Source organism: Saccopteryx leptura, chromosome 6 (genome assembly GCF_036850995.1).
Source record: "Saccopteryx leptura isolate mSacLep1 chromosome 6, mSacLep1_pri_phased_curated, whole genome shotgun sequence".
In the NCBI taxonomy this organism is placed as follows: Eukaryota; Metazoa; Chordata; class Mammalia; order Chiroptera; family Emballonuridae; genus Saccopteryx; species Saccopteryx leptura.
In genome coordinates, this window is record NC_089508.1 from 66,648,605 (window position 1) to 66,792,783 (window position 144,179).

Genomic DNA, 144,179 nt, shown 5'->3' on the forward strand with positions numbered 1-144,179 from the left:
GCGCCCAGCAGGACAGAGATACATGTATACATGTAATATGGATATATATTGAGCCCGTCTGGGCCCAGGTCAGTCCAGCTTAGTGAGTCCCCGAAAGACACCTGAAACATTTGTGGAATTCAATAGTTCCCAGGCTTTACAAATTTCTAAAAAGAGAACATTGAAACATTTTATTTGGCACAAGTGTGTTGACAAAGAATAAAATAAGAGAGTCAAAGGAAGTTTCCAATATGGGTCCTTGGGCAGGTCTGCCCACTCCATCGTTGTCACACACTTCAAGTAATTATTACTTACTGCAGGAAAGGAAAATGGTTTTCTCAAACCATTTTTCCCCCACCCATCTGTTGTCAGAAAGGTCATTATGATGGAAGACGTGTCTACAGAATTGCACAGGACAAAAGAAAAAAAAAAAAAAAATTGGCACTACTACCAAAAGGCAATCATGCATCCACACAACAGAATATGAAGTTCCCGTCGACCATCCCAGTAGTGTACCTTAGGGTATTAGTATACACACGATCATGAGAAGGAATGAGAGAAAAGCTGCAGACATGTGCTGTGTTCTTCACAGGCATCCACACAGTTGATTTTAAATGAAAAAATCTTAGTTATGTTTTTGCCCGTATTTCCCTATGCCCTTCCTAGTCCTAGTTTTGACCTTTACCTTCAGCATGCTATATTTATTATTCTTAAAAGGTGGGGGATAAGGAGCTAGCAATAACATTAAGTCATTTGGAGCATGCATTATAAGTTATAGATAAAATAGAGGCTCTGGTTTATTATGTTGAAGCTGTAAAGCTACAAATACAAAATATGGCTAGCAGTCACCTTGTTTTATTCTTCTTATAACAACTTACTAACTGTGTGTAAATAAAACAGCAAACTTTGATTTTTCCATCAGCGCTCTCTGAAATGGATACTAGAGTGCATTTAACATTGTGACCAGAAATATTGAAATTTGACAGCTGAGAGGTTAAAGGTCTCAAATTTATACATCAAGGTGTTTGTTCCTGTCATCGTCTCAACAGCTTGCTCCAAATAACCCTTTTTGCTTACTGAACCTTTGAGAAACAGAGAACATTAAGTAATACATCTTGGCAGACGTCCTGAGATCCCATCCCCTCCAGGAAGCAAGCCATCCTAAGCTCGCTAGAGAATTCTGGGCAAATAAAAGACATTTATGCCACCTTAGTATTTAACTATTTGGGGCAGAAACAAATCTATTGTTTTGGCTCCCACTTTAAATACATTAGCCTAAAATCCTAGACTTTGTACTTTGTTTTCTACATACGTTTCATCTGACAATTCCTTTTGCTGAAACTATATTTGCTGATAACATAGAAAATGAACACTTAAACTCTTTCTGGAAAAGCGGGAATACTCTCACTGAGGCAAAATTTACCTTCAGCACAGTCATTTCCACTTCACTGCTCATTTCAGTGCCTATCTCCCATTTCAAGTAACATCCTGTCCTCCATCCTCACCCCATGTACCCAGACTGCCCTGTCCTCCCCCTTGTCCATTTAAGCTAGCCAGCTGATCAGAATCCACACTGTTGATATTGAAAAGGCCTTGGTCTGCCTCAAAATCTGTACTCTTTAAATGTATAAATCCTGTCCTGGCTGGTTGGCTCAGCAGTAGAGCATTGGCCCAGCATGTGGAAGTCCCAGGTTCAATTGCCGGTCAGGGCACACAGGAGAAGCAACCATCTGCTTCTCCACCCCTCCTTCTTCTCTCTCTCTCTCTCTCTCTCTCTCTTCTCTCTTCCTTTCCCACAGGCATGACTCAATTGACCTGAGTGAGTTGGTCTGGGCTCTGAGGATGGCTCCATTGCCTTGCCTCAGGTGCTGAAATAGCTCGTTGCCGAGCAATGGAGCAGCAGCCTCAGATGAGCAGAGCACCGCCCTGTGGAGGGCTTGCCAGGTGGATCCCAGTTGGGACACATGTGAGAATCTGTCTCTCTGCCTCCCTGACTCTCACTTAATTTTTTTAAAAATGTATAAATTCTATAGCCAATGTGCAAAATTTATAGCAGTAATTTCTTCAAATAGAACAGTAATAAACTCTAATAAGAGTTAATACTAAAAGAACAGGAGATAATCTACATATCTCACATGTGTTAAATATTTATCTGTCCTTATTCTAAATGAATCACATATATGTATTAACTCATTTAATCTTCATTAGACTTATGCCATCTTATTCTCTCTCCCTTTTTTCATAGAAAAACAACAAAATGGCAAAGGCTTTTTTAAGCTGCTTTAAGATAAAGATTCTGGCCTGACCTGTGGTGGCACAGTGGATAAAGCATTGACCTGGAATGCTGAGGCTGCTGGTTTGAAACCCTGGGCTCACCTGGTCAAAGCACATATGGGAGTTGATGCTTCCTGTTCCTCTCCTCCACCTCTCTCCCTCTCTCTCTCTCTCTCTCTCTCTCTCTCTCTCTCCCTTCTTTAAAATGAATAAATAAAATATTTTTTAAAATAAATAAAGATTCTGGATACTCTGCTATGCTCACCCACCAGAGAGAGATGTAACTGGCTCCTATTGCAAAATGTACAGTTAGTCAGTGTCTTAAATTATCAAGATCATTCACAAATCATTGAAGCTTAAAATGGTAAATCCTAGAACACCAGGTTCTGTCACCAGCCCATATTTAATCGAATATGCTTTATTAACAAGTTAATGTATAAAACATCCCAGGGATATCAGTCATCTAATTATATCTTAAACCAGAGGAATTAATACCAAAAGATGAAACATTAGGCATCATCTTTCTGCAAAAGAGAGAGAGACTTTTGTATCCTTTCAAATTATGCTACTAGACCAAATAACCATTTCTCTATCTATGTACAAGGCCTCACCTGGCTAAAGTAACCCAAAACAGGCAGGCCACTCAACGCTGCTAAACCTCTGCATCCAGGTTTTTCAGAAATAAAAAAAAAAAAACATAAAAATCAAAATTGAACCATTAGAAAATGAAACAATGATCTTACATGCCTAGATAATACTTGGGAATTGCCTTAGTAATGCTGTGCTGACAAGAAAAAAACTTGAAATATTTCTTTCAAACCTGAGCCTGCCTCAGAATGATCTAGAGGGATTGTTAATACCCAGATTTCTGGGCCCAAAAAATCATAGTTTCTGATTCTGCATGTCTACAAGTTCCCAAGTAACGCTGGTGCTGCTGGTCCAGAGACTGCACTTTGAGAACCAGTGCTTCTTGCCAGGGCAGAGAAAGAGTGTGCTGGGTTTCCCTAGGTGTTTGGAGATGAATAAGGGAGCTAATAAGGATTTATTACTAACAGTGACTCCCAGGGTAGCTCTCGGCTTCAAATATGTACTGCGCTCTTATAAAGTGCCAAACACCATGCCAGGCATCAAGGGAAACCTAATGAAGGAGACAGACACCGGTGCATCATGCTCAGAGAGGTGAGATAGGGAGACTGGAGCTGAGAGCAACAGGATGAATAGGAGTCAGTCAGCCAGGTGGCCTCGGGAAGAGCTTTCCATCAGGAAAGGGTGACTGACTGACACGGCAAAGTCAGAGTGGGCAAGCCTCACCAGGGATGCTGAGCTAAAGGCCCCCAGGGATGTGGATAGTCAGATCGGCATTGACAAGGGAAGAACTCCTGCTCGGAAACATGGCCTCTGTTGGCATACTCAAGGCTGGGTGGAGAAAGCAGTGCACACAGTCATGTGCGCGTGCGCGTGCGCACACACACACACACACACACACACATCCTTCAGAATCTGCACAAAACAAAGGAGGTAGATGGGAATGATCCCTTTGGGTAAAGACAGACCAAAGGTGGTCAGTTTATTCCCTTCAAAGAAATTGATATTGATATGATCTTCCCCAAACCTAAGCAGAAGCATAGAGTGAAAGGGAAAAAAAAACCGCTACAAATAAGTATTTTATGTGTCTGCCATGAAACACCTGCATAAAAGAGAGAAGAGAGGAAAATCTATTTTATGCCTCAAATCTAAAGAGTTTACATTCCCTTCAAGTTTTCATATCAGGGCCTCACTTTGGTATTTTATACGTGTGGTTCACTCTTTATAGCTCTCTAATAGAATAAATGCGAGGGGGGAAACAGGCCAGATGAGTTACCACATTGCCCCTTCCTCATATTTTGTGAAAATTATCCTTTCTAAGACTCATGAAAGCCTCAAACTCCGCATGATTCACTAGGGAGGCTTTAGCAGCCAAAGCCCTTGTAGAACATTCAGCCATGGCAATATGAGCTCAACGTTTTCTCAGCTCGCCTACAGGTACCAGATTTATCACCTCTCATGGCCAGAAAAACAAGCTATGCTATGCGAAGTTTTGAATGATCTGAAACCACTCTTTTGCCCCCATTATGTCCTCTAAAGGTTGAATAAATTAGTATAAGCTACTTTAGCAGCTGTAAAACCTATTTCTAGTTCTCATCTAAGAACAAGATAATAAGCTAATTGATACCTTAATATTAGTTGTTCCCAGTTCCTGGAATGGAAGCTCATCTTCTAGGTCCCTTTCCAAAAAGGCACATTCTCTGTTGATGCCCACACATCACAGCTTCTTTGAATAATACTGTACATGTCCCCTCAAGCCTTAAAATTTGTTATTAAGGCACCTACAGTATCATTTAAGCAGCTTGGAAGCAAACTTCCCACTAATGAATATTAAATCTTTGGGGTCAATGAGGTCCGCCTGCTTCCCTGGCAGAGAGAGTAAGGAAAGATGCCATTGCCTCCCCCAACCCCAGCTACATAATGAATCTCTAACTGCTGATTTGTTTCTATTTTCAGTCTGGTGTAAACAAAGAGGCCCTCATCCCCCTTCCAGTGTCGCCTGAGCTCACCAACCATCATGCAAAGGCAGCAATTTTTCATTATTGATAAAATGTAATGTCATAATGTCATGGCCTTTCAGGTCATCATCTTGGTAAGTCAGCAATGACATTATCATGTTTTATAATGATAACAAATGGCTATAATGTTTGCATGTAATTTTCATTGGCTCCCTCAGAATTCTAATTCGACCCCATCAACAGATGAAACTCAATAGCAACTTTTGATGTCTCCTTCCTTAGATCTGCTCAAGGGTAATTGTAAAAACCTGCAAGAATCAAAGCTCATTAAATGTACAAGGGCCATTTCCCCCATTTTAACTAAATGCCTTACTTTTAGAAAGAAGAATTTTTGCAGCCTGTATTTGTACTGTTGAATTTGGGCATGTAAATGCATTAAATACATCTACTTACTATTCATTCATGAACTCTCACTAACCCCTTTCTGTCCTGTTCATGCCTGTGCTTCTCTAATCTGTCTAGTGATTTTTGAGTGCTGTGTTCTGCCTGTTTCACAGTAATCATAGAACACTAATTGGTCTAAATGATAAGAATTATTCATGGGGCACTTATTTCCATATATTAGCCTTCTGACCTCCTTCTTCCTTGAGAAAGTGGAAATATTTCATTGTCTAAGCCCAGAACTAAAACTAGCATTCTTTAGAAAGCCTTTTTGTTATTATTCATTGACAACAGAGAGTAACTAAGTAGAGATAGAACAGATTCACACTTCCATCCTAAATACACTAAATCTAAAATATACTTCGGGAGATCTCAAGAAATAGTTTACAACTCACTGAACATTTCACGGAGGAGGAAGAAAAAAAGGAGAGGAAGAAAATTCTCATTCACTGAGCTCTGTGCTAGGATATGCTTACCTGTGTCATCTCCTCTTACCTTCACACAACCCCCAAACAATAAGAATCATTCTCTGCTTGAGCAGAAGAAACTGAGGCTCAGGGAGATCACACAGCTAATGAGTTCTTCAGACTTAGCAATTCTTACTCCAAACCTCACTCAGGTTGAGCACGAAGACTTAGCAGTTCTAACTCCCAAACTGACAAATGTTCCATTATACAGAACTCCCAAAGCAACTATCCCACTACAGAAGGAAGAATCAAATATTCTAGCCAGCACCAAATAAGATCATTATATATTCAGAGAACCAAAAGATATGAGTAGATGTCTGATGCAGAAGCTCTTTATCTTGCCATTAATACAACTATTTAGACTGTTATTGGTACCACATTCTCAGAGCAGGCACATCTTAATTGCGTTAATAGCTTCAGTGCATCTGTGTGATTCCTCATTGATGTCCTTTCCACATTATTCAGTAGAACTCAGTATTGTCATTGAAAATGGGGCCAAATTAGGTAGTTTCATCAGATTTGTAGATCAGCAGCCCTTTAGCTGACACAATAAAACCATGTAAAAGAGCATATAATGGTGTTGCTATGAGAGCTTCCCCAGCCTGCTCTAGTCGATCAGAGGAGGCACTCATTACCTCTTTCACTTAAAATAATGAACATTTCTAAAGACTTTACAATTCACAAAGCACTATCCATTATACCTTGTATTTATCCTCTCAGCAATCCCATGTGCCGGTGAGAAAACAGATTACTTGACTTGTCCAAGCTTATAAAAACACCAAGTGGGCCCTGGCCGGTTGGCTCAGTGGTAGAGCGTCGGCCTGGCATGTAGAAGTCCCGGGTTCGATTCCCGGCCAGGGCATACAGGAGAAGCGCCCATTTGCTTCTCCACACCCCCCCCCCTCCTTCCTCTCTGTCTCTCTCTTCCGATCCCGCAGCCAAGGCTCCATTGAAGCAAAGATGGCCCGGGCACTGGGGATGGCTCCTTGGCCTCTGCCCCAGGCGCTAGAGTGGCTCTGGTCACGGCAGAGCGACGCCCCGGAGGGGCAGAGCATCGCCCCCTGGTGGGCTGAGCGTCGCCCCCTGGTGGGCGTGCCAGGTGGATCCTGGTCTGGCGCATGTGGGAGTCTGTCTGACTGTCTCTCCCGGTTTCTAGCTTCAGAAAAATACAAAAAAAGAAAAAAAAAACACTAAGTGGCAATTATAAGAGCCAAACAAAGGTCTTCTGGCTCAACTGTTTATGCTCGTTCCACTCAACCAAGGCCTTTAGAGTATTTAGGGCAAGTGATCTCTAAGAACAATGCACTACGATTCAGGGAAACATCAGCCTTTCCACTGACAGGAAGACCAAGCAAACATGAGGACCTCATAACAATTGAAGACTTTGGGGAATGGAACACTGCTATGGAAGAGTGTAGATAAAGGACTTCCAGAGAGGTTTAACCAGCTACTCTGTCCAATAATTATAAGTACATGTTGGATAAGAGGAAAGTCTCCTTTCATTCCTCTTCATTCATTCAGAAGACCCCAGGGACTTTTTCTTTACTAATTCACTTGTTCATTCATTCAAAGTAAGTTACTGAGCATCTCCTCTAGACCAGCATTATGTCAAACACTGAGAATACAATGGTGAATGATGAGATACACATGGATCTCCTCTCATAGAGCTCATATTTGTGAAGATGAGATAGTTGTTAAACAACTAATGTCACAACTGTTGATATAAGTAAAAACCAGATGTGAGGATGGAGTGTTTCAGGAGGATTTGACCAATCTCAAGGAGTTAAGGAAGTCCTCTTAAAGATGAGACATTTAAACAGAGACTTTGAAACATGAGCTGGTAGGAATCACAAGACAAAACATGAGGGAACCAAGGGAATTTTCTATTCTTCCTTCTATTCGTTAGGCTTCTTCTGGTTTAGTTCCCCTTGCTTTATTAGCCAAATACCATGGCTACCATAACAGTTACTTGCTAAACTTTAATTTATCCCTTATCTGATCTAACTCATTGACAATTTGGAGACTTGTATGTGTGTAACCTTGACAGGACAGAGAGCCTGACTGACATGCTTGATGATCAAGCATATTTTATTAATAGCTAGTCTGGCAGTTGTTCCCCTGACCCTCCCTCTTTCTCTTTCCTATCTCTTTGTACATCTCTTCACACTGAGCTAGATGCCCCTCTGCACAATAAGCCATACAAACTCCACATTCTCTTATCCAGGTCCTCTCTTTTATTTTTTTTTATTATTTTTCTGTACTTGGATATAGACTGAATTGTGTCCCTCCAAAATTCATATGGTAATACTCTAACCCACAGTGTGACCATCTTTGGAGATAGAGACTTAAGGAATTTAACTAAGATTAAATGACATCATAAGGGTGGGGTTTTAATCCAATAGGACAGGCATCCTTATAAGAAGAGGGACAGCAAAAAGCTCTCTTTCTCTCTCTCTCTCTCTCTCTCTCTCTCTCTCTCTCTATCTCTTTCTTTTTCTCTTTCTCTCCTCTCTCTATTCATCTCTCTCTTCTTCTCTCCCTCTCTCCCCTTCTGAGCACCCACAAAGGAAAGGACATGTAAAGAAACTGAGAAGGCAGCCATTTGCAAGCCATGAAGAGGGGCCTCTTGATCTTGAACTTCAAGCCTCCAGAACTGTGAGAAAATAAATTTGTTGATTAAGCCACCTAATGTGTGCTATTGTGTTAGGGCAGCCTGAGCTGACTAACACAAATGTGGAAACACACTGAAGAAATCTTATGTACATGTGCACAAGAGTGTTGCAGAGGCAATAACTACACAACTGTTACTTCTAGCTCTGGTACCTAGAAAAAAGAAAGGACAATGACTTTGGGAGAAAAAACTCACTGTGGGGATTATCCATACAGGAAGGCTAACTTGCAAAGGCAGCACTGTATCACTGCAGGTAAATGACAAAAATTTTAGATGTCTGTTCTAAAATCTTATTTTTAATTTCTCTTCTCTGGGATATGGGCCTTTCCTGAAAGAATTGTTAAATGGCTGATATGTCAGAAAGAGCTGACAACCATCGTTAGTAGGAGCAACCAACCTCCTTGCCTAAAGACAAAGATGGAAAGTCACTGTTTTCCAAATTAGGGGTGATATGGAGACGAGGGAAGCTTTAAAGCAAAGTCAAAAATCTAATAAAGCTTTTTGGATTTGGAAACCAAATCTCATGGAAGTATTCTTGGTGTCCATTACAGGCACCAAATGTAACTATTTTCCCATATTCAGCTGTAAGTATATTAGAAGAAAAAGATTCAACCTTCGAAGTTAATCTTTAGTTCTGGAAAATAAATTGGAACGCTTCCTTAGGTTAACTTGGAAGCAGACAGAATACTTTACTTAGGCTTAAGTAGCCATCGTATGGGATTTCTGACACTTTGTAACCTGAACGAAAAAGGCACTGTATCAGTCAGTAATATCCAATAATGCTGTGTGACAGACCACTCTAAAACTTAGTGACAGTCAATAGTAAATGTTTATTTCTCACTCATAAATCAGTGGGTCAGCTGCAGTTTGGCTAATCTAGAGGAGACTCTGCTGCAGGTTGAGTTCACAAACCCTCCCGGACATACACGCTCATAGCGAAAGTCAGAGAGCAAGAGGACAAGCACAACTCCAAAAGGACATCTTAAGCCTTTTCTTTAAGCCTTGGTCAAAGCAAATTATATAACCAGGCCCAAAATCAAAGTGCAGAAAATTACACAACACCCATCATGAGGCCAAAACAAATTATATGGCCAAGCCTAGCATCAGTGGGGTTAGAAAGTAAACACCTGGTGGGGAGGAAAGTGAATATTTGCTTAACTATAATCTAATTAACCGCAGAAATATTATTCGTATTTTACAGACAAGAAAACTGAGGTCACTTGTAAAGTACAAAGCTAAAATTTAAATCCAAACCTGTTTTTCCAATGTTCATACTCTTTTCACTGACCTGCTACCCTCCAAGTAATAGAAGGAAACACTGTCATACATAGTAGACCTTCAAAAATATGTATTCACCCATTGTTCGTACTTTACATAATAAAGAAACAAAATGAAAGTGGCAAAATGAGGGTAGTGAGATAGAAAAGGGAGAGGGAAGCTGTGAATACCCATCATGTAATTTCTTTTTCATTCTGTCACATTGTCCTTGGTCTGGCTCAACTTCCAAGATCCTGTCACTTGTGCAGGCATCTGCTGCACCCCCTCCTCTGGGTCACCCTAAAAATAATCTGAATTCCTTCATTGCTCCACATTTCCCTCAGTTCTCTGAATATGTTCTGCCTCACCCTCTCAGGAAAGGTAAGTCTTTTGTTAATTTTTGATACACTACATCTACTCTTGCAAGGATTCCTCCTAATGCAGTGCATTATTGTCTGGAGTTAATCTTAAAAGGTTTCCCCTGGAAACAAATATATATCCCATAGGAATAAATCTCTAATAGTTAGAGATTAGGGCCTCTAAGCCAAGATATATAACTGAGACACCATTAGTCATAGTTCCTCCAGTGCAAAACATCTCATTTGCATGCCATAGGAAAGGATTTTTTTTCTGTCATGGACACAAGGTCACCCAAATAAACAGTAGGATCACTGATCTCTGTGATGTGACCATGGAGAGACACCTAAAGTGTTCTGCCCTCAAAATTTAATGCCATTAGAATGTTTCTGAGCATAGACATGTCCTGAAATGTGGTTGAAGGATTATCAATGGATGTATATTCCATCTTTGTTCTTCCTAGCTCCCCTTTACCATAGATAATTGGGAATTGACTAATCAGATGGATGGTAAATAGGCCAGCAATTTATTTTTAATAAAATCAAATCAACCACTTATACTCCTCCCTTTCCCCATGCATTCCTTTACACTGTTAAGATAAAATACCACTTAAACAGCCAGAAGTATAAAATTAATAATAAAGCAACAAAAAGAAAATATAGGTGAATATGGATACTTATCTAATCTATATAAGGGAAAAAATTAACCAGAAAAAAAAAGGAAGGAATGAAGGTGGAATAGAGGGAAGAAAGGAAGGACAAAAGAAAAAATTTTATTTTATAAGATATAAAACTATAACTATTATTTGTATCAATGATGAAAAAGGTTTAACACTTATTATATATAAAGAGTTATTACAAATCAATAACAAAATATGAGTACCCTGTAGGAAAAAATTATGTGAAATTATGAACAGACAATAACCAAAAAAGAAAATAAAAGATCATGAATCAACATATGAAGAACACCTTTAACCTCACCAATAATCATGAAAGTATATATAAAGAAAGATGCTTCTTTCCACTTATTAAATTTTTGAAGTTTTTTTTAATTATTATACTCAATGTTTATGAAGATACAAAAAATAATCATGTGTATATAATGCTGCTAGGAAACTGGTGTCACTTCTCTGGGGAACAATTTGGCAATTTATACACATTCTTATTTTTTATATAATAATTTTATCCTTGGTAATTTACCCTAAGAAAATAATCAGAAATTTATACAAATATTTATTTATAGGGATGTTCATTCTTTATAGGGCTTTTTATATTGAAAACACCCCATATACTTAATAATTTTAAAAAACTAAGCAAATAGTGACAGGCATACAGAAAACACTATACAACCACTGAAGTTATTTAATTTTGGCAGACTGTACTTCAACAATATTTGTACTGCAACAATATTTCTGGTCACGTGTGCTCTTTCAGAGCCTTGTCATGGTAGGCTAAATAATGCCCCCCCCAAGATGTCCACATTCTAATTCCTGGTACTTATGAACATGTTACCTTCCATGGTTAAAGAAACTCTGAAGATGTTATTAAGCTTAGAATCTTGTGATGGGAAGATTATTCTGGATTATACAGGTGAGCCCAATATAATCACAAAGATCCTTCCTTATAAGAGGGAGGCAGAAGGATCAGCGATGGAAGTAGACAATGTAATATTGAGAGCAAAGGGTCACAGTCAGAGAGAGAGTTAAAGACGCTAGGCTGCTGTCCTTAAAGATGAAAGGAAGGGCCATAAGCCAAGGAATTGAAGGCAGCCTCTTGGAGCTAGAAAAGGCATGGGAATGGATTCTCCCCTACAGCCTTCTTAAGAGAGCAGCCCTGCTGACACCTTGATTTTGACCCAGTTAAACCCATTTCAGACTTCTGACCTCCAAAACTGTAAGAAAAGAAATCTGTGTTGTTTTGAATTTATGACATAAGTGAGAGGAAACACAAACCAATCAATAGATCTGTGTGTCAACAGTAGATTTTGTTGTGGACTTTGTGTGACTGCCTTGGTGAATAGCATGCGGCAGAAGAAAGGCTCTGTGACTTCCCAAACTAGGTCATAAGGTGAGCTGCCTCCAGCCTGGCCCTTCTCCACAGGCATGCACTTGTGGAGCCCTGAGCTGACATGGAAGGAGGGTGGCTACCCTAAAGCTACCATGCCAGAGAGAATACACTATAGACTAAAATAATGTCCAAGAAACCCAGATGTTTGAGTCTTTTCAGCCCATGCACCCTACATGTGAGTAAGCAAAGCTCAGATAAATAATTAGCCCAACCCACCACCAAAGGACAACTGCATAAAAGATCTTGTGCAAGAACAGCTTAGCCTGGCCTAGCCAACTCCCAGACCATGAAGAAAAGAATAAAAGTATTCTGGCATTTTATGCCATTAGGTTTTGAGGTACCATATTTCCCCATGTATAAGATGCACTTATTTTTGAAAAAATTTGTGGTTTAAACATTGAGTGTGTCTTTTACAATAATTGTAGATTTTTTAACTTGCATTTCCCGTTTTGCATTTGTTTTTATGCTCATTGTTGGAAACAGTGATTTATCATCAGACACAGATGAGGACAAGCTAATAGATGGGTGTTTGACAGTGATGAGGAGTTGTATGAGTTTTATGATGAATAAAACTTGAGTTCAATAACTTATGTAATACATTTTTTTTTAAATTTTGGGCCCCAGAATTAAGGTGCTTCTTATACATGGGAACGTCTTTACATGAGGTAATACGGTAGTTTATTATGCATCAATAAGTAACTAATACATTAATGATAAACAGAAGTACTCATATATAATATTAAGTGACAAAAGTCTATAGGCTAAATGTGTGTGCGTGTATACATAGAAAAAACTTTGAGTCACCAAAATAAGCTGTATAATGGTATCTCTGTGTGCTAGGTAAAGAAATTAATATCTTCTTTATATTCTTCTACATTTTTAGTCTATGCAATAAACATACATTACTTTTTATGACCAGGAAGAAATATTTTTAAGCTCTTTAGATGCTATTATTTCTAAATATAGTATGATTGCAGAAAACATATGAGTGTATCCTGTGTGGGAATACATGCACACAGGCATGTATGTACATACTGAAAATAAAATAAAGAGAACAGGAGAAGGGGTCATTTGGATAATCAAAGTAAGAACATGAGCCTTTAAGTTCTACTTTTATTTCTCCTTTTTTTACTATAGAGATCGCAGCAAGTACCTTATTCTATGGGGTCAAATACCTAATCCTTTTAGCCATTCCCAATTCATCTGTAATTGACTGATGAAACTGGGTTTGGATTCATTTCTCTGACACAGATAAAAGATTATCTATGGCTTCTTCCAAAAAGAGAAAAGTAAGCCATCCCTTTGAAAATCGCCCCCTGTTTTGGCTATAATGCCTAAAAATCACCTTGTTTTTGCTGTCCATCAGTACTTTTGAAAGATGGGCACCTGGAGAAGAGTCAGGGGTAAGATGAAAAAGTGGAAAGGAGGTGGAGAACCTTAGTCCCATGCTCTATTGCATCCTTTTAATTCTCACGATAACTCTGGGGGTGGAATTAACAGTCCCCTTTTTTCAGATGAGGCTATTTAAACTCAGGAAGATTAAGTGACTTACTCAAGTCAAAGAGCTAATAAGTGGCAGAGGTAAATTCTGATATTAAGTTTCTTATCAAGGTAACACTGTACTTATCTTCCTTTGCCTCAGTTTTCTAGTTCCTAACTTCAGAGTTGTAGCATGAATTAAATTTTTGAATATTCATATCATATCATATCGTATCATACCATATCCTATCATATGGAACAATGCCTACCTCAAGAACACCCTATTACCAGTGTTAGCTTCCATTTTAATTGCATGAATCAAAGTCAAATCAGAAAGTACAAACAAGCCTGGAGATTCACAGCTGTCAAATATCCTCATTTCAGAAATCACTATATCTCACCTTTTTGGATGGGGCAGTAACCTACAGAGCAGTGGTTGTTTTCCTGTGAAAATTAAAGCCCTATCTGGAGCCTACGAAGTAGCAACCTAGAGAACCAGCTCAGACACACATCTTCCCTGCTCTTTTCAAATTGCACAATAGCCCTCACACAGTCCAAGGGCTACCATTAAAAGTCAGCAGCTCCCTGAATGTGTTGATCCTGATGACACTGACAAGTGAGGATGGGAGGCAGGGGCCTCCTCCCACACAAACAGGTTACTGCTATCAAATGGATGAGGATGGAAATAGTGCTGGGGTGCAATCTGCCTGCTAAATGCACTGAAAACTGAGGTCCCTGTCTTTTGGTATTTTCTAAAAGGCCTCTTGAGCTTTCTTTGGCAAGCTTAGAGATTGAGGGTACCTTTAACTGTTTAAGCCTTCTTCTTCTAACAGGGGTCAAAGGGCTGGAAAGATCTTCTCAAAAGGATAGAGAACGAATCATTAAAAGGGAGGAGAAGGAAAGTGACAGAAGGTCAGCTTTTTTTCCTAATGGGTGCATCCCCGAAGGTCGGGCTCAGTGGCTGGGTTCTACACACAGGCACCTAGCTTCTAGAAACCGGCGGCATTTCTATTCACAATTCCCCGAACAGGAGACTCAGGGGAAGCTCAAAGAACAGCCTGTGGAGGGTGTGAAGATGAAAACAGACACAATAGAAATCTGATTGTGATGAGTACGTTTTCTTGACTGCATTCACTTAAAACAATAATAGTGTTGCAATAAGCCAGGGAAAACAAATGCTTGAAATCTTTATGTATCTTGAGTCTGCCATAAAGCCTATTTCCTTCAACTATAAATTTACCCTAAAAATACCGCTTATGGCATCACATAGAGCTTTCTCTAAGGACTGGCAGAGGATTAGCATTCACCTTTACATGCAACCCAAGCACACAAATGGTGAAGGTTTTCACTGATTTTTAGTCAACAAGCAGTAAACTGCATTTGCACCCACACACCTATTCCTAACACCGCATCTGGCAACATTTCCACGTTTCAGGGAAAGAAATCAATAGCAATAATCCATGAGGGACCCATCGGGTGTATATTTCTTTATCACACTGCAATTTAAAGAAAAACATTTTTTTCCTGTTCGCTTAGAACAAAGGAATCTTCTTTTTGTGTGTTCATATGGAAATCTTGACATTATTTTTAAGGATAGAGGGGTCAGAAGGAAAAAGGGAGCTGTGGTGATTAAAACAAATGTGAGAAAATCTAAATTTAAAAAAAAAAAAAAACAAAAAAAAAAACAATACCAGATCTATTTGAACAACCCAAACGATAACCCGTGTACAAGTTGAAAAAGACTCAATCTACCTGTGACATTGAAAATTCCATGAAGGAAAGGAAGGCTTAAATGCATGCTGATCCAGCTTCTCAGAGGGAAAAGCCAGCCAGCTTCCCCCTTGCGGTGCAGGGAGAAGACACCATGCCTGAACCCTGAAACGTGCAACTATGTCATTGCTGGTGTTCTGTGTGAGAAGGAAATATGCTTCTTCGTTACTGCTCTTATTTATTGCAGACCTTGTCTGGAATCTGGTATTGAAGCCCGGCTTGATGAGTTGCCGCCTTGAACTTTCCCACTGATCAATGCCGGTGCGGCTGCCGCATGAAAGAACAGCTTTTCCGAGGAGCCGCTGTCACACGGGAAACCGAGCAAGCTTTTCAAAATATGGGCCAGTCTTGTACGCTTAAGCTTAGGAACACGCTCCCCCCTCCAGCCCCCAAAAAACAGCAAATGGTGACTGACCATTTGAAAATTGGAATGTTACAGCAGCAAGAGGTAAGGTCAAAAGTAGAAATCCTCCTTTTTGTAAAATGATCAGACACCACGGGATAAAAACGTGCAGGGGGGACAAAAGGAAGGCTAATAGGAAGCAAGGGAACAGGAATCTATATTTCTTCCCAGCGGGGTGACAAATAAAAAGTTGCCTTTATTTTTCTGTGCAAATAACTTTACTTTAGGAATTGTGGTAGCAGGTTGGTCTCCCATAAAATAGGTTTTATCTGCTGTGGGGACAGCCTAAGGTGAAGAGGTGTTAGGGGCAGGATAATTGCCATTTTTTCCGTCAATATTTTTGTTATTTTGTGGCAAGCTTGCAGGAGTCTAGACAAGTGCTCTTAAGAATGAGGGCCAACAAAACATGGAAACAACCAAAAAGCCCATCAATAGATGACTGGATAAAGAAGATGTGGCACATATACACTATGGAATACTACTCAGCCATAAGAAATGATGACATCGGATCATTTACAGCAAAATGGTGGGATCTTGATAACATGATACTAAGTGAAATAAGTAAATCAGAAAAAAACAGGAACTGCATTATTCCATACATAAGTGGGACATAAAAGTGAGACTAAGAGTGTGGTGGTTACGGGGGGAGGGGGGAGAAGGAAAGGGAAAGGGGGAGGGGGAGGGGCACAAAGAAAACTAGATAGAAGGTGACAGAGGACAATCTAACTTTGGGTGATGGGGATGCAACGTAATTGAACGACAAGATAACCTGGACATGTTATCTTTGAATATATGTATCCTGATTTATTAATGTCACCCCATTAAAAAAATAAAATTATAAAAAAAAAAAGAATGAGGGCCAAGAAAAAGGGTTTAATCCGGTTCTTCGGCAGTTCATGGAGAAAGCATGTGTCACTGGGGGGGGGGGGGCACGACAGAATCTTCAAACACATTCAAGTTGGTCTCTGTGTCAAACCCCAGCCTGTCCATAAGTTTTACATTTTAGGCGCTTCTCTGAATGGGACACCCATGGTAAAAAGCATCCATTGAGGAGACAGTAACCTTTGAGAGGGAAGCACAAGCATCAGTAACTGTTGAAAGCCAATACCTTCTAGAGAGTCCCCACCAACAACCAAACCCACGAGACTCATGAACCTCCCATCCAGTTTCGGAAATGAAATAAGAATGAGAGCTGAGCTTCAGTAAGGTTAACCAAGCTACCTCACCCACTGTCCATCTGCCTGGGCTTTCCATGGGAGATAACGTTTCTGTTCTTTTAGAAAATTAAATTTAATGAGGTGACATTGATCAATAAGAGTACATAGGTTTCAGGTAAACATCTCTATAACATCTGAACTGCTGATTATGTTGTGTGCCCATCACTAACCCTCTTGTGAGCCACTTACATGCTTCTTTTCACCTTTTCCCTTCTAACACTTTCCATTTCCTATGGTCATGATTTATGTGCATGCCACGCCTTCCACTCCAGAATTACAGCTGCAAAGACTAGGTCTTCACTTCCTTGTAGGTTCCTGGTTCTGTGCTTCACTTATAGTAGACAGCTAATGTTTGTTGTATGAATTGATAGAGTGAATATTTGAGGATCTCATTCCTAATTATTGACATCAAAAAGTCATAGAAAAAAACCTTTTCTACCTTCTGTTTCTATTTCGAACTCCCTGTCCCATTACTGGGCCTCTAGACCAACCATCACACCCACACTCAGGCTCCTAGCACCCAGAAGAAGGTGTTTTGTTTGGGCTTCTGTCCCAATTAACTACGCCCATCCAGTAGTTTCTTGCTCCTCAACATTTCCTGGCTCTTTTTCAAGCCCAATTTTCCTGGCTCTGACATTGAAATAACATTGCCAGAGCTGTCCCAGCTTCCAGCCCCCAGGCAGCCCACACTGTTTGATTTTGCTCCTGGCTTATACTAAGCAGTTTTGTTCTTATCTTCCAACTCCCTCTACATCTTGGTGCCACCCTTCTCCCTGGAATTATATTCCCCCAAGATCCAATTCAGACAGCAGCCTCTTTGACTGACGCTTCTCAGGTCATGTCTGGTCTTCCACAATAGAGAGTACCTGCCACGAGCAAACCTTCAGCTTATATCAATAGACTCAATCCTAATTGGCAACCCTGTTCCCTGGCCATGCCACCCAACCTGGACCACTGTGAGTGTCAGCGAGTCAGAGAGAACCACTACCACCCAGTTTTTATTCCAAGAATGAGAAGCCAGGTTTTCTGGCTCTTTGAAGACCAGCTGCTCCTGGATGCTTTAGGAGCAGAGGTAGGGAACCTTGTGACTTACAGGAAGACCATGATCCTGTTTTCCTTGCAAAGACACCATCATCAGCACTCAGTGGAAGTGGTCAGACTTCGCATCCCTGCCCACATGGTACCCAGCACTGAAAAGAATGCATTTCTGATACATTCCCTGATTTGAATGGGTAACACTTATGTGTAGGTTGTTCTTTTGTTCATACATTTCCATCAGGAATATTTCCACATTTCATCCGAAGCCCTAGCAGGTAGGTAGGGCAGCTCTAGTTGTGCTCTCCTGTTACTCTTTAGAATGTGAGATACTTCCCAGAAAGTGCCATGCATTTTACATACACACACACACACACACACACACACACACACACACACACACATGCTAGCATATACAAATGCTTAGACTGAAACCAATTTCAATGTGCAGAAAACAGAATATATGGATAAATACTATTGAATGAATGAAACTGTTGAGTGAGATTCAGATGGAAGCAGTCAGCGGCCTATTTCATGCTAAGTCATTGGAACCTCAGAGAAAGTAATCAAGGACTACAGCTCCCTCTATGTCATTTGGTAATGCCTGAAGACATTTTGGGTAGTCACAACCATTGGAGGTACTCCTGGCATCTAGTGGACAAAGGCCAGAGATGCTGCTACATCTCCCACATGCACAAGACAGCCCCTCTCCCCAACAACAAAGAATCATCCTGCCCAAAATGACAATAGTGCTGCACCCTACACCTAAGGGGCCATCTCTAATGGACCTTAGGATTTGCCAACAAAGCACAATAAGAATGTTCTAGACCTTCATTAAGAAATATCCTGAATTCTGTGAATAGTGTCTTTTTACCTTCAGATTCTGTTCTCCTTGTCCTCTGCCCAAAGAGATATGAAAGGTGGTACACATCAGTCCCTTTCATTTCCAAGAAGGTAGCCAGAGGACTAAGCAGAGAGTCTTCTGTGCCTGGTGAGAGGAAGAAAAAGTCTCAGAAAAATATGCTGAGAATAAGAAGTGGCAGTCCAGAGTCTCTCTAGAAAGAGAACTGTGTTCCATCACACTCACTGACCTTGCCTGGCTCTCAACACCATGCTTTCTGGTCTCCTTCTAAACTTTGGCAAAATGCAGTCAAGCCATAAACAGTAGGAGACACTGTCATTTAGGCCCTGCCTTTATCAACCCAGAGATGTGGACCAATTAGAGAAGACACAGAAAGTAACTCTCACTTTATGCCTCTACCCTCACGACCCTAGCACACTGTTCTGGAAAGCAATTGTTCAGGCTTGGTTATGCCTATGCCCTCACACCTTCCACTGGTCAGTGTCTATAAGCCTCAGTTTCTAGAAGCAAAAGAATCTGTGGAACCAGCCCTAGGGAGATCATTATTGGCAAATGGTGTCCTTGACAGGAGGGACAACATAAAAAAGCAGGCAAGATATTTGGCCACTCTTACATTCCCCACTTCAGGTGTACAGTACACTGTCACTAAGTCCCCATCAACTCAAAAACTGATTCACTATCAATTATCCACAGTTTAGTATAAATAAATGTCCATGTTCAACTGGACCTTCTAGAAGCCATTCCCAGAACCTGTCTTCTTCAGCCTTATGGTGTGTGACTTTAACAGTAGATAACATTTATTGGATATGCCCCATATACTAGGTTCTTGGCATTTCACAACTATTCTCTTAGTCAAATCTTTATTACCTTAAGAGGTAAAATTGCTATCCTTACTATCCCCATTTTACAGATAAGGAAGCACAATGAATTGCAGTAACTTTCCCAGCTAGTAAGTGACTAAGACTAGATTTTATTCCAGGTAATGTGTCTCCAAATTCCAAGTTTTTAATCCAGTTCTGCTATTTGGCTTTAAGCTGTTCCTTACTCAGGAGTCCTGAGGCAATGGTATTCTAACCAGAGGTGAGTGCAGCATAGGGAGTATTGTAGGCTCTCAGACTTCTTTTTCTTACCTATAAAATGCAAATAATAGAAGCACCCACCTCATAAAACTGTTGTGAGAAATAAATTAAATAATATGTGAAACAATTATTTAGTGCTTGGCACATAGTAAACTCTCTAAAAACTTTAGCTATTATTATAATAATTATTATCAATTATCACATAGGTAGTGAGTGGTGGAGTCAAGAAGAAAACTCAGTTTTGTTCAGCTTCCAAGTTTAGACTGAAGAACTATCAAAAAGACAGAAAGAAATATTTCAAAAATTAAACTGTTTAGAAGTAAGCTTCTGACCCTGGCCAGTTGGCTCAATGGTAAAGCATCAGCCTGGTGTGTAGAAGTCCTGGGTTCAATTTCCGGTCAGGGCACACAGGAGAAGCACCCATCTGCTTCTCCACCCTTCCCCCTCTCCTTTCTTTCTCTCTCTTCCCCTCCCACAGCCAAGGCTCCATTGGAGCAAAGTTGGCCCAGGTGCTGAGAATGGCTCCATGACCTCCATCTCAGGCACTAGAATGGCTCTGGTTGCAATGGAGAAACACCCCAGATGGGCAGAGCATCACCCCGTAGTGGGCTTTCCAGGTGGATCCTGGTCGGGTGCATGCGGGAGTCTGTCTCTCTGCCTCCCCACTTCTCACTTCAGAAAAATACCAAAAAAAAAAAAAAAAAAAAAAAGAAGTGAGTTTTCTCTCAACTGAAGATAACTTCCCAATGCACAAATCATTCAGCATATAACAATAATTTGATGGTCTTCATTTTTTAATACTAAATTGTGTCCCTGTTGGCTTCATGGACTTAGAGCTTGCAGTAGGTAGAAACATGGTCCTCATTTTAAGGATTCGAGGAAGGGATGATAATGACTCCATAAGTCTGGGCTAAATTTAAAACTAATGCTGGAGGTTTATGGTCTGAACATTATGTGACTTTGGTTTTGAGCCAAAGAATCATTAAACCATAGAGCTTAACCAAAGTGACTTCCAGAGGTCACACAGCCATCCTTCTGTATCCAGAGGGACAGAAACCCACTTTACTTCACTTAGCAACTTGGCATCTTCTGAAAACAGAAAGCATTACACTGCAATTAAATATCTTCCTTAGCAGATGTTGAAAAAATAAATAGAAACTATGCTCCTTAAGAAACCCAATTATTTAAGTGTTTTCACATTCAATTCTTATATTTCAATGTAATTATTATAATTTTCTGGTCATTCTTGTTACAGTTTTATCATAGTAGCACCTCAGTGAGAAAATTGAGTGCCTAACACAGTATTTGGCACATAGCACATGATCACTAGATAAATGATAAAGACCATGACACCTGGCAGCCCATTTAAGGTCAACCTTTGAGGCGAATTTCCTGTTCTCCTTATTTGAGCTAATAAGGAACCCCCACACCAAGTTGATTATGAGTCCTTGAAATCTCTCTACAGGTAAGTTAAAACCTTCCAAGCAGTTATCATGATCCAACTTTTGTTTTGCAGTTACATTCAGCAGCCTGTCCCTACGAAGCTTATTCCCCACTTGACATTTCAGTTCGTACCTTTTGCAAAGCCACCATGTTGTGTAATTCCAGGGTACAATAATTGTTATGGTCTATGTAGTTAGACCATGAAGTTACTCAACTCTCTTGCAGATGTTTAATATGCAACTGGCAGAGCTATACACAATAGCTTCTTACAGGTCAGAAACCATTTTAGCGAAACAAGTTAACCTTCTTGTGAGAAGGGCCTGGTTTCATTTTTCTTAACCACTTGGGCTGGAAAAAGAAAAGTTATTGTGGGTAAAATTCCTAATAGACATGGAAAAGTAAAAGGTAACCCTTGTTCCCTGCAAAATATTGCAGTAAATTTCAATAAAATAATGCAACAAAAAAACAAAAATTTGGATCCCTACTAGTTTGAGCTCCAAGGTGTACTCATCTTTCTAATATTCTGGCTGAGGAGCCCCCTTCTGAGACCCTAGTCCTGGCAGCAGCAATTATGAGCCTGAAAAATACAAAATGATACTTCAAAGCCATAAGAGCATACCCTGCTGTTGGAAAACACTCCAAGCAGCTTTCACTTTTTAGTTTCACTCAGTCACTTAGCCAAACACAAATTCCATTTATTTCCTTATATGCTTCTACCATCAACACTAGTTAACTTAAAAGAGTTTTTGTTTTTCAAGTTGTTTAATGAAATTTATAATTGCAGTTGCCTTAAACCAGCAACACTTTTGTTAAACCACATTATGTCTAAAGCATAATGATTTCCAGTTGCAGTAGGTGTCAGTCTCTTCTGAATATCTAATTCAGGCACAATGTTCTAAATATAAAATTAGACCAACAGGAAAGTTTCGATTTGCTAGAAATCCCGTGTTTTAGAGATGATGACCATTTGTTGCTACCTACTAAGTTGGGGTCTGTTCTTAAAGGTCATTTTTTATATCCAAATGTCTCTCTGAACTTCTTAAACATTTTAACATTACTTATGAGTGACGTTTGAATATCCCTGAGAGGTTATTTAATCCAATAACTTGACTTCACTCAAGTAAACATCCTAAATACATGAGATCCAACCACCTCTCAGTGGGGAGCGATTTTCTAGAAGCAAAGACATTGAGTGTTCGGTACTGCTTCCACTGACTGAAAAGAGTTGAGGAGAGACAGGACATAGAAGAGAACAAAAGATCCAACATGATAGGCTTTCGTTTTGTAGAGGTGGGAGAAATTTAAACATGCCTGAATTTGCGAGAAAAGAGCCAACAGAGATGGAGAGATTGGAGGCACAGGAAAGAGAAGATAATTACTACAGTGCATCCTTGAGTAGGTGGCAGGAGATAACGCCCAGGAAACTCTGGAGGTATTAGCATCCACAGGAGAAATACCTTCTCTAGTGTGCATGAAGAAACTGTAAGAGTTCTAAAAAGTTGGTCTCTGTTTCCTCTGAGTACAGTAATTATCTCAGGTCAAACTGCTATAAAGTGGAGAAAATTCCTGGGTTTAATTTATCTCTAGATAATGTTTAGATCTTTGTATCATGTCTCCTTTTACTCTAACCAGCATGTTCCCTGCTTCCACAATTATGCATTAGTATTTACTTGCAAATATTTTTTACTTAATTACTCATAACATATCAAAAAATTTATGTTCTCTATTTATAAGGTTTTATTAAAAGAAATTTAAAATCCATTAGTATTTATTTTTTACAGTGACAGAGAGAGTCAGAGAGAGGAACAGATAGGGACAGACAGACTAGAAGGGAGAGAGATTAGAAGCATAAATTCTTCATTGAGGCTCTTTAGTTGTTCATCGATTACTTTCTTATATGTACCTTGACCCAGGGGCTACAGCAGAGTGACTGACCTCTTGTTCAAGCCAGCGACCTTGGGCCCAAGCGAGAGACCATGGAGTCATGTCTATGATTCCAAACTCAAGCCAACGACCCTGTGCTCAAGCTGGGGAGCCCATATGCAAGCTGGAAGAGCCTGCACTCAAGCCGGTGACCTTAGGGCTTTGAACCTGGGTCCTCCATGTCCTAGTCCAATGCTCTATCCACTGTGCCACCACCTCATCAGGCTATTAGTATTTTTTTTATTTTAATTTATTGTGTTTACATAGATTCTAGTGTTGTCCTGAATGTATCCCCCCCCTGTATTCCCCTCTACATCTTTTTTGCCCCCCTCCTCATAGCGCCCTCCCCCCTTCCCTTCAGGTTTATCCTATCCTATCATCCCCTTTCCCTCTGTCCTCTTTCCTCTGGTCCCTTTTATCCCTCCTCTGTCTCAATTCTGGCCATTGGTATTTTTAATCACTGCTCTTTCCAGATAGATGTGAATATTTTGGGCATAAGTAGAAAGATTGCAGTGAGATGATTTAAAGCAGTAACCACATCTCTGTGATTTCTAATACCCTTAAACCAGAACAACACCAAAACTTCAGAATAATCTCTTGTCACTGTCTTAAAATTACTCCCTTGAAAGTCACTATTCACTTATTTCTTGTCAAACCCAAGTCTTTTTCTCTTGATCCCTTGCCAGAGATGTCACTTTTAAATTCTACTCTACACGCATTATTTAAGCATAGTTTGCAAATGTCTATGTGCATCAATGGTGAAAGGCAATGAATAAAACACACTCCAAGGCTTCAAGTCATTTATAGAATAAAAGGACACCAAACACACATACATACACATGTGTGCATACACACCACAAACTCTAATGTAATGTAATAAGTGCTACACAAAGAGTATGAACCAAGGGTTTAGAGAAACACGGGCAGAACAAAGAAGTCTACCCAAAGAAGATGAGGGATTCTCCTGAACCTTGACGTATGAATTGGAACCTGAAATATCAGCTGTTGTGCAACCATCACAGCATTGCCTCCTTTACCAGCAACTCCTCTTCCTCTGCCCCAACCCCAAGTCTGTTCTCAGTTCCTCATTCTTCTCTATATATACTTGCTCCATCTGTCAGCTCATCTCTTCTCTTTGCTTTTAATTATTAATTTTCTGATGATGGTGATGATGATGATGATGATAATGATAATGTCATCTCAACCTCTCTCCCATGGTCTTTCCTTCTGCACAGGATATTTCTATCTATAAGGCACTACATCTCCCAGGACTGAACAGTCCTCAGAACTGACCTTACTCTCTTGGCCATGGTCCTGTTTCTGCATGTATATGCCTTCCAAGATCAGTGAAGCCCGCAAGAGACCATTCCTTTTCTAAAATCTGCCATCTTCATATACCTGCACATTCTAAATGTATACTGTACTATCTACAACTGTTTTACCAGTTCACATTTCTCTCTAACTAAATTGGAATTTCCTTTAACTAAGAACTATACCTACTGTTTCTCTAGAGAAACTTCTCTTTCCTTCATCCCTACTTTTCCCACTTCCTCAGGGCCTAATCAAGGAAAACAAATATATATAATACTATCAGAGCTCCCTGTTGGCCATCCTGTGCTTATAGGAGACATCCCCAATTAGATACAAAATTAAAATTTATCTCACGATCCTTTCAACATGACGTTTTAGGCAACTACTACCAGTCTAATGGAAATAGCTCTTGGGTTAAAATCTATTAGCTAATACCATAATATACACAGACTTGCTCTTAATCCATATTAGTTGATTGGTTAAATTTGGTCTTCTTAACAAGGTGGCCAAAAATTTCTTTAAAACAATTCTATAATAAGTGTAAGTAACCAGAACTATGTGGGCATTATATAGAAAAGGGTTTGAACTTTCATGGATAATACATGTTAAATTTCAGCTTCAACTTAAAATGTAGAAAACTGGAAAGACTACTGTCCTCACTCTTACAATGAGGAGATATCAGATATCATTCAAAATCATAAATTTTTTGAACCCACACAAGACCTGAAGTTGCAGAAATAATAAGTAACCTAAAATCTAAGGAAAGACAAATATCTCCCAAAAGAACAGGACACAAACACTGATTTACCTGGGAAAAACAATGGCCACCATACAAGCAGATAAAAAAACGTTCAGCTAAAATTTTTAATCAGTTGCTAAAGGCTGATAGTGGGCCAGCATGAGATCATAGAACCTCTGGAGGCTACCAACACAGAGAAATCCACAGCCATCCACAGACCTCAACGAGGGCTTATAAGAAAGACTGGGGAAGAGCAAGAAACCAAAAAAAAAACCCTCAATGGTACAGGTCTGAAAAAGGGAACCAGTAGACATCACAGTTAAAACACAAAGTACTGTCCACAGTCTTTTACAAAGAAATAAAAACGTTAAGATGTTGGGGAAAGGCAACAAGCCAGTCACTCTCAGAGCACATGTGAAGATCCATGGCATCTGGGAGAAAGAATAGGGGGGACCCTCTATCTCTGAGCAAGAGAGACAAAAAACATGACAGGCTCAAATCATTAGAGATCCGTGACATTGGGAAGGGACAAGATTTCTGAGAAATCCCCATCATCAAGACCCAGGAGCACAAAGCCTGCCAAAGAATGAAGCCAAATCATGAAAATAGAAGATTTTTCAACCCACCTCCCCTACACCAGGCTAGCAAGAGTCAAGTAGCAAGTAATACCAGGGAAACAAGAGCTTGAGCATGAAAAGGAAACTCTCCGAAGTTCAGGTTCACTGGATGACCCACCGCTGATGATGGAACAAAAACACTGGGGTGGAAACCCTCGAGAAGCCTAACCCCAATCTAAACACAAATTTGTATTAGAGGAATTTGAAGCCTATGATTAACTAAAAGTAAACAAAGCAACAACAAAACACTGATCAACTCCTGACTAGATTCACACACACACACACACACACACACACACACACACACACACACACAAAACACATGTCTAGGAAAAAAGAGGTATGCCCATTTTGGTCATACATATATTTACTTCAGCTTCTAATGTCCTACACAAGATGTCCATATTTCAATCAAAAATTATGAGACCAATAAAGAAGCAAGAAAAAAAAAAAAACCAACAGAACTAGATTCAAATACGACCCAGATGTTGGGACTATCAGCTGTGAAGTTTAAAATAATTCTGATTAATGTTAAAGTTTTAACTGTAAGTGGTAGAAAGAATGCATAAACAGATGGGGAATTCAGCAAAAAGAGAACTATTAACCAATATTCCTCATTAAACACAGATACAGAAGTTTTCAACAACTTTCTATAAAATTGAATCCTGCAAAGTATAAAAAGAGGAATACACCATGACCAAGTGGGACTTATCTCCAGAAATGCAAGGCTAATTCAACATTTAAAAATCAGTTGATAGTGTTTATTATGTCAACAGATTAAAGAAGAAAACTATTTGACCATCTTAAAAGTTGCAAAAAAAAACCTTCTACAAAACACAACATTTATTGCTGATTTAAAAAACACACATAAAAAATGAAGAATGTGAGAGAATATCCACAATCTGACAATAAGCACAAAAACCTATAGCTAACTTAAAGATGAGTGACTAAATGTTTTATCCTTAAGATTGAGAATAAAGCAAGGTTGGCAATTGTCTCCACTCATATTCATCATCATACTGAAGATTCAAAACACTGCAATGAAATTGTAAAAAGAGATAAAAATATATGTATTATAAAAAGAAAAACTCTCTCTTCATAAGTTGCATGATTGTCATAAGTGACAGGATTGTCTATATAGAAAAATCTCAAAGATTCTGCTGGAAAAGCTAGTACAACTTCACTACACATCCATTAGAATGGCCAAATCTGGAAGGCTGACAACACCAAATGCTCATGAACATGTGGAGCAACAGCAACTTTCATTCATTTCTTGTGGAGATGCAAAATGGTACACCCACTTTGGAAGACAATTTGGAAGTTTCTTAGAAAATTAAACATATACTTATTATAAATTCCAGCAATTATGCTCCTTGACTTTTACTCAAAAGAATTAAAAAACGTATCTCTACACAAAATGGCACATGAATGTTTTTATCAGCTCTATTCTTAATGACCAAAACTTGGAAGCAACCAAGATGTCCTTCAGTAGGTGAATGGAAAAATAAAATGTGGTATGTCTAGACAATCGAATATTATTCAACACTAAAAAGAAATGAGCTATCACATTATGAAAATACAGGAAAGAAACCTAAATGCATATTAACAAGTAAAAGACACTAACCTGAAAAGCCTCCATACTATGTGATTCCGAAGGTGACATAACATTCTGGAAAAGGAAAACTATGGAGACAGTAAAAAGGATTTGTGGTTTTCAGGGGTGGGGGAAAGAAAGGGCTGAATAGTCAGAGTACAGAGGATTTTTTAGACAGAGAAACTACTATAAATAATACTATAATGGTGGATATATTTGTTAAAACCCATAGAATGCACACCACCAAAAATAAACCCTATTGTAAACTATGGGCTTTGGTGATAGTAATGTGTCAAAGTAGGTCCTTCAATTTCAAGGAATGCTCCTCTCTGATGGGGGATGTTGATAATGAAGGAGGCCATGCATGTGTGGGGGCAGGGGTTATATGAGAAATCTCTGTATCTATCTCTTAATTTTGTTGTGAACTGAAAACTCGTCTAAAAAATAAAGTCTGTTTTCCATTAAAAAAAAAGGCAACTAGAACTCATAAGTGAATTGGGCAAGATCAAGATACAAAAAAATCAATTATATTTCTATAAAACAGTAATGATCTACTGGAAATTAAAATTTAAAACATATTTAAAATGGCACACAAAACATGAAATACTCTATAACACATTTGTGCAATATCTATGCATTAAGAACAAACAAATAAGAATATATACTGTGTGGACTGAAATCTCAATATTGTTAAGATGCTAATTCTCCTTAAACAGACCTGAAGATCTAACACAAGTCCAGTAAAAACTCTAGCAAGGTGTTTTGCAAAAAAATGACAAGCTGATTCTGAAATTTAAATAGAAACTCAAAGGAACTAAAATGCAGTAAATTTGGGGAAAAAAATCATATTAGAAGAGGCTCCCACTACCTGATATAGTATCAAACTATAGTAACCAAGAAAGTGCAGCAGAAGTTCCCCAAACTATGGCCCGCGGGGACACATGAGGCCCCCTGAGGCCATTTATCCGGCCCAGCAGCACTTCCGGAAGGGGCACCTCTTTCATTGGTGGTCAGTGAGAGAAGCATAGTTCCCATTGAAATACTGGTCAGTTTGTTGATTTAAATTTACTTGTTCTTCAAACAATCCAATAAAAAAATGGGAAGAGGATATGAACAGACACTTCTCCCAGGAAGAAATACAAATGGCCAACAGATATATGAAAAGATGCTCATCTTCTTTAGCTATTAGAGAAATGCAAATCAAAACGGCAATGAGATACCACCTCACACCTGTTCGATTAGCTATTATTAACAAGACAGGTAATAGCAAATGTTGGAAAGGCTGTGGAGAAAAAGGAACCCTCATACACTGTTGGTGGGAATGTAAAGTAGTACAACCATTATGGAAGAAAGTATGGTGGTTCCTCAAAAAACTGAAAATAGAACTACCTTATGACCCAGCAATCCCTCTACTGGGTATATACCCCAAAAACTCAGAAACATTGATACGTAAAGACACATGCAGCCCCATGTTCATTGCAGCATTGTTCACAGTGGCCAGGACATGGAAACAACCAAAAATCCCGTCAATAGATGACTGGATAAAGAAGATGTGGCACATATACACTATGGAATACTACTCAGCCATAAGAAATGATGACATCGGAACATTTACAGCAAAATGGTGGGATCTTGATAACATGATACGAAGCGAAATAAGTAAATCAGAAAAAACCAGGAACTGCATTATTCCATACGTAGGTGGGACATAAAAGTGAAACTAAGAGACATTGATAAGAGTGTGGTGGTTACAGGGGGGAGGGGGGAATGGGAGAGGGAAAGGGGGAGGGGGAGGGGCACAAAGAAAACTAGATAGAAGGTGACAGAGGACAATCTGACTTTGGGTGATGGGTATGCAACATATTTGAATGACAAGATAACCTGGACTTGTTATCTTTGAATATATGTATCCTGATTTATTGATGTCACCCCATTAAAAAAATAAAATTATTAAAAATAATAATAATAAATAAATAAATAAATAAATTTACTTGTTCTTTATTTTAAATATTGTATTTGTTCCTGTTTTGTTTTTTTACTTTAAAATAAGATATGTGCAGTATGCATAGGGATTTGTTCATAGTTTTTTTTATAGTCCAGCCCTCCAACAGTTTGAGGGACAGTGAACTGGCCCGCTGTGTAAAAAGTTTGGGGACCCCTGATATAGATCAATGGGACAGAATAGAGAAACTACATACAGGGTATGGCAAGACATTTACAGTTGTTTGTATGGAAAGTAATACAATAATTAATAATACTACAAGAATAAACTCTGTTTCATGTACTTACAACTGAAAACCTACTTTTGCCTCATACTGTATATATGATCAATTGATTATGAAGAAAGTTGCAAAGATAATTCAATAAAGAAAATATAGGCTTTTTTTCTTTTTAATTTTATTTAGAAAATTAACTGTTAAATGTGACATTGATCAATAACAGTACATAGGTTTCAGATGAACATTTCTACAGCATTTGAACTGTTGATTATGTTGTATACCCATTACTGAAGGTCAAATCATTTCCGTCACCGTATATTTGCCTCTCTTTACACCCTTCTCCCTATCCCCTCCCTCCCCATTCACATAAGTACCCTTCCCCCTCACTCATGTTTTCTTCCCCCTCACTCATGTTCCCTTCTCCCTGGTAATCACTTCACTTTTATTTATGTCCTTAGGTATCAGTTTTATATCCTATCTATGTGTGAAATCATACAGTTCTTAGCTTTTCCTGATTTACTTGTTTCACTCAGTATAATGTTTACAAGGTCCATCCATGTTGTTGTAATGTCACTATGTCATTATTTTCTTATGGCTGAGTAGCATTTCATTGCTTATATGTACCAAATCTTTTTTTTTTTTTTTTTTTTTTTGTATTTTTCTGAAGCTGGAAACGGGGAGAGACAGTCAGACAGACTCCTGCATGCGCCCGACCGGGATCCACCCGGCATGCCCACCAGGGGCAACACTCTGCCCACCAGAGGGCGATGCTCTGCCCCTCCGGGCATTGCTCTGCCTCGACCAGAGCCACTCTAGTGCCTGGGGCAGAGGCCAAGGAGCCATCCCCAGTGCCTGGGCCATCTTTGCTCCAATGGAGCCTTGGCTGCGGGAGGAGAAGAGAGAGACAGAGGAAGGAGGGGGGGTGGAGAAGCAAATGGGCGCTTCTCCTATGTGCCCTGGCCGGGAATCGAACCCGGGTCCCTCGCACGCCAGGCCGACGCTCTACCGCTGAGCCAACCGGCCAGGGCCTGTACCAAATCTTTTTTATCCAATCCTCTACTGAGGGACACTCTTTGGTTGTTTCCATGTCTTGGCCACTGTGAATAATGCTGTGATAAACATGGGGCTGCATGTGTCTTTACATACTGATGTTTTCAAGTTTAGGAGGTAGGCACCCAGTGGAGGGATTGCTGGGTCATATGGTAATTTTAGTCTTAATTTTTTAAGGAATCGCCAAAATGGTTGCACTAATGTAACATTCCCACCAGCAGTGAATGAGGGTTCCTTTTTCTCTACAGCCTCTCCAACACTTATTACCTGTCTTGTTGATAACAGCCAACCTAACAGGTGTGAGGTGGTATCTCATTGTAGTTTTGATTTGCATTTCTCAAATAGCTAGTGAAGATGAGCGATTTTTCATATATCTGTTGGCCACTTGTTTGTCCTCTTGGGAGAAGTGTCTGTTCAGGTCCTCTTCTCATTTTTAATTGGGTTGTTTGTTTGTTGCTGCACTCTGTGCGTTCTTTATATATTTTTTATATTAACCCCTTATCAGAGTTGTTGTTTGCAAATATCAACTCCCATTCAGTTGACTGCTTATATGTTTGGTTGTCAGTTTCTTTTGCTGTGCAGAAGGTTTTTAGTTTGATATAGTCCCATTCATTTACTTTTACCTTTACTTCCCTTGCCTTGGGGTCAAATTCATAAATTGTTCTTTATGGCCAAGGTCCATGAGCTTAGTACCTATGTTTGCTTCTATGTAATTTATTGTTTTCAGCTCTTATATTTAGGTCTTTGATACATTTTGAATTAATTTTTGTGCAGGGGGACAAACTGTAGTCAAGTTTTATTCTATTGCATGTGGTTTCCCTGTTTTCCCTGCACTGCTTATTGAAGAGGTATTCTTTTCCCCATTGTATGGTTTTGGCTCCTTTGTCAAAGATGATTTATCCATATATATATATGGTTTTATTTCTGGGCTGTCGATTATGTTCCATTGGTCTGTATGTCTGTTTTTCTGCCAATACTATGCTGTTTTTATTATTGTGGATCTATAATATAATTTGAAGTCAGGTCGTGTGATACCTCCAGCCTCATTCTTTTTCCTCAGGATTGCTTTGGCTATTTGGGTTTTTTTATGGTTTCATACAAACCTGGTAATTTTTAGTTCTATTTTTTTTTTAAATGCCATTAGTATTTCAATGGGGATGGCATTAAATTTGTATATTGCTTTGCAAAAAAATAGCCATTTTAACTATATTGATTCTTTCAATCCATGAACATAGAATAATTTTCCATTTCATTGTCTTTTTCAAGTTCTGTCAGTAATATTTTGTAGTTTTCAGTATATAGGTCCTACACATCCTTTGTTAAGTTTATTCCTAGGTACTTTATTTTTTGTTGTTGTTGTTGTAATTATAAAAGAAATTGGGGTTTTTTAGTTTATTTTCCAAAGTTTCATTGTTAGCATATAGAAAATCAGTAGAATATTGTATATTGACTTTGTATCCTGTGACATTACCATATTGGTTTATTGTTTCTAATAGTTTTTTGGTGGAGCCTTTGGGGTTCTCTATATACAGAATCATATCATCTGCAAAAAGTGATACCTTTAATTCTTCTTTCCAATATGAATGCCTTTTCTTTCCTTCTCTTGCCTTATTGCTCTGCCTCAAACTTCCAGAACTATGTTGAATAAGAGTGGAGAAATGAGCAGCAGCCTTGTCTCAGTTCTCATTTTAGAATAAAAGCCTTCATTTTTTTCACCATTTAGTATGATATTAGCTTATGGTTTCTCATATATGGCCTTTATTATGTTGAGGTACTTTTCTTCTATTCTGATTTTATGGAGTGTTTTACACATAAAGGGATGTTTTATCTTATCGAGTGCCTTTTCTGCATCTATTGATAGGATCATATGATTTTTGTTCCTTGTTTTGTTGATATGATGTATTATACTGATCAATTTCTTTATGTTGAATGATCCTTGTGCTTCTAGAATGAATCCCACTTGATCATGATGTATTATTATTTTAATGTGTTGTTGTATTTGAATTGTTAGCATTTTGTTTAGGATTTTTGCAACTGTATTCATTAGAGATATTGGTTTTCTCTTTTTGTGTTGTCCATACCAGGTGTTAGTATGAGGGTTATGTTGGAGGCTGTTGCTCTTTCTTCTATTTTTTGGAAAACTTTGCAAAGAATAGGTACCAAATCTTATTTGAATGTTTGGTAAAATTTACTAGTGTAACCACCTGGTCCAGGACTCCTGTTTTTGAGGCAGTTTTTGATAGTTGTTTCTATTTCCTTCCTGCTTATAGGTCTACTTAGGTTGTCCACTGCTTCATGGCTCAGCCTAGGAAGATTGTACAGTTCTAGGACTTTATCCATTTCCTCTAGGTCAGGGGTCAGGAACCTATGGCTTATGAGCCAGATATGGCTCTTTTGATGGCTGCATCTGGCTCGCAGACAAATCTTTAATAAAAAAAATGTTAAAAATATAAAACATTCTCATGTATTACAATCCATTCATTTCCTACTGCTCATGTTCATGGTTGCAGGTGGCTGGAGCCAATCACAGCTGTTCTCTGGGACAACACCAAATTTTTATTGAATAATGCATAATGTACACAGTCGTTGTATGGCTCTCACAAAATTACATTTTAAAATATGTGGCATTCATGGCTCTCTCAGCCAAAAAGGTTCCCAACCCTGCTCCAGGTTGTTGAATTTGGTGACATATAATCTTTCATAGTATTTTACTATGATCTTTTGTACATCTATGATGTCTGTGGTAATGTCCTTCTTTCATTTTGAATTTTGTTTATATGAGTCCTTCCTCTTTTTTTCCTTAGTGAGAATAGACAGTGGTTCATTGATTTAACTGATCTTTTCAAAGAAATAACTCTTCATTATATTAATTTTTCCAATCGTTCTTTTGTTCTCTATTTCATTTAGTTCAGCTCTAATTTCTCTATTTCTTTTCTACTGCTGACTTTTGGTTGCCTTTATTCTTCTTTTTCTAGTTTTTTAAGATGTGATGTTAGGTTTATTACTTGAGATCTATCTTATGTCCTGATATAAGCCTCTAATGACATAACCTTCCCTCTTATTACTGCTTTTGCTGCATCACAATAATTTTGATATGCCGTTTTGTCATTTTCATTTGTCCATATATATCTTTTCTGCTCTGCTTTTATTTCTTCTTTGACCCAGTCATTTTTTAGAAGTATGTTGTTTAATTTCCACATTTTGGTAGGTTTCTTTACTTCCTTTTTAGAGTTAAATTCTAATTTCAAAGACTTGTGACGAGAAAATATGCTTGGTATAATTTCAATCTTCCTGTGTTGATGTTAGTTTTATGGCCCAACATATGGTCTATCCTTGAGAATGTTCCATGCACACTGAAGAAGAATGTATATATAATCTGATATTCTGGGATAAAATGTTCTATAAATGTCTATTGTGTCCATTTGGTCCAGAGTGTCATTTAGACTGATATTTCTTTATTGATTTTCTGTTTGGATGATCTATTTAAAGCTATCAGTGGTGTGTTAAAATCTACAAGTATGATTCTCTTTGTCTGCTTCTATTTTTAGGTCACTTAGTAGATATCGTATATATTTGGGTGCTCCCTGGTTTGGTACATAGGTATTAAGAAGTGTTGTGTCTTCATGCAAAAGAATGAAACTGGACTACAGTTTGTCCCCCTGTACTAAAATTAACTCAAAATGGATCAAAGACCTAAATATAAGACCTGAAACAATAAAGTACATAGAAGAAGACATAGGTACTAAACTCATGGACCTGGGTTGTAAAGAGCATTTTATGAATTTGACTCCAAAGGCAAGAGAAGTGAAGGCAAAAAATGATGAATGGGACTACATCAGACTAAGAAGTTTTTGCTCAGCAAGAGAAACTGATAACAAAATAAACAGATAGCCAACTAAATGGGAAATGATATTTTCAAACAACTGCTCAGATAAAGGCCTAATATCCAAAATTTACAAAGAACTCATAAAACTCAACAACAAACAAACAAACAAACAATTCAATTAAAAAATGGGAAGAGGACATGAACAGACACTTCTCCCAGGAAGAAATACAAATGGCCAACAGATATATGAAAAGATGCTCATCTTCTTTAGCTATTAGAGAAATGCAAATCAAAACTGCAATGAGATACCACCTCACACCTGTTAGATTAGCTATTATTAACAAGACAGGTAATAGCAAATGTTGGAGAGGCTGTGGAGAAAAAGGAACCCTCATTCACTGTTGGTGGGAATGTAAAGTAGTACAACCATTATGGAAGAAAGTATAGTGGTTCCTCAAAAAACTGAAAATAGAACTACCTTATGACCCAACAATCCCTCTACTGGGTATATACCCCCAAAACTCAGAAACATTGATATGTAAAGACACATGCAGCCCCATGTTCATTGCAGCATTGTTCACAGTGGCCAGGACATGGAAACAGCCAAAAAGCCCATCAATAGATGACTGGATAAAGAAGATGTGGCACATATACACTATGGAATACTACTCAGCCATAAGAAATGATGACATCGGATCATTTACAGCAAAATGGTGGAATCTTGATAACATTATATGAAGTCAAATAAGTAAATCAGAAAAAAACAGGAACTGCATTATTCCATACATAGGTGGGACATAAAAGTGAGACTAAGAGACATTGATAAGAGTGTGGTGGTTATGGGGGGAGGCAAGAGAGGGAAAGGGAAAGGGGAGGGGGAGGGGCACAAAGAAAACTAGATAGAAGGTGACAGAGGACAATCTGACTTTGGATGATGGGTATGCAACATAATTGAACAACAAGATAACCTGGACATGTTTTCTTTGAATATATGTATCCTGATTTATTGATGTCACCCCATTAAAAAATAAAATTATAAAAAATAATAATAATTAAAAAAAAGAAATGTTGTGTCTTATTGATACAATGTCCCATTTAAAATTATGAAACATCCATCTTTGTCTCTGGTTACCTTTGTTGTCTTGAAGGCAACATTGTCAGATAAAAGAATGGCTACACTTGATTTTCTCTGGATATTATTTTCTTGGAGAATCATTTTCCAACCTTTCACTTTAAATCTACTTTTGTCCTTGCAGCTTAGTTATGTCTCTTGAAGGCAGCATATGGTTGGGTTTTGCTTTTTGATCCAGTCAGCTATTCTGTGGCTTTTTATTGGTGATTTCAGTCCATTTACATTTAGTATCAGTATTGACACCTGAGGATTTCCTATGGCCATTTTATGTTCTGTTTTCTGGTAGCTCTGTGTCTTATTTGGTTCTTCTCTTTTTTGTTTCTGTCAGTTGTTTTAGTTCAGTAGTATTTCATACTTCTTTCTCCTGTTTCTTCTTTTTTAAGCTATGTATTTTAATGGTGGCTTTTTCGTGGGTCATTACCTTTAAGTTAAGAAAAAAATGTTCATATGTACAAGAGTCCTTTGTCTTATGAGCAGTACTTCTGCACTCCATCCTCCTTTGCTGCTGCAGATCTTTATCCTCTCCCCTTTTATGTTATTGTTGTCATAGATTACCCTTGTCTTTATTGTGACCTTGTTGGAGCTTTTACTTGTAATTTTTATTTGTTTTGTTCTTTGTGTCTGGTTGAATAACCCCCTTGAGTATTTTCTGCAGTGGGAGTTTTTTGGTGATAAATTCTCTCAGTTTCTGTATGTCTGGAAAATTATTTATTTATCCTTCATATTTGAAGATAACTTTGATAGATATAGTATTCTTGGCTGGTAATTCCTTTTTTTCAGTACTTCAAATATTTAGTTCCACTCTCTTCTGGCTTGTAGAGTTTCTGCTGAGAAGTCTGATGATAACATCATGGGCTTTCCTTTATATATTATGGTCTTCTTTTCCCTAGTTGCCTTAAGGAAGATTATTTCTTTGTCATTGATTTTTGACAATTTTATTATTATATGCTTTAAGGTAGGTCTGTTTGGATTGCAGTAACTCAATGTTCTGTTTGCTTCTTGGATTCGATGCTCTAACTCTTTCCATAGGTTTGGAAAATTCTTATCAATTATTTGTTTTAGTAGGCTCTTCATTCCCTTCTCCCTCTCTTCTTTTTCTGATGTACCCATTATTCTTATATTGCTTTTTCTAATGAAGTCAGACAATTCTTCTTGCTTATTTTAATTTGTGAATCTCTCTCCTCTTATCTCTGAAGCACCTCTAGTTGTCAGTCTTCAATGTCACTGATTCTTTCCTCTAACTGGCTTGTTCTATTAGCTAAACTTGCTACTTCTGTCTTCAAATCACATATTGAGTTCTTCATCTATTTTTAGTTTTAATCTCCTTTATGAGGTATTCTTTTTGTCACTAATTTGTTTTCTGAGCTCATTAAGTTGCCTATCAGTGTCTCCTCTTATCTCATTGAGTATTTTAAAAACTTCAATTTTGAATTCTCTATTATTTAACTACATGTGATTGAGATTTTTTTCTGTAGATTTTTCATTTTCTTTCTAAAATATATCTTAGTCATGTGTAGACATGGTATTCAATTTCTTCTTCCTTGATGGCATTTGAGAGTGGTATTGTTAATAACCCTAACATAAAAACTAACTAAAAAATGCAAAACAAAAATACAATAAAAAATATAAGACTTTAAAGAATTATGACAAGTAAAGAAGAAAAACCACAGGAAGAAGAATGAAAGCAAAAAAATCAAAAAACAGAACACCCACAAAAAATAAGAATAAAAAATAAAAATTCAAAAAATGAAATTGAAAAAGAAAAAAGAATAAAATACAAAGAAAAAATGAGGAAGAAAAGGAAAAATAAATTTCAGGTTTGAGATGTTTCTTCCAATAGGTGTTGTTATGTTACAACTTTTAGCTCTGTAAAGTTCCTGGGCTGTCTATTAAGATGTTGCTGTCACAGTGATGTGCATGGGGCATATTGTGAGGGCTTTATAACTCTAACAATGGTAATATTAGGCTTCCAGCACTCCTTCCCATATTTCAACAGACCTGAGTACCAGATGTTCTTCAGGGAGAGAGCAACTCTGGAGAGTTAGTTGTGGGGTTTGTCTCTGCCACTCTCAGTACCATGAAGTGAGGGAGGATTGATCTGGGAGGCTGGGACTACACTTTAGCTTTCTCTGTTGCTGCTGAGTGCAAGCTGCAGGCAGACCACAGGAACCCTGGTTGTGACCTTGCACTCTGGCTGCTTTGGTTTATCTCCTCCTCTGCCCCTCTGTCTCACTGCTCCTTCTGGCAGAAGGAGATCCAGTCACTCTGAGTTTCCCTCTCCATACCCCTCAGACAAAATCCAAAGAGCCCAAGTTTTTCTCCTCCTTGTAGTCCAGCAGGAAAAGAAAAAAAATTCACTCCAAGTTTGTCTCCTCTCCTCTCCAAAGCCCACCATGATTCCATTTTATCTTCCACCCTATTTTTACCCCATCCCACCTTTAGTCCATTTGGTGCATGGATCTTTCAGGCATGCCTATGAGCCCAGCTAGGGTTCCTTCACTATGTTACAGTGGTTCAATTTGTTGAAATGTCAAGGGGAGAGATCGGGGTATCTCTCATGCTGCCATTACTCTGACATCCAAATATAGGCTCTTGATAAATGATGCTGAGCCATCTGGATACCCATAAGCAAAAATATAAATTTTAATTCCTACTTATACCACAAATAAAAATCAACTCAAAAGAAATAAAACATAAATGAAAAACCTAAAACTATAAAACTTTCAGAAGAAAACAAAGGAGAAAATCTTTGTAACATTGTGTTAGGCAAAGATTTCTTAGATACAACACCAAAAGGATGATCTATAAGAGAAAAATATTGATAAAATGAACATCTTAAAAATCAGTAATTTTGGTTCTTCAAAAGACACTGTGACAACACTAGAATCTATGTAAACATAAATTAAAATCAATTTAAAAAAGAAAAGAAAAAAAGACACTATGACAAAAAATGAAAGATAAGCCACAGACTGGGAAAAGGTACTTGCAAATCCCCTAACATTTTACTTGTATACAGAAAATATTAAAAGGTCTCAAAACTTAATGATAAGAATAAGACAACAAACAATCTAATTTAAAAATGACTAAAAGCATTTACCAAAGATGATATATAGATGGCAAATAAGCACAGCAAAAGATGGTCAACATCATTAGTCATTAGCAAATTAAAATCACAATGAAATATCATTACATGCCTATTAGAATAGCTTTAACTTTTTTTAATTGATAATGCCAAATGATGGTAAGGAGTTAGAATAATTACAACCCTTATATATTGCTTTTGCATCAGCAAAAGCAAAATTGTGCAACCATTCTGAAAAACAGTTTTTAGTACAGCACAGCATTCCCAATGCATTTCATTTACCCATATTAAAGGAAAATATATGTTCATAAAAAAAACCTGTATTTGAATGGTTATAACATTTTTTTTCATAATCTCCAAAAACTGGAAATACAACTTTTGAATGAATAGACAGACTAGCATATCATATACTAGAATACTACACAGCAACACAAAAGGAAAGGGCTACTGATACACTCAGCAATGAGTGAATCTCAAATGCAATATTCTAAATGAAAGAAGTCAACATATGTTATGATTGCATTTATATGAAAGTCTCAAAAAGGCAAAACCATAGGGTCACAAAAAAAGATCAATGATTACAAGGCACTGGGAGTGGGAAGAGGATTTGACTATAAAGAGGCATAAGAAAAATTTTTGGAATGTCAAGACTATTTTATATCTTAATTGTAGTAATAGTAACATGATTTACACATTAGTCAAAACCTGTAGAACTATACACTTAAAAAGGGTAAGTTATTGTTTGTAAACTATAACAACAAAAATAAATAAGCTGAGGAGAATGTATGCTTGTGATCAGAAATATGAAAGTCTTGCAGCATTCTCTGTTGCCACATATTAGGTTGACTAGAACTGCATGTATAGAAAGTTCCCAAATCCATCTACAATGAATTTATAATCAAGGCCTTTATACCCATATCATGCTTTTTCTGAGAACACACAAGGCCAGGCAGACCCTTACAACTAATATGAAAAAAAGGAGGGATAGAGGTACACAACTCTGACTCTTTTTCAAATAGAAATAGAAAGAGGAAGGGAGGGAGAGACAGAGGAAGTGTGAAAGGGAGGGATTTATATCATATATGCATAAGTGACATATCTATAGACAAACTTTTTGGCCATTAGGCATCTAAGAAATTTATACTAGTCTTAAAGTTTACTCAACATCATACCTGGTAAAGTCTATGTTGGTTTTGGTAATCATTAAATTTACTAATCCAAACAGTCATATGAATGAGGAATTTGTTCTAGGCAGGCAAGGTACCACATTAGGGTCAATAAACATGAAAACAGACATAATGCATTCTTTGTAACCTAATTGATTCTAAATGGGGAATCCTGAAAGCTTAGCAGATTTCAAAAGTAGCCCCAGTCACATTTACTTGCTTCATCAATTGGAGATGAGGACAAATAGTTCTTATGCCAAGAAGACTTTATATTTATAATTTCTCATTTGTTGTTCCTCAGAATTCACTGATAGCCATAAAGCTTTGCTGGTCTACAAATTTCACATGCAGCATTTATACTCATGACTTGGAACTATTTATTAAAACCCCACAAGCAAATGGCACTGTGAAACAAGTCAGCTTCTATTCCTGCACTAAAGAGATTACAATCAATAGACTGCATTTACATGGACAAACAGTATACAATGGCACAATGGACAACTGCAAATAATAATTTAATTAAATTACCAATTCAATATCTTCTGTATGTAGGGATATTATGTGACACTACTAGAGTATAGTTTAGCAGCCTCAATAAATTTAGAAGGTTTTGTCAACACTCTGCAAGAATCTGCCTGTTGAGTGAGCCAGATTATTGGGTTTTAGATGAAGGATGCAGCAAAAGAGCTGAAAGGGGAAAGAACTGAGGGATAAAAAGAAGAAGGAGAAATTAAGCAGACAAACCTATCTAGTAGAGGAAATTATCTAAAAGAAATTTTATTGTGAAGATGAGAAATTGTTAATAGTTTTTGGATCAAGTCAATAGACTTGATCACAATCATGTGATTGAGATGTGTCAGAGGAAAATTATTTTGCAAGAGTGTGTTTGACAGATAATAAAGGGAAAGGGCCAGAGGCAAGATCAGTCTGCAGATCAGATGGGATAGGTGGAGGCAGGGCTCTAGAGAAAGCAGATGGAGCAGAGGATCGCAAGAAGTGGGAGTTTAGAGATCTGTTGTACAAAATAGTATCTACAGTTAACAACAAGGTATTGTGCAGTTTAAAACATGTTAAGAAGATAGAACTCATGTTAAGTGTTCTTTCATACACACACACACACACACACACACACACACACACACGGAACTTTTTGGAGGTGATGGATATGTTTAGTACCTTGGTTGTACTGATAGTATCAAAGGTATGCATATATCTAAGCTCATCAAAATGTACACATTTTGATGTATGCTATTTTTGCTATATGAATTATATTTCAATAAATATAAAAAAGGCCCTGGCCGGTTTGCTCAGTGGTAGAGTGTTGGCCTGGCATGCGGGGGTCCCGGGTTTGATTCCCGGCCAGGGCACACAGGAGAAGTGCCCATCTGCTTCTCCACTCCCACCCCCTCTCCTTCCTCTCTGTCTCTCTCTTCCCCTCCCGCAGCCAAGGCTCCATTGGAGCAAAGATGGCCCGGGAGCTGGGGATGGCTCCTTAGCCTCTGCCCCAGGTCCTAGAGTGGCTCTGGTCACAATAGAGCGATGCCCCGGAGGGGCAGAGCATTGCCCCCTGGTGGGCAAAGCGTCACCCCTGGTAGGCGTGCCAGGTGGATCCTGGTCGGGCGCATGCGGGAGTCTGTCTGACTGTCTCTCCCCGTTTTCAGCTTCAGAAAAATACAAAAAAATAAAATAAAAAATAAATAAATAAATAAATATAAAAAAGAACTACTTATATGTTAAAAATAAAATATTATGCTTTAAAAAAGTAAAGATTGATTACAAGAAATTTGCATGCTTTGTTATAAATGAAAACCAGATGAACCTAGGGCACAGTCTAAAGGAACCCCACAATTGTGAAAATCACAGACACTGAAGATGCTTGTAAGATGAGACTGCAGAGACCAAACAACATGCAGAAAGAGCAGAGCTAGAAAAAGATCAGAAGGGAGGATAGAGAGAAGACCATTCCTTTTAGTGCAAGTTTACCCATGGAAAACATGGAGTCTGCTTTTGCAAAGTAAAAAGATGAAAGATGATAAACACACCAGGCAAAGGAATGCCCAAGTCAGATATTCTCAAACCCTTTTTTAGCTTGGAACATTTGTTCAAAGGCTATGTTACATGACTACGCAAACAAATACAGTAAATATAAATGAGTCTGCTCTGGCTGAAGAAGAGTGTGGGAGCCCCTGAGCCTCACCTGGTAAATGTCCTCCTCCCACCCTAGTAGAGGCTCATGGAGAGGCTCTGTGAGGGATTCAAGGTGTCCCTAAAACAAAGTTTAAACCACTTGAAGTCACCCCAAAAATATGTTTCCTCTTTCCCTTTTGTAAAACATTTCCAAGAGTACTGCTCTAATTAATTAACCCAGAATGGCAAATATCTTTAAAAGTTCTGTTTCTTTATACAAACAATGAAGAGAAATCCAAAAAGCAATCTGATTTATAATAACACAAAAATAAAATAATTAAGAATATTTTTAAGGAAGTTAAAGACCTGTACACTGACAACTGTAAGATATTCATGAAAAAAAAGTTGAAGACACAAATAAAGTGAAATATAGTCCATGATCTTGGATTAGAAGAATTGATATTATTAAAATATGCATATTACTCAAAGTGACCTACAGATTTAAAGCAATCCCTTCAAAATTTCACTGCATTTTCCACAATATAGAAAATATTAACTCAAAATGAATTAAAGACATGAAACTATAAAACTCCCTGAACTAAATATAATGAAAAAGCTCCTTGACATTGGCTTGGTAATAATTTTTTTGATATGATACCAAAAGCACAGACAACAAAAGCAAAAATAAACAAGTGGGACTACATTGAACTAAAAAGCTTCTGCACAGCAAAGGGAACCATCAACAAGATTAAAAGTCAACTACAGAATGAGAGAAAATACTCACAAAGCATAGTATCTAATAAGGAGTTAATATACAAAATATATAAGGAACTCATAAAAGTCAATAGCAAAAAAATTTGATTTAAAAATGGGCAAAGGTTATGAATAGACATTTTTCAAAAATGATAGAAATGGTTAACAAGCACATGAACAGGTGCTCAACATCACTAATCATCAGGAAAATACAAATAAAAGTCATACCTACAGGAATGGCAATTATCAAAAAGACAAGAGATAATAAGTGTTGGCTAGAATATGGAGAAAAGGGAACCCTTGTTTACTGTTGGTGGGAATATAAATTGGTGCAGGCACTATGAAAAACAGTATGGACATTCTTCTAAAAATTAAAAATAGAACTATTATATGATACAGCAATTCCACTTCTGGATGTATTTCTAAAGGAAATGAAATAAGTATCTCAAAGAGATATCTGCACTCCTATGTTCATGGCAGCATTGTTCATAATAACCAAGATACAGAGACCATCTATCTTAACAGATTCATGAATAAAAAATGTGTGAGAGTGAGAGAAAATAGAATATTATTCATCCATAAGAAAAAGAAGGAAATCCTGCCATGCCATTTGTGACAACTGAATGAATCTGGAGGGCATTATGCTAAATAAGATAAGTCAGAAAAAGACAAAAAAAATCATGGAATTTTTAAGAATGTGGTATCTTAAAAAGGAAAAAAAAGAAATGTCAAACTCACAGAAACAGATTAGAGTGGTTGTTGCCAGGAGCTGTGGGGTAAAGGTAATGGTAATGTTGATTAAAGGGTAAAACTTTCAGTTATAAGTTGAATAAGATCTGAAAATCTGCCTGACCAGGCAGAGGCACAGTGGATAGAGCATTGGACTGGGATGTAGAGGACCCAGGTTCGAGACCCCAAGGTCACCAGCTTGAGTGTGGGCTCATCTGGTTTGAGCAAAAGTTCACCAGCTTAGACCAAAGGTCGCTGGCTCGAGCAAGGGGTTTCTCAGTCTGCTGAAGGCCTGCAGTCAAGGCACATGTGAGAAAGCAATCAATGAACAACTAAGATGTCGCAAAGAAAAACTAATGATTGATGCTTCTCATCTCTCTCTATTCCTGTCTATCTGTACCTATCTATCCCTCTTTTTTACTCTCTCTCTGTCTCTGTAAAAAAAAAAAAATCTGAGAATCTGTGTACAGCATACTGACTATAGTGAAAAAACTGGATTATATACATGAAATTTGCTAAAAGCTCTTACTTGTTCTTACCACGCACATCAAAAAAAAGGTAAAGCAGTGAGTGTTAATGACCTTGATGGTATTAATCATTTTAAAATGTATAATCAAATCACCACATTGTATACTTTAAATATATATAATTTTATTCATTAATTATACCTTAATAGAGATGACTTCAGAGTAATGGCATGGTAGGAAGCGATACCAATAAATCTCCCCCAAAATTCAACAAGATCTTCAACCAGAAACAGAAAAACCTATTCTTGGAGCCTCCAGATGTTTCGCAATACACCCGAAGGTATGCTCGAGCAAAAAATTGGCTAAATATATAATCAAACCCCAAAGGAAATAGGGAGTAAGAAATGCTCCACCTTCCTCACTAACCTAAACAGGGCTGCTTTCACTGGGAACTGAGAATATAGAAACTAAGGTGGGCAAAGGGGGTGAATAGATCCAGGCTGCGGCACAAATGGCCGAACCAGTCTGTGGTACAGAGATCCAAGCCGAGGAAAAACTGTGACTGTGGCAACCCAGTCAATACAAGCTAACACTCGTGCCAAACCAGATAAAGAAAGACAAGCGAAGCAGCCATTTTTCCCGATCTCCTGGTCGGCGCACGCAAATAGTGGGCGAGAGATTCCTCCAAGTGCCTCAGCAGTGGGCGCTCGTGTTATCCCACAGAGAGGCAGAGTCAGAGGCCTTTGTGTGCTGAATCTCCGGGCTGCCCCAGTGCCCTGAAAAAGCTGCACACGAGGAGGGAGCGAGAGCCAATTCCAATGCTGGAACTTTTCCGTGCGGGTGGGGGTTTCACTCAGAGGGTGAGGTGGCCGGCCTGATATCCTGGTCTGTGCATGCAGATAGTGAGTGAGAGATTCCTCCGAGTGCCTCGGCAGTGAGCGCCCATGTTATCCCAAAGAGGGGCAGAGTCAGGGTCCTTTGCGTGGGCCAAAAGCAGAATTTCCAGGCCGCCCCAGTGCCCTAAAAAAAGCCGTGCATGGGGAGGGAGTGAGAGCTAATTCCAACGCTGGAACTTTTCCATGCAGGCGGGGGTTTCACTCAGAATGTGAGACTGCCGGCCTGATATCCTGGTCTGCGTGCGCAGATAGTGAGCGAGAGTTTCCTACAAGCACGCCGGGAGTGGGCACCTGCCTGTGTTACTGGACAGAGTGGCAGAGCCAGAGGTCTTTGAGTGGGTGAAAGCCCCGCATGATTATGCTAGCAGCTCTGACTGACTGAGCCTTACCCAGAGCCCTGTGCTGAGTGGGAATAGAGTGGGGAGTTGCCAGCTCTTTGAGCCTCTTACTATCCAGGCAGAGGCAGCAGCAACCCCATAGCTGGATTATCAGGCTACTAATTGAGGAAGGAAAGACTAGGAGAGAGGCTCCAGGAACATGGACTCTCTCACTGTCGGAGCCTATAAATGCTAATGAGCCTCGACTGCCAACGAGACTGAAGCACAATACATGACATCATCATAGAGTCTTTTCAACTGCAAACCTCTACCTGAGCGTGCCAAAGGGGTACAGAGTCACTGACCAGGAAGAGGGAAAGAAAAGAAAAAGCAAGAAGATAACCTCTCAAAATCAAGAATAATCTGCAGACTTTATAACCTATCCCATTTTATTATATTTGTTCATTTGTTTCTCTTATCTTCATTCTCGATTTTTTTTTTCCTTCTCCAATTTGATCGTTTAACTCTCTGCAGGTCTTACTCTCTCCTCACCTTGAACTACACTACCCATAAGTGTTACATCTCTCATTATCTTTTCTTTCCTCTTCCATTCTCTCTATGAGGGTTGCACTCCAAAACCCTTAACTCTCTCTCTCTCTTCTTTTTTCTTTTTTCTTCTTTTAGGGGCTCCTCTTTCTCTCTCTCTCTCTCTCTCTCTCTCTCTCTCTTTTCTCCCTCTATATTAGTTTCTTCCTTTATCCTTTATCTCTCCTCTCATTCAAACCTCAATAACAAACAAATGATCTTATCTGGGACTCAAACTTATGTTTGTGGCATTTTGGGGTTTTTTACTTCACCTTTTTAACTCACTAGCAGTGCTCCCATCCCTAGCTCTCAATTTTATCTAGTTCTTGTTCCACTAAATATAACAGTAACTTTTTAATTTGTCCCCCCATTTTCCTCTTTCCCTCTTATTCCTCTCATCATAACTCTTAGTCAACCAATACCTAAAAGCAAATCATTTTACTCTTGACCCAATTTTTTTCCTTATTTTATTTTGGGGGTCCATACCCCCCTTTTTTGTTGTTTTTTTGTTTGTTTGTTTATTTGTGGGGGTTTTTGCCCCTTTATTACTTTTTCCCATTTCAGGCCCTGCATTACAGGCATTTTTTGTTCTATTTAGTAAAATATAATTCACAGTTCACCACAAGATTTTCTCAAGAAAAAGGGGAGAGGAGAGAAGAGGAAAAAAGGAGGGGGGAATAATTTCTTTTTTTTAATTTTTATTTTATTTTATTTTTCTTTATTTAATTATTAATTTTTTTAGAGAAACAACAACTCTTTTTGATTTTTTATTTTTACTTTTTTTAACTTTTTATTCCTTATTAAATCTCATTAATACTATCAAAAAAACCACCCTCAGATGCCATTAAGGAAGAGAAAATCGAATATCATGGATACAAAAGAAAGAGAGGTAACAGAGATAGATGAGGAAAAATCTATGGAGAAAAAATTTAATATACTGGAAAACTTGGAGGTAAACGACAGAGAATTTAATATAGAAATCCTAAAAATACTAAGAGATATACAAGAAAACACAGAAAGGCAATTTAGGGAGCTCAGAAAACAACTCAGTGAACACTAAGAATATATTTCCAAGGAAATTGAAACTATAAAAACAAATCAAACAGAGATAAAAATTCAATTCACGAGCTGAAAAGCAAGCTTAGCTAATACAACAGGCCAGATAGAAGGTAGGATTAGTGAAATTGAAGACAAGCAACTTGAGGCACAACAGAGAGAAGAAGAAAGAGACTCAAAAATTTAAAAAAAAAAAATGAGATAGCCCTACAGGAATTATCTGACGCCATCAAAAAGAATAACATAAGAATAATAGGTATATCAGAGGGAGAAGAGAGAGAAAATAGAATGGAGAACATACTCAAACAAGTAATAGATGAGAACTTCCCAAGCCTGTGGAAAGAACAAAAGCCTCAAATTCAAGAAGCAAACAGAACTCCGAGTTTTCTTAACCCCAACAAACCTACTCCAAGGCACATCATAATGAAATTGGCACAAACCAACAGCAAAGAAAAAATTCTCAAGTCAGCCAGGGAAAAGAAGAATACAACATATAAAGGAAGGCCCATTAGATTATCATCCGACTTCTCAACAGGAACTCTACAAGCTAGAAGAGAGTGGACCCCAATATTTAAAGTCCTGAAAGAGAGGAACTTTCAGCCACGAATACTATACCCATCAAAGCTATCCTTCAAATATGAAGTAAAAATAAAAACATTCACAGATACAGAAAAGATGAGGGAATTTATCATTAGAAAACCCCCACTCCAGGAATTACTAAAGGAGATTCTCCAATCAAATACAAAGAAAAACAAAGCCAAAAGTAAAAGCTTCAAGAAGAACACAATAAAACCAAATTTAAACTGTGACAACAACAAAAAGAAAGTGGAGGGAGAGGATGGAGATTAACAGTAGCAAAGGACAATGGAGTGCAAAAGTACTCACAAAATAGTGCACTACAATGAACAGGTAGGAACTCTTTTCATTACTTAAAGGTAACCACCATTGAAAAACCACCACAGAAGTACATGATTTAAAAAAGATAGCAACAAAGAAAAGATGTATGAAATACAACCAAATAAAAACAAAAGATAGAAAAATGAAAGAGAAGAATCAAACAAGACACAAAACTAACAGAAAGCAATCTATAAAATGGCAATAGGGAACTCACAAGTGTCAATAATTACACTAAATGTAAATGGATTAAACTCACCAATAAAAAGGCACAGAGTAGCAGAATGGATTAAAAAAGAAAATCCAACAGTATGCTGCCTACAAGAAACTCATTTAAATAACAAGGATAAAAACAAATTCAAAGTAAAAGGCTGGAAAACAATACTCCAAGCAAATAACATCCAAAAAAAAGCAGGCGTACCAATTCTCATATTTGATAATGCTGACTACAAAACAGCAAAAGTACTCAGAGACAAAAATGGAAATTTCATAATGGCTAAGAGGACACTGAATCAAGAAGACATAACAATTCTTAATATATATGCACCAAACCAAGGAGCACCAAAATATATAGGACAGCTACTTATTGACCTTAAAACAAAAACTGACAAAAATACAATCATACTTGGAGACCTCAATACACCGCTGACGGCTCTAGATCGGTCATCCAAACAGAAAATCAACAAAGATATAGTGGCCTTAAACAAAACACTAGAGCACCTGGATATGATAGACATCTACAGGACATTTCATCCCAAAGTGACTGAGTATACATTTTTCTCCAGTGTACATGGATCATACTCAAGAATTGACACATGTTGGGCCACAAAAACAACATCAGCAAATTCAGAAAAATCGAAGTTGTACCAAGCATATTTTCTGATCATAAAGCCTTGAAACTAGATTTCAACTGCAAAAAAAAAGAAAAAAACCCACAAAAATGTGAAAACTAAACAACATACTTTTAAAAAATGAATGGTCAAAGAAGAAATAAGTGCAGAGATCAAAAGATATATAGACAAATGAAAATGAAAATACGACGTATCAGAATCTATGGGATGCAGCAAAAGCAGTGATAAGAGGGAAGTTCATATCACTTCAGGCATATATGAACAAACAAGAGAGAGCCCAAGTGAACCACTTAACTTCCCACCTTAAGGAACTAGAAAAAGAAGTACAACGACAACCCAAAACCAGCCGAAGAAAGGAGATAATAAAAATCAGAGCAGAAATAAATGAAATAGAGAACAGAAAAACTATAGAAAAAATTAATAGAACAAGGAGCTGGTTCTTTGAAAAGATCAACAAAATTGACAAACCCTTGGCAAGACTTACCAAGGAAAAAAGAGAAAGAACTCATATAAACAAAATCCAAAATGAAAGAGAAGAAATCACCACGGACACTGTAGGTATACAAAGAATTATTGTAGAATACTATGAAAAACTTTATGCCACTAAATTCAACAACCTAGAAGAAATGGATAAATTCCTAGAGCAATACAACCTTCCTAGACTGAGTCAAGAAGAAGCAGAAAGCCTAAACAGACCTATTAGTAGAGAAGAAATAGAAAAAACCATTAAAAACCTCCCCAAAAATAAAAGTCCAGGCCCAGACAGCTATACCAGCGAATTTTATCAAACATTCAAAGAAGACTTGGTTCCTATTCTACTGAAAGTCTTTCAAAAAATTGAAGAGGAAGCAATACTTCCAAACACATTTTACGAGGCCAACATAACCCTCATACCAAAACCAGGCAAGGATGGCACAAAAAAAGAAAACTACAGACCAATATCTCTAATGAATACAGATGCTAAAATACTAAACAAAATACTAGCAAATTGAATACAACAACATATTAAAAAAATAATACATCATGATCAAGTGGGATTCATCCCAAAATCTCAAGGATGGTTCAATATACGTAAAACAGTTAATGTAATACACCATATCAACAAAACAAAGAACAAAAACCACATGATCTTATCAATAGAAACAGAAAAGCCTTTTGATAAAATACAACAGAATTTTATGTTTAAGACTCTCAACAAAATGGGTATAGAAGGAAATTATCTCTACATGATAAAGGTCATATATGATAAACCATCAGCTAACATCATATTAAATGGCACTAAACTGAAGGCTTTCCCCCTTAAATCAGGAACAAGACAGGGTTGTCCACTCTCTCCACTCTTATTTAATGTGGCACTAGAGGTTCTAGCCAGAGCAATCAGACAAGACAAAGAAATGAAAGGCATCCATATCGGAAAAGAAGAAGTAAAGGTAACACTTTTTGCAGATGATATGATCCTATACATTGAAAACCCCAAAGAATCCACAAAAAGACTACTAGAAACAATAAGCCAATACAGTAAGGTCGCAGGATACAAAATTAACATACAGAAGTCAATAGCCTTTCTATATGCCAACAATGAAACAATTGAGAAGGAACTCAAAAGAACAATCCCCTTCATGATTGCAACAAAAAAATAAAATACCTAGGAATAAACATAACAAAGAATGTAAAGGACCTATATAATGAAAACTATAAACCATTGTTAAGGGAAATCGAAAAAGATATAATGAGATGGAAGAATATTCCTTGTTCTTGGTTAGGAAGAATAAATATAATCAAGATGGCCATTTTACCCAAAGCAATATACAAATTTAATGCAATTCCCATCAAAATGCCAATGACATTTTTTAAAGAAATGCAGCAAAATATCCTCAGATTTATATGGAACTATAAAAAACCCCGAATAGCCAAAGCAATCCTAAAGAAAAAGAATGAAGCTGGGGGCATTACAATACCTGACTTCAAACTATATTATAAAGCCATGACAATCAAAACAGCATGGTATTGGCAGAAAAATAGACACTCAGACCAATGGAACAGAAGAGAAAACCCAGAAATAAAACCACATGTATATGGTCAAATAATTTTTGATAAAGGGGCCGACAACACACAATGGAGAAAAGAAAGCCTCTTCAATAAATGGTGCTGGGAAAACTGGAAAGCCACATGCAAAAAAATGAAACTGGACTACGGTTTGTCCCCCTGTACAAAAATTAACTCAAAATGAATCAAAGATCTAAACATAAGACCTGAAACAATAAAGTACATAGAAGAAGACATAGGTACTCAACTCATGGACCTGGGTTTTAAAGAGCATTTTATGAATTTGACTCCACAGGCAAGAGAAGTGAAGGCAAAAATTAATGAATGGGACTACATCAGACTAAGAAGTTTTTGCTCAGCAAGAGAAACTAATAAAAAATAAATAAACAGACAGCCAACTAAATGGGAAATGATATTTTCAAACAACAGCTCAGATAAGGGCCTAATATCCAAAATATACAAAGAACTCATAAAACTCAACAACAAACAATCCAATAAAAAAATGGGAAGAGGACATGAACAGATACTTCTCCCAGGAGGAAGTACAAATGACCAACAAATATATGAAAAGATGCTCATCTTCTTTAGCTATTAGAGAAATGCAAATCAAAACTGCAATGAGATACCACCTCACATCTGTTAGATTAGCTATTATTAACAAGACAGGTAATAGCAAATGTTGGAGAGGCTGTGGAGAAAAAGGAACCCTCATACACTGTTGGTGGGAATGTAAAGTAGTACAACCATTATGGAAGAAAGTATGGTGGTTCCTCAAAAAACTGAAAATAGAACTACCTTATGACCCAGCAATCCCTCTACTGGGTATATACCCCAAAAACTCAGAAACATTGATACGTAAAGACACATGCAGCCCCATGTTCATTGCAGCATTGTTCACAGTGGTCAGGACATGGAAACAACCAAAAAGCCCATCAATAGATGACTGGATAAAGAAGATGTGGCACATATACACTATGGAATACTACTCAGCCATAAGAAATGATGATATCGGATCATTTACAGCAAAATGGTGGGATTTTGATAACATTATATGAAGTGAAATAAGTAAATCAGAAAAAAACAGGAACTGCATTATTTCATACGTAGGTGGGACATAAAAGTGAGACTAAGAGCCATCGATAAGAGTGTGGTGGTTACGGGGGGAGGGGGGAGAGGGAAAGGGGGAGGGGGAGGGGCACAAAGAAAACTAGATAGAAGGTGACAGAGGACAATGTGACTTTGGATGATGGGTATGCAACATAATTGAACGACAAGATAACCTGGACATGTTATCTTTGAATATATGTATCCTGATTTATTGATGTCGCCCCATTAAAAAAATATATACCTTAATAAAGCTGAAAAATAAAATAAAATTGTAAATTTTAAAAAAGAAAGAAAACTTATTTGAAAAAATAATAATAATAAACTTCTCTAACTTGGTAAAGGAAATAAACATGAAAATCCAAGAAGAAAATAAACATACAAGTCCAGGAAGCATAAGGAGTCCCAAACAAGACAAAACCAAAGAGGCCCACACCAAGACAATCATAATTAAAATGCAAAGGTTAAAAACAAAGAGAGGCCCTGGCTGGTTGGCTCAGTGGTAGAGCGTCGGCCTGGCGTGTAGAAGTCCCGGGTTCGATTCCTGGCCAGGGCACACAGGAGAAGCGCCCATCTGCTTCTGCACCCCTCCCCTCTCCTTCCTCTCTGTCTCTCTCTTCTCCTCCTGCAGCCGAGGCTCCATTGGAGCAACAGATGGTCCGGGCACTGGGGATGGCTCTGTGGCCTCTGCCTCAGGCGCTAGAGTGGCTCTGGTTGCGGCAGAGCGATGCCCGGATGGGCAGAGCATCACCTCCTGGTGGGCAGAGCATCGCCCCCTAGTGGCCGTGCCGAGTGGATCCCGGTCAGGCGCATGCGGGAGTCTGACTGTCTCCCCATTTCCAGCTTCAGAAAAATACAAAAAAAAAAAAAACACAACAACAACAAAAAAAAAAAGAGAGAATCTTAAAAGCAACCAGAGAAATGCAGTTAGTTTCCTACAAGAAAGCTCCCATAAGACTATCTGCTGATTTCTCAACAAAAACTTTGCAGGCTACAAGTGATTGGCAAGGAGTATTCAAAGTGATGAAAAGCAAGGACCTACAATCAAGATTACTCTACCCATCAAAGCGATCATTTAAAATCAAAGGACAGATAAAGAGCTTCCCAGACAAAAAAAAAGCTAAAGAAATTTATCCCCACCAAACCAGTATTATATGAAATGATTAAGGGTCAAGAAGAAGAATAAAAGAAGAAGAAGAGATGAGGAGGAGGAGGAAGAGGAGAAAATATGAACAATAAAATGGTAATAAATACATATATATCAGCAACTGAATTTAAAAACAAAATAAATGAACACACAGAGCAGAAACAGACTGATTGCTACAAAGAACATGTTAACTATTGCCAGATGGGAGGGGGATCAGGGTCATGGTTGGAAAAGGTGAAGGGATTGAGAAGTATAAATTGTTTGTTACAATTAGTTATGGGGATGTAAAGTACAGCATAGGGAATATAATCAATATATTCTAATAACTATGTACGGTGTCAAATGGGTGGGAGATTTATCAGGATGATCACTTAATAAATTATGTCATGTCTACATGCAGCCCCATGTTCATTGCAGCATTGTTCACAGTGGCCAAGACATGGAAACAACCAAAAAGCCCTTCAATAAATGAGTGGATAAAGAAGATGTGGCACATATATACTATGAAATACTACTCAGCCATAAGAAATGATGACATTGGACCTTAATAACATTATACTGAGTGAAATAAGTAAATCAGAAAAATCTAAGAACTATATGATTCCATACATAGCTGGGATATAAAAATGAGACTCAAGGACATGGACAAGAGTGTGGTGGTTATTGGGGGAGGGATGGGGAAGGTAAGAGGGGGGAAGGGGAAAGGCACAAAGAAAACCAGATAGAAGGTGATGGAAGACAATTTGACTTTGGGTGATGGGTATGCAACATAGTCAAATGTCACAATAATCTGGAGTTGTTTTCTCTGAACCTATGTACCCTGATTGATCTATGTCACCCCGTTAAAATTAATTAATTAATTAAATTATTTAATGTCTAATCGCTGGGGTATACACCTGAAACTAATATAATAATGTATGACAACTGCAATTGAAAAAACTGCATTGTGCCACCACTTTATCCAGTGATGGCACAATGGATAAAGTGTCAACCTGGAGTGCTGAGGTCCCTAGTTTGAAACACTGGGTTTGCCTGGTCAGGGCACGTGTGGGGTTGGTGCCTCCTGCTCCTCCACTTGTTCTCTATCTCTTTCCTCTCTCTCTCTCTCTCCTCTCTAAAAGTGAATTTTTAAAAATCTAAAAAAAAGCCCTGGCCGGTTGGCTCAGTGGTAGAGCGTCGGCCTGGCGTGCAGGAGTCCAGGGTTCGATTCCCGGCCAGGGCACACAGGAGAAACGCCCATCTGCTTCTCCACCCCTCCCCCTCTCCTTCCTCTCTGTCTCTCTCTTCCCCTCCCGCAGCCAAGGCTCCATTGGAGCAAAAGTTTGCCTGGGCACTAAAGATGGCTCTGTGGCCTCTGTCTCAGGCGCTAGAATGGCTCTGATTGCAGCAGAGTGATGCCCCAGATGGGCAGAGCATTGCCCCCAGGTGGGCATGCAAGGTGGATCCTGGTCAGGCGCATGCGGGAGTCTTTCTGACTGTCTCCTCGTTTCCAACTTCGGAAAAAATATTTAAAAAAAATCTAAAAAACAATTTTTTAAGAAAAAATTTTAATGACAAATAAATAAAAAATGAAAAGGAAAAAAAGTCCTAAAAGTAATAAAGACATTAGCATAAAGCAAAACTTAAGCCCTAAAGTCATAGATGGTAAAAGAAATAAGGACCAGGAATCATAATAGGTAAGGCTAAGAAAGATATCAAAGTAATTATGGATGTGTAAGGCTTAATTTTGTCCTTTAAACCCATCTATTTTTTAACTGTATGGCTTTGTGAGTAAACACACACTCTCAGATCTTCTTAACAGGCATGTGAATTCATGTAACATTATTTGACAATATCTGATATAATGATAACTGTAAGCATCTTATGAATAAACACACAGTGGAGCAAAAGTAGGTTTACAATTGTTCATATGGAGAATAATATAATAATTTATAAATGATAATACAAGAATAAACTGTGTTTTGCATACTCATAACTCTATACCTACTTTTGCCCCACCCTGTATTTATAAAATCATAAAACAATTCCAGTGTAAAAGCTGGAAGCAATCTAAATGCTCATTGGTAGAGGACTATAGAAATTATTAAGTATCTGTTGAATTGAATATTATGCAGCCATTTAAAAGAATAAATTAGTTACCTCTGGAAAGGAGCTTACACAGTGTGTTAAACTGGGAAAATAGGCTGCTAAATAAGGACAGGAATAAGACTATGTATAAGTATGATTCCATTTCTTTAAAATGTATACATGCTGAAAAAAACACTAGAAAATCAACAGTGATATCTTTGTGTTTTCAAAGGTATAGAGAGTAGAATTAGCTTTTACTGTTTCTTTATGCCTTTTAATATACCTGTATTTCCCCATGTATAAGACATACCCTTTTACGAAAAATTTGGGGTCTAAAACCTGGGTGCATCTTATCCAGTGGTTGTGGCATTTCAAATGCCATAGATGTAACTGAGGATGAGCCAATATACAAAGACTGATTCATCATACAGACAGATAAGGACAAGCTAATGGATGGGAGTTTTAACAGTGATGAGTTGTATGAATTTTATGATGAATAAAACTTGAGTTCAATAACTTTATGTAGTACATTCTTTTGCAAATTTTGGGACCCAAAATTAAGGGGCATCTTATACATGGAAGCATCTTATACATGGGGAAATAGAGTAATTTGAATTTATGTCTGTGCTGTTTTCCCTTTATTTTTTTGAATTTGTAAATGTCAAAAAAATTGTTTGAAATAGATTGTGATGTTTACAAATCATGTAGTCAACAAGAAAGTCTGAAGCCTAAGTTGCTTATCTAGACTTCAAGTCTTTTTCTAGGCTCCACAATAACTTAAAATTGTGCATTCCAACAAGGAATAATAAGATGAAAGTGAGCAGCCTCTTTCCAGAGGAAACTCAACTTCTGTGCATTTGCATAAACCCTAAGAATTCCTTGCAGCTTTTCCAGGCTAATCAGAACTCTCCCCAATCCAGCTATCACTTCAGTTAAACTGGGGAGAGGAAAGGGTGGATGGTCGGGGAGAGGTTGAGCAAAAAAGGGGGAGAAAAAGAAGAGAAAAAATTCATGGACGTGGATAACAGTATGGACATCTTCAGGGGTTGGAGGTATGGAAAGGTATATGAGGCATAAATGGTGATGGAAGGAGACTAAACTTGGGGCAGTGAACACACAGTACAGTGTACAGATGATGTATTGCAGCATTGTGCACCTGAAACCCGTATTATTTTGTTAACCAGTGTCACCCAAACAAATTCAATAAAAAGGAAAAAATATCAACACTAATGGGCAAAATACAAGGCAATATAGTTCAGAGATACTTTTACTTAATATTTAGGTAAATGGCCTATTGCAAACAACAGTTCTGTGTATGACCACTTAAATTTTCATCCATTCAAGTTGAGGTGGCACCCTTGGGTTTTGCCATATATAGATATAGAACATAACTTATATGACTGATCAAATGTCTTTCTGAGAGCACCTTCTGCTCTTTCCTTCTGTGCAAATCCATCGTAGCAGAGGATGATATATCTCTATGGCATTTGGTGCAATATTTTGTCATTCTGATTGAAATGTGTGCTGTCTGGTCCCTATAGTTTAATTTAGAACAATTAAGGTTCAGGGTACATGAGCTGGCAAAGCACATTACAACAATGGCTGCAGAATAAACTGCAAATCAATCTATACTAAATCACCCTGAAAATCCCTGCCAATGCTTCAAAGCCATCTGGATTCCATCCCTTCCTCCTCTCCTCCTCCATCTTCACTGCAATAAGGAAGCCTCCATTGTTCAGTTTTTGTAATTATTTTGCAGATGTATATACATCCTTCCAGACATAAAACTTCACAGTTTTGGGCTGGGGTCAGGGGCAGATAGGAAAATGATGCTAAGGGGGCAGATGGCTCCATTCATAACTATTTTGCCCCACATATGGAAAATACTTTTTCTGTTTCCCAACTTTAATATTTACACATTATGTAAACCTGTCACCACACCAGGCTGACTTACCTTATAGGAGATATTTGCTCTTGTTCATCATCTTGTTTATTTATTTTGATTCCTGAGTAGGCAACTTCTTCCTTCTTCATCCCTCCATATGCATCTGCTCTATAAAGCCACTTGGATTGGGAAGAGTTCTGATTATCCTGGAAAAGCTACTTGGTCAGAGAGAATGACCTGCCCAGATTTAAAAATCTTCTTCAGCTACAACCTATAAGCATCCTAATCCTATGAACCCACCTTCAGCATCTTTTATTATTGTAGAAATGGAAGAGCATGAGGATAAGCATCTCACCCTGCTCTTCCAGGTAAGGACAATGCAAGGTTGGCACTGATCATGTTTCCCTACTCAAAAGAAGTTATAAAAGCACATTGTACAACATCAAAATTTCAAATGCGCATATCCTTCCATCTAGCAATTCCACTATTAGATTTTTTTTCCAATAGATGTCTTTTCCCAATAAGGCAAAGGTATGGCTGTGAATATTTCTTAAAGTATTGCATAGCAAAATGAGAAAATGATAAGCAATCTACATTTCCATCAAGAAAGGAATGGATAAATAATGCATGATGCAGTCATGATAAAAATGGTGTAACCCTTAAAAAGAAACATGCACCCACATGAACTAATTCAAAAACTCTTCCTAAGAGACAGCTAAATTTAAAAATGAACTATAGGTCTTGGCTGGTTGGCTCAGTGGTAGAGCAATGGCCTGGTATGTAGATGTCCCAGGTTCAATTCCCAGTCAGGGCACACAGGAGAAGCAACCATCTTCTTCTCCCCCCCTTCTCTCTCTCTTTCTCTCTCTTCTCCTCCCACAGCCATGGCTCAAATGATTCAAGCAAAATTGGCCCTGGGCACAGAGGATGACTCCATGGCCTTGCCTCAGGTGCTAAAATAGCTCAGGTGCTGAGCAACAGCCCAGGCAGGCAGAGCATCACCTGGTAGGAGGTTTGCTGGGTGGATCCCAGCCAGGACACATGTGGGAGTTTGTCTCTGCCTCTCTGCCTCTCATTTAATAAAAAATAAATAAGAAATAAAAATGAGTTATAGAACAGACTGAGTAGTATGAACCTATTTTTATAAAATACATATATGTTAGTACATGCATTTTTTAAATCAGGGAAAATAGAAAATACATCTTTAACAATAGTTATCTCTGGGAGTTCCAAGATGGCCACAGAGAAGGCAGATACTCCAACTCTCACTTCCCAGAACCAAGGTGGATGACAACTTAAATCTGAGAACACTCATCGTGAAAGACAGACTTTGAACTAAACTAAGAGGATTCGACAGACAAGGACCACCAAAGAACCCACTGAGAATAGTAGGAAAGGCAAAGATGTGGAAAGGGCTGCCCCACTCCTGGGTGCGAGCGACGGCCAGGAGGGACTTTCGTGACAAGAAGGGCTGTCTAGCGAGGTGTAGGTCCTCATGCCCAAAACTGGAATCCCAGCCTACAGCCCTGGGGCCTGGAAGGGGCTTACTCTATTTGGCTGAGAAAAAAAAAGCTTACACACGGTTTGTGATAAAGAGGCAGGACTCCCAGAGCCAGGCTCGGTATTAAAGGAACTGCACAGAGAGCCTCACTCACAGTCGCTTTTCCGGAGCTCCAGGAAGACATCCTAACCCTTAGGCTGAGTCATTCCCCAAACTTAAAGTGAACAATTTTCCTGGTAACAGCATCACCAGCAAAGGAAAGAAAGTGCTCCGTCCACCGGAGGCTCCTCTACCCTAACTAGAACAAAGGCGCTTAGAGCCAGGCGCCATGATAGGGACACAAATACGGGAGTGCAGAGGTCTAAGCTAACCCCACACACACTGCTGAGTGCTCCCCCCGGCCAGGCAGGCTGGAAGCAGCAGGGCACGTCTGCGGAAGTTCTAGTGAGCACGCGCTAGCCCGCCCGCAGGGCAGGAACTGCCACTGGCATTGCAGAGGTCTAGGTTCACATACAGCCCTGCTCACTAAGTGGGCCTGCCCTTGGCGGGTGCGGAGGTCCGAGCATCAGCAGAGGGGTACACGGGCCTGTGCGACCCCGCCAGTGAGAGCAGAAGTCAGGCTGGCTGCTGCGGGGATCCAGTGAGAGCGGAAGACAGGTGGGCTGCTGCCGGAATCAAGGCCTGCGCACAAACCTGCCCAGTGTGGGGCACTCCCTCAGCAGCAGCAAAAGCAGGGATGACCTCGGCAGTGATCAAGGCAGGTGTGCATGGCACCCCCCCCAAGTCAGCTGCTAAGGTCTGAGATAACCAAGGCATCCCTGAAACTGTTCCAAGCAGGTGTGCACAGCCCCACCGATGGGGGTGACAGCTGGGGCAGATGCCCAAGCCCTTGAGCAAAAGTGCCCATGGCACAGACCAGCTCTCAGAGTCAGCGGGGCAGCCACAAAAGCAGTCCAAATGGGTGTGCAGGCACATGCGAGCCTGACCAGGGCAGTGGCGACCGTGGAGGTAGGCTGGCACCTGAGGCCAAAAGCCAAGGGCAGCAACAGTGGTGGTGGCCCAGTAGACAGATCACACAATGGAGCACAGGAGCCAAACCCACTGGACCCCTGTGACTACACCCTACTGAGTGCTGAAAAAGAACAACAAAAAAAAAAACAAAATAAAATAAAATAAGTAAATAAAATGTCTGGATAGAATGACACCTGAAGCTAAGGAGTAGGCCACATCTAATACCATACCTAATCAATGAATTACAGTACAGAGCCCAACAAGTAGCCAGCAATAAGAGGCAACAGAAAGCAAATTTTAAGGGAACTTGAACTTTTAAAGGAACTTCTCCCAGCCTAAGAGTAGATAAAAGCAAGCCTAGGCCCTGGCCGGTTGGCTCAGTGGTAGAGCATCGGCCTGGCGTGCGGGGGACCCGGGTTCGATTCCTGGCCAGGGCACATAGGAGAAGCGCCCATCTGCTTCTCCACCCCCCCAATCCTTCCTCTCTGTCTCTCTCTTCCCCTCCCGCAGCCTAGGCTCCATTGGAGCAAAGATGGCCCGGGCGCTGGGGATGGCTCCTTGGCCTCTGCCCCAGGCACTAGAGTGGCTCTGGTCGCGGCAGAGCGACCCCCCGGGGGGGCAAGCATTGCCCCCTGGTGGGCAGAGCGTCGCCCCTGGTGGGCGTGCCAGGTGGATCCCGGTCGGGCGCATGTGGGAGTCTGTCTGACTGTCTCTCCCCGTTTCCAGCTTCAGAAAAATACAAAAAAAAAAAAAAAGCAAGCCTAGGAGTGCAGCAGATATTTACAATGACACCTGGACCCAGCAGAGGCAGCCACAAGACCTGGATACCAGTAGCTCCCAAAAAGTGAATAAGAACCAGTCATTGGCAGTGATCCCCACTGATCAGCACCAGGCCCCAACCAGGGAGGTCCAGGGCACACACACAAAATGGGAACACAAAGAAGTGCAATCCAAATGAATCAAAAAGAGAAACCCCCAGAAAATGAACTGAATGAGATAGAAATAAGCAAACTACCAAATGCAGAGTTTAAAATAATGATTATTAGAATGCTGAAAGATCTTAGAACAATGGATGGACACAATGAGCACATAAATAAAGAGATAACAAGCATCAAAAAAGACATTGAAATAATAGAGAAGAACCAGTCAGAAATAACAAATACAATATCAGAAATGAAGACTACACTAGAAGCAATTAAAAGCAGGCTGGATGAAGCAGAGGAAAAAATCAGTGATTTAAAAGATGTGATAAACGAAAACACAAAAGTGGAGCAACAAAAAGAAAAGAGGCTAAAAAAGTCTGAGGAAACTCTAAGAAAGCTCTATGACAACCTAAAAAGAAACAACATCCACATCATAGGGGTTTCTGAAGAAGAAGAGAAAGAACAAGGGATAGAGACTTTGTTCAATAAAATCATAGCTGAAAACGTTCCTAAATTGATGAAGGAAAAAGTCACACAAGTTCAAGAAGCACAGAGAATTCCAATAAAGAGAAACCTAAAGAAATCCACACCAAGACACATCATAATTAAAATACCAAAGATAGCTGGACCAGGTAGTGGTGCAGTGAATAGAGCGTCAACAAGGGATGTGAAGGACCCAGGTTTGAGACCCTGAGGTTGCCAGCTTGAGCGCAGGCTCATCTGGATTGAGCAAGGTTCATCAGCTTAAGCCCAAGGTTACTGGCTCAAGCAAGGGGTCACTTGGTCAGCTGTAGCCCTCCGATCAAGGTACATATAAGAAATCAATTAATGAACGACTAAGGAGCCATAACAAAGAATTTATGTTTTTTATCTCTCTCCCTTTCTGTCTGTCCTTATCTGCCCCTCTCTCTGACTCTCTCTGTCTCTATCACAAAAAAAAGGTGAAAAAAAGAAAATACCGAAGCTATGAGATAAAGAGAAAATATTAAATGCTGCTATAGAAAAAATGGTTATCATCTACAAAGAAGCCCCATAAGGATGACATCCAACTTCTCAACAGAAACACTTGAGGCCAGAAGGGAATGGCAAAAAAACATTCAAAGTAATGCAGAACAAGAACCTACAACCAAGACTACTTTATACAGCAAGGCTATCTTTTAAAATTGAAGGAGAAATAAAAAGCTTCCCAGACAAAAAAAAAAACTCAAGGAATTCATTACAACCAAACCAATGCTGCAAGAAATGTTATGGGGCCTGTTGTAAAGAAAACAAAAGGGGAAAATGATATAATGAAAGAGGAATATAGCTTTAAAGAATAAAATGGCAATAAACAACTACATATCAATAATAACCTTAAATGTAATTGGATTAAATGATCCAATCAAAAGACACAGGGTAGCTGCATGGATAAGAAAACAGGATCCATACATATGCTGTCTACAAGAGACACAACTCAAAACAAAAGATGCACACAGACTGAATGTAAAAGGATGGGAAAAAATATTTCATGCAAATAGAAATGAAAAAAACAGCTGGGGTAGCAATACTTATATGAGACAAAATATAGACTTTAAAACAAAGGCTACAGTAAGAGATAAAGAAAGTGAATACATAATTATTGAATGAGCAATCCAACAGGAAGATATACCATTTTAAATATCTAAGCACCTAATATAGGAGCACCTAAATTTATAAAGCAGAATTTGACAGATATAAAAGGTGAGATCAATGGCAATATTATAATAGTAGGAGATTGCAATACCCACTAACATCACTAGATAGATCCTCAAGAAATTAAATTAACAAAGAAACAGCAGACTTAAAGGACACACTAGATCAACTCAATTTAACAAATATCTTCAGAACCTTTCATCCTAAAGCAGCAGAATATACATTCTTTTCAAGTGCTCATGGTACATTCTCTAGGATAGACCACGTGTTAGGGCACAAAAGCGGTCTCAACAAATTTAAGAAGATTGAAATCATATTTAGCATACTCTCTGATCACAACGACATGAAACTAGAAATCAACCACAACAGAAAAATTGAAAAATGCAAAAACACATAAAAACTAAATAGCATGTTATTAAATAACAAATGAGTTAACAATGAGATCAAAGAAGAAATTTTAAAAATTCTACAAATGATAATAAGCATACAACAACTCAAAATATATGGAACACAGCAAAAGTAGTATTGAGGGAAGTTCATAGCACTACAGGCATACTTTAAGAAACTAGAAAAAGTTCAAATAAAAAATCTAACCCTGCATCTAAAAGAACTAGAAAAAATAGCAAATAAAGCCCAGAGAAAGTAGAAGGAAGAAAATACTAAAGATCAGAGCAGAAATAAATTACATAGAAGCTAAAGAAACAATACAGAGGAACAATAAAACCAAGAGCTGGTTCTTTGAAAGGATAAACAAGATCGATGAACCTTAAACTAGACTTACCAAGAAAAAAAGAGAGAGGACCCAAATAAATAAAATTAGAAATGAGAGTGGAGAAATAACAACTGACACAACAGAAATACAAAATATTGTAAGAAAATACTATGAAGAATTGTATGACAAAATTTTAAACAACCTAGGTGAAATGAACAAATTCCTTGAAACATAATCTTTCGAAAATTGATCTGGAAGAATCAGAAAACCTAAACAGACCGATTACAACAAATGAGATCAAAACAGTTATCAAAAAACTTCCAACAAAAAAAGCTATGGGCAAGGTGGCTTCACTGGTGATTCTATCAAATATTCAAAGCAGAATTAACTCCTATCCTTCTCAAGCTATTTCAAAAAATTCAAAAGGAAGAAAGACTTCCAAGCTACTTTCTGAGGTGAGCATAATTCTGATTCCAAAACCAGGCAAAGACAACACAAAGAAAGAAAATTATAGACCAATATCCCTGATGAATATACATGCTAAAATCCTCAACAAAATATTAGCAAACTGGATCCAGCAATACATGAAAAAAATCATACATCATGATCAAGTGGGATTTATTCTGGGGAGGGAAGGATGGTACAATATTTGTAAATCAATCAATGTGATTCATCACATAAACAAAAGGAAGGAGAAAAACCACATGATAATTTCAATAGATGCAGAAAAAGCATTTGATAATATCCAGCACCCATTTATAATCAAAACTCTCAGCAAAGTGGAAATACAAGGGACATACCTCAACATGATAAAGGCCATCTATGACAAACCCACAGCCAACATCATTATTAATGGGCAAAAATTAAAAGCAATCCCCTTAAGTTCAGGAACAAGGCAGGGGTGCTCCCTTTCACCTCTCTTTTCAACATAGTCCTGGAAGTCCTAGCTACAGCAATCAGAAAAGAAGAAGAAATAAAAGGCATCCAAACTGGAAAAGAAGTAAAACTATCATTATTTGCAGATGATATAATACTGTATATAAAAAACTCTAAAGTCTTGGTCAAAAAACTACTGGACCTGAAAACTAAAATTAGCAAGGTGGCAGGGTATAAAATTAATACACAGAAATCAGAGACATTTTTATACACCAACAATAAATTGTCAGAAAGAGAAATTAAGAAAACAATCCCCTTCACTATTGCAACAAGAAAATAAAGTATCTAGGAGTAAATTTAACCAAAGAGATTAAAGACTTGTACTTGAAAAATTATAAAACATTGATAAAAGAAATCAAGGAACATACAAACAAGTGGAAGCATATACCATGTTCATGGATATGAAAAATAAACATCATTAAAATGTCTATATTACCCAATCTATAAATTCAATGCAATTCCTATGAAATACCAATGACATACTTCAAAGGTATAAAACACATATTTCAAAAATTTATATGGAAGTGACGTCACGGAAATGGCGCCGTGAGCAGCGCGTCCGACAGATCTCCCCAAAATCACAACAAATTTATCAACTAGAAACAGGAAAATTTATCCTCGGAGCATTCTGGAGTTCCACACAAACTGAAAGCGAAAGGACTGTTATCATTTGAATCTGAGAGACGAGGGTGTGGAGGAAGCTACTGCAGGGACGTTCATTCAAGCCGTGAGGAAGTGCGCCTGTGGTGAGTCAGCCCACACTCGGGAGCCGCGAGCAGCCGCCGCGAGCAGCCGCCGCGAGCAGCCGCGAGCAGCAGCCGCGAGCAGCCGCAGGCGCGTGCCCGGTTCGGTTGCAGAGCGAGCACCGCCCACACTCCGGAGCGGTGAGCAGCCGCTGGCGCGCCCGGTCCGGTTGCAAAGCGAGCACCGCTAACGTTCCCAGTGGCCCGCAACTGCGAGTGAGAGTCGCCAGCCACCGGTGCCCGGAGCACCCCATTCACGCGTGTACCCTGGGCATTCCACGCGCCCAGAGCACCCTGCTGGCCCGCACACCCAGGGTGCCCCATCATCCTGCGCCCGGTGCGCCCCAGCCGCCAGCAGCGGGGGGAGCGGGAGAGGCCCCAGGGTGGTATTCCCTACTTGGGAGATTCTCTCCGTGGGCGGGGCACCTCACCCAGCCATGCAAGCTAACAATCAAGCATTGGGGGAGGGGCGCTCAGGCAGCCTGAAATACCTTCGGGAGCACAGCTGCGGACCCAATCACTGAAATTAGCTTAACCCGTGAAATCTGCGCACCCTCGGTTCTAATTGATAAGATCTCTCTCAGTTCAGCAACCCAAGACAAGAGGCGTGATATTTTTTAGTGCCTCTCGCTAAAGGGGCAGGGGCAACTTCTGATTGATAGAGCCTCCATATTCAGGGATAAACGCTAACAAGAAGGACTTGGCAGATAATAAGATCTATACTACACTAGTCGCAAGCAGATACTAGTGCCTCTTCTTCCCAGCTGAAACAGGCTACAAAGTGTGGAAAGCCTGGGTTGAGAGGTCCAACTGAATGCTAGGCGCTGAACAGTCACCTTGACAACAATTGACTCCCACCCCCGCCTGATTACACTGGAGGCCCTGACTGCCAGAGCCTTTCCCAAAGCCTTGCACTGAGTGGGGATAGAGTGGGGATTTCCCAGCTCTTTGAGCCTCTTACTCCCCAGGCAGAAGCAGTTGCAGCCTTATAGCTGGATCACCAGGCTGCTAATTCAGGAAGGGGGGACTAGAAGAGAGAATCCAGGAAAGCAAACTCTCTCATCGTTGGACCCTGCAAACGCCAACAAGCCTTGACTACCAGCAAGACTAAAGCCAATTATATGACATTGCCATAGAATCCCATCAACTGCAAATCCCTACCTAAGTGTGACACAGGGGCAGAGCCTGGGGTAGAGTCACCGACCAGGAAGAGGGAGAGAAAAGAAAAAGGAAGAAGTTAACATCTCAAAATCAAGAAAAATCCACAGACTTTACAACTTGTTTCACTAATTTTTTGTTGTTGTTGTTGTTTGTTTCTTCTATCTTATTGCCTTTATTTCCTCCACCTCGGTCCTTCTATTCTCTGCCCATCTTATGCTTCCCTTTTCTTGAACTACACTACCCATAAGTGTTACATTTTATTTCTCTTCTTCATCCTCACCCTCCTTTAAGGTTATACTCCAAAACACTTAACTCTCACTCTCTCCTCTTTTGTTTTATTTTGTTTTGCTTTATCTTGTTTTTTTCTCTTCCTTTTTTATTTCTTCCTTCGTTTTTCTATTTTTCTTATTTTTTCATATCTATTCGTTTTTTCTTTTCTCATTTTACTTTCATCCCATTTAATCCTCAATCACGAACAAATTAGTTAATTTGGGACTCAAGGCTTTTTTTTGGCTTTATTTATCTTTTTCACTTTTGTTTTTGTTTTTTTCTTGTTTGTTTATTTTTGTGGCATTTTGGGTCCTCCCAACCCAAGGTCTCCATTGTATTTAGTCTTCGCTCCACTTAATACAACAGATTTTTACTTATCATTTTTATTTTTTTCTTCTTTATTATTCTTTTTTTTATCCTTTTTTCTGGTTCCCTCTTATCCCTCTCATTATATCTCTTAGTTGACCATCACTCACAAGCAAATCATCTTATGCTTGTCTAAGATTTTCTTCCTTTTTTTTTTTTTTTTTTGCATTTAGTAGGTCCCTACTCCCCTTTTTTTGCCCCTTAAACTCTTCACCCCAAATCAGGCCCTCCATTATAGGCACGATATTTCCCTGAGAAGGGGAGAGGAGGGAAAGAGAAGAAAAAAAAAAGGGGGAAATAATAAATTATTACCTTTTTTTTTTGTGGGGTGTTTTACTTTTTTTTTTTTTTTTTTTTTTACTTTTTACTCTTTATTAATTCTAATTAGTGCTATCAACAAGACCACCCTCAGATGCCAATAAGAAAGAGGACATCGAATATTATGGATACAAAAGAAAGAGAGGTAACACAAATAGATGTGGAAAAATCTATGGAGAAAAGACTTAACATATTGGAAGCCTTGGAGCTAAATGATAGAGAATTTAAAATAGAAATCTTAAAAATACTCAGAGATATACAAGAAAACACAGAAAGGCAATATAAGGAGATCAGAAAACAACTCAATGAACACAAAGAATATATTACCAAGGAAATTGAAACTATAAAAACAAATCAAACAGAAATGAAAAACTCAATTCACGAGCTGAAAAACGAGGTAACAAGCTTAGCTAGCAGAACAGCCCAGATTGAAGATAGGACTAGTGAAATAGAAGACAAACAATTTGAGGCACAACAGAGAGAAGAAGAAAGAGACTCAAAAATAATAAAAAACGAGAAAGCCCTACAGGAATTGTCTGACTCCATCAGAAAGAATAACATAAGAATAATAGGTATATCAGAGGGAGAAGAGAAAGAAAATGGAATGGAGAATATACTCAAACAAATAATAGACGAGAACGTCCCAAGCCTGTGGAAAGATCTAAAGCCTCAAATTCAAGAAGCAAACAGAACACCGAGTTTTCTTAACCCCAACAAACCCACTCCAAGGCACATCATAATAAAGATGACACAAACCAATGACAAAGAAAAAATTCTCAAGGCAGCCAGAGAAAAGAAGAGTACAACATATAAAGGAAGGCCTATTAGATTATCATCAGATTTCTCAGCAGAAACTCTACAAGCTAGAAGAGAGTGGACCCCAATATTTAAAGCCCTGAAAGAGAGGAACTTTCAGCCACGAATACTATACCCATCAAAGCTATCCTTCAAGTATGAAGGAGATATAAAAACATTCACAAATTCAGAAAAGATGAGAGAATTTATCAACAGAAAGCCCCCACTCCAGGAAATACTAAAGGGGGTTTTCCAACCAGATTCAAAGAACAAAAGAAAACAACACCACAAGTAACAGCTCCACCAAGAACACAATAAAACCAAACTTAAACTGTGACAACAAAGAAAAAAAAAGGGGGGAGAGGATGGAGATTAACAGTAGCAAAGGACGATGAAGTGCAGAAATACTTATAAGATAGGGTACTACAATGAATATGGTAGGTACCCTTTTCATTACTTAATGGTAACCACTCTAGAAAAAACCACCACAAAAACACTTGACTTAAAAAAGGTAGCAACAGAGGAAAGAAGTATGGAACACAAACAAACAAAAATAAATGATAGAAAAACAAAAGAGAAGAATCAAACTAGATACAAAACTAATAGAAAGCAATTTATAAAATGGCAGTAGGGAACCCACAAGTGTCAATAATTACACTAAATGTAAATGGATTAAACTTACCAATAAAAAGACACAGAGTAGCAGAATGGATTAAAAAAGAAAATCCAACTATATGCTGCCTACAAGAAACACATCTAAGCAACAAGGATAAAAACAAATTCAAAGTGAAAGGCTGGAAAACAATACTCCAAGCAAACAACACCCAAAAAAAAGCAGATGTAGCAATACTCATATCGGATAAGGCTGACTACAAGACAGAAAAAGTACTCAGAGACAAAAATGGTCATTTCATAATGATTAAGGGGACACTGAATCAAGAAGACATAACAATCCTTAATATATATGCACCAAACCAAGGAGCACCAAAATATATAAGACAGCTACTTATTGACCTTAAAACAAAAACTAACAAAAATACAATCATACTTGGAGACCTCAATACTCCGCTGACGGCTCTAGATTGGTCATCCAAACAGAGAATCAATAAAGAGATAGTGGCCTTAAACGAAATACTAGAACACCTGGATATGATAGACATCTACAGGACACTTCATCCCAAAGCGACAGAGTATACATTTTTTTTAGTGTACATGGAACATTCTCAAGAATTGACCATATGTTGGGCCACAAAGACAATATCAGCAAATTTAGAAAAATTGAAATTGTACCAAGCATATTTTCTGATCATAAAGACTTGAAACTAGAATTCAACTGCAAAAAAGAGGGGGAAAAACCCACAAAAATGTGTAAACTAAACAACATACTTCTAAAAAATGAATGGGTCAAAGAAGAAATAAGCGCAGAGATCAAAAGATATATACAGACAAATGAAAATGAAAATACGACATATCAGAATCTCTGGGATGCAGCAAAAGCAGTAATAAGAGGAAAGTGCATATCACTTCAGGCCTATATGAACAAACAAGAGAGAGCCGAAGTAAACCACTTAACTTCACACCTTAAGGAACTAGAAAAAGAAGAACAAAGACAACCCAAAACCAGCCGAAGAAAGGAGATAATAAAAATCAGAGCAGAAATAAATGAAATAGAGAACAGAAAAACTATAGAAAAAATCAATAAAACAAGGAGCTGGTTCTTTGAAAAGATCAACAAAATTGACAAACCCTTGGCAAGACTCACCAAGGAAAAAAGGCACAGGAATCAAATAAATAAAATCCAAAATGAAAGAGGAGAGATCACCACAGACATCATAGATATACACAGAATTATTGTAGAATACTATGAAAAATTATATGCCACCAAATACAACAATCTAGAAGAAATGGATAAATTCCTAGAACAATACAACCTTCCTAGACTGAGTCATGAAGAAGCAGAAAGCCTAAACAGACCAATCAGCAGGGAGGAAATAGAAAAAACTATTAAAAACCTCCCCAAAAACAAAAGTCCAGGCCCAGACGGTTATACTAGTGAATTCTATCAAACATTCAAAGAAGACTTGGTTCCTATTCTACTCAAAGTCTTCCAAAAAATTGAAGAAGAAGCAATACTTCCAAACACATTTTATGAGGCCAACATAACCCTCATACCAAAACCTGGCAAGGATGGCACAAAGAAAGAAAACTACAGACCAATATCTCTAATGAATACAGATGTTAAAATTCTAAACAAAATACTGGCAAACCGAATACAACAACATATTAAAAAAATAATACATCATGATCAAGTGGGATTCATCCCAGAATCTCAAGGATGGTTCAACATACGCAAAACGGTTAACGTAATACACCATATCAACAAAACAAAGAATAAAAACCACATGATCTTATCAATAGATGCAGAAAAGGCTTTTGATAAAATACAACACAATTTTATGTTTAAGACTCTCAAAAATGGGTATAGAAGGAAAATATCTCAACATGATAAAGGCCATATATGATAAACCATCAGCCAACATCACTTTAAACGGCATAAAACTGAGGACTTTCTACCTTAAATCAGGAACAAGACAGGGTTGTCCACTCTCTCCACTCTTATTTAACGTGGTGCTAGAAGTTCTGGCCAGAGCAATCAGACAAGACAAAGAAATAAAAGGCATCCATATCGGAAAAGAAGAAGTAAAGGTTCACTTTTTGCTGATGATATGATCCTATACATCGAAAACCCGAAGGACTCCACAAAAAGATTATTAGAAACAATAAACCAATACAGTAAGGTCGCACGATACAAAATTAACATACAGAAGTCCATAGCCTTTCTCTATGCCAACAATGAAATATTAGAAAACGAACTCAAAAAAATAATCCCCTTCACGATTGCAACAAAAAAAATAAAATACCTAGGAATAAACATAACAAAGAATGTAAAGGACCTATATAATGAAAATTACAAAGCATTGTTAAGGGAAATCGAAAAAGATACAATGAGATGGAAAAATATTCCTTGATCTTGGATAGGAAGAATAAATATAATCAAAATGGCCATATTACCCAAAGCAATATACAAATTTAATGCAATTCCCATCAAAATCCCTATGATATTTTTTAAAGAAATGGAACAAAAAATCATTAGATTTATATGGAACTATAAAAAACCCCGAATAGCCAAAACAATCCTAAGGAAAAAGAATGAAGCTGGGGGCATTACAATACCTGACTTTAAACTATATTATAGGGCCACGATAATCAAAACAGCATGGTATTGGCAGAAAAATAGACACTCAGACCAATGGAACAGAATAGAAAGCCCAGAAATAAAACCACATATATATGGTCAAATAATCTTTGATAAAGGGGCCAACAACACACAATGGAGAAAAGAAAGCCTCTTCAACAAATGGTGTTGGGAAAACTGGAAAGCCACATGCAAAAGAATGAAACTCGACTACAGCCTGTCCCCGTGTACTAAAATTAATTCAAAATGGATCAAAGACCTAAATATAAGACCTGAAACAATAAAGTACATAGAAGAAGACATAGGTACTAAACTCATGGACCTGGGTTTTAAAGAACATTTTATGAACTTGACTCCAATGGCAAGAGAAGTGAAGGCAAAGATAAATGAATGGGACTACATCAGAATAAAAAGTTTTTGCTCAGCAAGAGAAACTGATATCAAAATAAACAGACAGCCAACTAAATGGGAAATGATATTTTCAAACAACTGCTCAGATAAGGGCCTAATATCTAAAATTTACAAAGAACTCATAAAACTCAACAACAAACAAACAATCCAATAAAAAAATGGGAAGAGGACATGAATAGACACTTCTCCCAGGAAGAGATACAAATGGCCAACAGATATATGAAAAGATGCTCATCTTCATTAGTTATTAGGGAAATGCAAATCAAAACTACAATGAGATACCACCTCACCCCTGTTAGATTAGCTATTATCAACAAGACGGGTAATAGCAAATGTTGGAGAGGCTGTGGAGAAAAAGGAACCCTCATTCACTGTTGGTGGGACTGTAAAGTAGTACAACCATTATGGAGGAAAGTATGGTGGTTCCTCAAAAAACTGCAAATAGAACTACCTTATGACCCAGCAATCCCTCTACTGGGTATATACCCCAAAACCTCAGAAACATTGATACGTGAAGACACATGTAGCCCCATGTTCATTGCAGCACTGTTCACAGTGGCCAAGACATGTAAACAACCAAAAAGCCCTTCAATAGAAGACTGGATAAAGAAGATGTGGCACATATACACTATGGAATACTACTCAGCCATAAGAAATGATGACATCAGATCATTTACAGCAAAATGGTGGGATCTTGATAACATTATACGGAGTGAAATAAGTAAATCAGAAAAAAACAAGAACTACATGATTCCATACATTGGTGAAACATAAAAATGAGACTAAGAGACATGGACAAGAGTGTGGTGGTTACCAGGGGTGGGGGAGGGAGGACAGGGGGAGAGTTAGGGGGAGGGGGAGGGGCACAGACAACTAGATAGAGGATGGCAAAGGACAATCTGACTTTGGGCGAGGGGTATGCAATATAATCTAATGACAAAATAACCTAGACATGTTTTCTTTGAATATATGTACCCTGATTTATTAATGTCATCCCATTACCATTAATAAGAATTCATTTAAAAAAAAATTTATATGGAACCTAAAAAGAACACAAATAGCCTCAGCGATCTTGAAAAAGAAGAATAAAGTGGGAGGTATCACACTTCCTGATATCAAGTTATACTACAAGACCATCGTACTCAAAACAGCTTGCTACTGGCATAAGAACAGGAATATAGATCAATGGAACAGAACAGAGAACCCAGAAATAAACCCACACCTTTATGGACAATTGATATTTGACAAACGAGGTAAGAGGAAACAATAAATTAAAAACAGTCCCTTTAGCAAATGGTGTTGGGAAAATTGGACAACTACCTGCAAAAAAATAAAACTAGACCGCCAACTTACACCATTCACAAAAATAAGTTCAAAATGGATAAAAGACTTAAATGTAAGTTGTGAAGCCATAAGCATCTTAGCAGAAAACATAGGCAGTAAGCTCACCAACATCTCTCACAGCAATATATTTGCTGATTTATCTCCATGGGCAAGTGAAATAAAAGACAGGATAAACAAGTGGGACTATATCAAACTAAAAAGCTTTTGTACAGCTAAAGACAATATAAACAGAATAAAAAGACAAACCACACAATAGGAAAACATATTCAACAATATGTCTGATAAGGGGTTAATAATCAAAATTTCTAAAGAACTTGTAAAACTCAACACCAGAAAGACAAACAACCCAATCAAAAAATAAGCAAAAGAAATTAATAGATACTTTTCCAAAGAGGATACACAGATAGCCAATAGACAGATGAAAAAATGTTCAACATCACTAATCATTAGAGAAATGCAAATTAAAACCACAATGAGATACCACTTTATCCCAGTCAGAATGGTGCTCATTAACAAAACAACACATGATAGGAGCTGGCAAGGATGGGGAGAAAGGGGAACCCTTCTGCACTGCTGTTGGGAATGCAGACTGGTGCAGCCACTGTGGAAAACAGTATGGAGATTCCTCAAAAAATTAAAAATGGAACTGCCTTTTGATCCATCCATCCCACTTTTAGGAATATATCCCAAGAACACCATATCACTGATTCAAAAAAAGAAATCACCCACATGTTTATGGAAGCATTGTTCACAATAGCAAAGATTTGAAAACAGCCCAAGAGTTCATCAGTGGACAAATGACTTAAAAAGCAGTGGTATGGGACCTGTAGATGGCAGTGGAGTAGGCATACGCACAGATTCCCAGCTCACAAACCGAACTTGATTATAAACTAATTTATGAACAAATAGTGTGAAAAACCAAATCTGGACTACAAGAACAGCTCCCAAAAAGCAAGGAGCAAAGAAGAAGCCACAAAAAACCTGGTAGAGAGCGCCTGAATCTCCCCTGCTTACAGGAACGGGGGGGGGGGGTGAGGCTGAGGGCCCAGAAGGGATCTCACTCCAAGGAAAAGAGCAGTAAATACTGCTCACAGCCATTTGCCTGGCAACCAGGGAATGAGGGGTGTTGAAAGGGCCAGCTTGTCTTCCAGAAAGAAAGAGGGAAGAGAGAGACAGATGGTGAGGGGCAGAGGAATGCAGGAGACAAACTGGAAAGCTGACTCATTCAGTGCTGGAGGTGGCCATAGCTGGGGGAGGGGCTGATCCTTCCAGAAAAAAGAATGCAAAGTGCTTCCAGGGCACAGATCTCCAGACATCTCTCCAGCTCCAATCAGCTCAATAAGACACAGCTGAAAACAAGAAGTGGGGAGGAGGGGCAGTAACTCAGGTCTCCATGGAGATCTGAGATACACCTTCCCCTACTGAAGTTGAGAAAGCAACCTGCCCCCAGAGAGATTAACTAGCAGAGCTCAGGTTACACCCACCCATTCCTGGATACAGTTTCAAATGATCCCCCTGCTGAGATCAGCAAACAAGACAATCACCTGTTAAGAAAACAAAAAATCAAGACTTCAAAGCAGCCCAAATCTGAAAGTGGATTACAAATAATAGCTGATGCCAACCCAAGAAGACCTAGAAATACCACAATTGAAAACTGGAGGCAGATAACATCAAGCCTATACTCAAACAGCTCTACAAACAAAACACCCAAATACATAAATATGAGAAGACAGAGAAGTGCAATCGAAATGAAACCATAAGAGAAACATCCAGAAAATGAACTGAGTGATATGGAAATAACCAAACGTCCGGATGTGAAGTTCAAAATAATGATTGTAAAGATGCTTAGGGATCTTAGAACAGTAATGGATGGTATTACAAACACCTAAATAAAGAAATAGCAAGTATAAAAAGGGATATTGAAATATTAAAAAAGAATCAGTCAGAGATGACAAATACAATATCAGAAATGAAGACCACAACGGAAGAAATTAAAAACAGGATGGATAGAGCCCTGGACAGTTGGCTCAATGGTAGAGCATCAGCCTGGCATACAGGAGTCCCGAGTTCGATTCCCAGCCAGGGCACACAGGAGAAGCGCTCATCTACTTCTCCACCCCTCCCCCTCTCCTTCTCTGTCTCTCTCTTCCCCTCTTGCAGCCAAGGCTCCATTGGAGCAAAGTTGGCCCAGGCACTGAGGATGGCTCTGTGGCCTCTGCCTCAGGTGCAAGAATGGCTCTGGTAGCAACAGAGCGATGCCCCAGATGGGCAGAGCATCGCCACCTGGTGGGTGTGCTGGGAGGATCCCGGTCGGGCACATGCAGGAGTCTGTCTGACTGCCTCCCCGTTTCCAACTTCAGAAAAATACAAAAAAAAAAAAAACAAGATGCATAGAGCTGAGGATCGAATCAGCAAGTTGGAGGACAACTGGAATGAAGGCATAAAAGCAGGGCATAAAAAAGAAAAGAGACTCAAAAAGTATGAGGAAACTCTTAGAGAGCTCTGTGACAACATAAAAAGAAATAACATCCCAATTATAGGGGTTCCTGAAGAAGAAGAGAAAGAACAAGGAATAAAAACTTTGTTCAATCATATCATAGCTGAAAACTTCCCTAAATTAATGCAGGAGAAATTCTCAAAAAGTTCAAGAAGCAAAGAGAATTCCATTAAAGAGATACCCAAAGAAACCTACACCAAGACACATCATAATTAAAATACCAAGGCTAAGTGATAAAGAGAAAATACTAAAAGCTGCGAGAGAAAAAAAAAAAGGCTATCACCTACAAAAGAGCCCCAATAAGGATGACATCAGACTTCTCAACAGAAACACTTGAGGCCAGAAGGGAATGGCAAGAAATATTCAAAGTAATGCAGAACAAGAAACTACAACCAAGACTACTTTATACAGCAAGGCTATCATTTAAAATTGAAGGAGAAATAAAAAACTTCCCAGACAAAAAACAACTCAAGGAATTCATTACAACCAAACCAATGCTGCAGGAAATGTTAAGGGGCATGGTGTAAACAGATCAAAGTGGGAAAAGAATTTAGCAAAAGAGGAATACAGCTTTAAAGAATAAAATGGCAATAAACAACTACATATCAATAATAACCTTAAATGTAAATGGATTAAATGATCCAATCAAAAGACATAGGGTAGCTACATGGATAACAAAACAGGACCCATACATATGCTGTCTACAGGAGACACACCTTAAAACAAAAGATGCACATGGAATGAAGGTAAAAGGATGGAAAAAAATATTTCATGCAAATGGAAATGAAAAAACAGCTGGGGTAGCAATACTTATATCAGACAAAATGAACTTTAAAACAAAGAATATAGTAAGAGATAAGGAAGGCCACTACATAATGATAAAGGGAGCAATCCAACAGAAAGATATAACTATTATAAATATGTACACACCTAATATAGGAGCACCTATATATATAAAGCAGACTTTGATAGATATAAAGGGCAAGATTAACAGCAATACTATAATAGTAGGGGATTTTAATACTCCACTAACATCACTAGATAGATCCTCAAGAAAAAAATTAACAGCAAAATTAAAGGACATACTAGATCAATTCGATTTAATAAATATCTTCAGAACCTTTTATCCTAAAGCAGCAGAATATACATTCTTTTCAAGTGCTCATGGTACATTCTCTAGGATAGACCACATGTTAGGGCACAAAAGTTGTCTAACAAATTCAAGAAGATTGAAATCATAGCAAGCACTTTCTCAGATCACAATGGCATAAAACTAGAAATGAACCACAACAGAAAAGCTCAAAAATTCACAAACACATGGAAACTAAATAGCAGGATGTTAAATAACGAATGGATTAAGAATGAGATCAAAGAAGAAATAAAATATTCCTAGAAACAAATGATAATGAGCACACAACAACTCAAAATTTATGGGACACAGCAAAAGCAGTACTGAGAGGGAAGTTCATAGCACTACAGGCACACTTTAAAAAGCTAGAAAAAGCTCAAATAAACAACTTAACCCTGCATCTAAAAGAACTAGAAAAAGAACAGCAAGAAAAGCCCAAATGTAGTAGAAGGAAGGAAATAATAAAGATCAGAGCAGAAATAAATGACATAGAGGCTAACGAAACAATACAGAGGATCAATGAAACTAGGAGCTGGTTCTTTGAAAAGGTAAACAAGATTGATGAACCTTTAACTAGAATCACCAAGAAAAAGAGAGAGAGGACTCAAATAAATGAAAGTAGAAATGAGAGTGGAGAAATAACAACTGACACTACAGAAATACAAATATTGTAAGAAAATACTATGAAGAATTGTATGCCAAAAACCTAGACAACCTAGATGAAATGGACAAATTCCTTGAAACACACAATCTTCCAAAAATTGATCTGGAAGAATCAGAAAACCTAAACAGACCGATTACAACAAATGAGATCGAAACAGTTATCAAAAAACTCCCAACAAAGAAATGTCCTGGGCCAGGTGGCTTCACAAGTGAATTCTACCAAATATTCAAAGAAGAACTAACTCCTATCCTTCTCAAGCTATTTCAAAAAATTCAAGAGAAAGGCAGACTTCAAAGCTCCTTTTATAAAGTGAGCATAATTCTGATTCCAAAACCAGGCAAAGACAACACAAAGAAAGAAAATTATAGACCAATATCCCTGATGAATATACATGCTAAAATCCTCAACAAAATATTAGCAAACCGGATCCAACAATATATGGAAAAAATCATACACCATGATCAAGTGGGATTTATTCTCGGGAGGCAAGGCTAGTACAATATTCTCAAATTAATTGATGTAATTCATCATATAAACAAAAAGAAGGAGAAAAACTGCATGATAATTTCAATAGATGCAGAAAAAGCATTTGATAAAATCCAGCACCCATTCATGATCAAAACTCTCAACAAAGTGGGAATACAGGGAACATACCTCAACATGATAAAAGCCATCTATGACAAACACACAGCCAACATCATACTCAATGGGCAAAAATTAAAAGCAATCCCCTTAAGATCAGGAACAAGGCAGGGGTGCCCCCTTTCACCACTCTTATTCAACATAGTCCTGGAAGTCCTAGCCACAACAATCAGACAAAAAGAAGAAATAAAAGGCATTCAAGTTGGAAAAGAAAAGTAAAGCTATCATTATTTGCAGATGATATGATATTGTATATAGAAAACCTTAAAGTCTCAGTCAAAAAACTACTAGAACTGATCAATGAATTCAGCAAAGTAGCAGAATATAAAATTAATACTCAGGAATCAGAGGCATTTTTATACACCAACAATGAACAGTCAGAGTGAGAAATTAAGGGAACAATCCCCCTTCACTCTTACAACCAAAAAAATAAAGTACCTAGGAGTACATTTAAACAAGAAGACTAAAGACTTGTACTTGGAAAATTATAAAACATTGATAAAATAAATCAAGGAAGATACAAACAAGTGGAAGCATATACTGTGCTCATGGTTAGGAATAATAAACATCATTAAAATGTCTATATTACCCAAAGCAATTTATAAATTCAATGCAATACCAATTAAAATACCAATGACATACTTTAAAGATATAGATTACATATTCCAAAAATTTATATGGATTCAAAAGAGAACACGAATAGCCTCAGCAATCTTAAAAAATAAGAATAAAGTGGGAGGTATCACATTTCTTGATATCAAGCCAGACTACAAGGCCATTGTACTCAAAACAGCCTGGTACTGGCATAAGAACAGGCATATAGATCAATGGAACAGAACGGAAATAAACCCACAGCTCTATGGACAACTGATATTTGAAAAAAGAGGTAAGAGCATACAATGGAGTAAAGACAGCCTTTTTAATAAATAGTGTTGCGAAAATTGGAGTGCTACCTGCAAAAAAAAATGAAACTAGACCACCAACTTACACCATTCTCAAAAATAAACTCAAAATGGATAAAAGACTTAAATGTAAGCCGTGAAACCATAAGCATCTTAGAAAAAACATAGGTAGTAAGTTCTACGACCTCTCTTGCAGCGATATGTTTGCTGATTTATCTCCACGGGCAAGTGAAATAAAAGACAGGTTAAACAAATGGGACTATATCAAACTAAAAAGCTTTTGCACAGCCAAGGACAATAGGAACAGAATTAAAAGACAAACTACACAATGGGAGAATATATTTGACAGTACGTCTGATAAGGAGTTAATAACCAAAATTTATAAAGAACTTGTAAATCTCAACACCAGGAAGACAAACAATCCAATCAAAATATGGGAAAAAAATGAATAGACACTTCTTCAAAGAGGACATACAGATGGCCAATAGGCATATGAAAAAATGCTCAATTCACTAATCATTAGAAGAATGCAAATTAAAACCACAATGAGATATCACCTTACACCAGTCAGAATGGAGCTCATCAACAAAACAACACAGAATAAGTGCTGGCGAGGATGTAGAGAAATGAGAACCCTCCTGCATTGCTGGTGGGAATGTAGACTGGTGCAGCCTCTGTGAAAAACAGTATGGAGATTCCTCAAAAAATTGAAAATCGAACAGCCTTTTGACCCAGCTATCCCACTTTTAGGAATATACCCCAAGAACACCATAGAACTGTTCCAGAAGGAGAAATGCACCCCATGTTTATGGCAGCATTGTTCACAATAGCGAAGATCTGGAAACAGCCCAAGTGTCTGTCAGAGGACGAGTGGATTAAAAAGTTTTAGACAACTCTCTCCACTCTTATTTAATGTGGTACTAGAGGTTCTAGCCAGAGCAATCAGACAAGACAAAGAAATAAAAGGCATCCATATCAGAAAAGAAGAAGTAAAGGTATCACTTTTTGCAGATGATATGATCCTATACATCGAAAACCCCAAAGAATCCACAAAAAGACTACTAGAAACAATAAGCCAATACAGTAAGGTCGCAGGATACAAAATTAACATACAAAAGTCCATAGCCTTTCTATATGCCAACAATGAAACAACTGAGAACGAACTCAAAAGAATAATGCCCTTCACAATTGCAACAAAAAAAATAAAATACTTAGGAATAAACATAACAAAGAATGTAAAGGACTTATATAATGAAAACTATAAACCATTGTTAAGAGAAATCGAGAAAGATATAATGAGATGGAAGAATATTCCTTGTTCTTGGTTAGGAAGAATAAATATAATCAAGATGGCTATATTACCCAAAGCAATATACAAATTTAATGCAATTCCCATCAAACTTCCAATGACATTTTTTAAAGAAATAGAGCAAAAAATCATCAGATTTATATGGAACTATAAAAAACCCCGAATAGCCAAAGCAATCCTAAAGAAAAAGAATGAAGCTGGGGGCATTACAATACCTGACTTCAAACTATATTATAGGGCCACGACAATCAAAACAGCATGGTATTGGCAGAAAAATAGACACTCAGACCAATGGAACAGAATAGAAAGTCCAGAAATAAAACCACATATATATAGTCAAATAATTTTTGATAAAGGGGCCAACAACACACAATGGAGAAAAGAAAGCCTCTTCAATAAATGGTGCTGGGAAAACTGGAAAGTCACATGCAAAAGAATGAAACTGGACTACAGTCTCTCCCCCTGTACAAAAATTAACTCAAAATGGATCAAAGATCTAAACATAAGACCTGAAACAATTAAGTACATAGAAGAAGACATAGGTACTCAACTCATGGACCTGGGTTTTAAAGAGCATTTTATGAATTTGACTCCACAGGCAAGAGAAGTGAAGGCAAAAATTAATGAATGGGACTACATCAGACTAAGAAGTTTTTGCTCAGCAAGAGAAACTGATAACAAAATAAACAGATAGCCAACTAAATGGGAAATGATATTTTCAAACAACTGCTCAGATAAGGGCCTAATATCCAAAATATACAAAGAACTCATAAAACTCAACAACAAACAAACAAACAATCCAATAAAAAAATGGGAAGAGGACATGAACAGACACTTCTCCCAGGAGGAAGTACAAATGACCAACAAATATATGAAAAGATGCTCATCTTCTTTAGTTATTAGAGAAATGCAAATCAAAACTGCAATGAGATACCACCTCACACCTGTTAGATTAGCTATTATTAACAAGACAGGTAATAGCAAATGTTGGAGAGGCTGTGGAGAAAAAGGAACCCTCATACACTGTTGGTGGGAATGTAAAGTAGTACAACCATTATGGAAGAAAGTATGGTGGTTTCTCAAAAAACTGAAAATAGAACTACCTTATGACCCAACAATCCCTCTACTGGGTATATACCCCAAAAACTCAGAAACATTGATACATAAAGACACATGCAGCCCCATGTTCATTGCAGCATTGTTCACAGTGGCCAGGACATGGAAACAACCAAAAATCCCGTCAATAGATGACTGGATAAAGAAGATGTGGCACATATACACTATGGAATACTACTCAGCCATAAGAAATGATGACATTGGATCATTTACAGCAAAATGGTGGGATCTTGATAACATTATACGAAGTGAAATAAGTAAATCAGAAAAAAACAGGAACTGCATTATTCCATACGTAGGTGGGACATAAAAGGGAAACTAAGAGACATTGATAAGAGGGTGGTGGTTACGGGGGGAGGGGGGAAAGGGAGAGGGAAAAGGGGAGGGGGAGGGGCACAAAGAAAACTAGATAGAAGGTGACAGAGGACAATCTGACTTTGGGTGATGGGTATGCAACAAAATTGAAAGACAAGATAACCTGGAATTGTTGATCTTTCAATATATGTAACCTGATTTATTGATGTCGTCCCATTAAAAAAATAAAATTATAATTAAAAAAAAAAGTTTTGGACATATATACAATGGAATACTACTCAGCCATAAGAAATGATGACATCGGATCATTTACAATAACATAGATAGACCTTGATAACATTATATGGAGTGAAATAAGTAAACCAGAAAAAACTAAGAACTTTATGAACCCATACATAGATGGGACATAAAAATGAGACTCAGAGACATGGACAAGAATGTGATGGTAAGGGGGGGTGGAGTGGTGGAGAGAGGTGAGGAAGGAGAGAGAGGGAGTGGGGGGAGGGGAGATCCACAAAGAAAACCAAATAGAAGGTGACGGAAGACAATTTGATTTTGGGTGAGGGGTACGCAGCATGTCAAAATAATCTGGAGATGTTTTCTCAGAATATATGTACCCTGATTTATCAATGTCACTGCATTAAAATTAATAAAAATAAGATTTTAAAAAATACCCTGCAAAAAAAAAAGCAGTGGTACATATATGCAATGGAATATTAGGGGCCATGCAAAAGAAGGAAATATTACCTTTTGCAACAACCTGGATGGACCTGGAAACTATTATGTTAAGTGAAATAAGCCAGGGGGAGAAACAAAAATGTCATATGACCTTACTCATTTGAGGAATCCGAGAAACAATGTGAACTAAGGAATGGAATTAAACCTGAAGGGAAGGGGGAGGCGCTATGGGGAAGGGGACAGGAAAATGTTGAGGGCAATACGGGAGAGGGGGATGCATTCGGGGAGACAGTAGAATCTACTTAAACACAATAAATTAAATAAATAATTTTTAAAAAAAATAGTTATCTCGGGGGTTAAAATTTCAAGAAATTTTTTTTATTTATATATTTTGGTACTATTTAATTTTTTTAGAGGAATAATACTTTTCTAATCAGCAAATACAAATATATTTAAATATATATTGTAAAGCATAATGTAACCAATGAAATTATCTTCTATTTTCCCTCATTTTTCTAACCATTCAACAGACAGTTATTAAAAGCCTGTTGTTGGCATTGTTTCTTATAATTCACAGTCCACCACAAGATTTTATCAAGAAAGAGGGGAGAGGAGAGGAGAGGAAAAAAGGAGGGGGGGGAATAATTTCCTTTTTTTTTTTTTTTTTTTTTTTTAAATTTTTATTTTATTTTATTTTTCTTTATTTAATTATTAATTTTTTAAAAAAAAAAAAACTCTTTTCGATTTTTTTTTATTTTTTTAAACTTTTTATTCTTTATTAAATCTCATTAATACTATCAACAAAACCACCCTCAGATGCCATTAAGGAAGAGAAAATCGAATATCATGGATACAAAAGAAAGAGAGGTAACACAGCTAGATGAGGAAAAATCTATGGAGAAAAAATTTAATATATTGGAAACCTTGGAGCTAAATGACAGAGAATTCAAGATAGAAATCCTAAAAATCCTCTGAGATATACAAGAAAACACAGAAAGGCAATTTAGGGAGCTCAGAAAACAACTCAATGAACACAAAGAATATATGTCCAAGGAAATTGAAACTATAAAAACAAATCAAACAGAGATGAAAAACTCAATTCACTAGCTGAAAAACGAAGTAACAAGCTTAGCTAATAGAACAGGTCAGATAGAAGAGAGGATTAGTGAAATAGAAGACAAGCAACTTGAGGCACAACAGAGAGAAGAAGAAAGAGACTCAAAAATTTAAAAAAATGAGATAGCCCTACAAGAATTATCTGATGCCATCAAAAAGAATAACATAAGAATAATAGGTATATCAGAGGGAGAAGAGAGAGAAAATGGAATGGAGAACATACTCAAACAAATAATAGATGAGAACTTCCCAAGCCTGTGGAAAGAACTAAAGCCTCAAGTTCAAGAAGCAAACAGAACTCCAAGTTTTCTTAACCCCAACAAACCTACTCCAAGGCATATCATAATGAAATTGACACAAACCAACAGCAAAGAAAAAATTCTCAAGGCAGCCAGGGAAAAGAAGAATACAACATATAAAGGAAGGCCCATTAGATTATCATCAGATTTCTCAGCAGAAACTCTACAAGCTAGAAGAGAGTGGATCCCAATATTTAAAGTCCTGAAAGAGAGGAACTTTCAGCCACGAATACTATACCCATCAAAGCTATCCTTCAAATATGAAGGAGAAATAAAAACATTCACAGATACAGAAAAGATGAGGGAATTTATCATCAGAAAACCCCCACTCAAGGAATTACTAAAGGGGGTTCTCCAATCAGATACAAAGAACAAAAAAAAAACAGAGCCACAAGTAAAAGCTCCAAGAAGAACACAATAAAACCAAATTTAAACTGTGACAACAACAAAAAGAAAGAGGGGGAGAAGATGGAGATTAACAGTAGCAAAGGACGATGGAGTGCAAAAGTACTCACAAAATAGTTCGCTACAATGAACAGGGTAGGGACCCTTTTCATTATTCAAAGGTAACCACCATTGAAAAAACCACCACAGAAGCACATGAGATAAAAAAGATAGCAACAGTGGAAAGATGTATGGAATACAACCAAATAAAAACAAAAGATAGAAAAACAAAAGAGAAGGATCAAACAAGACACAAAACTAACAGAAAGCAAGATATAAAATGGCAATAGGGAACTCACAAGTATCAATAATTACACTAAATGTAAACGGATTAAACTCACCAATAAAAAGGCACAGAGTAGCAGAATGGATTAAAAAAGAAAATCCAACTGTATGCTGCCTACAGGAAACTCATCTAAGTAAAAAGGATAAAAACAAATTCAAAGTGAAAGGCTGGAAAACAATACTCCAAGCAAATAACATCCAAAAAAAAGCAGGTGTAGCAATACTCATATCGGATAATGCTGACTACAAGACAGGAAAAGTACTCAGAGACAAAAATGGCCATTTCATAATGGCTAAGGGGACACTGAATCAAGAAGACATAACAATTCTTAATATATATGCACCAAACCAAGGAGCACCAAAATATATAAGACAGCTACTTATTGATCTTAAAACAAAAACTGACAAAAATACAATCATACTTGGAGACCTCAATACACCGCTGACGGCTCTAGATCGGTCATCCAAACAGAGAATCAACAAAGACATAGTGGCCTTAAACAAAACACTAGAGCACCTGGATATGATAGACATCTACAGGACATTTCATCCCAAAGTGACTGAGTATACATTTTTCTCCAGTGTACATGGATCATTCTCAAGAATTGACCATATGTTGGGCCACAAAAACAACATCAGCAAATTCAGAAAAATTGAAGTTGTACCAAGCATATTTTCTGATCATAAAGCCTTGAAACTAGAATTCAACTGCAAAAAAGAGGGAAAAAATCCCACAAAAATGTGGAAACTAAACAACATACTTTTAAAAAATGAATGGGTCAAAGAAGAAATAAGTGCAGAGATCAAAAGATATATACAGACTAATGAAAATGACAATACGACATATCAGAATCTATGGGATGCAGCAAAAGCAGTGATAAGAGGGAAGTTCATATCACTTCAGGCATATATGAACAAACAAGAGAGAGCCCAAGTGAACCACTTAACTTCCCACCTTAAGGAACTAGAAAAAGAAGAACAAAGACAACCCAAAACCAGCCGAAGAAAGGAGATAATAAAAATCAGAGCAGAAATAAATGAATTAGAGAACAGAAAAACTATAGAAAAAATTAATAGAACAAGGAGCTGGTTCTTTGAAAAGATCAACAAAATTGACAAACCCTTGGCAAGACTTACCAAGGAAAAAAGAGAAAGAACTCATATAAACAAAATCCAAAATGAAAGAGGAGAAATCACCACGGACACCGTAGATATACAAAGAATTATTGTAGAATATTATGAAAAACTTTATGCTACTAAATTCAACAACCTAGAAGAAATGGATAAATTCCTAGAAAAATACAACCTTCCTAGACTGAGTCAAGAAGAAGCAGAAAGCCTAAACAGACCTATCAGTAGAGAAGAAATAGAAAAAACCATTAAAAACCTCCCCAAAAATAAAAGTCCAGGCCCTGACGGCTATACCAGCGAATTTTATCAAACATTCAAAGAAGACTTGGTTCCTATTCTACTCAAAGTCTTCCAAAAAATTGAAGAAGAAGCAATACTTCCAAACACATTTTACGAAGCCAACATAACCCTCATACCAAAACCAGGCAAGGATGGCACAAAAAAAGAAAACTACAGACCAATATCTCTAATGAATACAGATGCTAAAATACTAAACAAAATACTAGCAAATCGAATACAACAACATATTAAAAAAATAATACATCATGATCAAGTGGGATTCATCCCAGAATCTCAAGGATGGTTCAACATACGTAAAACGGTTAATGTAATACACCATATCAACAAAACAGAGAACAAAAACCACATGATCTTATCAATAGATGCAGAAAAGGCTTTCGATAAAATACAACACAATTTTATGTTTAAGACTCTCAACAAAATGGGTATAGAAGGAAAATATCTCAACATGATAAAGGCCATATATGATAAACCATCAGCTAACATCATATTAAATGGCACTAAACTGAAGGCTTTCCCCCTTAAATCAGGAACAAGACAGGGTTGTCCACTCTCTCCACTCTTATTTAATGTGGTACTAGAGGTTCTAGCCAGAGCAATCAGACAAGACAAAGAAATAAAAGGCATCCATATCGGAAAAGAAGAAGTAAAGGTATCACTTTTTGCAGATGATATGATCCTATACATCGAAAACCCCAAAGAATCCACAAAAAGACTACTAGAAACAATAAGCCAATACAGTAAGGTCGCAGGATACAAAATTAACATACAGAAGTCAATAGCCTTTCTATATGCCAACAATGAAACAACTGAGAAGGAACTCAAAAGAATAATCCCCTTCACGATTGCAACAAAAAAAATAAAATACTTAGGAATAAACATAACAAAGAATGTAAAGGACTTATATAATGAAAACTATAAACCATTGTTAAGGGAAATCGAAAAAGATATAATGAGATGGAAGAATATACCTTGTTCTTGGCTAGGAAGAATAAATATAATCAAGATGGCTATATTACCCAAAGCAATATACAAATTTAATGCAATTCCCATCAAACTTCCAATGACATTTTTTAAAGAAATAGAGCAAAAAATCATCAGATTTATATGGAACTATAAAAAACCCCGAATAGCCAAAGCAATCCTAAAGAAAAAGAATGAAGCTGGGGGCATTTCAATACCTGACTTCAAACTCTATTATAGGGCCACGACAATCAAAACAGCATGGTATTGGCAGAAAAATAGACACTCAGACCAATGGAACAGAATAGAAAGTCCAGAAATAAAACCACATATATATAGTCAAATAATTTTTGATAAAGGGGCCAACAACACACAATGGAGAAAAGAAAGCCTCTTCAATAAATGGTGCTGGGAAAACTGGAAAGCCACATGCAAAAGAATGAAACTGGACTACAGTCTCTCCCCCTGTACAAAAATTAACTCAAAATGGATCAAAGATCTAAACATAAGACCTGAAACAATTAAGTACATAGAAGAAGACATAGGTACTCAACTCAGGGACCTGGGTTTTAAAGAGCATTTTATGAATTTGACTCCACAGGCAAGAGAAGTGAAGGCAAAAATTAATGAATGGGACTACATCAGACTAAGAAGTTTTTGCTCAGCAAGAGAAACTGATAACAAAATAAACAGAAAGCCAACTAAATGGGAAATGATTTTTTCAAACGACAGCTCAGATAAGGGCCTAATATCCAAAATATACAAAGAACTCATAAAACTCAACAACAAACAAACAAACAATCCAATAAAAAAATGGGAAGAGGATATGAATAGACACTTCTCCCAGGAAGAAATACAAATGGCCAACAGATATATGAAAAGATGCTCATCTTCTTTAGCTATTAGAGAAATGCAAATCAAAACGGCAGTGAGATACCACCTCACACCTGGTCGATTAGCTGTTATTAGCAAGTCAGGTAACAGCAAATGTTGGAGAGGCTGTGGAGAAAAAGGAACCCTCATACACTGTTGGTGGGAATGTAAAGTAGTACAACCATTATGGAAGAAAGTATGGTGGTTCCTCAAAAAACTGAAAATAGAACTACCTTATGACCCAGCAATCCCTCTACTGGGTATATATCCCAAAAACTCAGAAACATTGATACGTAAAGACACATGCAGCCCCATTTTATTGCAGCATTGTTTACAGTGGCCAGGACATGGAAACAACCAAAAAGCCCATCAATAGATGACTGGATAAAGAAGATGTGGCACATATACACTATGGAATACTACTCAGCCATAAGAAATGATGACATCGGAACATTTACAGCAAAATGGTGGGATCTTGATAACATGATACGAAGCGAAATAAGTAAATCAGAAAAAAACAGGAACTGTATTATTCCATACGTAGGTGGGACATAATAGTGAAACTAAGAGACATTGATAAGAGTGTGGTGGTTACGGGGGGGAGGGGGGAATGGGAGAGGGATAGGGGGTGGGGAGGGGCACAAAGAAAACAAGATAGAAGGTGACAGAGGACAATCTGACTTTGGGTGGTGGGTATGCAACATAATTGAACGACAAGATAACCTGGACTTGTTATCTTTGAATATATGTATCCTGATTTATTGATGTCACCCCATTAAAAAAATAAAATTATATATAAAAAATAAATAAATAAATAAAAGCCTGTTGTTCTATTAAGTGCCACTATATTCGGCTCTGACAATATAAAAACAAGCCTTCATAGAGGATATGATCTAGTGACAGGAAGCTCCACTCCTCTGCACCCCTTCATTACAGCCCATAATCTCGGCTTGGCTTCCCAACCAACCAAGATAAAAAGAAAAAATTTAAATTATGACCTAGATCAATTCCAGTTCTTTGTTTTCCCCTAAACTGACCTATTATGGATAGACATAAGGATGAGAGCTGTCACTCTGTACCTAGGGGATGGTTACCTGAGATCCCTTCAGCCTCTGAATCCTCAAGTCTTCTTGACGTTTACTAATAGCAGAGCTATAGTCACAAGCATTTTTATCTGACATATACTGTGGGTCAGACATTGCACTAAATTCTTTTTTCATGCTATTTTATGTCATCCTCATAACGGCCTTCTGAAATAGTTACCATGACATATGATATATTATTATTTTTTTACAGATATGACAGCACAGATCTGCTAAGGTCACCCAGCTAATACATGGCAGAGCCAAGATTACATGCAGCCTACGTCTTCAGAGCCCTCAGCAGTGCTGGGCATACAGTAGGCGCTCACACGAGAAGTGGTTACGGCAATAGTTGGTTGTTGGAGTAGCATTTGCTAAGCTGTCAGCCTGTGAAAGGAAACTGATGAAGCAAGGGAAAAACAAAACACAATTATGAGATTTGGAAAGTCCATGCCAGTGACCTGTCAAACTCATGATTTATGAAAAGCGTTAATGAAGTATAAACAATTCCAGGTGGGCCATTCAATCAGGCTCTTGATGGTGAGCTTTCACTGCTTGGGATCTGAGGGGCTACCAAACAGAATACTAATTCCTTATGAGAGAAAACTTCAGATTGAATTATGTTGTAATTATGAACTCATGAAGGGGGCTGGCAAATACGTAAGTCTGTGCACTGAGGTATGCGTTGGCTATAAGACCAGGTCCTCTCACATCAAGCCCTAATGGAATGCAGGATGCTCTGAAATCAAGTCCAAGCTTCAACTGCAGGGTTTGAGCTGTGGACCCATCTCACCTTCGGTTTCCTCTCCAGCCAGTGAGGATACTGACACTGCCCACCTCATAAGACAATGTGTGGAGGAAGCCAATGCAACAGGCTTGTTTTCACTGGACTTCCACCTCTTAATTTTTCCGGCTCAACTTCCACCTTCATTTCACCTGATAAATAATTATCTAGAATCTAGCATGTGCTAGAAACTGTGCCTCAAAACAAAGTTGAAAAAGCATACCTCTGCCCCAAAGTAGCTCAAAATCTGCTCAGGGAGCTCAATTCTGGTAGAAAATCTATGGATAATTTCTCAGATAGTACATTTTTAGCATGCCACTTCTTTTTAACTAATAGGAATAGTTAAAGACTGCCTACCTATTCCTAGATCAACTATAAAACCATCCTACCTTCTAGCCCAATCCATGACCTTCCCTCCTTTATAAACCTCTCCAGTTTAGCTGTCTTTCCTTAACTCTGGATGACTACAGCATCAGCACTTAAAATCTGTTTTAGGCCTCAGATTTTTCTCAACCCCGTGCTGGGCACACAATACAAACAGGGAAAGGGGGAATTATTATTATTTAAATCTTCTTTCTATTTTAATAATGAGGTTAGTCTTCATTTATTTACTAAATTGCTAATTTTTCATATGCTCCCCATGTGTTTAGAAGTGAACAGGTCCTCAGAAGTCATCTAATTGAACACCTTATTTTCTAGATAAGAAAATTGCCATCAAGAGAGAGAAAATGATTTGTAGATTACAAGTCAGTTCACTTACTTATTTGATAAATATTTATTGAAAGTCTATTACATACCAGCACTATTCTAGGCCATGGTAGAAAAAAAATTTTTATTAAGTGAGAGGAGGGAAGGCAGAGACAGGCTCCCACATGTGCCCCAACATGGATCCACCCAGCAAGCCCCATATGGGGTGATGCTCTGCCTATCTGGGGCATTGCTCCATTGCTCAGCAACTGAACTATTCTCAGGGTATGAGGCAGAGGCTATAGTGCCATCCTCGGTGCCTGGGGTCAGCTTGCTCCAATCGAGCCATGGCTGCAGGAGGGGAAGAGAGAGAGAAGCGAGAGGGGGAGAGGTGGAGAAGCAGATGGTCGCCTCCCCTGTGTGCCCTGACTGGGAATCGAATGCCGTACATCCACACACTGGGCCAACACTCTACCACCAAGGGCCCCATGGTGAAATTGACCAAGCCCCTCCCATCATGGAATTTACATTATAATGGGAGATAGAGACTATAAGCAAATAAACAAATGAATATATGCTATAACTTTAAGTATAGGTGAATGCCATAAAGAAAAAGGGGGACAAAGAGATAGTAGAGTTGACATATTACTTTAGAGGACAGTTTGGCAACTTTTTATAAAACTACTCTTATCATACAATCCAGCAATTGTGCTCTTTGGTATTTACCCAAAGGTATTAAAAACTTATGTCCACACAAAAACCTGAACATGAATGTTTATAATAGCTTTATTTATAATGACCAAAACTTGGAAGCAACCAAGATGTACTTCAGCAGGATGAATAAACTATGGTATATCCAGACAATGGAATATTATTCAACATTAAAAAGAAATGAGTTATCAAACCATGAAAAGACAGGGAGGAAACCTAAATGCATGTTGCAAGTGAAAGGAGCCAATGTGAAAAGGCTACATACTGTGATTCCAATTATATGACATTCTGGAAAAGGCAACACTATGGAGACAGTAAAAATATCAGTGGTTTCCAGGGGTTGGGGTGAAAGAGATATGAATAAGGAGCACATGGAAGGTCTTTAGGGAAGTGAAAATACTCTGTGTAATACTATAAAGGTAGGTATATGTCATTATGCATTTGTCCAAACCCATAGAATATAAACTATGGACTTTGGGTGATAATGATATGCCAGTGTAGGTCTATCAGTTCTAACAAACATACCACTCTGGTGCAGGAGGTTGATAATGGGGAAAACTATGTATGTGTGAGGGCAGGGGGTATATGCAAAATCTCTGTACCTTTCTCTCAGTTTTACTGTGAACTTGAAACTGGTCTTTAAAAAGTCTATTTTTAAAAAAAAGATTATTCTGGCATTGGTATGGAAAATAAAATAGAAACCAATGATGGTAGAATTAAGTAAATCAGTGAGGTGGCTATGCTAGCCTAGATAAGAGATGAAGGAACCCAGTACCAAGATGGTGGTAGAGGAGGTGGTAAGAGACGGTCAGAACTAAAGTATATTTTGAAAATAGGACTGACAGGTTTGTTGACGAACTGGATGTGAAATGTGAAGGCAAAACAAATCTTTGACCAGATGATGCTGAGAACAGAAGATTGAGGAAGAAATAGATTTGAAATAAAATAAGTCTCTGTTCTGCACATTTTAAGTCTGAAATGCTGTGTTAGACACCTGGTTGGAAATGTTTTGCAACAGTCAAGATAAATATCTAAGATTCAGGGTACTCTTGGGGCTAGAAATATTTATATAAAATTGGGTATCACCAGCTTATAGTGGCATCAAAAGCCATGGGACTAAATAAGATAACCAGTTAGATTAGATAGTAAAGAGAAGAGATGTGAACTGAACACTGTCCCCAGGAACATACCAACATTTAGAATCCAATAACAAAATATTGACAAGAAATCACATACCAGCATGGAAGCAGAAGGGACTTAAAGAAACAGATGAGAACTTAGATTCTCATCAGCCAGAGTCCTGAATCAGGAACACATAATCTTTTTTTCACCTTTTTTTTTTTTTTTACTTTCTGTTGAATTTATTGGGGTGACACTGGCAAATAACAGTATGCAGGTTTCAGTGGCACAATTCTAGAACATAGTATCTGTATACCATATTGTGCGTTTACCACCCCAAGTCCAGTCTCCTCCCATCACCATCTATTCCCCCATACCCAGCTGACTCTCCCTGCCCAGTCTGGACATACAACATTTATAATGTTGAACCAGAATACTGAAACGCTATAGCCTCTGCTCCTTTATTGTAGGTATAAAGACAGAGCACAGAACCACATACATGTGCCTTCTCAGAGCTGAGTTAAGCTGATTGTGCTTCTCTGCTCTTGGTGCAGCCTCCTGGCCAAGATGAAAAAAAGCTTGTAACTACAACAGCAAGAAAGTTGCCAAAACATTCATAACAAATTCCCAGTACCAGATCATGGGTACCAGACAGGGCAAGGGAAAGAACTCATTATTAGGTGGAGAATAAGACCATGCCTTTGGCTTGGGAAAGTTGGGATCTTCCACACATAAAATGGATCACATCACCATGAAATGCTGTGGGTCAAACACTGTATTAGGTACGTTAAGGCAGCTGCATAGATTTATAAGATAAATCTCAGATCTTCAAAGAGATGCCAGTTGAGTAGGCTTGAGGAGAAATTGGCTAAAGCCGAACACCTAATCCTGAAATGTGGGACAAGAAGCCTCACCCCACATTACCTCCCCCCTCACAATCCTGGAATCTCGCTATGAAAGGTGAGTTGGGTCTTCCATTATGCTATGCTAAAAGGCATCTTGGAAGTGCATACCTGAGAAAGAACTTGAGCAAGCCCTTATCTCTACCATCTGCCTCTGAGAGTCCTGGCCTCCTGTTATAAGAGTGTACAGTAGCAGGCCAATCAAAGTTGTCTCAGCAGCAGAGTGGATAAAGAAGTTTGTAAAGAGACCATCCTAGTAAAAAACAGGAGTGATTTTCTCAACTGCTTGACTGGCACCCTTCAAGAGCCCAGTTCTCAAGGCTCTCTACCGCTTGGTAAGGGGATTTGGGTTCTGCTCCTGATTTTTCTAACCTTAAGGAAATTCCGTTTTTAATGGTTAAAAATTAAAATAAAATGAGTAGTTTTACTTTATAATTTATTGCATTTGCACGTGGCAAATAACTACCTTGTGTACCATCTCTCTCCAATATTTCACCTGTGGTAGGCATCACGAATCAATCACGATACACTTCTCTCCTGCATCAGGATGCAGCCTCAGAATCCTTTTCCTCACAGCACTGCAGGCCACCCTATTAATCAAAATAACCATGTGAGGCGAAAGCTATGTCCCATCTCTGGGATTGCAGTTAGTAGCAGAGCATTTTGAGTTGTACACAGCTATGGATCCCGGTTCTATCAGTTCTATCAGCAGTTTCACTGTTCATTCGCTGTTTAACTTTGGACCCATTAGCTAAATCTCGCTACACCTCTGTTCTTCAAAGGAAAAGCCTATGTTTCTCCAAGAGCTTAGGATGAGAGGACATATTTAGATTGAGAGAAGTCAGGCAAGGCTTCCTTAAATAGGGAGCACTTGGGCTGAGCTATGGGGAAGACAGGGGCACTGTCCCCGCAGGGAGGAGCATGCTGCCTGAGAGAAGTCTGTGAGGACAGAAGACAGAGATCAAGGATCATCAGGCAAGCGCCAGACTACATATGGTTTTTAGAACACATTAAGAATTTTGGTCATTTTCTAAAATGCCATAGTTGATCATACAAAGGATAAAAGCTTGGTGGCAATATGATCAATTTCCAATTTGGAGGGCATTTCTACTGTCTCCCTTATGGCGAAAATACATCAGGGAGAGACGAGGGTTGAGGTGAGAAGGCCAGTTAGGAGGTGGATGCAGGACTCAAAGAAAAGTTGTGGTAACTAAGACTAGAGAAGCAGCTTTAAAGACTGGGAGATGTGGAGAAAACTCAGACATATATGAAAGATTAAGTTGATTGATTTAAGGAGAGATCAAGGATAACACGAGGCCTTTTGCTTCGCCTTCCAGGGGATCAGTGGTAGCACTAACAAAGACAGTAAACATTAAAGAAGAACAGGTATTTGGGGGGTTTTGTTTTGTATTTTTGTAGGAAAATATTTGCAGATCCAAGGAAAACTATTAAATGAGCAAATAGCTACATAAACTCAGTCTCATCAGCATACTTAATAAATGCATGAACTCTCACTTAGCCCAAAGTTCCCTCCAGCAGATAGATCACTGACTGAAGAAAGAACCAGCTGAGTCTCCCAGCCCAACCTGGACATATGATACCCACAGTAATGCCATCTACCCAAATGCCTACCTACACTAAGAATACTTGTCCTTGCTGCTCCTGCCCAGAATCCCAATGCTGAGAAGCTGGATCCTGGAATCATAGAAGGTTAGCTCTAGAAGAAGATGTAAAGATCATCCTGTGCCACTGCCTGGCTATGTGGAATTGTGCTGGAATAAACCAGCTGGATAGAGAGGGTGCTGGCCTCAGAGAAAGGACACCTGGGTAGTTTTCTACCCATTAACACTCTGCTAAACACAATTTATAAATTTGAAAACTGAAGTCCAGGCCCTGGCTGGCTGGTTCAGCAGTAGAGCATTGGCTTACCATGTAGGAGTCCTGGTTTGACTCCAGTCAGTGGACACAAAAAAAGCAACTATCTGCTTCTCCACCCCTCCCCCTCTTCTCTTCCTCTTTCTCTCTTCTCCTCCCACAGCCATGGCTCCATTAAAGCAAGTTGGCCCTGGGCACTGAGGATGGCTCCATGGCCTTGCCTCAGGCACTAAAAGAGTTCAGTTCTCAAGCAACAGAGCAGCAGCCCCAGATGAGCAGAGCATCACCCAGTAGGGGGTTTGCCAGGTGGATCCTAGGTGGGGAGCATGCAGTAGTCTGTCTCTCTGCCTCCCGCCTTTCACTTAATAAAAAGAAAGAAAGAAAGAAAGAAAGAAAGAAAGAAAGAAAGAAAGAAAGAAAGAAAGAGAAAGAAGGGAGGGAGAGAGGGAGGGAGGGAGGGAAGGGGGGAGGAAAGGAAGGAAGGAAGGAAGGAAGGAAGGAAGGAAGGAAGGAAGGAAGGAAGGAAGGAAGGAAGGAAGGAAAAAAGGAAGGAAGGAAGGAAGGAAGGAAGGAAGGAAGGGAGGAAGATGTAAAGGGAAGGAAGGAAGATAGGGAGGGAGGGAAGGAAGAGAAAGAAAAAAAGAAGAGAGAGAGAGAGAGAAAGAAAGAAAGAAAGAAAGAAAGAAAGAAAGAAAGAAAGAAAGAAAGAAAGAAAGAAAGAAAGAAAGAATAAGTAAACTTAAGGTTTTGGAAAAAGATGGCAGTGGAGTAGGCGGACACACAGACACCCAGATCTCACCACCAAACTGGAATACAAATCAATTTAGGAAAAATCAGAATAAAAAACTAACTCTGAACTGCAAGAACAGCTCTCAAAAACCAAGGAGCAAAGAAGAAGCCACAATAAACCTGGTAGGGAGCACCTGAATCTCCTCTGCTTACAGGAACAGAGAGGGGGGTGAGGCTGAGAGCCCAGAGGGGATCCCACACAAGGGAAAAGAGCAGAAACTACTGCTCACAGCCACTTGCCTGGCGACCAGGGAACGAGGTGTGTTGAAAAGACCAGCTTATCTCCCAAGTGGAAAAGAAAGAGAGAGAGGGACAGACTTTGAGGGGCTAAGGAATGAAGGAGACGACCTAAGAAAGCTGACTCATCCATGCTGGAGGCGGCCATAGCTGGGGGAGGGACTGAATCTTTCACAAAACAGAGCTGAATTGCTTCTGGATCAGAGATCTCCAGACATCTATCCAGCTCCAATCAGTGCAAAAAGACACAGCTGAAAACAGGAAGTGGGGAGGAGATCTGAGATACACCTCCCCCTAATGAAGCTGAGAAAACACTCTGCCTCCAGTGAGATTAGCTGGCTAAAGAGGCCTTCAGAGTCTCAGGTTACACCCACCCCATTCCTGGATACAGTTTCAAGGAATCCCCCTGCTCAGATCAGTAAACAAGACTATCACCTGTTAAGAAAACAAACAAATCAAGACTTCAAAGCTGCCCAAATCCGAAAGTGGATTACAGATAACAGCTGATACCAACCCAACAAGACCTAGAAATAACACAACTGAAAACTGGAGGCAGACAACACCAAGCCTAGACTCAACCAACTCTACAAATAAAACACCCAAAAACAGATGATGAGAAGACAAAGAAGTGCAATCCAAATGAAACCACAAGAGACACCTTCAGGAGATGAATTGAGTGATATAGAAATAATCAAACTTCCAGATACGGAGTTCAAAATAATGATTGTAAGGATGCTTAGGGATCTTAGAACAACAATGGATGGTCATTATGAAAACCTAAATAAAGAAATAGCAAGTATAAAAAAGAATCAGTCGGAGATGACAAATACAATATCAGAAATAAAGACCACAATGGAAGGAATTAAAAACAGGATAGATAGAGCAGAGGATCGAATCAGCGAGTTAGAGGACAACTGGAATGAAGGCATGAAAGCAGAGAAGAAAAGAGAAAAGAGACTCAAAAAGTCAGAGGAAACTCTTAGAGAGCTCTGTGACAACATGAAGAGAAATAACATCCACATCATAGGGGTTCCTGAAGAAGAAGAAAAAGAACAAGGAATAGAGATGTTGTTCAATCATATCATAGCTGAAAACTTCCCTAAATTAATGCAAGAGAAACTCTCACAAGTCCAAGAAGCACAGAGGACTCCATTAAAGAGAAACCCAAAGAAACCTACACCAAGACACATCATAATTAAAATACCAAAGCTAAGCGACAAAAAGAAAATATTAAAAGCTGCAGGAGAAAAAAAAAGTTATCACCTACAAAGGAGCCCCCATAAGGATGACATCTGACTTCTCAACAGAAACACTTGAGGCCAGAAGGGAATGGCAAAAAATATTCAAAGTAATGCAGAACAAGAACCTACAACCAAGACTACTTTATCCAGCAAGGGTATCATTTAAAGTCAAAGGAGAAATAAAAAGCATCCCAGACAAAAAACAACTCAAGGAATTCATTACGACCAAACCAATGCTGCAGGAAATATTAAGGGACCTGTTGTAAACAGATCAAAGTGGAAAAAGAATATAGCAAAAAAGGAATACACCTTTAAAGAAGAAAATGGCAATAAACAACTATATATCAATAATAACCTTAAATGTAAATGGATTAAATGATCCAATCAAAAGACATAGGGTAGCTGCGTGGATAAGAAAACAGGACCCATACATATGTTGTCTACAAGAGACACACCTTAGAACAAAAGACACACATAGATTGAAGGTAAAAGGATGGAAAAAAACATTTCATGCAAACGGAAATGAAAAAAAAGCTGGGGTAGCAATACTTATATTGGACAAATTGGACTTTAAAACAAAGGATATAGTAAGAGATAAAGAAGGCCACTACATAATGATAAAGGGAGTAATCCAACAGGAAGATATAACTATTATAAATATCTATGCACCTAATATGGAAGCACCCAAATATATAAAGCAGACTTTTTTTTTTTTTTTTTTTTTTATTTATTCATTTTAGAGAGGAGAGAGAGAGAGAGAAAGGAGAGAGAGACAGGGGGGAGGAGCTGGAAGCATCAACTCCCATATGTGCCTTGACCAGGCAAGCCCAGGGTTTCGAACTGGCGACCTCAGCATTTCCAGGTCGACGCTTTATCCACTGCGCCACCACAGGTCAGGCCTATAAAGCAGACTTTGATGGATGTAAAGGGAGAGATCAACAGCAATGCTATAATAGTAGGGGATTTCAATCCCCACTAACATCACTAGATAGATCCTCAAGAAAGAAAATTAACAAAGAAACGGCAGACTTATTGGAAACACTAGATCAACTCAATTTAGTAGATATCTTCAGAACCTTTCACCCTAAAGCAGCAGAATATACATTCTTTTCAAGTGCTCATGGTACATTCTCTAGGATAGACCACATGTTAGGGCACAAAAGTGCTCTCAACAAATTTAAGAAGATTGAAATCATAGCAAGCACTTTCTCTGATCACAGCGGCATGAAACTAGAAATGAACCACAACAGAAAAGCTCAAAAATTCTCAAACACATGAAAACTAAATAGCAGGTTGTTAAATAATGAATGGATTAAGAATGAGATCAAAGAAGAAATTTAAAAAATTCCTAGAAACGAATGACAATGAGCATACAACAACTCAAAATTTATGTGACACAGCGAAAGCAGTACTGAGAGGGAAGTTCATAGCACTACAGGCACACTTTCAGAAGCTAGAAAAAGCTCAAATAAACAATTTAACCCTGCATCTAAAAGAATTAGAAAAAGAACAGCAAGTAAAGCCCAAATGTAATAGAGGAAGGAAATAATAAAGATCAGAGCAGAAATAAATGACGTAGAGGCTAAAGAAACAATACAGAGGATCAATGAAAATAGGAGCTGGTTCTTTGAAAAGGTAAACAAGATTGATGAACCTTTAACTAGACTCACCAAGAAAAAGAGAGAGAGGACTCAAATAAATAAAATTAAAAATGAGAGGGAGAAATAACAACTGATACAACAGAAATACAAAATATCGTAAGAAAATACTATGAAGAACTGTATGCCAAAAAACTAGATAACCTAAATGAAATGGACAAATTCCTTGAAAACACAATCTTTCAAAAATTGATCTGGAAGAATCAGAAAACCTAAACAGACTGATTACACCAAATGAGATCGAAACAGTTATCAAAAAACTCCCAACAAAGAAAAGTCCAGGTCCGATGGCTTCACAACGGAATTCTACCAAATATTCAAAGAAGAACTAACTCCTATCCTTCTCAAACTATTTCAAAAATTCAAGAGGAAGGAAGACTTCCAAGCTCCTTTTATGAAGTGAGCATAATTCTGATTCCAAAGCCAGGCAAAGACAACACAAAGAAAGAAAATTATAGACCAATATCTCTGATGAATATACATGCTAAAATCCTCAACAAAATATTAGCAAACCGGATCCAACAATATATGGAAAAAATTATACACCATGATCAAGTGGGATTTATTCTGGGGAGGCAAGGCTGGTACAATATTCATAAATCAATCAATGTGATTTATCACATAAACAAAAAGAAGGAGAAAAACCACATGATAATTTCAATAGATGCAGAAAAAGCATTTGATAAAATCCAGCACCCATTCATGATCAAAACTCTCAGCAAAGTGGGAATACACGAAACATACCTCAACATGATAAAAGCCATCTATGAGAAACCCACAGCCAACATCATACTCAATGGGCAAAAATTAAAAGCAATCCCCTTAACATCAGGAACGAGGCAGGGGTGCCTCCTTTCACCACTCTTATTCAACATAGTCCTGGAAGTCCTAGCCACAGCAATCAGACAAGAAAAAGAAATAAAAGGCATCCAAATTGGAAAAGAAGAAGTAAAACTATCATTATTTGCAGATGATATGATATTGTATATAGAAAACCCTAAAGTCTCAGTCAAAAAGCTACTGGACCTGATAAATGAATTCAGCAAAGTGGTAGGATATAAAATCAATACTCAGAAATCAGAGGCATTTTTATACACTAACAATGAACAGTCAGAAAGAGAAATTAAGGAAACAATTCCCTTCACAATTACAACCAAAAAAATAAAGTACCTAGGAGTAAACTTAACCAAGGAGACTAAAGACTTGTACTCGGAAAATTACAAAGCATTGATAAAAGAAATCAAGGAAGATACAAATAAGTGGAAGCATATACCGTGCTCATGGTTAGGAAGAATAAACATCATTAAAATGTCTATATTACCCAAAGCAATCTATAAATTCAATGCAATACCAATTAAAATACCAATGACATACTTCAAAGATATAGACCACATATTCCAAAAATTTATACGGAACCAAAAAAGAACACGAATAGCCTCAGCAATCTTAAAAAAGAAGAATAAAGTGGGAAGTATCACACTTCCTGATATCAAGTTATATTACAAGGCCATTGTACTCAAAACAGCCTGGTACTGGCATAAGAACAGGCATATAGATCAATGGAACAGAACAGAGAACCCAGAAATAAACCTACAGTTCTATGGACAACTGATATTTGACAAAGGAGGTAAGGAAATACAATGGGGTAAAGACAGCCTCTTTAACAAATGGTGTTGATAAAATTGGACAGCTACCTGCAAAAAAATGAAACTAGATCACCAGCTTACACCACTCACAAAAATAAACTCAAAATGGATAAAAGACTTAAATGTAGGCCGTGAAACCATAAGCATCTTAGAAGAAAACATAGGCAGTAAGCTCTCGGACATCTCTCGGAGCAATATATTTGATGATTTATCTCCACGAGGAAGTGAAATAAAAGACAGGATAAACAAATGGGACCATATCAAACTAAAAAGCTTTTGCACAGCTAAAGACAACAAGAACAGAATAAAAAGACAAACTACACAATGGGAGAACATATTTGACAATACGTCTGATAAGAGGTTAATAACCAAAATTTATACAGAACTTGTAAATCTCAGCATCAGGAAGACAAACAATCCAATCAAAAAATGGGCAAAAGAGATGAATAGACACTTCTCCAAAGAGGACATACAGATGGCCAATAGGCATATGAAAAAATGCTCAACATCACTAATCATTAGAGAAATGCAAATTAAAACCACTATGAGATATCACCTCACACCAGCCAGAATGGCACTCATCAACAAAACAACACAGAATAACTGCTGGCGAGGATGTGGAGAAAAGGGAACCCTCCTGCACTGCTGATGGGAATGCAGACTGGTGCAGCCACTGTGGAAAACAGTATGGAGATTCCTCAAAAAACTGAAAATCGAACTGCCTTTTGACCCAGCTATCCCACTTTTAGGAATATACCCCAAGGACACCATAGAACGGCTCCAAAAGGAGAAATGCACCCCCATGTTTGTGGCAGCATTGTTCACAATAGCGAAGATCTGGAAACAGCCCAAGTGTCCATCAGAAGACGAGTGGATTAAAAAGCTTTGGTACATATATACTATGGAATACTACTCAGCCATAAGAAATGATGACATTGGATCATTTACAATAACATGGATGGACTTTGATAACATTATACGGAGTGAAATAAGTAAATCAGAAAAAAAAACTAAGAACTATATGAATCCATACATAGAAGGGACATAAAAATGAGACTCAGAGACATGAACAAGAATGTGATGGCAACAGGGGTGGGGGGAGGGGGGAAGAGGGATGGGGCGAAGAAGGAGAGAGGGGTTGGGGGAGGGGAGGGGCACAAAGAAAACCAGATAGAAGGTGACAGAAGACAATTTAACTTTGGGGGAGGGGTATACAGCACAATCAAATCAAATGTCAAAATAATCTAGAGATGTTTTCTCTCAACATATGTACCCTGATTTATCAATGTCACTGCATTAAATTTAATAAATAAATTTTAAAAAAATAAAATAAAAAATAAATAAAAAAGAAAGAAAGAAAGAAAGAGAAAGAAAGAAAGAGAAAGGAAGGAAGAAAACTGAAGCCCATTAAATTGTCCAAGGTTATAAAGGGCATAATTTGCAAGGCAAGAACCTAAATCCACATACTTCAAAAACTTGGCCTGACCTGTGGTGGCGCAGTGGGATAAAGCATTGACCTGGAACACTGAGGTTGCCGGTTCGAAACCTTGGGCTTGCCTGGTCAAGGCACATATGGGAGTTGATGCTTCCAGCTCCTCCCCCCTTCTCTCTCTCTCTCTCTCTCTCTCTCTCTCCCCCCCTCTCTCTAAAAATCAATAAAAAAAACTTTTCAGCATTTCCAGTTTTTTTAAAGTTCTTACATCACAGTTATGATAATGAGTATGTAGAAGAGGTATTAGCAAATCTGTGAATTTAACACCTGTCCAGACTTCTAGTTTCACACCTGCATTCAACAAATATGCACTGCATGTCATGCTGATGGGCTAAAGAGAAGGGTTGGTAGAAACTCAGATTTTAACTAATCCAAGGACTGGGTAAAAGGCCTGGCTATACAGGTGAAATACAGAGTTTTAACATTTCAATCTCATGTGTGGTAATTCAAACATATCTTCTAGCTTTCTAAAGGTAGTCCAAAGCTCCACACAAGAACCCTCTTTCATCAAATGATTTGCCATCATGAAGTCAAAGTATAAAAGCTCAAGTAGCCACAGGGATTTGACTTTTACACAGGGCCAAAGCACACAAAATGCGTGATGTCTACCTGCTCTCTTCAAGGAGAATGCTTCCTCATGTGGGATCAGAAAGATTGTGTTCCACAAGTAACAATGTCCCTGTTTCATGAGGGTCATGGCTTTCTTTAGTTCAATGAGGCCTCTGAAAGTTCAGATCTCTATCAGAAACCGCCAGACAAATTTGAGTCCCTTTGATAACTGGTTATCAGTATGAAAACAGGACTTCTGGCACTAGATACTGCTGATGAACCACAGTAGGAAAGGAGTCTTTATTGCAATTCTGCCTGGAGTCAGCTTTTAAAAAGCTGAATAAAAGAGAAGAGCAAAGGAAAAGATTAACTGGAGCTTTCCAAACCTTAAACTTGCCATTGTAGTTTGGGTTTTGCACAAACTTCAGACTCCTTGCTCCTTTCACCACCTATGTAGGATTACTTACTTACTATTGTTTAAGCTGTGACTCAATGTCACAACTTACAAGTATTTGTAACCTTCTTGCCACACATGAATAACCTACACAAATTTGGGAATGAAATGGATACATTTAATAATATAAAATGGCTGGGACATTTTGCAATCAAAAAATTAAAATTATGAGGACAAGATCGCAACCTGAATAAGCTTATGATCTAATATTAATAAAAGTATGCAAACTATCACGTATACTCTGATTGTGGCTTGTGAAAACAGGTTTGCTTATAGTAAGACTAGATATATAAATGCTTTGACTTATTGCTATTAGTAAATAAAAAAGTATTAAGATGAAAGGATTAAGGATTAGTAGGGGAGAAGGGACATTTTTCAGTTTTCTATAGTGTTGCTTATTCGAGGGGAGGGTTAATTATTTTTAGACAGAGTGTGAACCCAATGTGGTTCACACAATAGCAAAATAGTCCCCACAGGAAGTAGGTGACAGAATGGAATCCTTTCATTTTTTCTCTTTGTGTGTGTGATTGTAATCATTACCTATCTCATTTTAGTCAGTAAAAAAAAAAAAAAACAGAAGACACTTATTTGAAACTTAGGTCTTGATGAAAATTTCACAGGGAGTAGCTAACATCCTTGGGTCCACATACACAAGGATGAATCTGGGGAGTTTTTTAAAAGTCTGGATTCAGTACTTATCTGGCCACTTCTTTCAAACCCTTGCTGCTAAGTGGGAAGAAGGAGAAGGAAGGACTGTTTGCTGAGTGCTTTCTATGTATATATATATATATATATACCAAGCTCTGGGTTCGGCAATTTTTCATACATCACTTCATCTCATCTTCACATCAGCCCATGAGACAAGTATTAGCTTTCAGTTGACTGGTGATACACTGAGGCTTCATGACATTAAATAACGTGTTCACAGTCAGACAGCTAGTAAGTGGCTGCACGTGGATCCAAACCGAGAATTGTCTGTCCCCAGAATCTGTTCCTTTCTCACTCTGCATATAACCTCCCAGGGACTAAATTAGCTAACTGGGCAGATAAATATCAACAGATAAATATTTGTTAAATCAGAACTTCAGTATCACTATCAAAACCCTATGAGCTCCCCCACTCTAGTTTCTACAGCTCCCTTGACCAGCCCAGGGAGGAGAAGTTTCCCCTTTGCCACTGAGTGAGCCTCTGCTTTCCCACCCATGGCGGACTGGCACCCACATGCCTCCAGTGGGTGAAGGGCAGGCCTCTCTGCACCCAGGCAGAACAGTGGAGGTGTCTGAGTCCGGCAGCACCGGGCAGCTGCAGCTCCCCTAGGATGCAGGTCCTGAGCAGGACCCAAGCCCCATAGCGTGTTGATGTATGGCCTGGGTAAGAAGTTCTGCAAGGCCCAGTCAGAGCAGGAGGAGGACGTGGGAGGAGAAGGAAGAGGGAACACTGGAGGAGTGGAGGACTATCAGACGGCTTCCTCTTTTTCTCTATTGTTGCCTCTTCAGCCACAGGCTTTCAACTGTCCCAAGGGACAATGACACCAAGTTCTGATCCCTTTTTAAAACTGACTCCTAATTCCAGTTCAGCATTGCTCCACAGAAAGCACGTAAGGTATTTATTTTCTTAGATCCACCGTCATTGCCTACACAGAACTGGCCTTTCCTTTCTCCTTTTTTTCACTGTGAGGTGGGGATAATTTCTCTTTTTAATACAACAAAGACTTTTTTTTCCTTCAAATGCAAGAAAAGAGAAGGAACATTAACAACCCCAAACTGTTCCAGAATATAGTTTTTTCATTGGCCTTTTCACATAACAATACATTTAAAGGCTCAGATAAAGAATTGAATTAAAGATAGACACTTCCCTATTATTTTGAAACCTTTATGAGTTACAATCTTTTTGATGCAAAGGGCTTCTTTTTTTTAACCATGATATCTTTTATGTGGATAGTAAAAAAAAAAAAAAAATGCTCACAGTAACAAACACACCAGGAAAAAAAAGGTTAGGGGAAAAAAATGGAAATCCTGTTTGTGTCCATAGGTGAATTGTTGCTGCGAGGCGGCTGCAATTTGACTTTGTACAAAAAGGGTCACTGAACAGAAGGTCAGGCAGCTGGCCATTTCCATCTCAAAGATGCTATCAAAAGGCCAAGAGGCAATTCACGCAGCAGCCCTTTAGCAAACAAGATTTTCTACTCTCTCATTTATGATTTTTTTTGCCAAAATAGTTTAGTGAGAAAGGTCCCTGATTCATTTCTCCTGGAACACAAGTGGCTTGTATGAGGTTTGGGAAGGACTAGTTTAAGAAATTGGAAGAGTTTTGAGTAATGAGGAGCCATTTGGTGGTCACTTTTCAAAGGTTTTGCAGCAAGGTAATAAATCATAGCAGAGCCCCTTCATTCCGGCCAAGACAAGTAGGGAAAGGTAACTCTGTTATTAGGAATTATGGCTTGTCACATCTGCAATGAGAGTAATTGGTTTTACAAACACCTCACTTATTAATTAAGAGCCCCTTGCAAAAACTCTAGGAAAAAGGTATAAAATTTGGGAACGTTATGAGTTTGGCTGAGTTTGAGATCTTAGTGTTTAGATCTAACCTAGGAGCTATTTGCCAAGAAAAATGTTAGAAATGACAAACCCTAAATTTCAATGGGCTTATCTGATGCTAACACAATAAATAGTAGAAGGCAACCCGGAAAATACAAGACCAGTCACGCAGTCCCATATTTGTTACTGTTGAAATCCCTTGGGGATGTTACTAAGAGCAGGACTCCAGTCACTACAGGGGGGGAAATGCAATGGTTAACACTAAAAGCATCACTCTGGCCTGCCCATTAGGGAGACCCAGGATAGGCTGGCCCAAAGCTGAGAGTCTTGGGCCCACTTGTGATTAGAACCACCAGCCTAAAGTCAATCCAGAAGACCTAGCAATGCCAAAGATCAAAACCAGGGATGTCCCATCCATTGACTGATCTTAGAAATGCAGAAGAAAGCTAAGAAAAGGCCAGGAGCTGCATAAATGCAAAAATAGGGTGATACAAAGAGCAAGGGTGGATGAAAAATACAAGGCCCATGAAAATTACTTTTATAAGGGTGTTTAGCGGAAAGGGGATTTGTCATAACAGGAAGGATGGTATCTAGTGAGATGTCAAGATATAGGCCAGGTCAGGTATACACCGGCTGTTCCCCCGAGCTGTTTTTAAGAAGCCCTTGTGCTTTGCCATCTTTAACCCTTTTCTATGTAAAATGATACAAATGGTTTCCCAGCTGGTCATTTCACCCTCACAACAGCATGAGCCTTGATTGACCCATCCCTGATGACCAGTCATTAAGGGCACAGAGCAGCCATGGAAATCTCACAGAGGTCAAGGTGGGGTCTAGAAAGAGCCTCCTGGGAGAGTATGCCAGCAATTTCTTTGCTGCTCTGGCTGTGCTAGTGAGCCCTGTGCCAATGATAAGAATAATTCTGATACTCTTGAAGAATAAATAAAAAAGTATGACTAATAGCTGTTCTATTTTGAATATGTACTTAACACTCTAAGTAAAAATGTGATTGCCCACAAATATTCTAGCAGTTCTACCTAAAATCTAACATAATGAACGACCTTGCCTTTTCTTATCATTTTATCTTTCAAAGTAACCTATATTTAAATCATCTAAATAATTTTATACTTACAAGGGCAATATACATATTGTTGTTTACATTTTCCCCAAAATTTTCTATCTCCAGTGCTTAGGAGAAATGTCTCCTGGCAGAAAGGAAGGATTGGGAGAAAAGGAAGGAGGAAGGAAAGGAAGGAGGGAGGGAGGGAGGGAGAGAGGGAGAGAGGAAGGAAGGAAGGAAGGAAGGAAGGAAGGAAGGAAGGAAGGAAGGAAGGAAGGAAGGAAGGAAGGAAGGAAGGAAGGAAGGAAGGAAGGAAGGAAAGAAGGAAAGAAGGAAAGAAGGAAAGAAGGAAAGAAGGAAAGGAGATAGAGAAAGGGAGGGCGGGAGGGAGAGAGGAAGGAAAAGAGGGAGAGAAAATGCAATATGCACTGGCTGCTGCTTCAAGAAGCAATCATTGGCATCTGTCAGAACTCCCACTAAATGAGGGTCTCTTATCAGGTGTTTGCTTTCCTTCTGTACACCTAATTGTGTGGCCCTGACTATGACGGAATTTGTTCCTTAAGGAAACGGGAAACATGAGCATTGGTACTTTAATAGCAAAGTATCTTCTGAAGTAATAAATGACCCAGAGGTTGGATTTGGCAGCAGGGGAGGCTATTTCCTGTGATCTCCCAAGAGGTTTCAGGAGCAGCTGCCATCATTAGAGAGAGAGAAAAGAGTTTGGGAGGAAGGTGGCATGAGTGCAAAAGACAGGAAGGGATATGTGAGGTGATGTCATGGAAGAGAGAAGAGATCTTGCTGAATTCTCTGCCGGTAACAGCTAGGCTTTTACCTGTTTGGAGCAATACGTTTTGAATAGCATGACATGTAGCTCTTAATCACTGGGAATACTCATTAAAAAGAAACTATAAGAGGCCTGCCTGGTAATTCCTCAGTCAGTGGTGGCTGGTGGGCTTCTAGAACAAGAGAGACTAAATCTGGACTCACAGTAATGTTGTCACTGCCCTTAACATCTCTCTAACCACATTCTGCAAGTAGTCTCTCCCCGCACTTCCAACCCCACACCCTGCCACCCCCATTGCAGAGGCCCTGCAAGCCCAAGAGAATGTTTGAATCCCCAGGGCAGGCTCCCATGGCTGGCCCCTGCACAAGCCTCAGCTCAGAAAGCAAGCAGCAAAAGTAAGGAGCACACACATGTCTGCTCAGATGCTCACATTCCCACTGAATACAGCAGGTGATCCTGTGTAACTTCTGGAGGAGAAAAGATTGTCAGCATCCAAGAGAGTGTGGACCAGAAATAGTCTGACCAGAATTCACCCTCTGGGCATGAGGACAATTGAAGGAGCTTCCCATGGCCCATAATATTAATGCCTTCCTTTTCATCTGCCTGCTTTCTTTTTTTACATAGAGTAAAAATCCTGTCAGTTGTTATTATCCCTCCCATTTAACCTATGAGGAAAACTCAGACTAAGAAAGACTAAATGGCCACTCTAAGCTAGTAAATGGCAGAGCCAGAACAGATGCTCTGATCCCCTAACTCCAAGTCCAGCTGTCCCAGAGCCAGGAATGGTCGGCTTGAGGAGTGTGCAAACCTTTTCAATCTAAACAATAAAAACCTAATTGACCTGAGACAGTGCTGGGAATTCCCACTGTTTGAAGCCCTTTGGGTTAAAGAATAGAATCACCAGCATCTTCTCTGCACGCAGCAAACTAGAGAGTGACTCCTAGACCTGAGTAAAGCAACGAGACAGGAGGAACACAGAACCAGCTCCTTGTGCCCACAAGTCCTTGTGGGTAGAGGGCCATCAGGAGAAGTCAGGACTCTCGGGAAGCAGTTGGAAGATCCCTGGTACCAGGTAAAGAGCATGCAGTTCTTACTGCCCCAGGTATTGTGCATGTATTTCTTATTTAATCCTCCCAACATCCCTGCAAGATAGGCACGATTATCCCCACTTTACAATTGAGGAAACTGAGGCTCAGAAATTAAGTAACATGTCCAAGGTCGCAAAGTTAGTGAAGCAGCAATGACAGAATTTGAACAAGCCAGCACAGAATATGCTCTTTCCATTACACTAAGCGGCTTCAGTAAATTTCATAGAATCATTTCAAGAAATAAATTAAACAATGCTAATGAAACTCTGGAGAAACCCAAGACACTATGCAAATATTAGCTCTGTGTGTGCGAGTGTGTACAAACAATAGTTGTAAATAGGCAAGTGTTGTCTGATCTACAGAACAGCCATGTGAATTAGTATCAGTGACATGTTTCTCTCCACAAAGCAAATATCTGTGCCTAACACAATTCCCCTGTGAACACCATCATCACCATGGCCATTAAATGTGGTCCCCAGATGAAGTATGAGCATGCTGGTCAAAAATGGATATTCACAGGCTGAAAGCACTTTATGATTACCAAGGGACAAAAAATGAATTAAAATCACACCCTGCTAAGTGCCACAGAAGTATTTTCAAATTAGCATCGTTGCTACTACCTCCCCAGTCCCTGGCATGTGGGTTGTACCTGCTGACATGTCCCTCAGGAAAACTAATACACTCAAATCTGACCCAGGACAGCTGATTACAATTTCTTTTCCATGCCAATGACAACAGAAACATGCCCGCTTTGTCAAATGCAGAAAGGACTGTGTGCTCTCTCCCCATCCCAATGAAATGTGTGCCTTTTCAAAGGGTCATTCTACAAATTACAAATTCCCACAAAGGCTGAGACCAGAATAAAGCAAACAAGCCACCTAGAGTGAAAAATTTTAAGGAAGAACCCATTCTCTGGGTCATGCAAGTGCCAGCCCTGTACTTCCATGTCCTTGAGAGGGAGTGCCACCTAAAAGCTTGCATCCCAGGCACCATTCAAATTGCTTAGCATCAGGAGCAAATGTTTCCTTTTCTATATGGTCATTTTGAAATTTTAGGAAAGGTAAGATGACAGTGGCAGGAGCAGACTCGTGGTGTCTAGGACTGGGGTTCAGGGGAAGGGACTGACTACAAAGAGGCAGGAGAAAACTTGATAGGATAATGGAGCTATTCTGTGTCTTGATTTGGTGGAGATCCATCAAACCATATATATAGAATTAACAAATTTTGTTCGATGTACAATAGTACTGGAAAATGCCATTTTTCACCACAGAACAGCATAACTTAAAAATGCCAGTGAAACTGTTTCTGTTACACAGAGATGGAAATACTAGGTCTGCCAAAATATCTCAATAACAGGGTACTTCATCAGAATATGTCAATATCTCGTGGTACAAATCACCATCTGTCAGCTGCCTACGGTAGACCTATGTGACAGTGAACATGCCCAGTGTGTACATTTCTCCATCACATCCTCCAGGAGCATTCGCTAACCCACTAGAAGTCAGAGGCAAAAACACTCCTCAAGTGCACAGTCAGTGGGGAAGTCTGGTACACTAGAAAAAGAAGGCAAGAGTTTTGAGTCAACATGGAACTCTGCTATTTCATAGCCCAACCATGTGGTCTTAGAAGAGCCCTATCTTAAACCCATTTCCATATTTACTTGGCAATACAAAGCCCAAATGTTTCTGCCTTACTCATTTGATTTACCAGGAGACAGCCTGGGGGCACCCCAAATATCCTCTAAGAATTTATAATGTTAAAGATTACATAGACTGGTGACAGTAGAAGAAATTTCTCTGAACATGTTATTCCCTAAGAGTAAAGTGTCTAGGCTTGACCTGTGGTGGTGCAGTGGATAAAGCATAGACCTGGAAACGCTGAGGTCGCCGGTTCAAAACCCTGGTCTTGCCTGGTCAAGGCACATATGAGAGTTGATGCTTCCTGCTCACCCCCTCTTCTCTCTCTCTCTCTCTCTCTCTCTCTCTCTCTCTCTCTCTCTCTCTCCCTCCTCTAAAATAAATAAATAAATAAATAATTTTAAGCGTAAAGTGTCTAGAGCTGTGTGGTTAAAAGTATTGCTCCACTCTTTCTAAAGATCTGCTTGGGTGCCCAGGTCTCAGACCCACTCAGAAGTGCCTGGAAAGAGGAGGTCCATGAAGATACCTGCATACCCATTTTGGGACCCCACACAGCCCTAAGAGGAAGAGATAGATAAGATCTCACTTCAGAGGTTTGGCACTCAGTCTCCTGGCTGAAACCTCAGGTTGGGAGTAGAAAGAAGAAACCGATGTCTACTGATGTCTCTCACTCCACAAACCTCCAAGTCACAATTTCAAAAAAGTTCAAGCATTGTTACTTTAGTTTATTATTTTTTGGTCAATGAAATATAATGGGAAACTCTATCTGGGCCCTAGAATGAGCACATTATTAATACGTACCTTTCCTGAGCAATGGATTCTGAGGGAGCTGAAAAATGCCATTGTTCATCTGTCTGCTGGCTGTCACTCCCTGAATGGTCATTAAGAAACCCTAATTTTGTAAGAGCAAGATCAAACCCAGAATTATACCTGATAACTCTACCCCTTTTCTGGACCCTTAAATTAGAGATTAGCACCCAGATGATAGGTACCCAGTCACCCAAGCCCCAAACTAGAAGGGCACCTGGAATCTTCTCTCCTCCTCAACCACCATCATTCAATTAGTCACCAAATTCCTTCAATTCTATCTCATAGAGACCTCTTAAATCTACCTCCTTCTCTCTTTCATTGCTACATATAACACTTTTCCTGACAACTCTTAATTTTTCCACTTCCAATGGGATGATCCTCTGATTCATTCTCTACAGCTGATGCTGTTGGAGCCCCACCCAGCCCTCATTACCAACTGATGCACTCATCCTCCAGAGGCTGCAGGTTTGGGCTGCTAACAGCTCACACCTACACCCTTTCCAGGAAGACTATATACAGCCAATGGAGCTATCTTATCTGAAGATGCTTAGGATGCCATTCTCCCCTTGGCGGTGGCCAGGGCAGGGAGGAAGCAGGACAACCTCTGTGGTGTAGTTCAGGCTCCAGCCCCCATCCCAAGATCATGCCTAGAGTCCTCTCAAAACCACATCTTTGTCCAGCTTCCTCCTCTGCCCTATTTCATTTCCCTCACTCCCATAAAGTATGTTTTCCGCTGAGAGCACAATTTAATAAATCACTTATCAAAGAATCTCCATCTCATGCTCTGCTTCTAGGGAATCTGAACTAAAATAGCTTTCACATTGGCACAGAGAAATCTATTTTTAAAGGTATAGTTGTGCAACTCCTTGGCATACATCTTTAAAATTTATATCATTATATACTTATAACCCAAATACCTTAGTGCATCACATAAGCTCTTGCCTATTTCTTCAGACACTTCTACTACCTGTTCTCAGTCCCAAGTTTCCCACTCCAACTAGATCTTCTACCCTTTCCCTCTACTGAACTATTTTACCTCCTCCCAAAGCCATGCCCTTTCATACCATTGTATAAGTTCATGTTCTCTTTGCCCGAAATTCATTTCACTATCTTGTCTATGCTCCTGTTCATCCTTTAAGACTCAGTTTAAACATCACCTCATTCTTGAACTTTCCCTGAGTCTTTCCACCCTCTTAGGCAGAGTCAGATACCCCATCCTTCATAGTCAAGTGGTGTTGTGTGTACAACTCTATTACCACAATTGCCCTATTGTATTGTATTTTCATTTACCATGAAGATAATGCAGTGCATATTACTGTGAGTTTTACCAGGACAGGAACTGTGTATTACACAGCTTTGTATTCCTGTACCTAACATTGTACCAGGACAGAGTAGGTGCTCAACAAATATTTATTGAAGACATATACAACCAAGCAGTATTCCATTCTCTTGCCTTAGAAATGCTCTTTCCTTTTGTTTTCATCATTTCCAAAACAATGGTGTAGGCTCATTGTTCCACCTTATCGTGCTTTCGGCAAAGTCCAATCTGGACTTTGGCTTCCCACCCCAGGTATTTCTGGGGTTTCTGAAAGATATATTTGTGTTCCAGGGTTCAATTTGGCTGCCAATTGTCATGTGTAGATCTAGAATTCTACTCTAGGCCTCACTGGGATTCACTGCTTGGCATAGCCAGCTTCTCCAGGTCACCTGAGAAATCTCAGTACCAGTTCTTCCCAAGTGACAATGCTGACTCCCCTTAATTTTCCAACATACAGTTTTAAGAAAGATGTGGTGGTGTTCAGCACTTTTACCAAAGACTTGAGTATACTAGAGCAGTGGTCCCCAACCCCCGGGCCGAGGACCGGTACCAGTCTGTACTGGTCCACAGAGAAAGAATAAATAACTTACATTATTTCTGTTTTATTTATACTTAAGCCTGAACGATGTTTTATTTTTTAAAAATGACCAGATTCCTTCTGTTACATCTGTCTAAGACTCACTTGACGCTTGTCTTGGTCACGTGATACATTTATCCATCCCACCCTAAAGGCCGGTCCTTGAAAATATATTCTAACATTAAACCGGTCCGTGGCCCAAAAAAGGTTGAGGACCACTGTACTAGAGGACAATTACAAAACAAGGAAGACCCACAGAAATTGGTGTGATTACTCACTGCTCCCAAAGTACATGGAGTCATGCCTCTGAAGGATTCTTTCTCCTTAGTACCCCAGTATACATGCCCTCACGTTTCCAAGTCAACCTGCTAGCTCCATGGACAAAAGCTTCCCACCTAGAAACCAACACCTGACACCCCCTCACTCCAGCTGGAAAAGGAACTTTTTTTTTTTGTCTCTCAGTAGGTATCAAAACAATCTGCAGATTCAACTCTGTCACAATCAACATTTCACATCATTTTGAGTTTAGCTCCTTCCTCATGATCTAAACCAGAGGTAGTCAACCTTTTTATACCTACCGCCCACTTTTGTATCACTGTTAGTAGTAAAATTTTCTGAACACCCACCAGTTCCACAATAATGGTGATTTATAAAGTAGGGAAGTAACTTTACTTTATAAAATTTATAAAGCAGAGTTACAGCAAAGTTAAAGCATATAATAATAATTACTTACCAAGTACTTTATGTTGGATTTTTGCTAAGTTTGGCAGAATAAATCTTTATAAGACAACTTACTATAGTTAAATCTATCTTTTTATTTATACTTTGGTTGCTCCGCTACTGCCCACCATGAAACTGAAACACCCACTAGTGGGCGGTAGGGACCTGGTTGACTACCATTGGTCTAAACCAGAGGTCGGGAAACTTTTTGGCTGAGAGAGCCATGAACGCCACATATTTTAAAATGTAATTCCGTGAGAGCCATACAATGACCCATGTACATTACGCATTATCCAATAAAAATTTGGTGTTGTCCCAGAGGACAGCTGTGATTCTTTCCAGCCACCCACAACCATGAACATGAGCGGTAGGAAATGAATGGATTGTAATACATGAGAATGTTTTATATTTTTAACGTTATTATTTTTTTATTAAAGATTAATCTGTGAGCCAGATGTAGCCATCAAAAGAGCCACATCCAGCTCACAAGCCATCGGTTCCTGACCCCTGGTCTAAATGACCTCCCCAAGCAGGATCTTCCCTCTATCTTCACATTACCAAAAGCATAGTAAGATCTCAGAGTCACCAGAGAAAAAGAAAAAGAGAGAGCAGTTCTCCCATCTTCCACAATATAAAATCACCACCTCTGAAAACTGCTATTATGCTGGGGAACAAAATTTTTGTTGCATCCACAAAAACACTTGTTCTTAACTAATTCGAGTATGCTGATCTCAAATCTGACATTAGTTTTTTTTCTCTGTAAGCTACAGTTTTTTTTTCAATTCAAGATTTAAGTTTTCATCTTATTGTAAAATTTTCCACATTTAGTTTAATGGTATAATGAAGTAGAATGTCTTCTTGGGCATCATCTCTGTGAAAATATAATAATTTATATAATGCAGTAAATACACTAATACACTAAAAGATATGATTCCATCAGAATTTGTCTACAATTTCAAAAAAGAACATATTAAAACACTTATTTTAATCATAAACACGCAAAACTTATTTAAATTCTATTTGGGCAAAAATTTGCGTTTATAGCTCTTGCATTTGTGTACTTGTTGAGGACAATCTCATTTGATGCTCCAGCAGTAGTCTGATCATTACTAACAGCTACAAGATTATCAGGAAACTTATCAAGGTGACTGGTCAGGAAGTGGATCTTAATGTTCATGTTACATCCAATGTCACAGAAAGCTTCCACCTCAACCTCTGTGCAGCCCACTTTCCTGGCTGGGCCAACTGCAGTCCTTTGAACCAAAAGTTCCAAGTTTTCTGCTTTTTTGTTGCCAAGGAAGTTCTTTGTAACTGCCACAAAAGACTGCCATGCTGCTTTCTCCTCCTTATTCATCTTCCTGGCAAATTCTTCATCACATATGAGGGTTCAAATTTGAGGTCCATCGAATACACCTGCTTTTATCTTCTCAAAAGACAAGGCAGGAAAAGCAGAAATAATATGTTGAAAACATTCACTTTCTCTATTCAAAGCCTGAACAAACTGCTTCATTAAACCAAGTTTGATGTGAAGTGGAGGAAAAATGATCCTGTCTCGATTAACTACAGCAGGGGTCGGGAATGTTTTTGGCTGAGAGAGCCATGAATGCCACATATTTTAAAATGTAATTCCATAAGAGCCATACAATAAGTATAACACTAAATACAAGGAAATGTGTGCATTTTATGTAAGACCAACACTTTTAAAGTACAATAAGTCTCTGAATTCTTTTTAATAACATTGTTATGCTGTTGCTAACCAATGATGAATAAAGTACTTCTTACCATTAATGTGATTTCTAGTGCTACATGGTTTTGCTGATGGCTTTGTAGTCTGGTTGATACATGGTGAGGTTAAGCTTCATGCAGGCATTGAGACCCATCCGTTAAACATGATCATAGGTTGGTCTTAACGTTCTTTAGATATGAGAAAGATTGCTCACATGCATATGTAGAGCCAAACATTGTCAGTACAGCAATACTCACATGCTGCAGTGTATGGTATGTGATGGGAAGCACGTTCCAAGTTTTGTCAATCAGCTGGTCTGTGGGTTGAAGTTTTTTCATTTCTCCCCACTTGTGTTTGCTCGCCAACTCTGCTTGCTGTTGTGCAAGTCTTTCCAAATCTTTATTCAGTGACTTGAACTTATTCACCCACATGTCTGAGGCCTTCAGGTCAGCAGCTTGTAGCTCAAAATCTCTGAAAGAGACACTGGGGATGTAACTCAGGTCAGCGCTATCCACATCACACTCATGTGGATAGGTGATGAAATTAAAAAGACAAGTGCGCTCATGAAATTCTACAGAGTGTACTTTGAATGACTGCAGGAGATTAGATGTGAAGTCCGCTAGCTGCTGGAGATCAAGATGTTGAGCAGGGTCACTTGCTATGCATGCATCTTTAAACTCTCCCAGTTTTTCAAAGAGTAGTAAATGACCTGTTTCCATGTCCACGATGAAGAGTTCCAGCTTGTTTTCAAATGCAAACACTACTTGTTGAAGGGATAAGACTGTATTTCCAATGCCTTGCATTTTCACATTGAGCTGATTCAAATGTTCAGTCATGTCCACGAGATAGTAGAACTTCAGGAGCCACTCATTATTAGCTAACTCAGGATGCTTGATGTTTTCCATTTTTAGAAAAGTCTGAATTTCACTCAGACAATCCACGAAATGGCTGAGCACCTTCCCTCTTGACAACCAACACACATTGCTGTGCAGAAGCAGACCAGGATAATTATTCCCAACTTCATCCAGCAGTGTTTTAAACTGGTGATCATTTAAAGCTCGGGCAACAATAAAGTTGACCACCTGAATGACCAGCAACATCATCTCACCAAGCTGCTTACCACACATCTGAGCACAAAGTGCCTCCTGATGTAGGATGCAGTGAAAACTTAGGATGGGTCTCTTTTCATGTTCACAAAGGAAGAAGCGCTATGAATCCTCTGTTTTTCCCCACCATGCACAGAGCACCATCAGTACACACTGAAATAAGTTTATCTATCGTTAGATTTTTTTCTTTAGCAAACTCAGTGAAAGACTTGAATAAATCCTCCCCTCTTGTTGTCTCTTTCATAGGCAAAACAGCAAGACTTTCCTCATGTAGTGTGTCACCAACAGCATATCTTGCAATCACGCTGAACTGGGATAAATGGCTTACATCTGTTGACTCATCCAAAGCAAGAGAAAAGAAGGGTGCTGCATTTATGTCCTTCACTTGTGTTGCCTCAGTTTGATTTGTCATCATGATGGTACGATGGTTAACAGTTCTTGCCGACAGAGGTATATCTTTTATTCATTTGATTATCTTGTCTTTATCCAAAAAGTCTTCAAAAAGTTCATTGGCAACATCAAGCATGAATGCTTTGGCATACTCTCCATCTGTGGCTTTTCGTTTCTCACAATTGCTAAAGCACCAGCAAAACTAGCCAAATTCCAGTCACCTTGTTGGATCCAAACATGGAGTTGCTGCTGACTAGCTTGCACTCTGCACAGTAGCTCTTGACATGCTTTCTTCCTGCTATCCCTCGCTGGATATATCAATGCAAATGTAGTATAGCATGTGTCGAAGTGCCACTTTATATTTGACTGTTTCATCGATGCAATTTTATCATTGCATACTAGACACACTGCAGAACCTACTCTCTCCACAAAGGCATATTCCTCTGTCCATTCCTGCAAAAAGTATGATACTCCTCATCTTTTTCTCTTTTAGCCATCTTCTTCATCAAAAGGGTTTCTGCAATTAGCTAGCTGACTACTTGATTAAAAGGAAGGACATTTACTTCCTGACATCACAACCAACCATGTACATTATGCATTATCCAATAAAAATTTGGTGTTGTCTCGGAGGACAGCTGTGATTGGCTCTAGCCACCTGCAACCATGAACATGAGCAGTAGGAAATAAATGGATTGTAAAACATGAGAATATTTTATATTTTTAATGTTATTATTTTTTTATTAAAGATTTGTCTGCAAGCCAGATGCAGCCATCAAAAGAGCCACATCTGGCTCACAAGCCATAGGTTCTTGACCCCTGAACTACAAATTCATTCACAATATTTTGCATCCCTACTTCCAGAGCTTCATGTTTCAGGCACTCCTTCTGTGTCCAGTGTTTCTCCTGAGCTCAGCTATCCCACAAACACAGAAAGCCAGGATACTTCGTGAAACTTCTCTGTTGTCCTAGCAGGAAATTTACCATTTTAAGATCCACACAAATAATCCAGTTATGCTCCTTGCACTTCAGTAAATTGAGGAGAATTTTTATGTCATTCTTACTAAGTCATTCAATTCAGGTTGGTTAAACTGCTGAGGGATTAATGACTGCTTGGCATCAGAAGAAGAGAAAAAAGAAGACAAAAAGGACAAAAAGAGAAAAAAATGAGGGGAAACTAAATTTTGGTTTGGGGAAGTTTCTTCCCATAGGTGGTCTGTATTACAACTTTTATCTCTGTGAAGTTTCTGGGCTATCTGCTGAGATGTTGCTGTTGCAATCTGTAGGCAGGGCTGCAGTCATGTTGGTAGGTAGGGCATGTTGTGAGGGCCTTATGACTTTGGTTTTATGGCTTCAGCTTTCTGGCTTTCCAGCTCTAGCAATGGTGATTGCAGGCTTCTGGGTGCTTTGTCCCACATCTAAACAGACTTTGAGACTGGATATTGAGCACTTGTGTTCTTTAGAGTCATTCTAGTGCCTGAGGCAGAGGCCATGGAGCCATCCTCAACTTTGCTGCAGGAGAGTCTTGGCTGCAGGATGGAAAGAGAGAGATAGAGATAAAAGAGAGTGGGAATGGTGGAGAAGCAGATGAATGCTTCCCCTGTGAGCCCTGGCTGGGAATTGAAACTGAGACTTACACACTCTGGGGTGATGCTCTACCACTGAGATCATTGACCAGGGCCTTGTTTTTTTATTTTTATGTTTTTACAGTATTTTTTCAATTTTTTAGTTGTTTTTCTGTTAGGATTTTTAATGATAACAGTCTCAAATGCTATCTAGAAAGAAGAAATCAAATACCATGGCTACACAAGACAAACACATAGTTCAGAAAAAAAAATTTTAATCTCCAAAATAAAATCTCAATCACATGAAAGCCTTGGAGTTAAATGATAGAAAATTCAAAATTGAAGTTCTGAAAATACTCAACGAGATGCAAGAGGACATCTATAGGCAACTTAATGAACTCAGAAAACAAATTAACGAACAAAAAGAATACCTCACCCAGGAGATTAAAACTTTAAAAACAGAGATAAAGAACTCAATATATAAATTGAAGACTTAGGTAGCAAGTTTAGCTAATAGAAGAAGCAGATAGAGGAAAGAATCAGTGATATCGAAGACAGGCAACTAGAGATGCTACAGAAATAAGAGGAGAGAGACACATGAATTAAAAAAAAGTAAAAGAGCTCTACAAGAATTGACTGACTCCATCATAAAGAGCAATATAAGAATAATGGGTATATCAGAATAAGAAAAGGAGAAGGGAATGGAGAGCCTATTCAAAAAGAGGAATTACCAGCCAAGAATACTATATCTATCAAAGTTATCTTCAGTTATGAAGTAGAAATAAATAATTTTCCAGACACAGAAGCTGAGAAAATTTATTACCAGAAAATACGCACTGCAGGAAATACTCAAGGGGGTTATTCAACCAGACACAAAGAACAAAACAAATAAAAACTGCAAGTAAAAGCTCCAACAAGGTCACAATAAAAACAAGGATAATCTGTGACAACAATAACATCAAAAAGAAGAGGATAAAGATCTGCAGCAGCAAAGGAAGATGGAGTGCAGAAGTATTCATAAGAAAAAGGACTCCCATACATATGAACTTTTTTTTTCTTAACCTACTGGTAACCACTCACAAAAAAGCCACTACTGAAACACACAGCTTAAAAAAAAAACGGGGAAAGAAGTATGAATAACACCAAACAAAAACAAATGACAGAAACAAAAAAGAAAAGAATCAAACAAGACACAGAGCTACCAGAAAACAAAACATAAAATGACTACAGAAAATCCTCAGGTATCAATAATTACCCTAAATGTAAATGGACTAAACTAATCAATAAAGAGGCACAAAGTAGCAGATTGGATCAAAAAGCAAAATTCAACCATATGCTGCCTTCAAGAGACACATTTAAGCTGCAAGGGCAAAGTAGATTCAAAGTGAAAGTTTGGAAAACAACAATCCTTTAAGCAAATAATATCCAAAGGAAAGCAGGTGTAGCCATACTCATATCTTACAATGCTGATTTCAAGACAATAAAGTAACCAGAGACAAAGATGGACATTTCATAATGATAAAGAGGACATTGTATCAAGAAGACATAACATTTGTTTTTTTAAGATTTTATTTATTGATTTTTAGAAAAAGGTGAGAGAGAGAAAAGGAGGAAGAGTGGAAAGCATCGCCTCATAGTAATTGCTTCTCATATGTTCTTTGACTGTGCAAGGCCAGGGTTTTAATTTGGCGACCATAGTATTCAAGGTTATGATTTATTCACTGACCCACCACTGGTCAGTCAATACATCTTAATATCTATGCACCAAACCAGGGAGCACCAAAATATATAAGACATCTATTAACTGACATAAAAATAGAAGCAGACAAACACACAATCATATTTAGAGATTTCAACACACCATTGACATCTTTAAATAGATCATCAAAACAGAAAATCAATAAAAAATGTCGGCCTTAAATGACACTCTGGACCAAATAGACATAATAAGACATTTATAGACTATTTCATCCCAAATCAAATCATCAGATTATACATTCTTCTCCAGTGTGCATGGAACATTCTCAAGGATAGACCATATGTTGGGCCATAACACTAACATCAACACATTCAGAAAGATTGAAATTAAACCAAGTATATTTTCTGATCGTAAGGCTTTGAAATTAGAATTCAACTCTAAAAAGGAGGTAAAGAAACCCACCAAAATGTGGAAATTAAACAACATACTTCTAAAAAATGACTGGGTCAAAAAAGAAATAAAATCAGAAATAAAAAGATATATACAAACAAATGAAAATGACAACACAACATATCAAAATTTCTGGAATGCAGCAAAAGCAGTAATAAGAGGGAAGTTTATATCATTATAGGCTTATATCAAGAAGAATGAGAAGTCCGAGGTAAACAATGTCACACCTTAAGGAACTAGAAAAAGAAGAACAAAGGCAACCAAAAGTCAGAAGAAGAAAGGAAATAGTAAAAATTAAAACAGAACTAAATGAAACAGAAACCAAATAAATTATTTAAAAAATTAATATAACAAAGAGCTGTTCCTTTGAAAAGATCAATAAAATTGACAAACCACTAGCAAGACTCACTAAGAAAAAAACAAGTAGTACTCATATGTACAAAATCTGAAATGAAAGAAATTACCACAGACATCATAGATCTAAAAAGGATTGTAACAGAATATTATGAAAGATTATATGCCACCAAATTCAACAACCTAGAGGAAACGGATAAAGTCCTAGAACTATACAATCTTCCTGAACTTAGTCATGAAGAAGTGAAAAACCTAAATAGACTTATAAGCAGAAAAAAAATAAAAACAACTATCAAAAATCACCCCCAAAACAAAAGTCCAGGACCAGATGGCTACATTAGTAAATTCTACCAAACATTCAAAGAAGATTTAGTACCTATCCACAAAGTCTTCCAAAAATATAGAAGAAGAAGTAAAATCCCAAACACACTTTATGAGGCTAATATAATCCTCATATGAAAACCTGGTGAGGACAATGCAAAAAAAAAAAAAAAACTACACACCACTATTTCTAATGAATACAGATGCAAAAGTCCTAAACAAAATACTAGCAAATCCAATACAACACATTAAAAAATAATACATCATGATCAAGTGGGATTCATTCCAGGAGTACAAGGATGATTCAACATATGGAAATTGATTATGTAATACACCACTACAGCAAAACAAAAAATAAAAATTATATGATCCAATCAATAGATGCAGAAAAGGAATTCAAAAAAATCCAACATCCCTTTATGTTTAAAACACTCCATAAAATCAGAATAGAAGGAAAGTACCTCAACATAATAAAGGCTATATATGACAAACTGTCAGCTAATATCATACTAAATGGTGAAAAAAAAATGAAGGCTTTTCCTCTAAAATGAGGAACAAGACAAGGCTGTCTACTTTCTCTGTTCTTATTCAATATATTCCTGGAAGGTTTAGCCAGAGTGATCAGGTAAGAGAAAGAAATAAAAGGTACTCATATCATTAAAGAAGAAGTAAAGGTATCACTTTTCACAGATGACATAATCCTGTATATAGAAGATTACAAATATTCCAGCAAAAGAACTATTAGAAACAATAAACTAATACAGTACAGTCACAAGATACAAAATCAATATACAAAAGTTTACTGCTTTTCTATATGCCATCAGTGAAACTTTGGATAATGAACTCAAAAAAAAAATTACCAGGTTTGCATGGAACCATAAAAAAAAAATCCAAATAGCCAAAGTAATGCTGAGGGAAAAGAATGAAGCCAGAGGTGTCACACTACCTGACCTCAAATTATAGTATAGAGCCACGATAATCAAAACAGCATGATATTGGCAGAAAAACAGACATGCAGATCAATGAAATAGAATCAAAAGCCCAGAAATAAAACCACATATATGTGGACAAACCATCTTTGACAAAGGAGCCAAAAATACACAGTGAAGAAAAGAAAAAGGCTTCAATAAATGATGCTGAGAAAATTGGGAAAACACATGCAAAAGAATGAAACTTGAGTACAGTTTTTCCCCTGCACAAAAATTAATTCAAAATGGATCAAAAATCTAAATATAAGGTCTGAAATAATAAATTACATAGAACAATACATAGGTACTAAACTCATGGACCTTAGCTGTAGAGAACAATTTATGAATTTGTCCCCAAAAGCAAGGGAAGTAAAGGCAAAAATAAATGAATGGGACTATATAAAACTAAGAAGCTTCTGCAAGCAAAAAAAACTGACAACAAAACAAATAGAAAGTCAACTACCCTGATTTTTATTATCTCCTTTCTTCAGCTGGTTTTGGGTTGTCTTTGTTCTTCTTTTTCTAGTTCCTTAAGGTGTGAAGTTAAGTGGTTCACTTGTTTGTTCATATATGCCTGAAGTGATATGAACTTCCCTCTTATCACTGCTTTTGCTGCATCCCATAGATTCTGATATGTCATATTGTCATTTTCATTTGTCTGTATATATCTTTTGATCTCTGCACTTATTTCTTCCTTGACCCATTCATTTTTTAAAAGTATGTTTAGTTTCCTCATTTTTCTGGGATTTTTCCCTCTTTTTTGCAGTTGAATTCTAGTTTCAAGGCTTTATGATCAGAAAATATGCTTGGTACAACTTCGATTTTTCTGAATTTGCTGATGTTGTTTTTGTGGCCCAACATATGGTCAATTCTTGAGAATGATCCATGTACATTGGAGAAAAATGTATGGGGGGAGGGGGGAGAGGGAGAGGGAAAGGGGGGCAAGGGGCACAAAGAAAACTAGATAGAAGGTGACAGAGGACAATCTGACTTTGGGTGATGGGTATGCAACATAATTGAACGACAAGATAACCTGGACATGTTATCTTTGAATATATGTATCCTGATTTACTGATGTCACCCCATTAAAAAAATAAATAAATAAAATTAATAATTAAAAAAAAAAGAAAGTCAACTAAATGGAGTATGATATTTGCATACAACAGCTTCAATAAGGGGCTAATATCCAAAATATATAAAGAACTCACAAAGCTCAGCAACAAACAAGCAAACAATCCAGTTAAAAAAATGGGACAAAGACCTGACCAGGAGGTAGCATAGTGGATAGAGCATCAGACTGGGAGGTGGAGGACACAGGTTTGAAACCCCAAGGTCACCAGGTTGGAGCATGGGCTCATCTGGTTTGAGCAAGGCTCACCACCTTGAGCCCAAGATTGTTGGCTTGAGCAAGGGGTCACTCGGTCTGCTGTAGCCACCCCCCATCAAGGCGCATATGAGAAAGCAGTCAGTGAACAACTAAGGTGCTATAACGAAGAACTGATGTTTCTCATCTCTCTCCCTTCCTGTCTGTCTGTCCATATCTGCCCCACTCTCTGTCTCTGTCTGTCACAAAATAAAATAAAAATGGGGAGAGAACCTGAACAGACACTTCTCCCAAGAGGACATACAAATGGCCAACAGTTATATGAAAAAATGCTCATTTCACTTGCTATTCAAGAAATGCAAAACAAAACTACAATGAGATACCACCTCACACCTGTTAGATTGACTATTATCAACAAGAAAGGTAATAAGAGTTGGAAAGGCTGTAGAGAAAAAAGACCCTCATTCACTGTTGGTGGAAATGCAAATTAGTACAACCATTATGGAAGAAAGTATGATGGTTCCTCAAAAAATTAAGAATAGAACTACCATATGATCCAGCAATCCCTCACTAGGTATCTACTCCAAAAACTCAAAAACATTGGTATGTAAAGACACATGCACCCCATGTTCATTGCAGCATTGTTCACAGTGGCCAAGACATGGAAACAACCAAAAAGCCCTTCAATAGATGATTGGATTAAGAAGATGTGGTACATATATACAATGGAGTAATACTCAGCCATAAGAAATGATGACATAGTGCCATTTCTGACAACATGGATGGACCTTGAGAACATTATACTGAGTGAAATAAGTAAATCAGAAAAAATTAAGAACTGTATAATTTCACACATAGGTGGGATATAAAACTGAGACTCATGGACATAGATGGAAATGAAGTGGTTACCAGGAGGAAGGTAATGTGGCAGTCAGGGAGGTGATGGAAGGAAAGGTGTAAAGAGGAACAAATATAAGGTGTCGAAAAATAATTTGACTTTGGGTGATGGATACACAACAAAATGAACAGGTCAAATGCTATAGAAATGTTGACCTGAAACTTTGTACTCTTATTGATCAATGTCACCCTGTTAAAGTTAATTTTCTAAGTAAGTAAAATTTAAAAATTTAAAGAGAAGACAAGAAAAAGTTTCACTAACCATCAGGCTTTCAGAAACATTGTATTCTAGGCACAGAGTATTACTGAAAGAATAAATAAATGGATGAAAGAGTAAACCAAACTATTCATGTAAAGTGCTTAATTAAGGTTTTAGGAAATGGACATATAAGAGGGGCCACTTAAACCTACAGAAAAGGAGAGAATTCATTCAAGGAAGAACCACAGAGCAGAGGTCAGAGCACAGCAAAAGAAAACTTTATGACACTTTCTAGGAAAATTGTGGAACATTAATGCATCAATTAAAAGTAGTCAGACTAGAAGGTGAATAAGATCCCTTCCAGTACTGGTTTCTACTCCTATAAGGGAAGTGGTTTGAATTAAAATGTGTATTTAAAATAATAGGTAGTTAATTTTTGGTAGAAATGATTGCACTGAACCTCTCATCAGATTAGAAAAAAGATTGAAAAATTGCCAAAATATTGTATATATTAAGTGTCTCTTCATAGTGAAATTATGGACGAATTGCTGTTTTGGCTGCTGCTGCTTCCTTACACATTTCTGCATGTCCCAGATTTCTTGCAAGGTGCATTTACCATCTTATGATAAATCTAAAGAAATGCATTGCTACAATTTTCATAATTCTTAAACTCTAAGAAATCCTTGGTAACAGTTAAATTAAAGGGAAAAAGTCTTCACTGAGCCAATTTATCCTTCTCTAAAGGCATATTTACTAAGAAGCTTATTCAGCCCCAAATGCATTCCCTCTCAAAAACTGCAGAAAATGACAATGACCAAGTCAACATTAAAATCCAAAGAGTTGCAGATGTCCAAGCCACCTTATCTTGATGAGAGTGCAGAGACATACTGCATTTCCCCATGTATAAGGTGCTCCCATGTATAAGATGCACCTTAATTTGGGGACCCGAAATTTGGAAAAAAAATGTTTTACATAAAGTTATTGAACTCAAGTTTTATCCATCATAAAATTCATACAGCTCCTCGTTACTGTCAAAACTCCCATCCATTAACTTGTCCTCATCTGTGTCTGATGACGAATCACTGTCTTCAACAATGAGCACCAAAAAAAGGACGAAAAAGCGGGAAATGCAAGTAAAAAAATCTATAACCACTGTATAAGATGCACCCATTTTTTAGATCCCAAATTTTTCCCAAAAATGCTTGCCTTATACATGGGGAAATACAGTAAATATTTCTTTGGAAATCTTAGCAAGAGCCAGAAACAAGCAGGATGACATGGAGGGCTTCACTTCATCCCAAAAACACATATTCTGGGTGCTAAGTCAAGAAAGAAGTGGCATCCTTATGCAAAGACCATATAACCTCATCTGCAGGCTAGTTACTGAGAATGAGAGAATACCTAGACAAGAAATTGGATTGGTGCATTCAAATAATTGAGGTCCTGGCCCATGGGTGAACAAAACCCTTCATGGACTTGGATATCATTATCAAGATTAATGCCAATTGGCCCTGGCCGGTTGGCTCAGCGGTAGAGCGTCGGCCTAGCGTGCGGAGGACCCGGGTTCGATTCCCGGCCAGGGCACACAGGAGAAGCGCCCATTTGCTTCTCCACCCCTCCGCCGCGCTTTCCTCTCTGTCCCTCTCTTCCCCTCCCGCAGCCAAGGCTCCATTGGAGCAAAGATAGCCCGGGCGCTGGGGATGGCTCTGTGGCCTATGCCTCAGGCGCTAGAGTGGCTCTGGTCGCAACATGGCGACGCCCAGGATGGGCAGAGCATCGCCCCCTGGTGGGCAGAGCGTCGCCCCTGGTGGGCGTGCTGGGTGGATCCCGGTCGGGCGCATGCGGGAGTCTGTCTGACTGTCTCTCCCTGTTTCCAAACTTCAGAAAAATGAAAAAAGAAAAAAAAAAAAAAAAAAAAAAAGATTAATGCCAATTTATATGGACAGCATCAGGTATCATTTGGAAGATAGAAGCATCAACATGAAATACCTGAATAAGCCTTAAAAATGAGGAAATAAAGCCTGGAAACAAGATGACAATGGAGGGGCCATGTGATCATTCTAAGTGAACATGGGAAGAAGGCTAAGGTCAGTGGTGAGTAGGAAGGGGCCACCAGTAGGACAAGCGGTATGCAGGATGAATTAGAATAGGAGCAGAGAAAAAGAATGTCAGATGAAGAGGTCACCATACCATGTGCTACCTTCTTTACAAAGGGATTCAGCTACCTGGCCAACAAATCTTCAAAACAGAAAAGAAATTATCTGCCAGTTTTGAGTTCTGTAACCATGATCATTCTAAGCTAAGATCTTAGCTTTTGGCTGGGAATGCCAGATCAGCACACTTCAATGTAGATAACAACAGAATTTTTTTTTTTTTTTTGTATTTTTCCGAAGCCAGAAACGGGGAGGCAGTCAGACAGACTCCCGCATGCACCCGACCAGGATCCACCCGGCACGCCCACCAGGGAGCGATGCTCTGCCCATCTGGGGCATCGCTCTGTTGCAACCAGAGCCGCTCTAGCGCCTGAGGCAGAGGCCACAGAGCCATCCTCAGCGTCCGGGCCAACTTTGCTCCAATGAAGCCTTGGCTGCGGGAAGGGAAGAGAGAGACAGAGAGGAAGGAGAGGGGGAGGGGTGGAGAAGCAGATGGGCGCTTCTCCTGTGTGCCCTGGCCAGGAATCGAACCCGGGACTCCTGCACACCAGGCCGGGGCTCTACCACTGAGCCAACCGGCCAGGGCACAACAGAATTTTTTAAATAAAGTAAGTCAGTGGATTCAGGCCATAAGTCTGAGTCTTATACCAAAAAGGAATAGCAAACATTTAGGAAAACGTTAGCTTAGGAAACACAGGTTAGCAATCTAAAGGGTTTTCTGGATCAGAAAAGGGGTAAGACTACTGTTTGGCTTTGGTCACTATGGAACTGCCCTATCCTGGGCATCCAAACCCAAAGAAAAGCTCTGAAAGGTATATTAAGGAAATTCTAGTTCTATGGAAAGGTCTGAGAAAGAGTTCTGCAAAAGGAAGACAGACCCACATCTTCTTATTACCCTCAGGGAAGAGAGAAGGAGGAGGATTCATCTGGGATACTGAGAAAGGCTGGACTTAACAGACGATAAAATAAAGTCATACCACAGCTACCTTAAGATTCACAAGGCAAATAAAATCTTATTTTTCTTCTAATTAATTTTATACTCCTAAATAACATTTGTGATCAATTTGCACTAAAGGGGAATCTATTCATTATGTGTCATACATGGACTAAATATGCAAAAGGAGTTACATATATAATATACACTAAAGAAGCAGAAATACTGTCTGGCCCATAATTGGTACTAAATAGATAGCATATAACCATTCACTTATTTATTCACCTATTCAACATTTATTGACTGCCTACTCTAGGCAAGACACTGTTCTAAACCCTAAAAATTCAACATGAAAAAGAAAAAACAAAGCCTTCGTGAAGCTTCCTTTCCAGTGGGGAAAAGTGGCAAATGTGACTAAGGGTTTCTTCAGGGCAGTCAGGGTGGTCTCTCTCAGGGGGTGGCATTCAAGCAGAGACCTGGGTGAAATGAGGAAGACAGGCATATAGATATCTGAGCTGGTTCATGCAGAAAGAGGGCAAAATGCAAGGTCCTAAGTTAAGGATTAGCCAGGTAGTAAGTGAGGCTGGATCAGAGTGAGAAAGGGGAGAAAGGGTGGGGAATGGGGCTGGAGAGGACTGTAATGGCCAGGTCTTCTTTTTTCTTTTTTCTTTTTTTTTCTTTTGCCAAGGAAAAGTCTTTGGATAGAATTCCAAATGTGGTGATAGCCACTGGAGGGTCCTAAGCAGGAGAGCCACATACAATTTGATTTACATTTCAAAATAATCACTGTGACAGGTTTGTAAAGAGTGGTCCATAGGGGTGGGAGAGCAAGAGTGGAAGCAGGAAGACAGCTAGCTCAAGGAGTGAGGAGATGATGAGAGCAATGAGAGCATGGGGCGGGGGGCATAGCAGAAGGCGGTCTCCTCTCTCCCCAAAGGGAAGTTTTTCAAAATGTATTTTAGCCAACTTGAAATAACAATTTCCAAACTGTTAAAAAAAAAAAGTCAAATTTCTACTTTGAATGTTAGTATTTTAAGTTTACTCACATATATTTAAATTACATCTACAAAATCAATCTTGAAATATCAATTTGTAAATATTTCTTCCTTAAAATCTCACACTACATAAAGTAATTTTACTCAAAGTCATTACAAGCACATTTGACACCGGTGCCTTTTAAAATTTAATTTATTGTGTTTACATAGATTCTAGTGTCGCCCCAAATGAAATCCCCCTCCCCCGTATTCCTCTCAACATTTCCCTTGCCTCCCTCCCAACAGCGCCCTCCCCCCTTCTCTTCAGGTTTATCCCATCCTATCCTCATCTTTCCCTCTGTCCTTTTTTCCTCTGGTCCCTTTGACCCCTCCTCTGTCTCAATTCCATTCCTCAGTTCACATTGTTCCTTGGATTCCTCAAATGAGTGAGGTCATATGATCTTTTTCTTTCTCTGCCTGGCTTATTTCACTTAACATAATAGTTTCCAGATCCATCCATGTTGTTGCAAAGAGTAATATATTCTTCTTTTTCATGGTCCCATAGTATTCCATTGTATATATGTAACACTGCTTTTTAATCCACTCATCCACTGAAGGACAGTGGGCTGTTTCCAGATCTTCACTATTGTGAACAATGCTGCCATTAACATGAGGGTGCATTTCTTTTTTTGAATCAGTAATATGGCATTCTTGGAATATATTCCTAAAAGTGAGATGGCTGGGTCAAAAGGCAGTTTGATTTTCAATTTTTTTGAGGAATCTACATACTGTTTTCTACAGTGGCTGCACAGTCTGCATTCCCACCTGCAGTGCAGGAGGGTTTCCCTTTCTCCACATTCTCACCAGCACCTATCACGTGTTATTTTGTTAATAAGCGCAATTCTCACTGGGGTGAGGTGGTATCTCATTGTGGTTTTAATTTGCATTTCTCTAATTATTAGTAATGTTGAACATTTTCTTTTTTTTTTATTATGTCATTATATCTACTGTGTCTCCTTAAAACTTTCCAAAGTAAACTTTTTTTAATAAATTTTTATTAATGTTAATGGGGTGACATCAATAAATCACGGTACATATATTCAAAAAAAACATGTCCAGATTATCTTGTCTATCAATTATGTTGCATACCCATCACCCAAAGTCAGATTGTCCTCCGTCACCTTTTATCTAGTTTTCTTTGTGCCCCTCCCCCTCCCCTTACCCCTCTCCTTCCCTCCCACGCTTCCCTTCCCCCCCCCCCCCGTAACCACCACACTCTTCTCCATGTCTATTAGTCTTGTTTTTATGTACCACCAATGTATGGAATCATGTACTTCTTGGTTTTTTCTGATTTACTAATTTCACTCCATATAATGTTATCAAGATCCCACCATTTTGTTGTAAATGATCCGATGTCATCATTTCCTATGGCTGAGTAGTATTCCATAGTGTATATGTGCCACATCTGCTTTATCCAGTCTTCTATTGAAGGGGTTTTTGGTTGTTTCCATGTCTTGGCCACTGTGAACAATGCTGCAGTCAGTAAACATGGGGCTACATGTGCCTTTAGGTATCAATGTTTCTGAGGGGTTTTTTTGTTTTGTTTTGTTTTGTTTTAATTTATTTTCTTTTTTTAAATTTTTTTATTTATTCATTTCAGAGAGGAAGGGAGAGATAGATAGATAGAGAGAGAGAGAGAGAGAGAGAGAAGGGGGAGGAGCAGGAAGCATCAACTCCCATATGTGCCTTGACCAGGCAAGCCAGGGTTTTGAACCGGCAACCTCAGTGTTTCCAGGTTGACGCTTTATCCACTGTGCCACCACAGGTCAGGCTGTTTCTGAGTTTTGGGGGTATATACCTTGAAGAGGGATTGCTGGGTCATAAGGTAGTTCTATTTTCAGTTTTTTGAGGAACTACCATACTTTCTTCCATAATGGTTGCACTACTTTACAGTCCCACCAACAGTGAATGAGGGTTCCTTTTTCTCCACAGCCTCTCCAGCATTTACTATTACCTGTCTTGTTGATAATAGCTAATCTAACAGGTGTGAGGTGGTATCGCATTGTAGTTTTGATTTGCATTTCTCTAATAACTAATGAAGATGAGCATCTCCTTATATATCTGTTGGCCATTTGTATTTCTTCCTGGGAGAAGTGTCTGTTCATGTCCTCTTCCCATTTTTTTATTGGATTGTTTGTTTGTTTGTTGTTGAGTCTTATAAATTCTTTGTGAATTTTGGATATTAAGCCCTTATCTGAGCAGTTGTTTGAAAATATCATTTCCCACTTAGTTGGCTGTCTGTTTATTTTGTTGTCAGTTTCTCTTGCTGAGCAAAAAAATCTTAGTCTGATGTAGTCCCATTCATTTACCTTTGCCTTCACTTCTCTTGCCTTTGGAGTCAAATTCATAAAATGCTCTTTAAAACCCAGGTCCATGAGTTTAGTACCTATGTCTTCTTCTGTGTACTTTATTGTTTCAGATCTTATATTTAGGCCTTTGATCCATTTTGAATTAATTTTTGTACAAGGGGACAAACTGTAGTCCAGTTTCATTCTTTAGCATGTGGCTTTCCAGTTTTTCCAGCACCATTTGTTGAAGAGGCTTTCTTTTCTCCATTGTGTGTTGTTGGCCCCTTTATCAAAAATTATTTGACTATATATATGTGGTTTTATTTCTGGACTTTCTATTCTGTTCCATTGGTGTGAGTGTCTATTTCTCTGCCAATACCATACTGTTTTGATTGTCATGGCCGTATAATATAGTTTGAAGTCAGGTATTGTAATGGCCCCAGCTTCATTCTTTTTCCTTAGGATTGCTTTGGCTATTCAGGGTTTTTTATAGTTCCATATAAATCTGATGATTTTTTGTTCCATTTCTTTAAAGAATGTCATAGGAATTTTGAAGGGAATTGCATTAAATTTATATATTGCTTTGGGTAATATGGCCATTTTGATTATGTTTATTCTTCCTATCCATGAACAAGGAATATTTTTTCATATCATTGTATCTTTTTCGATTTCCCTTAACAATGCTTTGTAGTTTTTGTTATATAGGTCCTTTACATTCTTTGTTATGTTTATTCCTAGGTATTTTATTTTTTTGTTGCAATCGTGAAGGGGATTATTTTTTTGAGTTTGTTTTCTAATATTTCATTGTTGGCATATAGAAAGGCTATGGACTTTTGTATGTTAATTTTGTATCCTGCGACCTTACTGTATTGGTTTATTGTTTCTAGTAATCTTTTTGTGGAGTCTTTGGGGTTTTTGATGTATAGGATCATATCATCTGCAAAAAGTGATACCTTTACTTCTTCTTTTCCGATATGGATGCCTTTTATTTCTTTCTCTTGTCTGATTGCTCTGGCCAGAACTTCTAGTACCATGTTAAATAAGAGTGGAGAGAGTGGACAACCCAGTCTTGTTCCTGATTTAAAGAGGAAAGTCCTCAGTTTTATGTCATTTAATATGATGTTGGCTGATGGTTTATCATATATGGCCTTTATCATGTTGAGATATTTTCCTTCTATACCCATTTTGTTGAGTGTCTTAAACATAAAGTTGTGTTGTATTTTATCGAATGCCTTTTCTGCATCTATTGATAAGATCATGTGGTTTTTGTTTTTTGTTTTGTTGATATGGTGTATTACGTTAACCGTTTTACGTATGTTGAACCATCCTTGAGATTCTGGGATGAATCCCACTTGATCATGATGTATTATTTTTTTATATGTTGTTGTATTTGATTTGCTAGTATTTTGTTTAGTATTTTAGCATCTGTATTTATTAGAGATATTGGTCTGTAGTTGTCTTTTTTTGTGCCGTCCTTGCCAGGTTTCTGTATGAGGGTTATGTTGGCCTCATAAAATGTGTTTGGAAGTATTGCTTCTTCTTCAATTTTTTGGAAGACTTTGAGTAGAATAGGAACCAAGTCTTCTTTGAATGTTTGATAGAATTCATTAGTATAGCCGTCTGGGCATGGACTTTTATTTTGGGGGAGGTTTTTAATGGTTTTTTCTATTTCTTCTCTACTAATAGGTCTGTTTAGGCTTTCTGCTTCTTCTTGACTCAGTCTAGGAAGGTTGTATTGTTCTAGGAATTTATCCATTTCTTCTAGGTTGTTGAATTTAGTGGCATAAAGTTTTTCATAGTATTCTACAATAATTCTTTGTATATCTACGGTGTCCGTGGTGATTTCTCCCCTTTCATTTTGGATTTTGTTTATATGAGTTCTTTCTCTTTTTCCTTGGTAAGTCTTGCCAAGGGTTTGTCAATTTTGTTGATCTTTTCAAAGAACCAGCTCCTTGTTCTATTAATTTTTTCTATAGTTTTTCTGTTTTCTATTTCATTTATTTCTGCTCTGATTTTTATTATCTCCTTTCTTTGGCTGGTATTGGGTTGTCTCTGTTCTTTTTCCAGTTCCTTAAGGTGTGAAGTTAAGTGGTTCACTTGGGCTCTCTCTTGTTTGTTCATATATGCCTGAAGTGATATGAACTTCCCTCTTATCACTGCTTTTGCTGCATCCCAGAGATTCTGATATGTCATATTGTCATTTTCATTTGTCTGTATATATCATTTGATTGCTGCACTTATTTCTTCTTTGACCCATTCATTTTTTAAAAGTATGTTGTTTAGTTTCCACATTTTTGTGGGGGTTTTTCCTCTTTATTGCAGTTGAATTCTAGTTTCAAGGCTTTATGATCAGAAAATATGCTTGGTACAATTTCAATTTTTCTGAATTTTGCTGATGTTATTTTTATGGCCCAACATATGGTCAATTCTTGAGAATGTTCCATGTACACTAGAGAAAAATGTATACTCTGTCGCTTTGGGATGAAGTGTCCTGTAGATGTCTATCATATCCAGGTCCAGGTGCTCTAGTGTTTCGTTTAAGGCCACTATATCTTTATTGATTTTCTGTTTAGATGACTGATCTAGAACCGTCAGCGGTGTATTGAGGTCTCCAAGTATGATTGTATTTTTGTCAGTTTTTTTTTTAGCTCAATAAGTAGCTGTCTTATATATTTTGGTGCTCCTTGGTTTGGTGCATATATATTAAGGATTGTTATGTCTTCTTGATTCAGCATCCCCTTAATCATTATGAAATGACTATTTTTGTCTCTGAGTACTTTTGCTGTCTTGTAGTCAGCATTATTAGATATGAGTATTGCTACGCCTGCTTTTTTTTTTTTGGATGTTATTTGCTTGGAGTATTGTTTTCCAGCCTTTCACTTTGAATTTGTTTTTATCCTTGTTGCTTAGATGTGTTTCTTGTAGGCAGCATACAGTTGGATTTTCTTTTTTAATCTATTCTGCTACTCTGTGTCTTTTTTATTGGTGAGTTTAATGCATTTACATTTAGTGTAATTATTGACACTTGTGGATTCCCTATTGCCATTTTATAACTTGCTTTCTGTTAGTTTTGTATCTTGTTTGATTCTTCTCTTTTGTTTTTCTAACATTTGTTTTTGTTAGTTTGTATTCCATACTTCTTTCCTCTGTTGCTACCTTTTTTAAGTCATGTGCTTTTGTGGTCGTTTTTTCAAGGGTGGTTACCATTAAGTAATGAAAAGGGTACCTACCATATTCATTGTAGTACCTTATCTTCCAAGTGTTTCTGCACTTCATCGTCTTTTGCTACTGTTAGTCTCTGTCCTCTCCCATTTTTTTTTTTTTTGCTTTTGTTGTCACAGTTTAAATTTGGTTTTATTGTGTTCTTGGTGGAGCTTTTACTTGTGGTTTTGTTTCATTTTGTTTTTTGGATCTGGTTGGAAAACCCCCTTTAGTATTTCCTGGAGTGGGGGTTTTCTGATGATAAATTCCCTCATCTTTTCTGTATTTGTGAATGTTTTTATTTCTCCTTTATACTTGAAGGATAAGTTTGATGGGTATAGTATTCTTGGCTGAAAGTTCCTCTCTTTCAGGACTTTAAATATTGGGGTCCACTCTCTTCTAGCTTGTAGAGTTTCTGCTGAAAAAATCTGATGATAATCTAATAGGCCTTCCTTTATATGTTATATTCTTCTTTTCCCTGGCTGCCTTGAGAATTTTTTCTTTGCTGTTGGTTTGTGCCATTTTCATTATGATGTGCCTTGGAGTAGGTTTGTTGTGGTTAAGAAAACTTGGTGTTCTGTTTGCTTCTTGAATTTGAGGCTTTAGTTCTTTCCACAGGCTTGGGAAGTTCTCGTCTATTATTTGTTTGAGTATGTTCTCCATTCCATTTTCTTTCTCTTCTCCCTCTGATATACCTATTATTCTTATGTTATTCTTTTTGATGGTGTCAGACAATTCCTGTAGGGCTTTCTCATTTTTTTTAATTTTTAAGTCTCTCTCTTCTTCTCTCTGTTGTGCCTCAAGTTGCTTGTCTTCTATGTCACTAATCCTACCTTCTATCTGGCCTGTTCTATTAGCTAAGCTTGTTACCTCGTTTTTCAGTTCATGAATTGAGTTTTTCATCTCTGTTTGATTTGTTTTTATAGTTTCAATTTCCTTGGTAATATAGTCTTTGTGTTCATTGAGTTGTTTTCTGAGCTCCCTAAATTGCCTTTCTGTGTTTTCTTGTATATCTCTGAGTATTTTTAGGATTTCTATTTTAAATTCTCTGTCATTAAGCTCCAAGGTTTCCAATATATTAAATTTTTTCTCCATAGATTTTTCCACATCTATCTGTGTTATTTCTCTTTCTTTTGTATCCATGATATTTGATTTCCTTTTTCTTAATGGCATCTGAGGGTGGTCTTGTTGATAGCACTAATGAGAATTAATAAAGAATAAAAAGTAGGAAAAAATGAAAAAATAAAAAAAATTTGGGAAAAAAAACAATAATAATTTATTATTTCCCTCCCCTTTTCTTTCTTCTCTTACCCTCCTCTTCCCTCCTCCTTAGGAAAATATCGTGATAAACTGTGAATTATATTATGCTAAATGGAACAAAAACTGCCTATAATGGAGGGCCTGAGTTGGGGGGAACTCTTCAAGGGGCAGAAAAGGGAGTAGGGACCCACAAAATGCACAAAAGGAAAAAATTTGGGTCAAGTATAAAATGATTTGCTTGTAAGTGATGGTCGACTAAGAGATATAATGAGAGGGATAAGAGAGAAACCAGAAAAAGGGGGAAAAAACAAACTATTGTATTAAGTGGAGCAAAGACTGAATAGAATGGAGATCCTGAGTTGGGAGGAATGCTAATGAGTTAAAAAGCAAAGTAAAAAGCACCCAAAATGCCACAAAAAAAACTTGAGTCCAAAATTAAATAATTTGTTCGTGATTGAGGATTGAATAAGAGGAAAATTAAAAAGAAAAAAGAAGAAACTAATAGAAAGAGAGAAACAAGAAAAAGGAGAAAAGGAAAGGAGGAAAAAAGAAAAAAAAAACAAAAAGAGAGAGAGTTAAGGGATTTGGAGAGTAAGGAAGAAGAAAAGAAATAAAATGAAACACTTATGGGTAGTATAGTTCAAGAGAAGGAAAGAAAAAGATGGACAGAGAATAAAAGGACCAAGGTGAAGGAAATAGAAGTAATAATAATAAAGGCAAGAAGATGAAAGAAACAAACAAACAAAAAAATAGTGGAACAAATTTTAAAGTCTGTGGATTTTTCTTGAATTTGAGAGGTTAACTTCTTCTTCCCTTTTGTTTCCTCTCCCTCTTCCTGGTCAGTGACTCTGTACCCCAGGCTCTGCCCCTGTGGCATGCTTAGGAAGGGATTTGCAGTTTATGAGACTCTACGGCAATGTCATAGATTTGGCTTCAGTCTCATTGGTAATCAAGACTTGTTAGCATTTGCAGGCTCCAACAATGAGAGAGTCTGTTTTCCCAGAGCCTCTCTCCTAGTCTCTCCTTCCTGGATTAGCAGCCTGATGATCCAGCTATAAGGCTGCCGCTGCCTCTGCCTGGGGAGTAAGAGGCTTAGAGAGCTAGCAAATCCCCACTCTATCCCCACTTAATGCAGTGCTCTAGGTAAGGCTCTGGCAGTCAGAGCAGCCAGCGTAATCAGGCGGGGCTGGGAGCCAATTGCTCTCAAGGTGACTTTCTCTGAGCTTCCAGGCCTGTTCAGCACACCTAGCACTCTGTGGGACCACTGTCCCCAGGCTTTCCGCACTTTGTAGCCTGTTTTGGCTGGGAAGAAGATGCACTAGTCACTGCCTGCAGTACAGGAAGTCTTAACACTGCCAAGTTCCTCTTTTTAGCATATATCCCTGAGTATGAAAGCTCTGCCAATCAGAAGTAGCCCCGACTCCTTTAGCAAGAGGCACTAAAAAATATCATGCCTTTTGTCTTGGATAGCTGGACTGAGAGAGGTCTTGTCAATTAGAGCCATGTAGGTCAGTTGGGAGGTGAGCAGCCTGTGGGTTAAGCTAATTTCAGCAATTGGATCATGGAATTTCTCCAGAATGAACTGCAAGCTGCATGCGTGCCCCTCCCCCAATGCTTGATTGTTAGCTTGAATGGCTGGGTGAGGCGCCCCGCCTGCCTAGAGAGGCTCGGGTGTAGGGAAGTTCACTTTGGCACACTCCCATGCACCGCTGACAGCTACTGCTCCTGGCGCTGGCGATTACTAGCATGCGGGTGGTTGCTCTCGGCATGCGCAGGCTGCTGGGCTGCTCACGGCCCTGCGCACAAGCTGCTGGGATGCTTGGGGCGTGGCGCACAGGCTTTTGCTTGTGTGGGCTGATTCACCACAGGCACACTCTTTTCTTGGCTTGAACGAATGTCCGGGCCGCAACCTAGCTACCTCCACACCCCTAGCTCCTCCCGACTCTCAGTTCCAAGTGAAAGCAGCCTTTGCTCAGGTTAGTGAGGAAGGCAGAGATTTTCTTTGTCCGACTTATTTCCCTCAGGGTTGATCATATATTTAGCCAATTTTTCGCTCGATCCTACCTTCACCTTCAGGGTGTGGAACTCTCAGATGCTCCAAGGATAGATTTTTCTGTCTCTGGTTGATGAACTTGTTGAAATTTTGGGGAGATTTTTCGGTCCGTGTCCTCACGGCGCCATTTCTATGACGTCACTTCGATGTTGAATATTTTCATCACTCTATTGGCCATCTGTATGTCCTCTTTGGAGAAGTGTCTATTCATTTCTTTTGCCCATCTTTTGATTGGATTGTTTATCTTCCTGGTGTTGAGTTTTACAAGTTCTTTATAAATTTTGGTTATTAACCCCTTATCAGATGTATTATCAAATATGTTCTCCCGTAGTGTGGTTTGTCTTTTTATTTTGTTCATATTGTCTTTAGCTGTACAAAGCTTTTTAGTTTGATATACTCTCGTTTGCTTATTCTGTTTTTTATTTCACTTTCCCATGGAGATAAATCAGTAAATATATTGCTGTGAGAGATATCAGTGAGCTTACTGCCTATGTTTTCTTCTATGATGCTTATAGTTTCACGACTTACATTTAAGTCTTTTATCCATTTTGAGTTTATTTTTGTGAATGGTGTAAGTGGGTGGTCTAGTTTTATTTCTTTGCAGGTAGCTGTCCAATTTTTCCAACACCATTTGTTAAAGAGACTTTCTTTACTCCATTGTAAGCTCTTAACTCCTTTGTCAAATATCAATTGTCCATAAAGGTGTAGGTTTATTTCTGGGTTCTCTGTTCTGTTCCATTGATCTATATGCCTGTTCATATGCCAGTACCAAGCTGGTTTGAGTACAATGGACTTGCAGTATAACTTGATATCAGGAAGTGTGATGCCTCCCACTTTATTCATCTTTTTCAAGATTGCTGAGGCTATTTGTGTTCTTTTTTAGTTTCATATAAATTTTTGGAATATGTGTTCTATGTCTTTGAAGTATGTCATTGGTATTTTAATTGGTATTGCATTAAATTTATGAATTGCTTTGGGTAATACAGACTTTATAATAATGTTTATTCTTTTTAGCCATGAACACAGCATATACTTCCACTTGTTTGTATCTTCTTTGATTTCTTTTATCAAGGTTTTATAATTTTCTGGGTACAAGTCTTTAATCTCCTTGGATAAATTTACTCCTAGGTACTTTATTTTTTTGGTTGCAATAGTGAAAGGGATTGTTTCCTGAATTTCTCTTTCTGACAGTTCATTGTTGGTGTATAAAAATGCCTCTGATTTCTGAATATTAATTTTATACTGAGCAACCTTGCTGAATTAATTTCTCAGGTCCAGTAATTTTTTTACTGAGACTTTAGGATTTCTTATATACAGTATCATATCATCTGAAAATAATGATAGTTTTACTTCTTCTTTTTTAATTTGGATGCCTTTTATTTCTTCTTCTTGTCTGATTGCTGTGGCTAGGACTTCCAGGACTATGTTGAATAAGAGTGGTGAAAGGGGGCATCCCTGCCTTGTTCCTGATCTTAAGGGGATTGCTTTTAATATTTGCCCAATGATTATGATGTTGGTTGTGGGTTTGTCATAGATGGCCTTTATCATGTTGAGGTATATTTCATGTATTCCCACTTTGCTGAGAGTTAGATTATAAATAGGTGCTTAATTTTATCAAATGCTTTTTCTGTATCTATTGAAATTATCATGTGGTTTTTCTCCTTCCTTTTGTTTATGTGATGAATCACATTGATTGATTTGCCAATATTGTAACATTCTTGCCTCCCCAGAATAAATCCCACTTCATCATAATATATGATTTTTTCATGTATTGCTGGATCCAGTTTGCTAATATTTTGTTGAGGATTTTAGCATCTAAATTCATCAGGGATGTTGGCCTATAATTTTCTTTCTTTGTTTTGTCTCTGCCTGGTTTTGGAATCAGAATTATGCTCACCTCATAAAAGGAGCTCAAAAGTCTCCCTTCCTCTTGAATTTTTTGAAATAGCTTAAGAAGGATAGGAGTTAGTTTTTTGAACATTTGATAGAATTCACCTGTGAAGCCATCAGGCCCAGGACTTTTGTTTGTTGGAAGTTTTCTGATAACTATTTCGATCTAATTTGTTGTAATTGGTCTGTTTAGGTTTTCATATTCTTCCAGATTGATTTTTGAAAGATTATATGTTTCAAAAAATTTGTTCATTTCACATAGGTTGTCTAATTTTTTTGCATACAGTTCTTCATAGTATTTTATTACAATATTTTATATTTCTGTTGTGTCAGTTGTTATTTCTCCACTCTCATTTCTAACTTTATTTATCTGAGTCTTTGCTCTCTCTCTCTCTCTCTCTCTTTTTCTTTTTTTTTTTTTTTTTTTTTTTGTGAGTCTGGTTAAAGTTTCATTGATTTTGTTTACCCTTTCAAAGAACCAGCTCCCGGTTTCATTGATCCTCTGTATTGTTTCTTTAGCTTCTATGCCATTTATTTCCACTTTGATCTTTATTATTTCCTTCCTTCTGCTACCTCTGGGCTTTACTTGCTGTTCCTTTTCTAGTTCCTTTAGATGCAGGGTTAGGTTGTTTATTTGAGCTTTTTCAAGCTTCTTAAGGTATGCCTGTAGTGCTATGAACTTCCTTCCCAGTATTGCTTTTTCTGTGTCCCATAAACTTTGAATTGTTGCATGCTCAATATCATTTGTTTCTAGGATTTTTTTATTTATTCTTTTATCTCATTGTTAACCCATTTGTTATTTAATAACATGCTATTTAGTTTTCATGTGTTTGAGTATTTTTCAGTTTTTATTGTTGTGGATGATTTCTAGTTTCATGCCATTGTGATCAGAATAAATGCTTAATATGATTTCAATCTTCTTAAATTTGTTGAGACTGCTTTTGTGCCCTAACATGTAGTCTATCCTAGAGAATGTACCATGAGCACTTGAAAATAATGTATATTCTGCTGCTTTGGGGTGAAATGTTCTGAAGATATCTATTAAATTCACTTGATCTAGTGTGTTTTTTAAGTCTGCTGTTTCTTTGTTAATTTTTTTCTTGAGTATCTACCTACTGATGTTATTGGGGTATTAAAATCCCCTACTATTATAGTATTGTTGTTGATCTTGCCCTTTAAATGCATCAGAGTCTGCTTTATATATTTAGGTGCTCCTATAATAGGTGTGCAGATATTTATAATGGTTATATCTTCTTGTTGGATTGCTCCCTTTATCATTATATAGTGACCACATTATCTCTTACTATAGCCTTTTTTTAAAGTCCATTTCGTCTAATATAAGTATTGCTACCCCAGCTTTTTTTTTTTCATTTTTATTTGCATGAAATATTTTTTTCTATTCTTTTACCTGCTGTCTTTGTTTATTTTTTGTTTTGAGATGTGTCTCTTGTAGACAGCATATGTATGAGTCTTGTTTTCTTACTCATGCTGCTACCCTATGTCTTTTGATTGGAGCATTTAATCCATTTAGATTTAAGGTTATTATTGATATGTAGTTGTTTATTGCCATTTTATTCTTTAAAGCTATATTCCTCTTTTACTATATTTTTCCCCTTTGTTCTGTTTACAACAAGCCCCTTAACATTTCTTGCAGCATTGGTTTGGTTGTAATGAATTCCTTGAGTTTTTGTTTCCTTTTGTTTTGTTTTTGTCTGGGAAGCTTTTTATTTCCCCTTCAATATTAAACAATAGCCTTGCTGGATTAAGAAGTCTTGGTTGTAGGCTTTTGTTCTGCATTACTTCGAATATTTCTTGCCCTTCCCTTCTGGTCTTAAGTGTTTCTGTTGAAAAGTCAGATGCCATTTTGGGGGGGCTCCTTTGTAGGTGATAGCCTTTTTTTCTTGTGCAAATTTTAATATTTTCTCTTTATCTCTTAGCTTTGGTATTTTAATTTGATGTGTCTTGGTGTAGATTTCTTTGGCTTTCTCTTTACTGGAATTCTCTGTGCTTCTTGAACTTGTGTGACTTTTTCCTTCATCAATTTAAGAAAGTTTTCAGCTATGATTTGATTGAACAAAGTCTCTATCCCTTGTTCTTTCTCTTCTTCTTCAGGAATCCCTATGATGCGGGTGTTATTTCTCTTTAGGTTGTCACAGAGCTCTCTTAGAGTTTCCTCTGAATTTTTCAGCCTCTTTTCTTTTTGCTGCTCTGCTTCTATGTTTTGTTTATCTTGTCTTCTAAATCACTGAGTTGATCCTCTGCTTCATCCAGCCTACTTTTAATTGCTTCTAGTGTAGTCTTCATTTCTGATATTGTATTTGTCATTTCTAACTGGTTCTTCTTTATAATTCCAATGATTTTTGATGCTTGTTTTCTCTTTATTTATGTGCTCATTGTGTCTATCCATTGTTGTTCTAAGATCTTTCAGCATTATAATAATCATTATTTTAAACTCTGCATCTGGTAGTTTGCTTATTTCCATCTCACTCAGATCATTTTCTAGGGGGTTTCTTATTGATTCATTTGGATTGCATTTCTCTGTCTTTCCATTTTGTCTGTGTATACCCTCCTCATTTGGGTGTGTTGTTTGTAGAGCTGGCTAAGTCTAGGGTTGGTGTTGCCTGCCTCCCATTTTCAGTTGTGTTGTTTCTAGGTTTTCTTGGGTTGGCATAAGCTGTTGTTTGTAATCCGCTGTGGGCTACTTATCTGCTATCACTATTCTTTTTGGTGTTTGTGTCAGAGTTTTCTATGTCTTAACTGGGCCCAGTGTGAGGAGCCCTTTTTTAAGGCCCCAATCTTACAAGAGTTGCTAGGTCCTGAACTGGTGCTTTCCATATCTGGCCACTGCATGTGCCTTCCCTGGACCCCCCCTGGCCAGGTGCTGGAGCAGATAAGTTGGGATCAATGCCTATGATTGGTTCTTATTCACCTTTTGGGAGCTACAGGCTATCCAGATCTTGTGGCTGCCTCTGCTGGGTTCAGGTGTTGTTGTAAATATCAGCTGCACTCCTAGGCTTGATTTTATCTACTCTTGGCCTGGGGGAAGTTCCTTTAAACTTTCAAGTTCCCCTAAAATCCACTTTCTGTTGCCTCTTATTGCTGGCTATTTGTTGGGCTCAGTACTGTAATTCAGTGATTAGGTATGGTATTGGATGTGGCCTACTCCTTAGCCTTGGTGTTATTCTAACCAGACTTTTTATTTACTTCTTTTATTTTATTTTGTTTTTATCTTCTTTTTCAGCACTCAGTAGGGTGTAGTCACAGGGGTCCAGTGGGTGTGACCCCTGTGTTTCTGTTGTTGGTCTGTCAACTGGGCCGCCACCACTTTTGCTGCCCAGGGCATTTGGGCTCAGGTGCACACCCGCTTGAACTGCTTCCAGGGCTGCCACCACCTCCGCTGCTGTGGAGGGCTCGTCAATGTCTCTGGAGATCTGCGCATCGACTCAGACCTCAGCAGCTGCCATAGGGGGCCGCACGTGCCTGCTTGGATCACCCTGGCTTTCACTGCCACTGAGGGTATGCCCCTACCCTGGGCAGTTTTGTGCACCATCTGGACCCCTGCAGCAGCCACGGTCACTTCCACCCTTGCTGGCAGGCTTATGCATGTCCATGCGTACCCCCTCCACTCATGCTTGGGCCTCTGCCCCTGCCAAGGGTGGGCCCACACAGTGAGCAGGACTGTGTGTAAGCCCGGACCTCTTCAGCAGTAGCAGCGGTTCTCAGCTTCGCCCACCGGCTTTCACATGTTCGCTCTAACCACCCTGGCTTCGGCAGCTGCGCCTTGCCCTCTCTCACCTACCCACCCCCGGCGAGCACTCAGCAGTGTGAGGGATGGTATAGCTTAGACCTCTGCACTCCCTACTTGCGTCCCTAACATGGCACCTGGCTCTAAGCACCTTTGTTCTAGCTAGGGTAGGGGAGCCTCCAGTGGATGGGTCACTTTCTTTCCTTTGCTGATGATGCTGTTCCCAGGAAAAATGTTCACTTTAGATTTAGGGAGTGACTCAGTCCTGGGGTTAGGGTGTTCTTCTCTCAAAGTGTCTCCTCCCCCTGTGCCACCGAGACTACTCTCTCTCCTGGCAACTCCAGTCCTCCCAGTGCTCTTCAATCCTGGAGCTCTGGGAAAGTGGCTCTGAGCAAGGCTCTCCATGCTGTTCCTTTAATACAGAACCTGGGTCTGAGAGTCCTGCCTCCTTCTCTCAAATCGTGCCTAGGCTTTTTTCTCAGCCAAATATAGTCCGTAAACCCATTCCAGACTCCAGGGCACTAGGTTGGGATTCCAGTTTGGGGGATAAGGACCTACAACTCGCTGGACAGCCCTCATGAAAGTCCCTCCTGGCTGCTGCTCCCTCCTGGGAGTGGGGCAGCCCTTTCTGCATCTCCATCTTTCCTACCAGTCTCAGTGTGGGTTCTTTGGGGGTCCTTGGCTGTAGAATCCTCTTAGTTTAGTCCAAAGTTTGTCTTCCATGATGAGTGTTCTCAGATTTAAGTTGTGACCCACCTTGGTTCTGGGAAGTGGGAGTTGGAGCATCTGCCTACTCTGGGGTCATCTTGGAACCTGACACTGGTGCCTTTTTAGAGCCACTTTTGGGGTCACTTCACACAAATGTCCAGGGCACACCATCTTCACTCCATCCAAGCCTGTTCTGAGTCCATACATGATGCTGTAGCTGAATGTTTATCCCAAATCACAAGTGCTCACTTTTTTTAGGTGAGAGGAGGGGACATAGTGAGATAGATTCTCACATGTGCCCCAACCCGGATCCACCCTGCAACCCCATCTTGGACTAATGCTCAAGTACAGAGATATTTTTAGCACCTGGGGATGATGCATTCCAATGAAGCTATTCTCAGAGCCTGGGCCCCTGCCCAAACCAATTGAGCCACTGGCTGCAGGAGAGTAAGAGGAAGAGAAGGGGGAGAGGGAGAGGAGAGAAGTAGGTGGTTGCTTCTCCTGTATGCCCTTACTGGAAATCAAGACCAGGACATCCATATAGCAGGCCAATGCTCTATCCACTGAGCCACTGGACAGGGCCTATACTCACTTTTTTTTTTGTATTTTTCTTTTCTGAAGCTGGAAACAGGGAAGCAGTCAGACTCCCGCATGCACCCGACCGGGATCCACCCGGCACGCCCACAGGGGGCGATGCTTTGCCCATCCGGGGCATTGCTCTGTTGTGACCAGAGCCACTCTAGCGCCTGAGGCAGAGGCCATGGAGCCATCCCCAGCATCCAGGCCATCTCTGCTCCAATGGAGCCTTGGCTGCAAGAGGGGAAGAGAGAGACAGAGAGGAAGGAGAGGGGGAGGGGTGGAGAAGCAGATGGGCGCTTCTCCTGTGTGCCCTGGCTGGGAATCGGACCCGGGACTTCCGCACGCCAGGCCGACGCTCTACCACTGAGCCAACCGGCCAGGGCTGTACTCACTTTTTAAAGTAGCACTTTCATCATAATGCAGACTCCTTGAAGGTCAGGATGTAATTTTGTTAACATTTGTATCCCCCATGTCTACAGTAGGAATCAGCAAACTTAGACCTGGGGGCTAAATCTTATGAATCAAGGTTTTATGAAGAGTTTTACTGGCACAATTCTACTTATTTATTTGCACACTG